The 102,798-nt window shown below is 45.2% G+C and overlaps 4 protein-coding genes across 6 annotated transcripts; 1 reads left to right on the top strand and 3 right to left on the bottom strand.

Annotated features, from left to right (window-relative positions):
• Positions 1-5,049: 5,049 nt before the first annotated feature.
• Positions 5,050-31,884, bottom strand: CCDC136 (coiled-coil domain containing 136). The gene is given in 20 exon segments (XM_082472458.1): positions 5,050-5,199; positions 5,201-5,391; positions 8,283-8,343; positions 10,186-10,479; positions 11,146-11,427; positions 12,507-12,728; positions 13,100-13,594; positions 15,099-15,326; positions 15,788-15,982; positions 17,621-17,806; positions 18,240-18,410; positions 18,690-18,848; positions 19,185-19,325; positions 19,575-19,743; positions 20,326-20,437; positions 22,939-23,262; positions 28,860-28,934; positions 29,018-29,272; positions 30,799-30,906; positions 31,692-31,884. Coding segments are annotated over 20 exon segments (3,768 nt in total). The 5' UTR covers positions 31,750-31,884; the 3' UTR covers positions 5,050-5,157.
• Positions 31,885-32,121: 237 nt separating this feature from the next.
• OPN1SW (opsin 1, short wave sensitive) lies at positions 32,122-45,899 on the top strand. Its single transcript, XM_082472463.1, is given in 6 exon segments — positions 32,122-41,317; positions 41,320-41,409; positions 41,710-41,878; positions 42,186-42,351; positions 42,769-43,008; positions 43,999-45,899. Coding segments are annotated over 6 exon segments (1,332 nt in total). The 5' UTR covers positions 32,122-40,770; the 3' UTR covers positions 44,119-45,899.
• Positions 45,616-74,233, bottom strand: CALU (calumenin). Of its 2 annotated transcripts, none has more exons than XM_082472399.1 (7): positions 74,082-74,233; positions 63,966-64,197; positions 59,177-59,370; positions 55,091-55,257; positions 54,353-54,413; positions 49,647-49,846; positions 45,616-48,018 (listed from the first exon to the last, which is right to left on the bottom strand). In XM_082472399.1, exons 2-7 carry the CDS (start codon positions 64,184-64,186, stop codon positions 47,914-47,916), a joined length of 948 nt encoding a protein of 315 aa, XP_082328525.1. In that variant the 5' UTR covers positions 64,187-64,197; positions 74,082-74,233; the 3' UTR covers positions 45,616-47,913. The 2 variants fall into 2 exon arrangements, with proteins under 2 accessions (XP_082328525.1, XP_082328526.1); XM_082472400.1 differs by lacking the exon at positions 59,177-59,370 and adding an exon at positions 58,910-59,103.
• Positions 74,234-79,865: 5,632 nt separating this feature from the next.
• Positions 79,866-95,899, bottom strand: GARIN1B (golgi associated RAB2 interactor 1B). 2 transcript variants are annotated; one of them, XM_082472397.1, is made up of 7 exons: positions 94,950-95,899; positions 93,648-93,832; positions 92,419-92,671; positions 88,224-88,345; positions 85,557-85,594; positions 82,476-82,643; positions 79,866-81,369 (listed from the first exon to the last, which is right to left on the bottom strand). In XM_082472397.1, exons 1-7 carry the CDS (start codon positions 95,196-95,198, stop codon positions 81,356-81,358), a joined length of 1,029 nt encoding a protein of 342 aa, XP_082328523.1. In that variant the 5' UTR covers positions 95,199-95,899; the 3' UTR covers positions 79,866-81,355. The 2 variants fall into 2 exon arrangements, with proteins under 2 accessions (XP_082328523.1, XP_082328524.1); XM_082472398.1 differs by lacking the exons at positions 79,866-81,369; positions 85,557-85,594 and having other exon boundaries at positions 82,486-82,643.
• Between the last annotated feature and the right edge of the window lie 6,899 nt (positions 95,900-102,798).

The following is a 102,798-nucleotide window of genomic DNA, read 5'->3' as shown; positions in this document are numbered from 1 at the left end:
AGAATGAAGCTGAGCTCAGGAAAAGAGCAACCAGTGAGTCACACTGTGCTCCCCCCCCCCCACCAAAGTCTGACTCAACCAAGGTGATGAGAGGGGAGGGACAGCCTCTGCCCTGTAGTACCAGGGAGCCCCCTGGGAGATGTGCCCATTTGGGTCACAGGGCAGATCCTTCCAGTCAAAGGCAGGTTAACCAGACAGAGACAGAGAGAGCCCTGCCCAGAGTAGTCAAGGGGAAACGTGACGGGGGCTGGTGGGCAGGGAGAGCCCCAAGGAGCCAGCCAGGATGCCTGGGCAAGGCTGGGCTCAGGGTAAGCCAAGGGCAGCTGACAGCAGGGAAACTGAGGCACTCAAACAGAGGAGCTGGCCTGGGATGAGGTGAAAGAGCTGTAGAACATACTTTATATTAAAAGAATATATATTCTGCAATTCTGTAGGGTACATGGATTCCACACCTCCTGGCACCCCCTTTAGGCCAAACTTCCTCAGCTTTCCCATCCTTCTGGACCCATAAGTTTGGGCCCCAACTCAAGCTGTGTGATGACTGAAATTTGGCAAGTTTCTGGTGAATCATCTGACCTTATTCCTCTTCCCCCACCAGGCCCAGTGAAAAGGACAGGGAGAGTGGGCATCTTTGGGGGCAGAATGAGGGCAGTCCTTGTTATAGAGATTGGGAAGAAGTTCAGGAGCTTTGTGGGGGGCAGTGCTTATGGTGAAAGGGGTCCATGAATGATTTCTTTCCCTTCTCATTAGTGAGGGAGGGGGAGGAGTAGAGAAGGGACCAGAAACAGAAAAGGGACCTGCTGTGCATGACTTAGGAGGGGGGAGCTCTGGGGGCCCTGATAGTGACAGGCGAGATATAAATAGCTTGGGCCCTGCGGCTCATGTTCTGTCGGCTGCCTGTGATGAGGTGCTTAGGAATTCCACCCTCCTGTTGGCACCCCCTTCCCTATCTCCAGAACTCTCATTCCCCCATGCCACCTTTATACCATGGCCAAAACCAACCATCAGGCATCAGTGCTGTTGAGAGGCTGAGCTCTCCTGTGGAGAGACGTCCACCTCCTGGGGACACATGACATGTAGCTGGGTTTCATAAGGGAAGTGTGTGTGTGTGTGTGTGTGTGTGTGTGTGTGTGTGTGTGTGTGTGTGTATAAAAAGGCAGACTTCTGACACCCAACCTAAGGTACCAGCTCAGGGTTCAGTGATGCACAAACTGAGGTATAGATCCAAGAAAGGATGGATTCCTCTCCCTGAGCCTCTGGGGTGAAGAGAAAGGGGTAAAGCCGGTTTTCCTGGAGCTGACAGCCCTTCACAAACCCTAATGGCTCACAGTCCTGTTTTGTGGGCGTTACCTGAGGTCCCCCAGTAACTTGAGGGCCTCGCTTAAGGTGGGGGGAGTTCAGAGGGAAGCCAGCGAGTGGACAAACAACTCCCTTCTCCCCCTTCTCATTCCCTCTCTCCGAGAGGTGTGTGTGTGTTTGGCCCCAGGGGAGTGAGTGGATGGTCGGCAGAGGGTGCCCAGTGCCAAGGATGGTTCCTGGTACCCTTCTCACCCTGCCTGCCCCAGAAACCAGAGCCCGTTACTCTCCAGGATAAATCAGGGCCTGACTCAGGCCCCAGCCAGCCAGTCAGTCAGCCTGCCCAGGCACAGGCTGGTGACTCAGCCCTCAATATAGCCCATGAGCCTAGGCCCCAGGCCTCGCCATGAGAGCTGGAACAGACCGTGCACAATGCTGGTCCAGGGACCTGCCAAGTGAGGGCCCCTCCCTGAGGAGGGCTGATGTGCTCCTCTCAGAGCCCAGCAGGGGCTCAGAGAGGGGCTTACAGGGGGTTTCATCAGCTGAGTTTTTGCAGCACTGATGGCGGTGGCCACAGGCTGTATATAGCCCCCTGACTCACCACCCGCTGACCTGTCTCAGGAGACCAGGTTGCCTGGCCTTTCACCTGGCCCTGCCTCGCCCATCAAGGGGCACTGTTGGTCAGCCAACATTGGCCGTATTTAACTTGAGCGGAGCAGAATCTGAGTGAGCGTGTCCAATGGGCCATGTTTGAAAATCCTGTTCTTCTGAAACCAGGGACATTTCCATAGCCACCTGTGATGGCACCAGGCTGGCCAGGCTCACAGCAGGCACTTTGTTCAATCCATGATACTGACTGTGGCCCTGGCCCAGGTGTGGCAGGGACAGTGTAGTAGGGTGGCAAGATCCATAGGCTGAATTCCAGCCTCTTCACCTCTGGTTCTGTAGCCTTGGTCAGGTAATGGAATTCTTTGGGGCCTCAGTTTTTCCGTCTGCAAAATGGAGTTAATAGTACTCTCATAGGGATTTTTTTATGCGTGAAGATGAAAGGAGATAACATGTAAAGTGATTAGCATGGTGCTGGGCAGCTAATAGGTGATCAGAAAAAACCAGTTTGCTTCCTCTGCTGGTATCCTGGGGACCACATGGGTTCTGGTGAGCTAGGCCTTCCTCACAGCTGCCTCTGTCCCCTGTAGAATCCACTGCCGGCATCTCCCACTGCTCCCCTCTTCCCTTCCTTGCATCCTAACACTCCACCTGCCAGAATCAGAACCAGGGTACTTCTGATCTTTAGAGCTACCCACCATGCCCCCCAAGAGCAGCTGGTCCTTGACAGGGGTGGCAGGTGGTGTGCTCTACCACGTAGCCTGGGAAGGGAAAGCAGAGTGGTCCGTGGTGCAGGGAGAGAGCAGAAAGGAAGCAGTTATGCAGAGGGCAGGAGAGGGGGGAGATGAAGGCCACTGGAGGTGTTTTGAGTCCTTGGTTCTATCTGTACCTGGGCCTGGGTGCATGCCTGCCCGTGGCTTCTAAGAGACACCCCTGTGGACTCAAAGCTAACTCCAGGGACTGTTTCACATTCAACACAGGCAGACCTGTTAACTCTGAACAGTGTATCTACAAGACCAGAAAGCACAGAGCCCAGATCAGTGAAGAGGATGGCCTTCCAAGATGAGCTGACACAGGCAAGTGACCTAAAGGGAAGAGCTCTGTATTCTAAACAAAAAGGCTGAAGAAAAGGACCACTTCCCTGTCACTGCCAGCTCTGGGTTTGGGCCTGAGAAGGACCAGATGAAGTCCTGACTGGGGGCCGACTGCCTACCAGATCATGACCTCCACCTTGGCTTCAAATACGAAGTTAAAGCAGTGATGCTCAGTGGTGGGTAATCTTCCAGTCCTCTCCACCACACACGTTCTCCAGCCAACTGGTGGCCGGAGTAAAGCTGGTAAAAAGCAGGGTCTCACTACACTCAACAGCAAGGGGACAGTGCTAGCAGGTGGATTGTGAAGGAATTTCAATTAGGTTACAACTGAGAATACACAATCTAATATACTGAAGGGCAGTGCTTCTCAAATTTTATCGTGCGTACTAATCAGCTGGGGAATCTTGTTAAAATGTAGATGCTGTGTCAGTGGGCCTGAGCTGGGGCCCGAGATTCTGCCTTCCTAACAAGCTAACAATGCTCATGCTGCAGGTCCGTGGGCCACAACTTGAGCAGCAAGGAGCTAGGCCACCCTAAATGAGCATTATCTTTAAAGAGGAGTCATTTAGAGGGAGCAAAAGGGACCCACGGCACTGCCCTCAACCTGCCTAGGTACAGCCCTGTGATAAGGGCAGGTCACGATTTCAGCTCTGGCCCCAGGTCTGCTAGGAGGACTCCCAGTCAGCCTGGTCACTCCTCTGGGCTGCACACAATTTAAAAACCTCCTAATTCTAAATGTCCTTGCTCCCCCTAGGGAAACACTGTGGAAGAAATGAATTCATTTAGTGCTCAGCAGTGCCCACCTCAGTACACACTCTATAGGTATGTGTTGCTTTGTATATTTGGGTGAATGAAACAAACTCCTTTGGTATCAGGTAGAAAGGAGGCAGAGAGAGGGTCCCAGGAAACCAGCAGTCACAGGGGCCATTCTGCCCACTATGGCTTATGAATATACTTGGGGGCTTTCATATGGAAACATTCATGATGAGAACAACCAATCACAAAAGGTTCCGCAGGAATGAAGGTCAACAGGAACACTCATAAATTACCCTCATCATTCTGCTTATTCCCACTTAGATCCATTCTCAATCCTCTGCCCGGCTCTGAACTCCAGGAGGCTGACCCTGAAAGACTGTCACCTGGGCATCTCTGCTCTCTGGCTCCCAGCTGGGATCAGCCAATGAGACACACCAACAGGGAACTGGAGAGTGGGAAGAGAGGGTGGGGGAAGCACATAAACTTTCCACTTCCTCATGGCTCTGATAAGGGCCACACACCCCTATGGCCACCATGTGTGTCTGGGGCCCCGTGCCAGGCCTCCAGCTCTTGCTTGCTCCCTCTTCCCCTTCAGGCCTGCGACAGTAGCCAGTTTCCCCTGCTGCTGGTGCCTGGGGACTTCACTATTCCTCGCTGGTTCTCCTAACTCTGCCTTCTGTACATAGTCTGTTCATTAACAACTCTTAGGTTAAAGCCTTTTTTTTTGGCTGCACTGTGCAGCTTGTGGGATCTCAGCTCCCCAACCAGGGATTGAACCCGGGCCATGGCAGTGAAAGCCCGGAATGCCAACCACTTGGCCACCAGGGAACTCCCTTAGTTTACTGCTGGGACCCTGAGTGATTATTAAGTCATCTCCGAGAGCAAATCCCTCGAGAAGTCATAAGAACGAAGCCACGAAGGCCCACACGCAGATCTTCTCAGGGCACCCTTCTCACAGTAGACAGACGTGGGCACGAGACCCAAGGGAAGGTCATTTGGCCCCCCGTCACACAGGTACCCAGATCATTCCATTTCTCTGTGCTTAGGTAAGTTCCTTGAGATTAGGGTTAGTAGGTACAGACCAATCCAGCTGCGATTCGGCTGGCAGCACAAGGAGCCAGCATCATTTCTTTCTTTCTTTTTGTTTTTTTTCCTCAGCCTCATTTTTGAGGTCACTTGTAGGGTGAGAAATCGTACGTAGGAGCCAGAGCCTTAAGTGAGCACCTGGTTAAAGGGGAACTGCTCTGTTCTGGTTGTGCTGTGAGGTAGCTAACAAATAAAAAGCCACAAAGTCTCATGTGATTCAGTTGATATTTAATTACAAGGAACCCAGGTTCTTACACGAGGCAGGAGATGGGAGCCAGCAGTTCCCCACAACAAGCCTTTCTGGCCTGAGTGGCTGAGGCTAAGGAGATGGGGACACATGGAACATACGGGTGGGGTGGGGGCTCTGGCACAGTGTGTCCTGCCCAAAGCTGAGGGTAGTGGCCACTGCGGATCTGCCCCCTCGGCTGGCCCAGGCCTGCCATCACTCCATGAGGCAGAACTCTGTCTCCTGCGGTCGCATGTTGGGTAACACATACAGAGCCACAGCTGCAAGAGCCAAGAACACCATAGGCTTCCACATCCCAAACATGTTCTGTGGGGACCAAAGACAAATGGTGAGTGCCCAGCCTTCTGAACTCCTCCCTAAGCTAGAGATCCCCTGCCTACTGGTGCTGGAGAGATACCTCAGGAACATCGTGATGGTCCAGTCTCTCTTATCTCCTGGGTAACCGCTGCAGACAATGTGGGCTTAGTCCTGGCACCACTAGGTATCTGGAACAATGCTACGTGGATGACCTGAGCTGGCTGCCTGTACTCATGCCCCGTGGGGTGAGAAGAACCAGCTCCTGCGTGTAGGAGCAAGCTCAGAAGCAGATTTCAGAGAATCCAAATGGTTGCAGCAAAGGATCAGATGCCAGGGCGAGAAAAAGAGGGTAAATTTGGGCCCTTGGGAAATGCAGCAGCATCATTAAATGCTTGATGGAGGAAAAGTGAACTCAAGAGGATGATAAGACTTGGGGGGAAGCGAAGAAAGTGCACCAGAGTACAGCAAACATGAGGTTGTTAGGCAGCCCGGACCGTTTGTGGAGAATGATGTCCTTGAAGGAGACTGAAGGAAGTTGGTCACTGGCCCAGGGCGGCAAGCACCAGGGTCATTAAAACACCTCCTTGGAGAAAACAGGAGAAGTAAAGAGCAGGCTGATGGCAGCCTGCTGTGCAACCATTTGTCCGTGACTGATGAGCTGGATGAGGGCCTAGAGAGGGACCCTCTAGAGGCTCGCCCTCACCTGTAACTCGGGTGAAGATAAGAAGGTGGCTGGTCACCCCTGAGGATGAGGTGAAGCTGGTTGCAAAAGTGAGTGCTTTGAAACCACAGGGTCAAGATTAAAAATAAACACAAAGCTTCATAGGTGAGAACAGTGGACAATGGACTAGATCTAATAGAGATGAATGGAAAATTCTGCCTTGGATCCAAAAAATCAACTGCAGGCAGAGAACGGGGAGAGAACGCTTAGCATATGCAATGTGCAAAGGGCTTTTATAAACAATACATGAAATAAGTTAGCAATGTGATATTAGTTATCAGAGAGCTAACGTGATCTGAGGCTGCACGAAGAGGCTGCTGTATGGTGTCTTCCTACTTACTTGGGAGCAACCAATGAAGAGAGATGATAAAGGGAAACAGGATTGGAATTTTATCTGATGCTAATATTAAGTCCTTAGAATCTGATTCACAATTTACTGGCTGTATTACATGACCCCTCTATGCCTTAGTTTTATCACATGTAAAACGATAGCTACCTCAATGGGTTATTGTGAGAATTAAATGAGTTAATACTTATAAGATGATTAAACAGTGCCTGGCATATAGTATGCATTATGTAAGAGTATGTTCTTCTTATTATTTATGTGGTGTTTTATCATTTATAAAGTACCTTCATATAAATGAACTCATCTGTTCCTCGCATGAGGAAGCCAGAGGATTTATCGTCCTTTCCTTACATCTGAAGAAACTAATGTTCAGGTTATGCATTTTGCCCACTGGGACTAAGCCCTAAGAAAGAGAGACAGACTCGCCCAAGCTGTCTGCCCGCTTGTCAGCCACACCTTCTACTCTACTCTGCTGCCTCGGTTTCTGGATGGGAGCCGCATGCTGGGCCGTAGCCAGGCTCTGGGTATAAAAGGCTCCTCCAAGAGGACGCTTACCCAGGAGTTCCTTCCTCTCACTCTGGTCAGGCCTGGCTGGGTTTGAGTTGGTGAAAGGTTATGGTTGAGTGCTTTGGGTCTCATCCCATATGGACCCAGAAATCTGGGAGTGTACCGGGAGGAACAGGTACAGGGAGAGACCCCTCTCACCAAAGGAGTTAAAGGCTGACCGTGGTGAGTAACTGGAATGTCTAAAAGAAGAAAGGAGAAGGGTTGAAGAGAAAAAAAAAAAAAAAAGTGAGGAGGAAAAAAGGCAGGACAGAAAAGGAAATAGTGATAAATGCTACCCACAAATGCTCCAGCGGTCACCCTGAACCTATGCAGTGAGCCAACTACACTCCATTTACAGGGATGTCAGAAGAGAGGGTGGGGGAGTGGGAGTGGCAGGGGGAGCATGGGAAAGGAGCCAAAACAGGCCACGAGAGAAAAGTTTATGGGTTCTGGAAGGGTTCTACTTGGGCCATAAGACTACATTCTACCTCCTGAAGTTGGTGTCCTGTTGACAGATCAGATTACATGGACTGGTGCCCAGAATATATCCATTTGGTTCCCTGAAAACACTGCATTTCTGGTTAGTGGAAACTTTTCACCAATACCACATTCTCTCCAGAAAGCCTAGCTTGGGAAGCCAATTACAATAGAATCTGACCCCCAAAAGGGATGTGGCATTCTTGTTCTGATTTTTTGGCGACTAGAATCCCCAAACCAGAGAACTTCTCAGTAGAAAGTATATAATATGATAAGAGTTTGATGCCAAGGCTGAAGGACGAATCGAGGTTGTCCTCATACAAATGACCTTTGGGGATCACAACTCTCCAGACCTCCTCTCTCACCCAAGTGGGGAGGCAGTGATTCCTTATTTTGCCATCCTGGGTAGCGACCGTAGTGAGAGCTTGGCTCTGGGGCTAAACAAAGACAAAGGGCAGCCAGGCCAGCCTTGAGGTCAGACATCAGCTCATCAGAAGCAGTCGAGGGAGCTTTGAAAGTAGCCACAGTGCTGGGATCATTCAAATTTTTCCCAGCCAGAGTACAGAAACTCAAACTATGTCAATGGCGAGCATTCCAATTCCATACAAGTTAGGAAGACATTCTCCGAGATGTTATGGGCTTTGCAGTAGCCCAAGGAAAAGCCAGGGCTAAAACTCAGACCTGACTATCACCTGTTGTAAAATGGCAAAAGCAAGAAGCAAGCGGCTCAGAGAAAAGGGAAAGAGGAGAGGCCAGGGCAACCTGCACCCTCCCTCTATCCCTCAGAAGGAGGGGACGCAATACCAGTACCTGCGTTAGGACGACGTCTCGGCCCACCAGCACCAGAGCAAAGCCGATATGACCACCAGGCCTACGAGAGGCAAGGAGAAGATGGGGGGATCGGGGGCAGGGGATGGCTGCAACATATCAAATGAGAAAGAGGCACGAGGAGAGACCAGAGATGAGAGATGGTATAAAAAGACATAAACACATGAATCCAACAGATAATGAAGATGATAAAACAAAGGGAAAAGAGAAAGAGATCAAGAGGTTAAACAACAGGTAAGCCAGAGCAGCGGTATTTCTTCTCCGCTCCTCGGGCCTGGTTCTTCCCGTGGGTCGCCTACAGGAGATGCAAAACTGCACGGGTTAAGCAGCGGCGTAGGTCCAATTTGGGGCCACATTTTTGGCTTGTCATATCCCTCATATCTTGTCAAGCAAGGGTTATCTGCACCTAGACCTTTCTTGTAGGTCAGTAACTGTGGAAAAGTGAAGCTCCAGAGAGTAAAGCTGGGCTTTCCAGATGAGCAGGAGGTCTACTTTGCCTGGGTCACTCTAGGAAGGGTAGCCTCCTGCCAGGCCACCTGTCCCTTTGTTAGCCACATGTTCTGGCTGTTTGCCACCAAGTCTCAGCGTTCTGGGACATCCCCTAGGAGTCTGATGCTGTCGTTGTGAGACAAAACGCACTAAAACAAGCTAACAATGGAGAAGGGCTAGTTCTTGACTGCAACCATCTTCCAGAGAGAAAATGAATTTGCAGGCGGTAACACATATGCCAGCAGAGCTGCCTGTAAAAGATGCAGGACCCACTGAGGCAAAGGGACACCTCCATATGCAGACACAAGGAATGTCCTTGATTGTGATGTAGAAAAATCCAGTTTCGTGTTTAGAAAGCTGGCACATGAGGCAAGGAAATCTATGAGGCTCTGAACCGGCATGTGGCAGGGTATGAAGAATTCAAAGAAATAGAACACTGGGGAAGGGGCTGTGGTTACTCCTACGTTTCACGTCCTAAACAATGGTCCTCTGCCATGAGGTTGACATAGAGAACCGTAACTGGGTCCTTAGCCAGTGCTGCAGACCGAACGGACTGAACTGCTGAAAATTCCAGATAACCTTCGAGCTGACTGGGACATCCCACCACAAGAGATTTATTTTCTTCCCGTGTTTAAAAGGACAGAAAGAAGCTGTAATGCAAACTGAGGACTTATTCAGGTACTACTCAAACCCTTCGGAAGTCAGAGCCCCCAGTTAACTTCAACCAGGGCAGAGATTCAGCTAGTATGTTCCTGTATAGATGTACCAGTTGTTAAAATACAGAAATATTTTTGTACAGTTGGTACATTACCCAGGATACTCTCACCCGACCTCTCCAAATAAGGGGTCAGGGCTCCGGCTGGTCTCCCAAGACTGGCCAATGGCCCTGCTGTACAGATGGAAACATTCTATCACTTCCGATCGGCCCTGGCCCCCACTCTCATGCCCTGTACATAGAGCCCGGCAGGCGACAGCAGCCTCTCCACACCCCTCACAGCAACAGAGGTCAGCCCTAATAGGGCACCTCGGGAAAGCAGGACTGGGTGACTCGCCCAGGCTGACAGAAATGCGTGGTGCGGTGCTAGGGGAGGGCGAAGAACCCTCCTGAAGTGAGTAACGAGGGTTATGACCACATAAATGAAAGGAGGCAGGACTCCAAACAGCACGCCCCGGTTCCCAGAGAAGGTGCTCTCTGTGAGACAGTTCCACAGCCTTTCCCGCAGAGACTGCTCTCTCCAATCCCACCTCCACCTCCACCTTCCCCAGTGCGATGCCTCAGAGCTTGCGGGCCTCTACTCCTGTAGAAGTCCATCCAAGGGCTGGGTCACACCCGAACGCTGGGCACCTGCGCCCAAGAGCCCATTTCCCACATGATCCTGCCTTTGGCTGTGGTTACCTTTTTGCTCTCAGAAAGCCTGAGGGGGTTGCTTCCCTCTGAAGCTTCATTCTCCTCCTCCTCTTGGTTGTCTTCTTCTTCCTTACCCTCCTGTCTGTGGAACTCTTCATATCTCTCCTCCTGATCTTCTTTGAATTTAACCTCTCTAGGACCTGATGGCTCAGAAACTAGTTCATCCCGGGACTCCTTTGTTTCGTCCTCAATTGCCTCCTTCGTTTCCTCTTCTATTTCCTCTTTCGTTTGATCGTCCAAGGCCATGTGGCTGGCCTGGTAGTACAGCACCACCTCCAGACTCTGTGGGGCGGAGGCAGTGCAGGATGGGGGATGCTGTTACCTGGGAAGATGCCCACCCTCATGACGATGCTTAACTAACTCAAGAACACGCTGCTTCCCACAGTGCACAGACAGCACTGTGTCCTGGGACTGAACTGATGTCCTGCGCACAGTGTGGAGGGGGTAGTCACACCCAGCCTCTCTGGACTCGTACCACATCTATCTGGCCATTAGCCATTTCCAACTGTTCCCAGAGCTAAAGATTCTGCACCTCAACTACTGCTTCCCACCCCTGCCTGGTGACCCCCATTTTATCCAGTCCTCTTCCACCTATATGTACACAACTGCTTTGAGTAAATCCCTCTCTTTCCATCCATTTGGTCCTTCTCTTGGGCATGTGACCCAAGAAGAACAACAGGGGCCCCAGAAAATTGCACTGGTCTAACTGAAACAGTCATCCAGCCTAGGGGCTCCAGGTCTGAGTGGTCTGTATTCCACTCTCCCCTTGACCTCACAGGAAAAGGGAGTACCAAATTGCTATTAAGATAGAGCTACTCTAGACACATTAGAGATCCCAGAAGCTTCTCTACAAATACCTCATCTGGTCGGAATGGTGGTGAAGGTGATTTTCCTTTCTAGCATCCCCTTTAACTTTCTGCTTATCTGGCTACCAAGGTTACTACTCACCTTTCTGGTCTCAAAGCTGACCTCAGAACTCTCCAGGCTTGGCTTGGCCACGTTTTTACTTTTAACCCCATTGGCATTCTCGTTCATGTTCTGATTGCCATTCGTTCCCTTGGTTTCTTTGGTAACAGAGGACCTCTCCTCTTTGAGCTGGTGAAGCTCTTCCTGGCAGCACTGCAGCTGCCCCTCCAGCTGCTCCTGCACGGCCAGGAGCCGCCCCTGCTCATCCACGCTAGCCTGGTACTGTAGCTGCAGCTCCCGCAGCTTGGCCTGCAGTTCTTTGATCTGTTGGTAGTGGAGGCCCAGTTATCCACAGCTGGGCCTACGTGATCAGCCTGGCCCCTGCTTCAGAAATCTCCCTGCTAAAGCCCAGGGGGACGTAGATAATACAGAAAACATTAAACTGTTGAAAATGAGCCTCTAAAGCAGTTTTAGAGGTTCTCCCTCACTTGAGGCACTTGATGATTTACATCTAACATGATCAAAAAAGGATGACTAAAATTATGTTTTTACTGTGAACTGTCGGGGGGAATGACAAAAGGGCTAACCCCTTCTGAACCGTGGGGCTTTATTACGTAGTTGTTTTTGATGGGAACTCCTACTTTGCCCAAGCTATTTCTCTAACAGGTACAATCATTACTACAGGAACTGTGTTGTATCCTCCCGAGACTGGACCTGGGCTCCTGCACCTCACTCTGGAAACAGAGGCAAGTGCCAACCCTGCTCCCTACTCCCTGGTTTTGTCTTTCCTGGCTTCTGGCAGCACATCATGGCCTCCTTGGGTAGGTACCAATACTAAGCAACCTAGGCCCACGTGTTTCTTGCTCTCTGAGCCTCTCCCATGCGTACAGTGACCCCCACTGGACAGAGGACTACTCTTCATCAGAGACAATGCCCTCTGTCCCATTCCTAGTGGATGCAGAACACTCTGCTTGGCACTATGAGAGATCCAAAAGAAGACACAGCCCTGTCCTTGAGGTGCTTACAATCTAGTTGAAGAGACAAGGTGGAATACACACAAACTAAAGAAAATTGTAGGTAAAAAAAATACAACTCTCCAGAAGTGCTCTAGGACAAAAGAGAGAACAGAAGTGGCAAAGGGGAAAAAAAAAATCATTCAAGGAGTCTTGACGATCAGTAAATCCCAGCACAGTGGGCGCCTGGGAAACGTCCATCAGTGGCACAACAGACCGCCCAGCCTCTCGGGGTTCAGCCCCTGCTCTGTCCCTCTGACCAGGAGGAGGGCAACCGTACAGAGCTGGCAATGAGCTCCTGTCTCTCTCCTCAGCCTCTCTGAAAGGGCTCCGACCTCCTCTGGCTCTAGGGACTCCTACCTGAAACCCTGCCTCCCTGAAAGCAGTTACCTCGTGCTCCTCATTTTGGGAGGCAGCGGTCTTCTCGAGGCATTCTACGCACTCCTTGAATTCCTTCTCGCAGGCATCCAGCTCTTCCTTCAGCCCTTTCTGCTTGTCTAGCAGGTTTCTCATCCGCTGCTGCAGCAGGTCGTGCTCCTCCTGGCTGAGCTGGTACATGGCCTGCACTCCCTGCAGCTTGATCAACACCTTGGCAACCGTGTCCTCAAAGCGCTGTGGAGGGCAGGGGAGTGATGACGGCACCCTGAGGAGCCCCTGCCCTCCGCCCACTCTCTTCGCTAGGCCCTTTCTTGGGTACAAAACAATGGCCACAAGGATCTGAAGCTGCCCAGGGGGAATCCTGTATTTCTTCCCATAAAGAGCACCATGACTGTGTCGATGAAAAGTCCTGAATCTTAGACTTCCATCCAGATGGAGCATCTCCGTATGAGGCGGGCAGAGTACCTCATTTATTTCCTGTAAGTTACCCTGCTCAGCTCTGAGCCCACTGCCCACTTCACCTCTTGTGCCCTTCCCCGTGACTTCTCTCTTAATAAGACAGGAACCTTCTTCCCCTATCTGACCTGACATCTGGTTACTTTTACCTCCATATCTTCGGGCTCCGCAAGTTCGTCGTCCATGCTGCTGCTGACGTAACTCTTGTGACAGGTGTCAGAGCTACTGCTGGTGCCGTAACTCCTCTTACAGGCAATGCTGCTGCTGCGGTAACCCCTCCCATAGGACTCCCTGGTACTGGTGCTACTGTCATAGCTCTTGAGGAGGCTCCCTTCGCTGGCCTGGCTGCTGTTGTAACTCTTGTGATAGCTCTCGTCGTCATCAATGCTGCAACCTCTGTGACAGTCCTCGTTGCTGGTGGTCGTGCTCCCATAACTCTTCTTGTAGGACTCAAGGCTCACTTTCACAGAAGGGGACTGGACTTGGAGCATCTGCATTTCTTCCAGGCAGAGCTGCAAGTCGGCCTGCAGCCTCTTCCGCTCCTCTAGAAGCCGCTCCTGCTCCTGCTGCAGCAGCTCCTGCTCGGTCTGACTGGCCTCGTACAGCTCCTGCAGAGCCTGCATCTGGGCGATGATCATCTTGGACTGCCAGGAGTGGGTGGGGAAACATCATCGTTACTCTAGACACCGCGGTCCTTCTAGCTGCACCCCTCCTGGTGCGGATGTCTGAGAGCACAGGTCAGAGCACTGCACACCTACCCTCCCGTCTCACCACAGCCTAGATCTTTGACTTCGCCTACAGGTAACTGGCACGTGTCAATTTCTTGCTCACTGGAGAAAATCTCCCTGGGACAGACAGTCCACGATTTCTGGCCCCCCGTTTCTGCTGGTTTCCATGCTCTGGTAACTTCCTCTCTCCCTGGAGCAGCACTGAGTGGATCGCAAGGTCACTCGGGCTCCCTCCCCTCCCCTCTTCTCAGTCAGGTGTATCCATTATCCTGACCTCTGGGGCTCAGTCCCCTCCTCCACCCCCAATTCTAAAATCAGGCCTGGCCTTGAATATGAGCGTGTGAAGAACTTCTTCCTCAGAAGATGCAGACTTGGAATCAAGGTCTCACTACAAGTCCCTGTTGTAGTGAGGGACTCCGCCTGCCTCAATTCCGAATCTGGCCCCTGGGCATGTTTTCCAGGCCCTCGGGGCCTGGCTTCTTGGCAGCTGATGCCCAGGATGAGATCTGATTGGTTAAGGGAATTTTTTTTTTTTTAAGGGAATATTTTATTCTTGGTGTCTGCTATCCAGGCTGAAATCTGACACCCCTGAAATCTGACCAAATCTCAGTTTGGACTTCCGCTATTCCCTACCTCTATCTGCCTGTCTAGGCTAATATCTGAACAAATAGATTGAAATCGAATAAATTTCAATTTCAATACATTGAAACTGTCTACCTGCTCTACCTTGCCCCCACTGAGGCCTCAGACCAAATGCATCTCCCAACCCTGAACAGACTTGTCTAGAAATCTCCTTCAGGGTGACCTCAGAGGCATGACCACTTGCTGGTGCTTGAGACCCATGGATTCTCTAGTCTAACGTCTCTGACCTGGCTGTTATTGCCACAAAGTTCCAATGAAGACAGTGAGGTCACTACCGAGAACCCCACATGCTGGTAATTCTTCCCTTGGAAATAAATGGCCTCAGATGTGCCTCATGTAGAACGCCAAAAGGTTACAGATTTTGGTCACTGGAAAGCTTACTTCTCGATTACCAACCAGCTCATGAGGAAAGGATGGCATGTTTATAGAGTCAGTCCTAAGGAATCCAAACAAACACTAAGTTGATCTACTTCCAAATACGTCTGGAAAATGAGATGTTGAAGAGATTGAGTCAAATTATCAGGAGATCACAAACTTCCAGGTCATCTGGATTCTAAGTGTTCACAGTGCTTCAACTGGGCAACCATCTGAGGGAGCAGCTAAGGCCGTACCTAAAGCCACATCTTAATGAGCCCCTGAGTGGCTGAGAGGGTAGAGCTTTAGCTTCATCCTTGCTCCTGGCAAAACAGGCCTTCGGAACTCTGACCCCTCTGTGGAGCCCCTTTCCCTACAGTGCTGCTGCCCCCAGAACTATCTCCCTGCCTCTTGCTATAGTTACCTTGTTATGACCACATTTTGAGGACTTAGGCCATTTGGAATCCTTCGGATTCTCCAACACTTCCCGGAAATCAGACTCCTTGAAACGTTGCAGCGCTCCGTGCAGTTCTAATTGTTCTTTTAACATACTTTCTTGATTCTGTATCAGTTTTTTCTGCTCCTCCTGCATGCCTTGGTAGAGCATCTGTAGTTCACACAGGTCTTGTAACTTTGTAAGGAGCTCCTGACTCTGTGAGGCAGAGTGGAAGGAAGGGGGCTAGAACTGTGGTGGTTACACAGCAAGACCTCTGCCTCCTTCCTGCTCGGGACCCTTCCCTTAAGGGGGCTGGTTCTGCACAGCCCATCTGGGACAGGAGGGGAGTCTCTCTTTGGAGCCCTGCTAGTTGAGTAGTAATGACCCATATGTTTGGATGCATTTTGCAGTTTGCAAAGTGCTTTCAAGTACATTTTCTCCAGGCGGACTAAATATCTAAATATAAATGCTGGACAGATTCCAGAGTATAGGATGTATTTTCAGATTTAGAGCCCTAATCAGCTATATTGAACAGTTTTGTTTGAGGAGGTTGGTGAGAAAGTAAGGAGTGGTTGCTTAAGAAGAGAAAAAGTTCCATCCCCACCCTTTTACTTCTCCCAAGCACAGTCACACCTGGGCAGCTCCTCACAGCTAGCAGCCGCCCTGGCTGTGATTACCTTGTGGAAGAGACCAGATCTGGGGAGTGGGAACGTGAGCCTGTGCAGCTCTTCGTGCAGCTGGCCCTGCTCCTCCTGCATCCTCCTCTGCCTCTCCAGGAGCTCGCACTGCTCCATTTGCAGCTGCGCCATCTCCTTCTGGCTGGCCTTGTACCTCTCCTGCAATTCTGTCAGTCTGAAGAGCAGTGCGTCACACTGTGGACGGGGCAGGGCGCGCAGGGGTGCTTACTCTGGGAGGCAGGCTCCCTGGCGTTTCTCTGCCCCGTGCGGTCAGCAGAGCACTCCGTGTTCTCTTACCTCTTGTGATTCACCAGGGTCTCCCACCCTGTAGTCACCTTAGACTGATCACCCCAATCTGCATTGCGCCCATACAGGCCTAGATGCTGAATGGGAACCCCAGCAGGCTGCTCAGAACTGAAGTTTGGCTGTGCTCTAAATTTTGCCTACTAGTTCTTTCTGAGGGCAGTTTTCAAGGGAGGTTATCAGCGCCCCTCCCTTCTCATTTCCCCACCTCCATTTCCTCTGGTAGATAACCATTTTCCCCATCCTGCAGGGAATTCTAGTTCCTGTTACTCTCCAGTTGTTTCTATAACTAATTATGCTCCTTACCAATAAGGACTTACTTTCACCCTACTTTTCCCCACTTTTGTTTTCATAATCAGCTTTAAGAATCTTTAGGGAAGTATGAGCTATTGCTGAATTTGGGTTGAGAGGACTAAATCATCCCATGATTCCAAAAACCCAAATCTTCTAATATCAAACTAATCTCAATGTTCTTTTCGGAGGAGAGAAGAGGCTGGCTCTGTATGCCAGCATGCTTCTCCCTTCCCATAGTTTCTTCCACTAGGAGAGAAAGTGATGAGCAAGTTATGGACCCCCTGGACCTCTAAATGGAGTGGGAGTGGCGGGGGGGAAGGAAAGTGAGGCTGGGTGTAGAAAGGCAGGTGGACTATTGGGGCAGCCCAAATAACGTCCCCAGTTCTGTGTCTTCTGAAGGCCTTTCCCTGGGGACACAGCCTGCTGTCGGCTGTGGCAGGAGCTACTGAGTATTCTGGCAGGAGGCGACTAGCTCCACCATCTTTTGGAATCTTGCACCTTTTTTGCATCATGCTTCAACATTTTTCCATTTCCTGTCAGTGGTCAGGAGCTCAAAGTACTCAACAAGGCTAACTAATAATGACTTGCATTTTACACACTATGGAAAAAAGGGTAAGTGAAGAAGGAAGGCCTTATTTATCACTACCAGGATTTTTTACTAAAAGAAAGTGAGATAAGAGTAGTATTCTGTTCAATTTAAAGAGGGTAAAATTCAAGTTTGGAATTTAACTACTCTGAAGTCACAGACTAAATCCTGAAAAAGCCTGGGTTCTTCTCATACCCAATCAGCACTCTGGGCACAGGCCATGCCTTTTGACAAGAGCACCTACAATCTGCCTCAGAAAACTGGACCTTCTCTTTCTAGTTCTAACAATCGTAGTTGTGTACATGGGCCTATGTATATGTTCTTTTCCACGAATGACAAGATATCACTACAGTTCTAACAATAAGGTATAAATGTCTACACAAATGAAATCATGTGTGAAATCTTCAGGTGTTCAGACTGGATCCAGAGGTATTGATTCTACTAAGCTGTGGCTTGGGCTCAAAGTCAAGGTCAAGGCCAAGTTTTAAAGTTAACAGCATGGGGCTCTGCCTCTGTTTTCTGCCTTTCCACATTCATCTGTGATTGGACAGGAAGTCCATCAAGGCTGTTGGTTGGATGACTTCATCTTTTGCCTCTATACCTCCGCTCTCCAAGGCTCAAGAGATCTCACCTCTCTTAATTACAATTACCTCATCAGCACACTTTCCCCTGTCCTCTGGGATGGACTGGGTGGTCTGGAGCTGCTGCAGCTCCTGCCGGCAGAGCACGAAGTCCTGCTCGAGCTGATCATACACGTGCTTTTGCCGCTCCAGCGCATCCTTGCTGGTCTGGTACAGCCGCTTCATCTCCTGCAGCTGGGCGTGCATCTCTGCATTCTGGGGCAGGGGAGGCAGACCCCGCCATCATCCCAGAAGCCCCCGTGGCTGCACTCTCTCCTCTCAGGCAGGGACTAAAGGGTCCTGTCCTTTCCAGTTCCAATTTCATCCCAGCGGGGACTACCTGAGATGGACCAATCCCTAACAGGCTCTATACAGAGACCTGGGACTTCCTCTTTTGGAAGGTGGGGAAGGGAAACGGCTTCCTTTTTACAGCCCTTTCTGATTTAAAATCGAAGGAAGCTGAGCGCATCATGACCCTTTGAGATCACGTTTCCATGAAGCACTTTTTTTTTTTTTTTTGAAGCACTTTTTTATCTCCCTCATCGACAGCTCCTCCACAGAACTCCACCACCCCACTCCTCCTGTGGACCTGTCCTCTCACGGGAGGCTCTGCCGTGCTACATTCTCCCTCACCTGAAGCTTCTTTTACCTTCTCTCTGCTCTCTTGGAAGGAGGCCACGATGCCCTTGAGGTGCTGCACCTCTGCCTCGTGGCAGCGCAGGCTGTCCCGCAGCTGCTGCTGCACGGCCAGCAGCTTGTCCTTCTCACACGTGATGTTCTGGTACTGCAGCTGCAGCTTCTGTAGCCGGCACTGTAACTCCTGCAGTGCAGGTGGCCTTGGGCAGTACCTCTGGGATCCTCAACCCACTCACGCTTCTGCTTGAGTCACTCTCAGACACAGACAGGCTGAGAATCCACTTCTCCCTGCCCTGCACTTACGGGTGTCTTCTCATCTAACAGAGGACTCGAGGGCGGCTGGAGTTCCGTACCTGTGGTGCCGCACAGGTGGCAGCTGGAGCTATTTCAACACTCAACTCTTAACCCCCTCCCCCCAAACCTCTGGCACCTAAGCGGCCCCTCACCTCGGGGTCGCTGTTACCTTCTCACTCTGGCTTTCTACGACTGCGGGTTTCATAACTTTGAGCTGCCGGAGCTCAGCCTGAAGCTGTAGCTGCACCTTCAAGAGCTCGTTCTGCTCACCCTGGCTAGCATCGTACTTTTCCTGCAGGGCACAGAGTCTGGTCCTCAGCTCCTCGCTCTGCGGTGGGGAGGGTGTGGGAAGAACGGTTACTCTCACGAATCAGCAGACCCCTCTCCAGACCAGAGTGGTTCTTTTCCAGACGCAGACATCTTGAGGCACTCCCACAGGCCTATGGTTTAGTTTCTTTTCTGTGGCAGACACTCGATAACGACTACCATTTCTAGAATGCAATGCTGTGTGACTTCTCCAATTGCTCTCTGGTAGATGACACCCCTGGCTGCAGGGCAAGAGTCAGCAGAGCACAGCCTTCCTCTGCGCTCATCCTCACCTGAAGTGGCGACTCCACGTAGACCCTTCTGCCCTCCCCGATGCCCTTCCCCTGTCAGTGTTTACCTGGGTGACACTGTGGGAAGTCTGAAACCGAAGCACCTCATTCTGTGCACACTTGAGCTCCCTCTGCAGCCGCCTCTGCTCCTCCTCAGTAGTCTGGCGATGATGCTGTAGCTCTTGCAACTCACAACTCAATTTCTCACACTGTGTGGGAAACGGAACAGGAAGGCGGATTTACGACAGGTACCATAGGCACTCTGGGAACAGGCTTGGGCAGAGTATGGCATTCCTTTTACCGGAATATTCAGTAAAAGGCCAGCAAGTGAGACCCTGGAGTCCTATCTCTTGCCACAGCACCTGCCTCCTTTGTCAGCCTCGTGCCTAAGGAGATGTTGCTGCCACAGGCCAGGAGAAGGTGGGAGTGAGGCCGTAAAGGGGCCTGCCTTTCCCTACCTTGTTCTGCATGTCACGCATCTGCTCCTCAGCTCCCAGCAGCTGCTGTCGCAACAAATGCGTTTCAGGATCAGGCTCCAGGAAATCCTCTTCTGAAGTCTGAGACTCTGCTGACTTCATATTCCGTAGTGCTTGGGACTCCAGCCACCTTTCTGTTGCTCTTCGTGTCCTGTAATCCAGAACCCCAGAGTCACGTTTGGGAGAGAGCTCTGCCCGGCACCACCTGCCAAGTGTGCTTGGTCCTGATGCCTTCATTTTAGGCAAAAGGAGCCTTCTATAGTGACTCACCTCTCAAACACACCTAGGAGATTATAGAAAAAGTCCCCAGCACCTAAATCTGCAAAGGCATGTCTGGCTCTGGGAGACCCTAAGAGTACTAATCCAGGCGGACTCGAGGCTGGGCCTGGAGTCACGCCAGCTCCAATCTGGAGGTGATATACCATTAGACTGAATCAAGCCTGGGAGGACAACAAAGGAATTGCTTCTTATCTACTCTAGGGCAGAGCAAACCAGACCTAATGCCTAGAATGGAAGAAAACTAAATTTTAGAACTCACTCAATTCTAGTCCTGAGACATCGGAGTTGGACCCCAAGACCTACTTCTTGGCAGTATCCATATCCTTTGGATACCATGGAAAGGACCGGCTCACCAGGACCGCAGGGAGGCTCATTAGCCTGGCACCTGCCTTCACCTGAGTTCTACTCAGGGAAAAGCCCAGTCCTGAAGAGCCCCGCCGGCCTCCGGCTGTACCTCTCACTCTCCAGATCCGCAAGCTGGCCCGTGAGGCTGCTGTTGCTCTCCTGAAGGGCCTGGTACTCCTCGTTCAAGAAGCGGCAGCGGTCCCGCAGTTGCTGCAACTCTTCTGCAGAGGACAGGCAGAGAGGTGAGATCCCAGGGAGGAAGCACTGGTGACCAGCCCCCAGTTTTCCTGCCTAGAAATCTGGCTGCAGAAAGCTGAAGAGTTTCTTTTTCTAAAGACAGATGAGATACCACATGCAGAGGCTTAGAAGACAGGGCCCGGAAAGTTCCACACTGCAGTGAGTCTTTGTCCTCTTTCAGTTAGCTGCCCTTCTTTTCAGCTTCCCAGAAGATTGCCCTGTGTGCCCATCTTCAAAACAGCCAACCAAGGGGGTGGGGTAGGGGGGGCAGGGGGGAAAAGACCAACCAAGACAGAGTCCTGAGAGTTTTAGGAGCTTGCGAGGGTTTAAGTAAGTTTTTGGTTTACTGTATTTAAAGTTTCCATTCAACTGTTTACAGTTAGTTTCCTCTTACACTTTTAGTACAGAAAGCTGAGAGTGTTAACTGCCAGATGTCATACTGCCAGTGCCGGGCTTTTACTTCCTTTATTACCACACCAAATCCAGCGGCCTGCACATGGCCAAGAATTCTTTCTAATGATCTTTTATCTGCTGACAAAAAAGCCCACACCAACCAAACCTACAAATCATCCGCAGGCATCAGCAGAGATCTGGTTGAAATGTCCCAGCACAGGTCCCTAAGTTCCAGATACCAATACTTTTTAATGCTGTGATAACATAAACACTCATATCTGTTTTGTTTCTTCATGATTAAGAATTATTTCTCTCAGAATACTAACTCTGCTGATATTTAGAGAACACTAACTTGCTCAAATTAGAGCACAAGGCCTATCTTACCTGCTTTGAGATTCAACACCCTGAAATTCACTTCTAATGTTCCCTCTTTAGTCCAATCAAAGGTCCTCGGCATACTCCAGATTATCATAGAAGGAAGGAAGGAAACTAATCTTTAATGAAAACCAACCACGTGCTAAGCATTAGACTTGATGAGCCCAGCCTCAGATCCAGTTGTGTGTGAGCGCTTTCAATACACTAGGCATTTCACTTAATCCCCAAAATAGTCCTTTAAGGTTTTCTTTCTTTCTTTCTTTTTAAATAGACTTTTAGTTTTAGAATAGTTTTAGATTTACAGAAAAGTTGCAAAGATACTGCAGAATTCCCCGGGAGTGTTCTCACCTAGTTTCCTCGATTGTTAACATCTTCCCACGGGTACATTTGTCATGACTCAGGAATGAACACTGGTACTTTACTGTTAACTAAACTCTATACTTCATTCAGATTTTTCTACATTTTCCCTAAGGTTCTTTTCCTGTTCCAGAATCCCATCCAGCTATAAAGTTTTATTAATCAATTTTTTTTTTTTAATTACACTATACTAGGTGTGCTTTATTTATTTATTTATGGCTGTGTTGGATCTTCGTTTCTGTGCGAGGGCTCTCTCCAGTTGTGGCAAGCGGGGGCCACTCTTCATCGTGGTGCGTGGTCGCGGAGCACAGGCTCCAGACGCGCAGGCTCAGTAACTGTGGCTCACGGGCCCATTTGCTCCGCGGCACGTGGGATCCTCCCAGACCAGGGCCCGAACCCGTGTCTCCTGCATTGGCAGGCAGATTCTCAACCACTGCGCCACCAGGGAAGCCCTATTAATCAATTTTTATAGCTATGGAAACTGAGGTCCAGGGAGATAATAACCAGGCAATTTATCCTGCTAATTAGCAGAGCTGAGATTCTGAACTCGGGTCTGTTTAACTCCAGCCCAAGCGTTCCCACTGTGCTGGCCTCCCTTTCCTAGTACACCAGTCCAAAAGCGCTTCTGAGAGGCCTGCTACAGCTGGGAAAACTTGCAGTTCGTTGATTCCTCGTTGATTGCCTCTGCTTGACCTGGCCTAGTACAGGGCCTCGCATTATACCCAGATCATAAATCTAGCCTCAGAATAAAGGCAAACGCTCTGATGTCATGAAGCCTAGCAACTAGCTGGGAGACTCTGAGCAGAGCTCTAAGCTTTTGAGTACTCACGTATTACTGGAAATAACCTCTGTTCCTCTCCAGCTGTCTTGTGCTCTGGTCTGCTGCCCCCTAAAGCTTCTACTTGGGGAGGGCTAAAGGAGGCTAAAAATTAGCATTGTGGGCATTCTGGGACTTGGGAGCAGTACTGGGAACCCCTCACCCCAACCCACACAGAAAGTGACCCAAGAAAAGCACCATGATGCCAGAGCAGTGGGAAGTTTTCCAAGGTGACCGGCCCCTATACGCCCACCCCAGAACTGGAAACTTTCCCAGGAAGGGCTTTAGCATAGGCAATGCCCAATGGCTCTCTGAGGAAGAATTCTCAGGGTACTAGCTCCATGGTGCTATTTCTTACACCATTATGGACTGGTTATATGACATATCAAGTTTTTCTCTCTTACAGTCTTGAATCCAACATGGAAGCTTTTTCTAGAGGCTCCCAATTCATGATCTAAGCCCACCTTCCACCATCTTCTTGTGTACTAATTCCCTCTGCTTGATTTGACTGACAGACCAGGAGGAGGGCTGGCTTTCTCATACCTTGCATCTCAGAGAAATCTGAGAGACTTAAACTATTGGATGGGTCAGAGCTCTTCATTTCTATTTCTGCACGGAGGGAGGTGATCTCCATCTCATACTCTCCTCGGATGCGCTCCATGTCCTCGAGTTCATTCTGCATCCGGCAGAGATCCTCCTGCAGGGAGGCTATGTCACTCTCATGTTCAGTCGCAGAGTCCTCCGCTGCTTGCCGCAGATTCTGGATCTCAGCCTGGGCCAAATGCAACTCTTGTTCTATTTCCTTAAGTTCACATTCTTTTTCACGCTCTAACAGGGAAATCTCCTCCCGTAGAGACCGCAGCTCACCTGCAAAGCCCAAAGACAATCTTGAGATGATCAAGAGGACAAGTGAACTAATCTACCATATTCTAGAAGCACAAAGTTAAAGGCAGACTTATTTCTTATCTGGAAACTCCTGACAACCTGCTCTCTACCCCATCAGAGAGGTATAGCTTCACCTGATATGGAATAAAGGGAATACCTAAGAAGAGAACAGAGTGAGTCTACGTAGCAAGGTGCAGTAGAAAAGTAGATCTTGAGGTTTGGCAACAAAAACAAATTAGGCTACTCGAAACAAAAAGTATTAAGAGCTTCTGTGAAATCGCCTGACAGTTAAAGACCAAACCTAATTTACAGCATTTTACTGATGCCCTGAGTCTTTCCACAAAGCCCCTTACTAAAAAAATTTACACAGACTATTCTCATCTATTCAGTCTGGGAACTTAGAAATCACAGAGCCTCAGATCTCCCATGAACTGCCTGTGTAAGTACTGGTCCCAAAACAATGTGTATTTAGAGCTCACAGCTGAAATTCAAATATAGGTTCATCTCATGAGAACCAAACATGGGAAAATAACCTAGATGCCAATCAATAAGGGATAGCTTAAATTGAAGAAGGTAAAATAGAATATTGGCAGCCATTTAGAAGAAAGTGGCAGATCTATAGAGAAGACATGAGAAAGTTTCCATAATATACTAACTAGGAAGAAAAATGAGCTGTAAAATACATGGTATTATCTTATTTTTGCAAAAAAAATTCATATGTATAATATATAACACAAATATACAAAGACATAGAAAAAGATCTGAAAAGATATATGTCCTAAACCATACAGCATAGTTGCTTCCGAGGAATGAGACAGCATGTGAGAGGGACTTTTACTTTCCACATCATATATATCAGTGCTGTCTGACATTTCACAACAAGCCTATATTTTATAATAGGTTTTAATTTACAAAAGAAACGTGTCAGGGCTCTCAGTATCCGTGGAGCATCTCAAGGTTTCTGGACAGAGGTACCCATCCAGGATCAGGAGAACCTAAAAGTGGAGCGAGAGTAAAAGGCACTGCCACCAACAGAGAATTCAAAATTTGGGAGTCCGGATTCGGGAATTAGTGAGGATTGGGTTGGGAGGGTCAGGACCTTCCCACAAACTCTTTGCAAGGCACACTGTCCCCATCCCTTGCCCCCGACTCCTGTTCATTCTACTCACCCTTCAGATTTCAACTTTCCCTAGCCTCTCCCCCAACCTCCTCAAAAAATTAAGCAAAGCCCTCCATTAAATGCTCTCATAGCCCCTTGTACTTTGCAGTGTGTCTGTGTATATAAAACGTTGGTCTCCCCTTCACTTGTAAGCTTCATGGAGACAGGAAACATGTCTGGTTTTCTCACCATTACAGGTTCAGGATCTGCCAGAGAACCTAGCATAATGCACTCAATAAATATTTGCTGTATTCATGCATAAATGAGGCAGGGATACATCTAGTCCACAAACTTTTATTGAGGACCACGGGTACAGAATTACATGTTCGGGGTGGGAGGGAGACGCAAGAGGGAGGAGATACGGGGATATATGTATATGTATAGCTGATTCACTTTGTTATACAGCAGAAACTAACATACCACTGTAAAGCAATTATACTCCAATAAAGATGTTAAAAAAAAAAAGAATTACATGTTTGGGTATTTTTTTAAAAACTAGAACAGAACATGGAGGTTTGAGAAGAAAAATTTGGACACACTGCAGACATAAATGCTGAGCGGACCAGGAGTCTCGGAGGCGGGGGTGCGGGGTGGGAGTAGCACAGGGGTAGGTCTCCTGCCAACCTCACATGGGCGGCTCCGGCCACATCTTTTGCCAGTCTCTCCTTCTCTACAACCATCCTAGCTGTCTCCTCTCTTCAGTCTATTCGACAAGTATTAATTGATCACCTCTGTGCCAAGTCCAAACATCTCCACTTAGATTCTCTGACTTCCTTCCTGTTTGAAGGAAACAAAGTCCTTGCTCTTTCCACTACCGAACGGACACACAAGTCAACAGGCCATTAGGATAAAGGCCTGGGTGGGTTTTCTGTTGGAGGGCTGACCAACCTCTACTTCCCCACTTTGCCCTCAATGTTCGGGTTCAAATCTCCCTTAGGTTCTCCTCTGGGGTCTAGCCCTAAAAAATGACATTCTCACATGCACTGGGGAACGGAGGAAGGTCGCGCTCAGCCTCAGAAAGCTCTTAATTAGAAACACAGAGGGGCGGAGGGGTGGGGCTTGCAGGCAGGCCCCAGGGAGGGGCTTATCGGCAAGATGGGCGGGGCGGGCCCGGCTGGGAGGTGGAAGGGCCTGATCAGGGCTCCGAAGAGCTGGCGCCGGTTGACAGTGAAGCTGGGGCCGTCGGGGCGAGGCCGAAGACCCGGGGAGGGGGACACAGTGAAGTCAGTTCTCACTCACTGGTTATGGCCTCCATCTCGCCAGAATTCCCCCGCCCCCCCCGGAAGCGGTCTCTCTGGGGGGGCCTCCTGCCGTCAGCCAGTCCCAGCCCCCGAGGGGCTGCGGCGGCCGGAACGGCCTCTCAACACCAGCTACCTCTGAGGCCGCGCGCGCCCCCTCCTGGCAGAAACGGGCAACGCGCGTGCGCAAGGACTCGGTTTCCTCCCGCGAGGTGGGGTTTGGGCGCCTTCACCAGACCCGCAGCCCCACCCCCACCCCACCCCACCCCCGTGCTCAGATGAGATCTAATGCTCTACCGGATCCTTTCCTCCATCAGACCAACATGATCTACTGTGACCCATCCCCCCAAAACCAAAACACCAAAAGCTCTCCCTTGACTTCATTTCCCTTATTTCTCTGCTTCTCTTCAAGACATGACTACGGGAATTATGGGTACTCACCTTCTCCATTTCACCTCCCCTTTCCTCTTCGATCCCGATACAATCAGGCTTCTATCTTCACTGAAATGTCTCAGAGCCCTCCATCTCACCAAATCCAATGGCCATCTTACCTGACTTAGCAACTTCTGCCACCGCTGATCACTGTCTCCTTGAAGCACTTTCTGCTCTTGGCTTCCAGGTCACCAGATGCCTCAGTAGTCCCTCCTACCTCAGTCTCTTGTTCATTTCTCCTCCCCTATTGGACTTTTAAATTCTAGAGTACCCCTGGGATTAGACCCTTTTCTCTCCTCTTTCTATATCTCTCCATGTGATTTCATGGTGATCTCCCTTGGATTCAAATGTCATCTATATGCTAATGACTCCCAGATTTATATCTCCAGTCCTGATTTCTTCCCTGGTTCTAGATTCATATATCCAGCTGCTTCCTTAATATATTTACTGAGATGTCAATAGCTATTCCAAACTCAACATGTAGAAAACGTGTCTTAAATGGTTACCCTGGCCCCAAAATTTGTTCCTCGTCAAGTTGTCCTCATTCCAATAAATGACACCACCGTCTATTCAGTTTCTCAAGGCAAAGTCATATTTCATGTCTCTCTTATCCCCCAGTCCAATTCAGCAAGTCCTGAGAACTCCAACTTCAAATTACATTCTCAATCATCTCCATTTCTACTGCTCTAATCCCTCTAATCCAACCAACCATTATCTCTTGACTGGACTATTGCAGTTATTTGCTGACCAGATTCACTGTTTTGACCCCTTTCTCTTCATCCAATTTCCACACAGTAGCTGAAGTGCTCTTTTAAAAATGTAAAGTGGGGACTGCCCTGGTGGCACAGTGGTTAAGAATCTGCCTGCCAATGCAGGGGACACAGGTCCAAGCCCTGGTCCGGGAAGATCCCACATGCCGGGGAGCAACTAAGCCCGTGCACCACAACTACTGAGCCTGTGCTCTAGAGCCTGCGAGCCACAACTACTGAAGCCCGTGTGCCACAACTACTGAAGCCCACGCACCTAGAGCCCGTGCTCCGCAACAAGAGAATCCACCGCAATGAGAAGCCCACACACTGCAACGAAGAGTAGCCCCTGCTCGCCACCAGCCCACGCGCAGCAATGAAGACCCAACGCAGCCAAAATAAATAAATAAATTTATTTTTAAAATAAAAATGTAAAGTGGATCATATCCCTCCAGCCCTGGCTAATACCCTCCCATGTTTTTCCACTGTACTTAGAATAAAAGTCAAACCTCTCAGCTGACCTATAAGGCCCTCTGTAATCTGAACTCTGCCTGCTTCTCAGAACTCTCTCTTACCCAAGTCCTCCACATGCACTTTGCTCCAGCCACAATGGCCTTTGTTCTGTCCCTCAAACACATGAAGCTCATTCTTGCCTCTGACCTTTTGCAGTTGCTGGTTCATCTGCCCAGTGTGCACGTCCCTCAGATCTTCCTCATTATTCAGTTCTTAGCTCAAATGTCCTCTTCTCAGAGGACTTTTATAACTACCCTATCAAAAATAAACTTCCATCTTACCCCGTCTCTCCATATCATATTGTTATATTTTCTTCATAGCATTTATTGCCACCTGAACTGGTGGTGTTTGTCTATTTTCTGCCTCTCCCCATTAGAATGTACTCTTCATTAGGGGAGGGATCTGGTCTATCTCGTTCATAGCTGGTCCTCCAAGTATATAGGCACTCAATAAATGGTTGACAAAACATTTAAATTAGCCCTATTTTACAGTTAAGGAACTGAGTCTCAGAGAGATAAAAGTGACTTGCCCAAGATCACAAAGCTTGTTATGTGGCAGAGCTGGGCTCAAGAATCTAGGTGACCTGAGACCAATGCTCACACTCTTTTCCCTGAGCAACATAGCTTCTGCAGTTTCTCTCCTTCCCCTCCCCTCCCACCTCAGCCTGTTTATTGTCGACTTTTCCTGCATCTACCTTTGCTTACATCTTCTTTCCCTTCTCCTCTCCCACCTTGGCTTGCTCCTCTCCAGGCCTGCTTGCTGGACTTCCTTTTTTTTCCATTTATACTTCTCTTTTGGCTTGATCTCAGTTCTCCCTGGAGAGTCCCTGCAGTTTTCTAGGACAGCTCCCAGGAACCTTCCAAAAGCCCACAGATGTAACAAAACCTGCCTCTTTATTTGGCGGCGCCGTGGAATGTGGGACGACTGCCTTGCTGCTTCCCAGACAAAGGCACGTGGGTGTTAGAAGAAAGGGCTTTTGGGGCCACCAGCTCGGTCCTAGGGAGCAAAAGAAGGTTCTCATCTGCCTCCCTTAAAAGATGCAGAGAGTCCCCTCCAGTCACTTCTCATTGGCTCACTGCTCTTCCCATGATGCCCTTGGAGGGACAGGCAAAAGCAATCTGGTTTGGAATTCAACCTTGACTACCTACCTGTGGCACTGACCAGGAGAACAAAGAAAAAGGGATGCAGGTGTGAGGGGGAGAGACTGAGGAGAGAAAAAGGAGAGAGCCTCGGAAAGGGGGTGAAATGGGAGGGCAAGAAAGGGAAGGAGGGGGAACAGAAGAGCCAGTTAGAGGTGCAAAAAGAAAGGAAATTAGATAAAGAGGAGGATGGAGAGACAAGGAAAGAAGGGCAAGAATAGTAGAAGAAAATGAGGAGAAAGTACCGAATTCGGTTCCAATGGTCTGCTATGTCTGCTATGCCTCAGCCAAAGCCTCAAGAAAAAAGTACTCGGATGACCACCTGCCCTCCAGTCCGAGCGCTAGGATTTACCTTGGAGCTGCTGAATCTGCTTGGTGAACACCTCTGCCTGCTGGGCGCTGGCCAGCCGCTCATCCTCCAGGAGCCCTGCAGTGACGGGGAAGCTGGCATCAGGCCTGGGATCCAGGGCCTTTGGGCCCAGGCCCTCCAGCCCCATCACAGGCGCTCACCCTGCAGCTCCAGCGAGTCGTCCTCATGCTGCCCTGCCAGTTCCCGGGTCTCCTCCAGCTCTGCCACCAGCTGCAGCACCTGAGCCCTCAGCTCCTCCAGCTCCGTCTCCGTGAGGCTCAGGCCCCGGTGCTTGCCAACCGACAGGGAGCCCACGCTGCCACCTTTCTGCACTTGATCATCCTCTTCTTCCACCTCTTCTTCCTCTTCTTCCTCCTCCTCTTCCTCCTCGTAGAGAGCTGGGAGTAACACTTCCCCTAGGAGAGACCCACCCCCCGCCACCAGCGAGTAAGAGCCAACTTCCTTCCTTTCCACAGTCCTTAGAGGGCCCTCCAACTCACTGTCCCAGGGCAGAGATGGTATAATAGTGCCACCTGGTGTCCCCCAAGGAGCCCCTGGGCAGGATGTGCATGCATGAGGAGCCCTCAGGTGTGAGAGTCAAGTTTGGAGGTAGCCCATCCCCCTCCCGGGCCCTTTCTGGACCAATGTTGCCCCTGCTGGCCTCCAAGTACTGCCTTCGGGCAGACTGGGCAGCCAGGTGCTGGCTCAGCCATGTGAAGCTGGCACAAGGATACCGGCTTCTTCCATCCTTGTCTTTGGGTAGCAGGACAAGTAGTCAAGAAAGAATTCAGACACCGGATGTATCTTTAAGCCAAACAGGGCAAGAATTATAGTTTGGGGGTTTGTACAAAGTTTACAAATGATCCGGGTGGCTTGTGAGAAATTAGCCTTTCCATAATAAGAAAGGGTTGCCTGTCAATAGGTAGAGAAAGAGAACATCTGAATGAAATGATTCTAAATGTTTTATTGGACAAACACTGGGGCCCTTTCAAATATATTCTATCAAATAGCCTTTTTGGAATTTTCTACCAGGTCCACTTTTCTTTCCCTGCTGAGTGTCAGGAGATCTCCCTGCTGACCACAAGGCAGTTTTAAGGGGGAAGTCACAGGTTGTACTTGTGTATAAAAGATAGCCTGACATTTTAACGCGTTCAGAAACTGGGGTGTGCTAGTCCTCAGCCTCTGGCTGGCGAGCACCCCCTCCTTTGCTGCAATGCAGTTCCTCTAAATAGAAAATCTTATTGGATGGTAATAGTTTGCTTTGTTTTAAAATTTGGAATCTCTGATCTTTGTCCAATAACCACAGCCTAAGATTCATCTGGGACTCCTTGCATCGTCTGTCCCCCTTGGGGGAGCAGGGTTGTCCATATTGAGTGTGCATAGGGACCCTTCACAGGAAGTCCTGGAAACAGGACTAGCATCCTTCCAGGCTCCTGGTGTTGGTGGGGATACATGTGTGTTGGGAGGTTGGCCTTCTCACCGGCCCCGCTCCCAGGCTCCCTCTTTCAGGCGGTAAGATAGCCTAGAGAACCAAAGCCACAAGGCTTCCATTTGAAGTTAGTGGTGGTGGCACCAGAAAGACAATTCACGTGCTCGTTTCCCTGCTTTTCAAAATAAGAGACAGCTTGGGATCTGGGTCTGGAGGCAGTGAGAACAAACCCCCTGCTGACAGGCTGCTTCAAAGCTCTGTCCAACAAGGCCTCTTTCTGTCTGGCAGCTCCCCCGGGACACACAACCTGGTTAGCTGGTGATTAGGACTCCAAAGGGATGTACCCTGAACTTCCCTCAAGGCCTGAGCCCTGAGAAGGGGTGGAGGGGGCTGAGCTGAACTGGGGGGAAGGGCTGTGTCCTGGCTCAGAGTTTTGGGGGTCAGAGGGAGGAAGGAGAAGTGAAGGGAAATTGGGTGAGGGGGATGGAAAGAAAGTTTTTTGGGAAAACTCACCCTCCATAGCTTGCATCCCCCGCCGTTCCAGGGACCCCCAGCGTTGGCCTTTCTTCCTCTCACAACCCTCTGACACCTCGTAGGAGCCTGAAGTGGTCACTGTGGGTCCTGTGAGCAGGGAGAGAGGAGGGATTGTGGGATGGTAGGGGCGGCTGGGGCGCAGCTGGGGGCGGGGGGAAGGGACACACCTTCTAGCCCTTTGGAGCCCTGGGTTTTTCATCCCGGTGGAAGTACTTGGCTCACTCTGCCAAGAGCTGCGACTCTCCTCCCCAGGTCGTCCCTCAAGCTGGGCCTACGGGGACACCGCCCTGACTGCCCAACCTCTCCTGCACCCCCGTTCCAGGCTCCTCTCCCTCGCACAGGCAGAAAGGGTGTGTGTCTCTTTAGCCCAGAGGGGACAGGGGGCAGATGGGCAGGGATGGCAGAGGGCGGGATCCAGTACAGAAGAGGCTGAAAGGGTGAGGCGGAAGGGGAAGGGGTTGATGGCGGGCAGGGGTCGTGTGGGAAGGGGCTCTGGACCGGAGCCGCTCCCCTCCCCTACATTCTCTCCCTGGACTTCGTCCACCCCACCCCCGGCCCGCGCTCAGAATAGTTGGGGGTCCGAGCGGGTGCAGGGTCTGGAGCCCCCAGGGCTGGAAGTACCGTTGGTCTGGAGAGACGAGATTGAGAGGGCTCCGGGGAGGGACTGCCAGGGAGGATGCGGCCGGTGTGGGGAAGACCCAGCCCGGAAAGATGGAGACCAGGCCTGGGTGGGAGGCGGGATGGAGGGAGGAAGACTTAGGACGTAAAGGTGGGGAGCAGCGGAGGGGAGAGAGGACGTGGGGGCCTGGAGGGAGGAGAGATGGAGAGGAGGAAGGGGCGGCGATGGAGTGGTGAGGGAGGGGCGCTCTGACCTGGGCCCGGGCAGCTCCAGCCCGCGGCGCCCGCGCCGGCCCCGGCGCCCGCCTCCATGGCCGCTCGCGCCGCCGCCGCCGCTGCCCGGAGCAGACGCCGCCGCCGCCGCCGCCGCCGCCGCCGCCACCGCCTCCGCGAGGCCGGGGACCAGAGCCGGATGCTCAGGGGAAGGGAGGGCGGGCCGGCCGAGGGGGCGGGGCCTGGCCGAGCCACCTGACACCTCCCCCGCCGCCGCCCGGAAGCCGGCCCACCACCAGAACTCCCGGACCCCGTGCCGGCTGGAGGGTGCCGGGAGGCCGAGCGAGCGTGTCCCCGACACGCCCCAAGGCCCGCGCCGAGGGAGCGACCAGATCCCCTGGTCTGGCAGTGGGTCCTGCTGGCAGTTGGCTGAGCGGGGAGACCGCTCTGCGCCATGTGTCAGGGCCCCGTCCCCCGGCCTGTTTTCTCCAAAAGCACGGATGCTTACACTCCCCTCGCTTCCTACGGAGCAGGTCGGCGCTGCCGCCCAGCTCGGCAGTAAGCGCGGAGCCCCGGCCGCTGGCCCCAGCCTCAGAGCTGCGTGAGGGCAGGAGGAGGGAAACCAAGGCCAGGATACTCGAACCTCGGGGCCCTGATCCCTCTGCTGTCCCCGCGCCTCCACCAAGCCAGAAGCAGGGACCCTCTTAAGAGGGGCCGCTCCGTGGCCCTACGCAGTCCTTAGTGTCCGAAGAGCTCTTTTCTCCACCGCCTGCCTTCCCACCTGGCCCCATGCCCGCTGGGCTGCGAGCCATGACCCTCACTCAACCTGCCCCTGTAGCCTGCTCAGAGTGGGCACTGCTGATTTTCACTCTCATGGAAGGGAGATGTGAAAGCTCAGAGGGCTTATTTCACTTACTTCATCATTCATTCGAGGAACGTCTACCTTATGCCAGATCTTGACGAAGCAATTGTTCTCACGTCTCTGCAGGTCTCAGCCAGGAAAATTAAAAAAGGGTACACTTGGGAACCGGGGCGCCCCAGCACATCCAGAAAAGCACTGGGAGATTCCTAAGCCAGGGGCACACACCAATCCCTTCTCTTGTGCATCCACTCACAAGGTCATTGGGCATATATTGTCAGTGTCACTCCCCCCCCCCCCCCACAAGGCTCCCAGGTTCACAAACCCTCTATATTCCTCAGAAGGGAACCTTTCTTTGCTTGGACATCTCCTACTTATCCTTCAGCACTCGGTGGGGAGTCATCTCTAAGCAGCTGTTCCTGACGCCCCACTCCAACCCCATTATATGCCCCTGCTGTGCTCTGCCCTGTCCTTCTTCCCTCTAGGGCAGCGCCAGTCACTCTGGGTTGTCAAGGTCAGGTTTTTAATTTTCTGTCTGCCCAGTTTCTTGAAGACTGGGAAGTTATCTTAGTCATTTTTTGTATCTCCAGCATCTGACAAAGTCCTTCACACGTAGAATAAATGAGTAAAGGTAAATCTCCCAATAACACAGTCAATGCTCTGCTTATTTTAACATATGAACTCACAATTAAGGAGTTCAATGTTGCCTATTAACCATAACTTTGCCTCTAAGCCTCTCTCTGTCTCTGTCTCTCTCTCCTCACCTTTCTTCTTCCCTCTCATACCCCCAGCCTCGTATGTGCTCTGAGAGATGGTGAGCACAGATCAAGATGTTTCGTTTGCTCCCCAGAGGACAGGGCTCCACTCCAGACCCTGTGGTTAAGGTGATCGAGTTGTGGGGAAAGACTGTTGGGCAAGCCCACCCAGACCCTTTCCAGAGGGTCCACTGCCGATTTCAGGCCTGTCCAGACTTGGGGAGCAGGGCAACTGTCAGGGATGATGGAAAGGGGTTGGCGTTAGGAGGGTGGAGGGCATAGGGCTCCTGGGAATGACAGAGTCTAATGCTGGAAGCAGAGTGGCTGTTTGTTCTGCCCCAGCACAGCTCCTTCTGGTCCTGGCTGAACCAGCAGGGTCAGATAGCAGACCTTGACTGCTGACCTCTTGGCTAATGGAGGGAGGGACAGGGGAGGAAGTTGTCGACTGTAACATCCAGGGGTCCAAGCTCTCCTCAGGGAGCTCTCATCCAGAGTATTAGGACTAATCTCTCCCTGGCTCCAGGGGTGCAGGTCACGATTCACCCTTGATTTGAGGAGCATTCAGAGGAGATCTGAACCAGTCTATTCTCAGGACCCAAATATGAGTAAAACCCAGACCAGTACTGGGTTGAGGGTGAGAATGAAGATAGGAGGCTGGAGGAAAGGGCTTAGCAGGTATGGGGGGGAAGTGGACTGTGGTCCAGGGATGCATCTCTGAAGGGCTAGGAGTGGTGGGGATACCAGCCAGGTGATCAGCTTAGGGGGATAATCTGAATTAATCCTTGTAATCCATGGACACAGGATTCAGCCTCCCTCCTAATCCCATCCCAGCAGATCATCCTCTCTGCGGACTGATGCAGCCATTTATCCCCCTTTCCCCTTATTTCTAAAAGCCTAGATTCTTTCACTAAAAAGAAAAAAAAAGTGAATCTTTTACAGATGCAAAAAGTACAGTATATTATACACATTCTTCTGCAAACTTTTTTTTCCTTAACTTTTTGTTCTTTTTACATTTATTCATGCTGTTTCATATAGCTCTAGGTCATGAATTTTAACTGCTGAATTCTATTCCATTGTTTGAATATACCACAACTGATTTATCCATTCTTCTGCTAATGAGCATTTGGGATATTTCCAATATTCCATATTGTAAACAATGCTGTGCTGGACAGTGCTGTGCTTGCCTCCTTGGCATATATGTAAGCACATCTCTAAGGTAGATACCTAGAAGTAGAATTTCTGGGTCATAGAATATGTGCACCTTAAAATTTACTAGGTATTGCCAAATTGCTCTATAAAGCAGCTGAACTGATTGTTACTCCACTAACAGTGGCTGTCAATGCTTTTTTATTTTTATTTTATTTTATTTTTAATTTAAAAAATTGTTTTTAAAGATTTTTTTTTAATGTGGACCTTTTTTTTTTTTTTTGGACCATTTTTAAAGTCTTTATTGAATTTGTTACAATATTGCTTCTGTTTTGGTTTTTTGGCCGCGAGGCATGTGGGATCTTAGCTCCCTGACCAGGGACCGAACCCGCACCCCCTGTATTGGAAGGCGAAGTCTTAACCACTGGTCCGCCAGGGAAGTCGCTCAATGCTTTTTTAGATTCACTAACATATTTATAAGTTTCTTTGCTCACCATTCCTTCTTGCATTTCATTCCTTCCTTCTTATTACAGTTTCCTTCTTATGAAGTATATATCCTTTGGTGGCATTTCAGTGAAAGTCTTTGAGTGGTAAACATTCTCAGTCTTTTGTCTTAAAAGGTCTTTATTTCACAACACTTAAATGGAAATTTAGTGGGCATAAAATTTTAGGTTGACAGTTCTTTCAGACTTTTGAAGATATTCTATTTTTTTCTATAATCTTTTGCTGCTAATAAGAAGTCAGCTGCCAATATAATTGTCTCTCTAGGCAAACAAGTTTTTAAAAATTTTTTATTTTTTGTTGCTTTTAAGATTTTTCTTTTTCTCTTCAGTATTCTCCAGTTTCACCACAATGTGTTTATAAGCTCAGTTCTCAATCTGAGGACTGTGTCTTTCTTTTATTTTGGAAAATTATCAATCATTATCTCTTGGAATATTATTGGGTTGGCCAAAAAGTTCAAACGAACTTTTTGGCCAACCCATACATTTCCCTCATTCTCTCTCTTTCAGGAAACTATATATATATTCAGTGTGATGGTGTAATAGGCATATTCTTTTCCTCAGGTCTTTTAACTATTCTTTCATATTTTCTATCTCATTACTTTCCCCTTTCCCCCCATATTTTGAACAATTTCATCAGCTCTATCTTCCACTTTACTACTTCTCCTTCCAGCTGGGTCTAGTCTACTGTTTAATGTCTTGAGTCTTCAATGGTATGTCTTCCATTTCCTAATTTTTTTTTCCCTCAATGAGCTGCTTTTTTTTTACATAGTGCAATATTTTCAATATGGTTTACTTTCTTGTCTTTAATCTTTTAACACTTTTAAGAATACTTATTACACAGTGCTTGTCATGTTGTTCTATTATGCACAGTTCTTGGAGTGTTAATTGTCCTGTTTGTTGTATCTGCTGAGTCTTCCTTAGGTGGATTGCTTTCTTGTCTAGTTTATAAGATTTTTATTGTGAGTTCTTCTTCAGTAGGTGTTTTTGATATTTCACTTTTTAGTGAGACTCCCATATACCTTGGGGTATGAAAACAGTCTTGGAGAGCTCTTTCTTGCTTCTGTGAGGCTGTGTGGTATTCCTAGGGATTTCAAGTTGTCCTAAACCAGGTTTATATTTAATTTCTCTGCTTGAGGATTCAGCATCCTGCAAATAACATAAATCCAGATGCAACACAAGCATTTTCTCAGGCTCACACTTCAATTTCTCAGGGTTGACTTGGATTTCTAACCCTTTTCTCTGCTTCGTTGAACTGGCGTGTGCCATTTTAGTCTTCTTTCCATGGATAAGGTAGATCTTTGATGTTCTGAGCTTTATGCAGGGGGTTCAGTCCCAGCTCTTTGTCTCTGGTGGGCTGAGGGCACTTAGCTATAACTGAAAGTATTAGAACACATCTCCATGTCCCTGGTATATGTCTGTGATCTGTGTCTGAAATGAACCATGGGCTACTGTGATAGTCCCTCCTCCTTCTCCTCCTCCTCCTTCTTTGTTTAGTTTTATATTTTCTTTAATTCTGATATCTGGGAATTTCTCTTTTTAAACCAATTTTGCAATTGTTCATACATTAGTTTTTAAATTCTGTTTTATGTAGTATTTCTGTGTGTGTTTTAGGGGACACTGGGTGAAGAGAAACTACATTAGTTCAGTCTGTCATGTTGTCAGAATTTCCTTTCCAGATTCTCTTTATCTTTAGTAGTATTCCTAACAATCCCTACGTCTGTAAGGTGCGTTATAGCTTGCAAAGTGTTTTCACATACAGTTTCTGATTTAATCCTCTCAACTTTAAGAAATGAATATTATTGTTCCCATTTTACCAGGAGGAAAGCTGAGACTCAGAATTGTAACTTTATTCCTAGCTTTTGGACTTTGAAGCCAATGCATTTCATAGCTTGGGTTTTACATGGAGAGTTTGCCTTTTCTTGACCTCCAGCTCAGGCCCCGATTGTTCTGACCACCTGCTCTTTATCTGAGGCTCTCTGAGAGGCTTTCTGCCTAACATGAGGCAACCCTTTGGCTCTACCTTCTCAGGTTCAGCTCCTGGAGCTATGCCAATCCCCTTCTGCTCGGCTTGGCCTCAGCGGAAATAATGGGGTATACACAGGCCATGGTTAATGGGGAGACTGACTGGCAGCTTGTCTTCAGGGTCCTTTATTCACTCACCACTGGGTCATCTCTGCTTCAACTTGAGAAAGGGCAGGCAATGTGTACTTGTGTGGCGGGGAAAGGGGAACAGAAAAAAAGAAAAATCCAGGAAAAGTAGGGCTTGTCTGGGATTTGAACCCGGGACCTCTTGCACCCTAAGTGAGAATCATAACCCTAGACCAAAGAGCCACTGAGGGTTACTCTTTGCCAGCTGTGTCTTCTTTGCCACATCAGCAGTAGCCGCAGTTTGTGGTTCCTAGAAGGGCCTCTCTTCTCCCTCCAGGCTGGCTCCCAGCCCAGGTCGGCTGCACTCCAGCAGGCCTTGCCCCTCGGCTCTCTCCGCTCCTCCCTGGCCCACTGTGGAGCCACACCGTGATTAGGCAAGGTCCCGTCTTCCCCGTGACCATCCAGTTCTCCCTCAGGGCTGCCAAGTGGAGTTCGTGGGGTGCTGCTGGGGAAGGGCAGGGAGGGAGCCAGTCTCCAGCCAGCCCCCCTTCCGGGAACCCCAGGGCTGAGGGGGCCTGCCTGGCATCTCCTGCACCCGTGAAGAACCACTCTTCTTTCTTACCTCATGATCAGACCACCAGAAAAAATCCTCCAAACTCATCTGCCTCCTAGGTGAGGACTAAGAAGTCTGTCCCAGATCACCCTTGACTAGGTGATATTTGCTAAATTACTCAGTTTCTTCATCTGTCAGGTGGGGAAGTAACACCTGCCCTGTCTGCCTTACAGGGTAATTTGAGGATCAGGTAAGAAAATGTATGTGAAAGCACTCCGCAAACTGTAAAGTGCTGTACAAAGGAAAGGGGTTATTATGATGGCAACATGAGGGCAAGAAGAAAATACATGAGAGGAAAGCTGCCACTTAATGCTTACTGTGGGCTGAGCAGAGTGATCTGTGCTTTACAGATCTTACTTAACCTCATAAAAGCCTTGTGACATAGCTGTCACCCCACTGTAAGAAAAAGAAACGTGCCCAAATTCAGCTTATATGAAGCACATTTATCTGAATCCAAAGCCTGTTTTAAATGCGATACACACTGCTACCCAGACTTTCTAGAAAACCAGAGATGGGAATACATCCTGTAAATACCCACACTTCCTCCCTCACCCCAGCCTGCCCTGTTCATCCCACCCAGGGAAGCTTCAGGGAAGAGCCTGCCAATCGGCTAAGGGTGGCCTGGGTGGGGTTCTTCAGGCTGGGATTCCCCAAATGAGAGTGAGGGGGGAGGTCACACCTCAGAAACTGGGGCCTTGTAGGAGACCCAGTAGGCTCTGTCTGGCTCTCTCTTTTGTGCTGCCACTGTACCACATCCATCACACCCCCAGGACCCTTGTTTGCCTCCAGGGGGGGGGTCCCCTCTAGGAGGCTGGGAGCTTCTGGGGGGACAGAGATCTGTCTTATTGATCTTTGGATCCAGCCTTGTGTCTGGCACTTGGCAATCCTGCTGACAAAACAAACAACTCCCAAGCATTTCTGGGTACCCGGCCTTAGGTAAGCACTCTACCAGATTAATCTCATTTCATCCTCACAGCACAACTGCTGTTGTAGGCATCTCTTAGCAAATGTCTGTGGAATAAATGAATGCATGAATGAGGGAAAGAAAGCAAGCCAGGAGTGTGCACCAAAAAACCACCAGGGGCAACAGATATTCAGGTGGATCTTCATTACTTGGCTCGAGGTAAAAGCCATAAGCCTAAAGAAACCCTCCCACCATCCATGCAAAAGCAGGCTTCCTAATAAACCAACGCGTCTGTTGGATATGGGGAAGAATGGCCCTCGCTTTAGAGAACGTATTGGCTAACATTCCTTTGTACCCAGGGGATGAAGTTTTATTATCCCCATCCAGGAGTGTCTGGACCAGATGACTGGCTCCACTAACTAATCATGGCCAGAGAGAAAAGCAACAGGGTTTTCATCTATTCTCAAACCAAAGGGACTTTTTTGGGTAGCTGTTCCCCAGCTTTAAACTGGCTTATAAATAAAAGCCACTCAACACGTCATTCCATTACCTCAGTACACATTTCCTAATTGTTTCTCTCGCTGGGTGTGCCAAGGAGTGAGGTGGCTCCAATCAAGGGCGCCAGGGGGACTTTGCTGAGAATGTTTCAGGGCTGAGAGCGGGATTGGGTCCCAGCCAGTGCTTCTCTCTGGGGGTACTATTGGAATTTGAGGCAGGATCATTCTCAGTGTGGCCTGTCTAGAGCAGTGTCCTGCCCACTCAATACCAGTAATCCTTTCTTTGCCAACGGCCAAAAAACACCCCCCTCCCATCCCACACACCTCCAAATGTCTCCAGGGTAACAGGGTGGGGGAGAGGAGGGCCGCCCTGGTGGAAATCCATTGCCATCTACCATGCCTTGTTTTCCAGGCTAAAATTATTGTGGCCTTGATCTAGGCTGTAGGAGTTTAGGCCCTCAGTGGTTCATTTGTCTCTGTATTGCAAAGCCAGCAGATGAAATGCTCTGGGAAGAGTCTTGGCTCTACCTCCGGGGGGTTTCTGCTCTTTCCTCCCAGGCGTGAAGATGGCATTCATTCAGGCATATCCTTGGACGATTCCTCATTTTCACAAGAGCATGTAGAACTTTCCCTTATCTCACCACTTGTCTGGTCAGTATTTAACAAACAACATTGTCACAACACATTTCAAGCTCAACACATCATTTCATCCTACGCATCAAAAACACAGCAAAAAGTGAACACTGGTTGCTTCTGGAGAGGGGAACTGGGAGCCTGGGTGGGAAAGAAATGTATTTTTCACTGTATATTCTTTTGTACTTTTTGAATTTTGAGCCCCAGGCATATACAATCCACTTGAAACAGAAATTAAATGATAAAAAACTAAGCAGGGAGAAGCAATGATTAGAGAGGCTAGGGAATAATCCCTTTCAAGCCTCTAGAGAGTTGAAATGTCCTCTGGATTAGAGTAGCCTGGCAGAGCTGGTATTTGGCCCCCAGCCGAATGGTTCTGGTTTATGTCCAGTTCTGAATCGTGCTTTGTGTGCAGCCCACATTGAGGGTAATAGTCAGCAGGAGACCCAATCCTGTGAAACTCGTTTTTGTGCTACTCAGGAAGGCTGTGGAGGACATTGTTTATTGTATCACACCGATGTCTCCTTTGTGAAACCCCATTCTTGTCTGTCATAATCTGAACAACAGTTGGTTTGTGTTCACTTTCTGGACAGTGAATTATGTAATTCACTGGGCAGGTCTTGGATGAGCAGACAGGATGACTGGCAACTTGGGCACTGCGGAGCTAAGGGCAGGGGCAGGTGTGAACATGGCGTGAGAGGGGCAGTGAGCAAACTAACCTCGATCTGGCTGGGGGAGGTCTGAGTAGGAAAGGTACCCTCCCTGGGTAGTCTCACCATGAAGAAACTGGCAGCCTGGGATGCCTTAGACCTCTAGGCATTGTCGAGTTGCCCCTGAACTGTTCCATGAAGGCTGTTACTACGGTGCTCCAGGGAACTCTCCATTCCCTGCCCCTTCCTGCAGCCTCAGGCTGCTTCCCAGGCTGGCTGTGAGCCCAAGATCCCTGGAGAGGGACACTTAGGGGGCACCTTCCACAAAGGGGCAGATGGCGTGTAAACACCTACAGGGATATAGTAGTGCCTGAAGTCAAAGAAGAAGGGTACCGTCCAGACGTCCACTCAAAGGGAAAAAAAAGGGATGGAGGGTCTTCATTAAACATGGGTCAGCATCTCCCAGGCCCTAATGAGCCCACTCCTATTCATTCCAGCACCTGAGCATTGCATGTCCGGATTCTTTGAGCCCCATCTTTTATCCTCTGAAGAACATACAATCGGCTTCGGGGCCACAAAAGGTTTAGGTGGGGGCTTAGGGTCTTTAATCCCAAACTTTGTCCTTAGGAGGCTTAGGATCAGTACTGATCTTTCAGGGAGCTCCAAAGTGGCTTTGGAGGAGAGGTTCTTTGGCAGGGTTGGGGAGAAGTGGTGGCGGGAGGATGATCTAAGAGGAATCAGAGGGGGTGGCGGACATCCCATGAGCAAGATGTCAGAGGAGGAGGAGTTTTTTCTGTTCAAGAACATCTCCTTGGTGGGGCCGTGGGATGGGCCTCAGTACCACCTCACCCCTGTCTGGGCCTTCCACCTCCAGGCAGCCTTCACGGGCTTTGTCTTCTTTGTAGGGATGCCACTCAATGCCACAGTGCTGGTGGCCACACTGCGCTACAGAAAGTTGCGGCAGCCACTCAACTATATTCTGGTCAATGTATCCGTGGGGGGCTTCATCTACTGCATCTTCTCTTTGTCGTCTTCATCACCAGCTGTCATGAATACTTTGTCTTCGGCAGCCATGTTTGTGCTCTGGAGGCCTTCCTGGGCTGTACAGCAGGTACTGCAGCAGAAGGAGGCTGGGGGGAGGCAAAGGACACCGCTCCATGATTGGAACCAGGGGCCAGGCTGTTGGGTGAGAGTGGGCCCCAAAGAGGAGTCTGGGGGATAGAAGTTTGGTGCTCTTTTGAATACTGAGATATAAAGCCACCCAGACTAGAAGTTTGACCGAGTCCCAAACTCTACTTCACTCACCACTCCAACCTTCCCTCCCTGTGCTTTCTCCACCCCATCTGTATTCCACTCTGCCTGCCAGGATGAGTGGGGCTGTTTACCCTCTTACCCTCACATTTCATCACAGGTCTGGTGACAGGCTGGTCCCTGGCCTTCTTGGCCTTTGAGCGCTACATCATCATCTGTAAGCCCTTCGGCAACTTCCACTTCAGCTCCAAGCATGCACTGACGGTGGTCCTGGCCACCTGGACCATTGGTATTGGTGTCTCCATCCCACCCTTCTTTGGCTGGAGCCGGTGAGAGTGCGGGGCCGTTGTGCTGACTTAGCTAGAAGCTCAGCTTGTGAGGACGGGAAGAGAGTTGGGTATAGTCTTTGACCTCTAATTTTTAAAGAGTTGGTGGAATAAATAAGGGAAAGGGCTGTGGGAGACAAGTGCTAAAGTTTACTCTGCAGTTGCAATTGCTAAAGGCTTGCTGGTGAGGACAGAAAATACTCACTGCCTGAAGTCACTCTGGGTTCTAAGTGGAGAACACAATCCAAGAATCTCAGCTCCCTCTCTACTAATTGAGCCTCACAGTGAGCAAGTGCTTGGTCCCTTGCAGGTTCGTCCCCGAGGGTCTTCAGTGTTCCTGCGGTCCCGACTGGTACACCGTGGGCACCAAATATTACAGTGAGTACTATACCTGGTTCCTCTTCATTTTCTGCTACATTGTGCCTCTCTCCCTCATCTGCTTCTCCTACTCTCAGCTGCTGGGGGTCTTCAGAGCTGTGAGTGCCTTTCGTGAGGGTCAGGGAGGAAGGGATCACAAGGCTCTAGGTGAGAGGGAAGAGCGGGTAAGTGCTCTAGAACATAAAACATTTGGAAATGTCCATAGTCAGGTAGAGGGGTATCAAAAAGCAGTGAAGGAAGTGGGGACAGGGAGATGATGAAATGGAATGAAGAATAAGGTGGAGTCATCCCTGCTCAGGTATATCAAGCGATGCATGTGATCTTTTCCATTGTCACAGACCAGAGAGCTGCCTCCATCTTGCCTTCCTCAAGGAAGGGGAAACAGAGGGACTAGGCCAAAAGCTGGGACAGCAGAGAGACAATTAGAGTAGATGGCCCCCTAGTTGAAGAGTCCAGAGATCTGGGAGTTCAGGGCCAGGGATAAGAGGGTGTGATGTTTTCTGTGCTCTTTCCAGGTTGCAGCTCAGCAGCAGGAGTCAGCTACAACCCAGAAAGCTGAGCGGGAGGTGAGCCACACGGTGGTGATGATGGTGGGATCCTTCTGTCTCTGTTGCACGCCCTATGCTGCCCTGGCCATGTATACAGTCAACAACTGTAACCATGGGGTGGACTTACGGTTTGTCACCATTCCTGCCTTCTTCTCCAAGAGTGCTTGCGTCTACAATCCCATCATCTACTGCTTCATGAATAAGCAGGTAAAGCTCTCTATTTATATTCCTAAGACCTGGTTCTTCTCAACAACGACTTTTAACTCCAAGCACCTTGGACTCCACTCAAAGGGTTTCTAGGGGTGAACAGGGAAGCCATGGAAACCCTTGGCAGGCTAGAAAGCACTTGGTAAGTAAGCACAGGGATGAAGTCATGGTCATCAAGACAAGATCACAGAACCCAGGGAAGACAACTTGAGCCATAAAATTCGAGTTGCTCCAAAGGGCAGGATGAGAAGTGAAAAGGCTTTCCGTTTCACTGAAAAACTGATAGATCAACAGTGCCCCTAAATTTCCATTTCACGAGTTCTTAATCCTTTCCAACTTCTAGTCTGCACGACCATTTATGTGAAACACAGAAATCACAACACATGCATGTTTCTAAAACAGCTTATCATCTGAAGGTACCAGGTAGCTTCCTATCCCAAATCCTGAATCTAAGCTAAAAACCCAAACTCAGACAAATCAAGGAGGGTTCCTGTCTTGTAGAGCTAACACTCTGCTTTGAGAATTGTCATTTTGTTTCCTCAGTTCCAGAGATGGATTCAAAACTAATGTGAAACCTCCTGGATAGAAACAGAATTGGCAGTCTTTTCCCAGTTGGGAGCACTTTCAAGTAATGGTGGGGTGGGTGGGCGGGGCTATTCTGGGGTCACTTTTGACAGTGCTCTTATGGGCCAGGGTGGTTTGTGAGGTTTCCCGACAGTGAAATTCTACACATTCTCAGAGTTAGCCAGAATGTGTAGGGATTATCATTGTAGACCCAGGAGTAGTGAGTAGTCTTAGCCTGGAATATAGCTAGCTCTCAGTATTGGGAAGATATAATCAAAACCACCTGAGGAGATCCTGTGTCTAAGGCATTGTGCAAGGCTTTGAGGATACAAAGAATGAGATCTTTTTTCCCGTATGCTTCCTGATGTTATCTCCTTGGTACTGGTCTACCAAGGGGACTATCTCCAATTCTGCTCTTTCCTCCAGTTCCGAGCTTGCATCATGGAGATGGTGTGTGGAAAGCCCATGACAGATGAGTCCGACATGTCTAGCTCCCAGAAAATGGAAGTTTCTACCGTCTCTTCTAGCCAAGTTGGTCCCAACTAAGGAGCCATATTGGCCTGTTTGCAGCAACAAGGATTTTACATTTAAGGAAATTTCTACTTTCTACCTTCCCTGTCAAAAACCAAACTACTACAACACAGTAAATGGGAAGGGGAGTGATAGCAATTTGAGGTCAATTTTCCATTTTCCTACTATTTCCTTCCTACCTACACAAAGCTACTGTTCCAGCTGGGTCTACTTCAGACCACCCCAAAGGCCATCTCAACAATCATCAGTTTCTACTCTTAAGTGGCAGAATTTATAGCACTTGGAGAACAGATTTCTACATACAAGGCAACTGTAAAGGAGTCTGGCTGATGATTTTTCAGTGTATACACAACAATTATTTTCCTTTTTAGTAACATTTTTTCCCAACTGGGGATCTATTCAAAGATGATACATTTTGAATTAAAACAAACTTATGAAAACATTTTAGAAATGGGAGAGACATTAAAAAAAAAACCTTTAGGGTTTCCCTGGTGGCGCAGTGGTTAAGAATCCGCCTGCCGGGACTTCCCTGGTGGCGCAGTGGTTCAGAATCCGCCTGCCAATGCAGGGGACATGGGTTCGAGTCCCGGTCCGGGAAGATCCCACATGCCGCGGAGCAACTAAGTTCGTGCGCCACAACCACTGAGCCTGCGCTCTAGAGCCCGCGAGCCACAACTACTGAGCCCGCGAGCCTAGAGCCCGTGCTCCGCAACAAGAGAAGCCACCGCACTGAGAAGCCCACGCACCACAACGAAGAGTAGCCCCCGCTCACCGCAACTAGAGAAAGCCCAAGCAGAGCAACGAAGACCTAATGCAGCCAAAAACAAATAAATAAAATAAATTAAAAAAAAAAAACCCTTTAGTAGGTCCCAAATGAGTTTGAAAGAACTTTCTTATGCTGTCACTGCCAGTAATTGCTATCGCTTTGCCTGGGACAGCCATGCCCACAAACCCCTGTACCAGCATGAATATTCCAGGTGCTTCCTTTCCCCCCACACCTATCTGGCTAAACCTATATATCTGTCTTAAGCTGTGTATTTACTAAAGTTAATAGTTTAATTCCCTTCATGTTCTCAAAATGAATTTGCACATCTCAATACCATTTATATAAACTATACAAAATGTTCAAAAAACTGTTTTACCTTATACTCCCTCTCCCCACCCCATGAAGAAGAGACTTTCTGAAATAAAAATCAAGATAAATGTGTGTACATTCAGAAATGGCTTGTGTTTGGTATCAGGCAATTATGTAATGAGCAGCTGGGCTCCTCTCCAGTTATATGGCCTAAGGGAAGCAGAGAAGGGCTACAGCTGTAGAAGGATGCTAGAAGATTTCAGGAATAGGAAGAAAAGAGTAACCAATCTGGGAGAAGGCAGTAACTTCTCTGGGTTGGGGTGGGGGGTATGATAAACCTTCTAGGAGAGCTCTTTTTCTGTGCCATTTTATAACACCCATAATTCTACGCAAGAGTTCCATTTCTTAAGAAAATAAAGGACATACGTAACCCACAGTGAATGTAAACAGTTTTATTTAGAAACAGATAGGTACCTGTTTGCATTATAGAATATAAAACTGGGTTTACACTCTATAAAAAATAATCAGTATCCAAATTCAAGAGAGCTAGCATTCACAGAACACACAATGTGGGTGTGCAGCTACTGTTCACCAGCCTCAGGCTTGATTTAAACCAAAAGGAAAAAAAAAAAAATCCAGGGGGATCATTAGAGATTAGAATACAATGCTTACTGATGAGCACCCAGCATCCAGAAGTTGCTGTCTTAGCAGATGGAGGTTTGCTTTCTAGGTGCGTGACTTTAACATAAGGCCTGGGTTCTCTGTACCTAGTGACCTATGAGGATCTCCTGCCACACAATTCATGATGTGCCCTCTCCAAGCCAGGGTTGGTGGCATTATTAATTATCCCTGATCTTCTTAACAATAAAAAATGGGGAATCTGGAAGGTAGAGAATTTCCACTCCCTTATATGGGGGTTAAAAGAATGTATCCGCTCTCAAGAGCTCAATGCAAAGGCTGGGGTGAAGTTACACGATATCCGGCTTTTTACCAGGCCAAGTAGCCCACCTCAACATGATTGTGGAAGACCAAAGGATACCCCTAGGTTCAGATTATAATAATCACCCAGCACCACCTGAATGTATTATCCAGAAAGATATATGAAATAATAAAGGTTAGATATATATATATATATATATGTATTTGTCTTAGTAACCTGAGGGCTAAAAACTTGGAATATAATAATTCTCCTCAAAAGAGGTCCATCTGTATGAAAGGGACCAAAAAAAGACAGTTTCCTGTTACGTAAAATATAGGTAAAGTGAGTTGGGAACAGAGGTGGTTTCTTCAGCTCCTTCTACAATGTCCCTCTCTTCGATAAGGAATGGCAATGTTGATTCATGATAAACTTTTTTTTGGCAGTGGGGAGATGGGGACATAGGGAGCGATGGGTCAAAGGCAGGAAGGGTGAGTGATGGTCCTCAAACCAAAGAGCCCTCTCATCTTTGAGTCTTGGCTCAAGCTCTCCAGCTGACACAGAAACAGGCCTGGCAGTAAGTGGTTAGCATTCTGAGGTATGAGGATCCCTGGTAAATTCAGCAGCATGTGGTTTTTGGAAACCAGCCCACAAGATAAGAACACTGCAACCAAGCCCCTAACTAATACTGCTATTTAACCACCGTCCAAAAGAGAAAGGAAAGAAAAAAAATCCCACCACACTAGGAGGTTCTAAGCTTTCATTTAAGGTGGTCCAAATAATCTTCTCTTTATTTTATCTTAGAGTTTCTTAAGAGAATCCTCATTCAGTGATCATTTCTCTCATTAAAGGCACTTTCAATGACATGATTGGAAAGGAGTACATTTTAACTGCAGTGCAGATTAATTCCTTGGAACACCTGGGGAAATAGGCGCTGAATGGGGGCACTTACAGCGATTCAATAGGCAAGACAGTCTTGAGCATTTCAATAGATGCATTCCCAGAAAAAAGCATGTGCCCTAAAAACACTTGTATTTTTCCTTTAGTTTTCCAGCTGTTTCTATGTATAGCTCTGTAAAGAGATCACACTCAGTACTTGACTGACTTTCAAGACAGTGGCCCCAACTCTTCCCACCACAGCTGTAGCTTGACAAAATTAGCAAACAGCTAGTCTTACAGGGAAGGAAAAAAAAGAATGAATGAAACCAAGTTGAGTCAAGCTTCCTTACAGCACAGGGATCGGTCCTTGCCCAGACAATGCCAGGGCCTGGACCTGGAGCAGCTGAATGAAATATTCGGCCCCTACTACTTATGCGGTATACTTTTCAATAGGCAAGTTTAAGTGTTATCTCTCTAAATATAAATTGTGGGGACTATTTCTTCCCTTTTCTCTCTCTTGAACATTTCTTATTGATCTCAGGCTTAAAATTAATTAAGTCAGAATTATAAAAATTATATGGTAAGGGTTGAGAAAGCGTGAAGGGCTAACGTTTGCCTACAAAGTGTGAGTTGAGGATCTTGATCCTTCGTATCATACTCCCAACCAGAGAACAAATACAAAAATAAACACACATGTTATACATAATACATAGTGTAAATCTACAAACACAAGTGTACTAATTAGAGTTTTTCCTCAGAAGCACAGTTTCCCTCCAGTCCCTCAGAGAGGAGGAGGAATGGGGACGGGGTTTTTAAGACAGCTTTTCGTGTCTTAAAAAGTTTGTAATAACAGTCTCAGTAGCGCAAACAATTTCATGTGAAACCAGAAGCTGTAAAAATAAATTACTTTTGAAGAAATGTAGGTTCCTCTGTCTGCAGCTCAGAACTCGTCATGTCGTACTAAGGCCTCACCAAAATCTGTGGCCTGGCTGCCCACAAATAAATCATACTTGTCAACAATCTCCTCCTTGGTAAGCTTGCCATCCTGAAAGTAGAGAGAACAGTGAATTGATGCAAAATATATTTCTCATTTCAAATTTAGAACACTGTTATCGTACAACAGGGGTTAGTCAAGATTTACGATTCTAATTCCCACTAAATTAAATGTGAACTCAATCCTCCCTGCCCACCCCCAACACACACACACGCAAAGAGGGAAGAAAACAGCAGTTGATACATTTTTCTTACCAAGGAAGTTAAAAGTGGAAGGATGGAAATAATATAGCTCAATAGCTCAATGCTAGGGATATGGGTTTGTTTTTTGAGAAGAAAATGCTCCCTTTCGAGCAAAATGTGGGACATCTCCTAGATATGGGTAAGAGATAGTCAAGGATAGCCAGGAAAAATACTTCAAAGTGAATCAAGTCTTTGTCTAACAGGAACAATGATATATGCTAATATCCAGCACAGTCTTCAACTCCAAAATGACCTAGTCACCAATCAGATTCCAGACAGAACCCCAAATGAAGGCTCAGATACTCATCTCAAGAATTATCTAGGCCAGATTCCCAAGGGCCAACTACCTGAGTTTCCTTTTCTCACATGTCTCAGGACACAGCACCTGGCTACTGAAGTGACTGAGCAAGAACTCAAAACAGACTGACCCTCAAAAAGGCTCAATAAGAAACTGCATTAGGGGCTTCCCTGGTGGCACAGTGGTTAAGAATCCACCTGCCAATGCAGGGGACACGGGTTCGAGCCCTGGTCCGTGAAGATCCCACATGCTGTGGAGCAACTAAGCCCGTGCGCTACAACTACTGAGCCTGCGCTCTACAGCCCGTACGCCACAACTACTGAAGCCCGTGCCTAGAGCCTGTGCTCCGCAACGAGAGAAGCCACCACAATGAGAAGCCCACGCACCACAACAAAGAGTAGCCCCCGCTCACCGCAACTAGAGAAAGCCTGCGCACAGCAACAAAGACTCAATGCAGCCAAAAATAAATAAAATAATTAAAAAAAAAAAAAAAAAAGAAACTGCTTTAAAACAGAAGATCAGTCTAAATAAAAGAACATTTAGAATTCTAGAATCCCCCAGCTTTAGACTGATTTTCAGTTTGCTCTAAGGAGAGCATTCAAATCTCTGAAAAAGGTGACAGGGCTCAGCAGTAACACTGCTCTTTTAATGAACTGAATGCCTTCTCAGATAACTGATCAAGGGTAATTTTAACAGGTTTCAGAGAAAAGCTGATTTATAAGCTCCTACAAATGACTTAATTTTAAAAAGCATATTTGATTTAAGAAGGAAACAACCAGCTTTGAGTAGGCAAAATGAACCTGTAAAAGATAAAAGAACAAAGGAAATAACAACAGAAAAGCAAAGATTTCTTGGGGTTCCAAAGATAGCAGATGATGCATGCTGCGCACAGGCTATATCCAGAGGCTCTTTCTGAGGCTTAAATTCCTCCAATGCTGGGAACATTGGGCAAAGGGATTTCTAAAATGAGATCAGACAGCTAGCGCTGTCCTGTAAGTTTTCAATCGCCAACTTTAGATCCACAGCAGACTCAGACTAATTAAGACCTTAAATGCTCTATGTACCTCAACAGATATTCTTTAGGCAATCCCCTAGAAACAGACTTCGATCACTGACAGATTGGGCCTGGACAGACTTACCTTGTTTTGGTCGGATTCATAGACTAGGTGCCTGGCTTCTGCCTCTGCGTGATCATAGTCGGAGGGAAGGATCCAGTCTTTGGTCTCTTCCTTATCCATCTTCCCATCACGGTTCTTATCTCGAAACTCAACAAACTGTTCTCTCTCCGTCTTTACCCATTCTGGCTCATCAGCATTCCCATCATGGCTGTACATGTCACCTGTGTGAATACACATCCATACAAATGACGGGTTTGTCTTTTCTCAAAGACTGCCCCATGCAAAGCTGACCTGACCCTTTTTCCTCATTCATCAGTTTGGAACCTAATAGCAGTTATAAGTATATTTTAGGTCAGAGAGACCTTAAGAAGCAAGGCGTTTTCCTGATGTGTGATTACTGATCTTGCAACAAGAATATTTCCAGCTGTTGGTCTTGAATGATATGAGAGCAAAGAGAATCCTTTAAAAAAAATGCAGAAACAAAGGGAGATGACTAGCATCAAGAAAAGTGAAGACCAGGACTTCCCCGGTGGAGCAGTAGTTAAGAATCCGCCTGCCAATGCAGGGGACATGGGTTCAATCCCTGGTCCAGGAAGATCCCACATGCTGCGGAGCAACTAAGCCCATGTGTGCCACAACTACTGAGCCCACATGCCACAACTACTGAAGCCCATGCACCTAGAGCCCATGCTCCGCGATGAGAGAAGCCACCACAATGAGAACCCTGTGCACCACAACAAAGAGTAGCCCCCGCTCGTTGCAACCAGAGAAAGCCCACGCAGCAATGAAGACCCAACACAGCCAAAAATAAATAAACAAATTTCTTTTAAAAAAAATAAAAAGAAAGGTAAAGACCAACTTTCGTAAGATAGTTGTTCCCTACATCCCATTTCACTACTAATTAACCCGACTACTAGTTTTAGAAAGATGTGGTTTTAAATCCTCAAGAAAACTTGAGAGGTCTATAAGTCAAACTGTCTACCAACCAATTACAGAGTATACTTTAATTTTTTTAAGTATTTAAAAGAAAATTTTTTTTTAATTTTTGGCCGCGTTGGGTTTTTGTTGCTGCGCGTGGGCTTTCTCTAGATGCGGCGAGCGGGGGCTACTCCTCGTTGCGGTGCACGGGCTTCTCATTGCAGTGGCTTCTCTTGTTGCGGAGCACAGGCTCTAGGCACACGGGCTTCAGTAGTTGCAGCACACGGGCTCAGTAGTGACTCGTAGGCTCTAGAGCGCAGGCTCAGTAGTTGTGGCGCACGGGCTTAGCTGCTGTCAAAATTCTTTTAGGAATTACATGAGTGAAAGTCTGAAGACTCCTAAATTACACTATATCAAAGTAAGTGTACATGCAGTCCATGTAAGGTATGGGAACACACCTAATATAAGTCTAAGTAACTTCTAAAGAGTTATTTACTTGTGATGAAAGTAATTTGTATGTTGGGACCCATAAAATGGAGGCTGCCTCAGTGGCCGGGCCCATGCCACAAATCTAAACCTAAGTCAGCCCACACTGCCAAGAAAACCTAACATGTATCAATCACAACCCTCCAGCTCAGCTTCAGTCAACTTACCTTACCCTTAGAAAAGACGACCTGCTATCTTTATAAGGAAATCCCTGACCTCCTAGCCAATCATGTCGTCCTGCATCCGAGTTGCCCCTCTAATGTCTCATAAAGCCTGCTCTTGCCCAAAACCCCCTGGGAAGAATGCCCCACTGCTTGTGAGGTACTTTACTCCCCCAATCATGGATTGTTTTCCCTTGAATAAAGGACATCAAACTTGTTACTAAATTCTACTATTTCCGGCATTTGACAGTTGGCACTGTCATTTTCCTGAACTTGAGGGTTAAGAGTAGAACTACTCCTTTCTGTCTTAAACACAAATTGGGAGTTTCAGAGCAGGTCTTGCCAATTCTTTCTTCATGTTACAGCACATTCAGAAAACACAGTATTTGTATGATCCACTGGCCAGCACCCTGCCCTAGCTGTCCTGAGGGTCAGGGAGACCTTTCACTGTATACAGATTGGGAAATTCTGAATTAGGGAATACGTGCGTATTAGGAAACGCACGTTAGGAAAACGTGCGTTTAAAAGACATATTTTTCTTTCTTTTTATTTTTTTTAAATTTGGCCACACCACACGGCATTCGGGATCTTAGTTCCCCAACCAGGGGTCAAACCCGGCCGCTGCAGTGAAAGTGCCGAGTCCTAACCACTGGACCGCCAGGGAATTTCCTGAAAGACATGCTTTTAATAGAAGCTTGAATATACAACATAATGTAAGTGCATCTTAAAGCTAGAAGAGTAAGGATAAGAATTAATACTATTTAATTTTCTATTAAAAAATTCAACCTATATAATGATATTAAGGAATTACTAATTTTTTGACATTTTATTTAAAAATTTTTCGAGATACATATGTATCTTAAGAGAGATATAACCAAATATTTACAGATGAAATGAGATTGGGATTTACTTCAAAATAATAAAGGAGGTAAGACGTGGATATGGATTTAAAAGGACTGGCCACGGGTTGATGGCTGCTGGGACTGAGCCTAAGTACAGGGGATTCATTATACTATTCTATTTAATTTTGTGTATGCTTGCAATGCTGTATAATAAATTTAAATGGTTCAACAGTATAACTCTGGGGACTTATTAATGCTAAATGTAAGAGGCAAAGACCATTTGTTTCTTTTTGATCTTTCTCCTCAACAGGGCAGAAACTAGTTTACCCCTAGAAACTGGAAGATACTGTTTGGGAGACTTTTTAGCTTTACAAAGCCCAGCACCCAAGATGTAAAAGTGTCTGCATTAGTTGATGATTTGCAAAACAAAGTCATACACACACAGCTGATAGTTTTAGTAGTTTCAAGAAACAACTGATCTATATGATGGGAGGGAGATAGAAGTATCTCTTTATTTGGCCCCAATGCTTGATAAACGATGGTACTTAACCGTTATAAAACGTAATTCCTCTCAAGAGGTTCAAAATGAGTTCCTCCGTTTTAGCAATGGTGATAAAATGGCAAAAGCCAAGAACTGAAAGATAAAATATTAAAAAAAAGAAATAGTCGACTTTGAAATGGGCTCAGTAAATGCACCCAGGCATTTATTTCCACTGTGCTGATGAACTCCACTAAAAAAATCATTTTGGAAAAAAATTCCATCTTCCCACTGCTCACCCCTCTCAAAGTACATCATGGAGTCTTAGAAGAAAAGAGTATTCAAGGAGTAATTCAACTGGAGTAACTCTAGAAAATAAATAGCAGGTATAATCAGACAAAATCTGAGTAAAGGAGTGACTTGTTCAATGGACTGAAGTGACATACAGGGATAGAGGTAAGGGCTTAAGTCTCCCTTTCACACTTAAAATAAACATTCCAGGTAAAGATCAGAAGCCTAAAAACAAATTGTCTTATGAAACACAAAACCAGTGGTGCACTAGAATTAAGTTACTATGAGTAAAAATAAGAATTGGAAATATAAAATTATCTAAAATCTTTTAAAATGGAATGACATTTGTAACAAAGACATTTGTAATATCTTCCATCTCTTCTCCTTTACTTATGCTAATTTCCATCGCACTAATTGTGAAACAATTTGCTCAACTACTTGGTAAGAGGCAGCTCCTTTTTTTAAAGCAATGGGAAAATCTTGAAATTATTTTGAGGATAATAAAAATAGCTTTAGGGACTTCCCTGGCAGTCCAATGGTTAAGACTCTGCACTTCCACTGCAGGGGGAACGGGTTCGATCCCTGATTGGAGAACTAAGATCCCACGTGCTGCACGGCACGGCCAAAAAAAAAGCTTTACTTGAGAGAAAGGTATAGCATCTAAAATAAACAGAAAACTTGAAGGTATAGTAGCATCTAAAATAAACAGACAACTAGGAATTCCCTGGCAGGCCAGAGGTTAGGACTCCGAGCTTTCATTGCTGAAGGCAAAGGTTCGATTCTTGGTCAGGGAACTAAGATCCCACAAGCCGAGGTGTGGTCAAAAAAGAAAAGGGAAAAGAAAACAAAACCAGACAACTAAAAGGAAAAATGGCAGAAAGGAGTGATTTTTAAAAAAAGACGGAAGGAAACAAATTAGAGATCCTAGACAGAAAACATGAATAGAATACAGCAAAAAGGAAAGACTAAGAGGAATCAACAACTCTTAGTCACCCAACTGTCTCTTTTGTTCTATTTCCCAGTTTCCTAATGCCAGTCTAGGCTCCCTGCAACTCCTTACTGTCAATTCCACAGGGCATCTGGGATGCACTATTTCACTGCTGTCCACTACAGTAGCCACTGGCCACATGGGGCTACTGAGGACTTGAAATGTGACTGGTCCAAACTGAAATGTGCTGTAGTGTAAAATAAACTTTTGAAGATTTGTATAAAAAAAAAACTCTCAATGATTTATATCGATAACATGCTGAAATTATAGTATTTTGGAATCTTAGGCTAAATAAAATACACTATTGAAATAAATTTCATCTGTTTCTTTTTATTGTTTTTGATGTGGCTATTAGAAAAGTTAAAACTATGTATGTGGCTCACATTTACATTTTGATTTGCCAGCGCTGCTACAGACACTTTATCATGACCCCCTATTCCTCACGCTGGTCTGACTTAATGATGTGCTAAGAGTTGACCCATGGGGTAAATTGTTTCTATTGGTGAACATATCTTCCAAAGCTTCTCAGCTTCTTCTAAGAAAAACACTAGAAACAGACTTACCAATATACTCCTCCAGATCAATGAAACCATCAGCATTCTTATCTATATCTTCCATTGTTTCCTAAACAGAAGAGAGTAATTAGACTTAGTATCTGGATGAGTTAGTTTAGGCAATTATTTGTCATTCATTAAAATACACACACACACACACACACACACACACGTTTATGTAGATGTGTGTGGGTATGGTTAAACCATAGGAAATTGTGGTTTTTCTAGCTGAAAGAATGGTAAAATATTATCAATTTTTTATGCTTCAGCTTAAAATAACTAATAGTCTTCTTGAAGGAACACTTAATAGTGAACTATCCCATCAAGCCCATGATGATCTGGTAGCCCTAGTCATGCTTAACTCTAACAGGAGATGTGACCAGTGAGTACGTCTACAGCTACAGTCTACGTTTTATCAGTAACTGCCTTCTGTGAAAATTCTTTAGTATCACTGTCATTACTCAGTGCCTGATATTTTAAAAAATAGGATTTCCCCTCATGCTTACAGTACGAAGCCACCAATGAAGGGCAAAATACATAATCTGATGGTACGTATTGTCATACTAAATAGAAAGCCTAAAGCACCATCGAGATCACAGAAAAACAGAGTGACAGAGCTTGGACTCAATCTGGCCAGCACTTGTATAGCAAGTCATTCTTCTAAATACAGAGGAAAGGCTAAAGGGGAAAGCGTAAGCAACAAAAAGAGAACGCTTCCACTGAGAATTCTTGCTCTCCCCCACCCACCTGCACTACTATATCCTTCATGTAGTCATACTCCTCAGGGTGCAGGAAAGCTGTGAATTCCTCCTTTGTGGCAATGAGGTCTCCATCCTTGTCTGCCATTTTAAACCTCCGCTCATCTCTAACCATCATCTGTTTATAGTTAAATCCATCATCAGGGTCTGGATCATCTAGAAAAGAAAAATTTAGGTCAAATCTTAAGAGACTTCCACAAAACATGAAAATGTATGGGGAATCAATTTCCAAGAAAGAAAAACCAAGCACTGAAGAATTAACTCTTGATTACTCAGGTAAAATTGCAGCAGTATAAAGACATCCAGTTTTGGTAATCAAAGACCTCAAAGTCAGGTCTGAGTTGAATGTAAATGCTTGCCATTCAACATGGAACCCGGCTCCTGGACTGTGTAATCCGTTATGCAATGCTTCACTGTCACTGCTCTTGGGGCAACCAAAGAGCTTGAGTTTTCTAGATATAGCCAAGGGGCAGCGGTGGTTCTAAAGTCATACTGAGTTTGAATCCTAACTCTACCACTTCTTAGCCATGTGACCTTGGGCAAGTAACTTAACTGTACTTCAATGTACTCATCTGTAAAATGGAGATAATAACAGTGCCGGCCTCATAGGATTGTTATGAGGCTAAATAAGCAAATAAATAGAAGTTAAGTGCTAGAACAGTGCCTGGCACAGAGTTGGCTTTTAATAAATGTTAGCCATTGCTATGTTGATTAAACATTAGGTTCTCATTAAAAAGCCAGATATCAGGAATTTCCCGGCGGTCCAGTGGTTAGGACTCCGAGCTCTCACTGCCAGGGGCCTGGGTTCAATCCCTGGTCGGCAGAACTAAAATCCCACAAGCTGTGCAGTGCAGCACCCACCCGCCCCCCCCCAAAAGAAGCCAAACATCAAAGGCCTTCTATCCCATTATAGGACATCTGGATTCAAGTACCAGAACAACACCACTTTGAATGGTCACACTGTAGTTTCTTAAGCCAACTCAGAAATACACCACGAGATACAAATACTGTTCACTACCCCCCCTTCCCGATTTTTGTAAAATTCTAGAAAATGCAAACAAATTCGAGTTACAGAAAACAGATCAGTGGTTGCCTTGAGGATTATAAAGGGACACAAGGAAACTGTTGGGGGTGATGGAAATGTTCATTTATTTCGATTGTAGCGATGAGCTCAGCAATACACACACGTGTCAAAACTCATCAATTGTGCATTTTACATACGTGCAGTGTATCGTATGTCAGTTTTACTTCAATAAAGCTGTTACAAAAGATAAACATTAGATTACAACCAAATTAAATTTGGATTTATCCATCTGTTAGGATGTTGAACTGCACAAGCAGTAGTTATTTAGTCTCTCTGTAAGAATCTAGAAAAATGAAATTTTGTTTCTTTAAGTTGAAAAAATGTGGAGTTAATGGCAGAAAAGGAAAAAAAAACCTTTTCAATCTGAGTTGCTGTATAGACCAAATAAGGTAACATGTGAAGATATTTTGAAAGGAAAAGACACCATATTAAAGGTAAGAAATGATTGTTCCTACAACATATTGGTCAAATTTAAAAAAAGATACAGCACTAGTTTTATAAAAAAGACCCACAGGGTCCCTTAATAACATTACACTGTTGACTTTCGATACGGTAGTTCAATCTTCCCATACTTTAAGCACAGTTAAAAACAACAACAATAAACTACTGCTCTATTTTGAGAGATGAGCAACTTGAAGCTTCATTCTCTGTTGAGTGCCAAAATTCAGTGAGATAGTTGACTGAATCATGAGGCTTTGCGGACCCTATACGTGTATACTCAAAGCCGTAACAGGTTAGAGACAAAGAATTTAAGGAAAGTACGATCTTTCGCAGATACTAAGTCATTTCTTCTAAACAAATAAAGCTTCAGTACAAACTATGTAACATAAATAAGAAAGATAACAGAAGACAACTTATACATTAAGAGTAGATTCTTAGCTAAGAGCCCTTCTCTCCTCCTTAGTTAAAACATGGTGACTGAAATCAAGTAGCCCGATAACATGCACATATATAAGGATGAAAAAGGAAGCTTTAAAACTTTATTTTTAATGACTAAACTCATGTGCCTATCATCACTGCTCAGAGTGCCGTTATCTGTCTTAAGCACCAGTTTACTGGGCCATCTGGCCTGGGTAGGCTCTTGATCTAGTTTTGGTATAGGCAGGGTGGATCATAGTATCTCATATTTTACTTGTGGCAGAGACAGGGTTAATGTTCCTTTTGTGGAAAGCAGATTAAAAGCTAAAATGATTTATACCTGAACTCAGTTGAACCAAGAACACGCTTTCACAAAAACTCCTCAGCACTTTTGTAAGGCACCTCATTACCCCGAGCACCGTCCACCCATGAGCCTCCAGGGAAAGATGCCTTATAAAGACATTGTTTCTCCAGCCAGAGCTTCAGCTTATGCAGTCTCAGTCAGTAGAAATACCCATTACATTGAATCATTTGCCCTGTGAGGCAACAAAGCACTCAACAGATTTTTATGCACATAATCATACAAAGAGTTTAAGATTCATTCTGGACAGCAAGTGAGTGACTAGATTTGAGCTGAGATTTATTAACACACCATTCTATTGAGATCACCAATAGCCTACCCACTGCTTTACATTTATAATTAATTCCAAATAAATCAGGAGGGTGTTGGGTCTCAGCCAGAGAGCAAGAAGAATGGATGCCTCTCTATCTGCACTGACTTTTTAATACACGTGTTTTTAATTGGGTGAAGGATATGTTTGGTTCTTGGGTAAGTGTCAAGCATAGAGAGAGACTGCCACTCTAGTCTTAGGAACGAGAACAAGCCTGATACAGAAATAAAAATCTGTTCAACAGAAATGCATGCAGTCCTGTAATTAACACGGACAGCTGGCTATCCAGTGGGGGAAACAGACCATCATACACTCATTGCTTGTTAGTCAGTGACGGAGAATGCCTGCTTTAACCCAGAAATTTACTTAATTTCCAGAATAAAAATGCAAGAAGTAACATTTATACATTCTTGTCTCAAACTGTAACCATGTGCAATAGAGGAATCTCACCAACAAAAACACCCTAAGTCATCAACTCAGTAAGATCGCCACCTAGCATTCAACAGCAGGCAAGTGTAATAAGTAAAAGAAAATTACTAACAGGTGGCCCAAGCATACAAGCTACCAAATCAACAGAAAGCAATCAAAGTCACATTTATTTGCCTTGAAGCATTTGCAAAGCAGGCTGACAAACTCATGTGCCAGAGAAAACAAATGGGAAATAATTCATTTCTAAACTTCAGTAAGCAGACATACTGAAATAGTTAAATTTCATCAAGGAAAACTATTATATTTGATCTTTATTTTATTAAGGAAGACAGTAATTTTCCTTCTATTCTCACCAGTTACAAAGAAATCTAATTTGGTCTGAATTTCAGGTCCAACACTTTAATGTGACCATGTCAGGCTTTGACACATCTCAAAGCCTCTTGCTTTGCATTGTTGGAACAATGTAGCCTTTTAAACGAGATCTACTACAAAAATGGTCTCTCTGAGGGATGACAGCAAGAAAAAATGGGGAAATGTATCTGAAATGCCGAAGATGTAAAAGATGTCAGACCTTAGAAAACCAAAATAAAACAAATTTTAAAAAATACATAATATACAAAATCAAAATTAATAAAGGGAAGGAGAATCAGCTCAGCATCAAACTATCTCAGATAAGCATAATTTTTTCCTTTCCTTCACTGTGTGACCCATTTGTTTCTTTGACTCAAGACCATGGTCTCTGCCAGGCTGACATCTTGCCCCTTACCCAGGTAAGTGCCATAAGTCACGTTTCTGTACTCATCCCAGGAGATTAAGCCGTCTTGATTCAAATCAAACTCCTGCCATTGGTTTTCAACATTGTCATATATGTATTTCTTCTGGGCGTGCTTAATCCAGGATTTCAGCTCCCCCTCCGTCACAAACCCATCTTTATCGGCGTCTATTTTATCTACAATCATTCTACAAGACAAAACAGTTACGTTTCAAGGTGCCGGCTCCACAAAGCTTTTTCCCCCAGATAGTAGGGACCTACCTAAAACGTAGCCGTAGGTGGCATTTTTATACTCTTCCCAGGAAACGAGGCCGTCCTCATTGAGGTCATGCCCCTTCCACTGTCGCTCTACATCCTCGTAAATCCAGCGCTTTTGTGCAAATTTAATCCAGTCTTTGAGCTCATCCACAGTGACAAACCCGTCCTTGTCGCCATCTATTTTACTTACAATCTTTCTGTAGAAAATGCAGAGAAATCCAGCAAGAGGTTAAAAGGACACAAGGCTCTGGACTTAGCCAGGTGTGTGCTGTGGCCACAGGTGTTGCCCAGAGCTAAAGCATGGAAATAAAAATTGTTTCCAAAACAAAACTGCCAGACAGGCCATTGAAAATTTTTCTCTTAAGTGCCCGTTGCTGGTCTGAAATGAGACATCCAGACAAGGCAAGCACAGTCCATGGCTGGTGTACTTGGATCCAAAAGTGAATCCGGACTATCCCTTTAGAGGTAGGTTTCAGCCAATGGTCAGAATTCAGGAGTGAATATCCATTCCTATCTGGGTTCTCCACTCTTAGTATCAAACAACATGCAAATCCTTATATTTTTCTTTATTGCTTTTATGAGAATCTCAATTTCTGGGTAAACAATCACAACCACTGACTTGGTTTTCTAAAAATTCAAAAATTTAAACCAGACTTTAAAAAACTCAGCTGTGTTTTCAAAAAAAAAAAAAAAAACCAAAACACTTCTGTTAAAAATACAGAGATATCAAAAATAGTTCCAGGATCACTTATACCTAAAGTCAAGATTACTTTTTTTAAAACCCCAAAACAGGTACACAGAGACAGAAGCATGCTTACTTTTAAAAATGGCTAGCAGTTTATTATACACTATGTTGAACTGGATTTTTACATATAAACACAAAACCAGAGAGCTCTGAAGAAGTAATGTGGTAAGAATGTATATTCCTGATTATGAGAATGTTAATAAGCTGAGAGGGTTAGGGTGCAGATGATAAAGCAAAACTACAAAGCTAAAGAATTAATATACTTTGCCCTCCATGAGTTTCTTTCTTCTAGATCTGTTATGTTAATGACAGACATTTTTTTAATGACTTATTTAAGGATTTCAAAATATGTGCATGATATGAAAACTGCTGTATAAAGATGCAGTCACTTACTTATAGAAGCTAAGACAGCCTATGTAAAGTCACAAGAACTTTAAATCAAAACTTCCAATGGGGGACTTCCCTGGAGGTCCAGTGGTTAAGACACCGTGCTTCCACTGCAGTGGGCACAGGTTCGATCCCTGGTGGGGAACTAAGATCCGGCATGCCGCACAGTGCAGCCAAAAAAACAAAACAAACAAAAAAACCCAACAACTTCTAATGGAATTGAAATCTTGGCATACTCCTATGCTCTATTATTTGTAGGACTGAAAAAGACTGTCGTTTGGTAGCAAATAATGTTTTTCCCCAGTTTGTATTCATCTCAGGAATACAACAGTGGAAAGTGATTAGAATCACAGAGTACAAGCAACACAAATTCATCTTGATATTGATATGCTGTTAGCCATGACTGTCTATTACTTAAATCTTATAATTAACAAACATTTTCCTTCAGAGAATCTTACAGCTTTTGCTCTAAAATGTTAAAAGGTAAAGCAGTAAGAAGTCACCTCAAATATCCTCCTCTATCTACATGGACACAGGACAAAAATTTTTTGCAACTTGAAGCTGTAGAATTTTAACAATATTAATAAATTAAGTTTTAACCGCCCCCAAACTTCTGCATTATCTATAATGGGATCCAGTTTGTGTCCAAAAGGTATTGGCTACCAAGATTGCCACTGTACCATTAAGAAAAAAAGGGCAAGGTACTTATTCCTGAAACAAAAATTTAAACTATTATAAACAGCCTAAAGAGAAGGAACACTCAGATAAAAAAGGCATATGACTGTTTAAGATGGGCTTTTCCTAATGAAGTTGGCTAAATGCCATTCTATTCATCCCAACAGAAATATCCCAAATGGTTTAATTCAGAGGTTAGCAAACTTTTTCTGAAAAAGGACAGATAAGAAGAAATTTTCACTTTGTGGGCCACATATGGTCTGTCACATATTTTAAAAACAACAAAAATAACCACACAACCATTTAAAAATAAAAAAGCCATCCTCATCTTGCTAGCTATCCAGCCTGCAGGCAGTTGTGAAAGTACATTGGAAGTGGGCATGTCCTATTTCAGGCACGAAGCTCTAAACTCTGATCTTTAAAAGCCTGTGTAAATTTATGAAGCTAATGGTGTTGTATTTCTATGACACTGGAGAGCCCTACAGATCCAGGATGCCACTAAATGAGCGCTCACTCCAGGACAGACACAATGTACCTAGCGGATCTTATATTATTTCTAAGAGGTAACATATGCCTCTACATTTCAAAAGGCATCAAACAAATCCTTTGGCTTTTTAAGAACCTGGGTCAATAAATGGGCTCCAGGAGGGTTCAAAATATTCCAGAAATTTTCAGCATGCAAAATTTTACATATATTCATATGTATGCACTTTCCCTTAGCTTTCACTAGACTGCCAAAGGGACTGGGCCCGTGACCCAAAAAAGGATGATGAACTGCTTTAGTTCATTTCTATAGCAAATATATCAAGGGTGAAAACTTTATTAAGGACCACCACCTCAAAATAAATAAATCATCATTTGAAGGACACATAAATGAAAATTAAGTATATTTAGACTTCTTGGGGGTGGGGTTGAGAATACACACACAAGAAAAAATCTTCTATTTGTCAACATTCTTCATAAGAAAAAGGAACTAAAAACTGGATATTAAAATTGTTTTTAAGTGCTTCCTGAAGTCTTTTAGGTATTATAACTAAGTATTTAAAAATAGTAGTGAATTTTTGCAACTACAAGCATAGACAATGATCTTATCTCCTAATAATTACTGGCCTCCTAGATAGATGGGAAAGGGGGAATCTGTTGTTCCCAACCTCTGATGCATAGTCACGTACCAAATAATGTTTAGAAATGCCACAGTAAGTTAAAAGAAAAAAAAAAGTTCACCTGGAATTCTTGCTTGCAACAGTACATCACCTTATAAACTGGAGATATTTGCCATTATCTCCAATTTGGGAGAGGAAAATAGTACTTAGTTCATTCATACATTCCATGAAAAACATGATTTTAACCATCTTATTCTAATCAAATATGGAGTCCGCTCATGTGTTGAACTTTTGATATTTACTGATGACAAAAAGAAACATTTTCTCTCTACTGAAGACTGTTAGCAGAGCTATTCCAGTACCTACACAGAGCCAGAACACCTGGATTGACACCAAACCTAAGGGCCCTTCATTATTTAACAGTAATTCTGCACAGAGACATGTGCAGACGAAAATGTAGGCTGGACATGCATGTTATTAACAGGCAAGACACGAAGACTGAGAACACCCTCATGCATCCCTATTTTCAGCCTGGAATGTTAGCACAGTTATAAGATTAAGATTAAAATTAAAAGTGAGCATGGTCCCTCAAAGTTAGAAAAACAACCTAACAGAAGACTAACTCTTTGATAAATTTCTGTTTTCTCTATCTACTTTCAAATGTTTTAGGAGTTTCTCATTCTACACAGCAAAATCTTTTGATTGTTTCTGTGAGTGTTTAAGAATAAAATATTATATCCTTCAGTTAGCAGAAAACCCGCTGAAAGAATAAATTTATTTTGAAGTACCACCCAAAGCAAATCCTATAATGTCTTCTAATCACAGCACTATCCATGGGCAAAATATTTTTGGAAATTCCTATGTGGTATAACTTTTCAGACAAATCTCTTGAATATAGTTCAGAAAGTTACACCAATGGTAGCCTTTCATTGAGGAGAAAATGTTCACTAAATTAACCTGCATTTCCTTAAAAAGCAAGGCTTTGAAAGAGCTAAAAAAGACATTCTCAGATCCTCAGAAATAATCAACTGGAATTCTACCAAATCAACTCTTTAAATAAAAAGATGCCTGCTGAGAGAGCCACAGAACCTGACTATGGCCCAGCTGTTACTGAAATAGCAACACGTACTCTGACATTAAGACCACTGCTTATTACAACCTTCTAAAAGGCAAGGTTGAGGGACTTCCCCGGAGGTCCAGTGGTTAAGACATCGCCTTCCAATGCAGGGGGTGCAGGTTCGATTCCTGGTCAGGGAGCTAAGATCCTACATGCCTCACGGCCAAAAAACCAAAACATAAAACAGAAGCACTACTGTAACAAATTCAATAAAGACTTTAAAAATGGTCCACATTAAAAAAAAAAAAAGGCAAGGTTGGTTTGGTTTTGTTTTTGATTAAGCAAATATCTGACAATGAAACCAAAGAGGGTGAAGGACATCCTTGGAAACCATAAACTCTACAGAAATTAGTCAGTCCAGGAGTCTAATTTGCAGTTTATTATCCACTCAAAGACTTGGCATGGTCAGTAATAAATAGGTCACAGATAGTTTTTAAAAATTAAAAGCAACAGGATTGAGAAAACCCCCATGTAATGTTCCTTTGGGGTCAAGATGATGCAGTTTAAGCTGAGTCCTATAGTATCTGGCAATTTTATGCATAAATGACTTTGCTTTGTAGAATGAGGTAAAAACTATTATTCAATGGAGAAATGCAGGAAAGTGCTTAATTAAATTTTAGTGGTAGCAATTCTGTGGTTAGTTTTCAGAAGATGTAGTTCAATACAGCTTTACTGAGTGACTGAGCCAAAAGAGAAAAAAGGAATGAGTTGATTTATAAAGAAATGTCATTATTCTAACTAACCCCCTGAGAGCTGGCACCTTACCCAAGTCTTTCCTTGCTCTCTTCTGGTGTCAGCTGATCAAAGGTTTTTGCTTCTTCAGCACCCAAGAAGGCATCATGGTCATAATCAAAACTCTGAGCATCATTGTGAACTTTGTCACTGAGCTGAGGCTCATGGTGTACACGGTCCTTCTTTTCCGTGGGCTTGCTCAAGGCAAAGGCTGTGCACAGGGACAGCCATGTAAGGAACTGTCGCAGGTCCATGATAATCAGATCTTAAAGAAAAAAGAAAGGTAGTTCATTCAGGAAGCAGTATGCTTAATAATGAAACAAGAAATTAAAAGCTCACATCCAGTTACAATATTAATTTGATATTATCCCAAATGTTATTACTTAATCCATTAAAAAAAAGTATGGTAGAATATCAGACTTGCCAGTTTTACTCTGAGAAATATTCACCAGTTTTCCTCATCTGATTGTAGGCTGACAAGGAATTATAGGAACAAGGAATTACTAGGAACATCCACCTTGTAAGTGGTCTCACTTCAAAAACACCAAAGTAGAACTTTACTCCTTTTGCCCAAGTTCCTAAGATTTAAAAGTGAAAGGACCAAGATTTAAATCCAGACCTACTGACTCCAAATACTTTACTTTTGTATTATATCAGTGGTCTGGTCTTCACACCTGGCTGGTTATTAGAATCACCTAGGAAGCTTTATTAAAAAAAAAAAAAAAAGTTTCCCCTACTGAATTAGAATCTCTGAGGCTGAACCCAAGCATTTGTAGTTTTAAATGGTTTCCAGGTGATTCTGATGGTTGTCAGATAAGAACCAATGATCACCTTCAAAGATCAAACCACTGAGATGGTACAGTGATGGATAACTGCCTTATCATTCTGTATACTTGTGTTTCCCACACCTACCCAGGTATAAGGACCACCTGGAATACTGTTCGAAGTACAGATTCCCCAGCTCTACACTGTACGTTCAGAATCTCTGCAGTCACAGGTGATTCTGATGAACAAGCACAAGGCTGGAACATCTTATCGAAAACAGTGACAAAAAATCGCAGAGAAGCTGCAGGATAGAAACTGTTTAGAACTCTTGACAGATAACCTATGGTACTGTCCAGAGAGGTTAAGGTTTTAGAGAAAACTTTAAAATTAAAAATCAAGGCGGTATATGGGAAAAGAATGTAAAAAAAGTGTATATATGTATATGTATAACAGATTCACTTTGCTGTACACCTGAAACCTACACAACATTGCAAATCAACCACACCCTAATAAAAATTAAAAAAAAAAAAAATCAAGGCGGGAGAGGGGAAAGACTTCCCTGGTGGTGCACTGGTTAAGAATCTGCCTGTCAATGCAGGGGACACGGGTTCGAGCCCTGCTCCGGGAAGATCCCACATGCCATGGAGCAACTAAGCCCATGCGCCACGACTACTGAGCCTGCGCTCTAGAGCCCGCGAGCCACAACTACTGAAGCTCGCGCTCCTAGAGCCCATGCTCCCCAACAAGAGAAGCCACCGCAATGAGAAGCCCGCGCACCACAATGAAGAGTAGCCCCTGCTCGCCACAACTAGAGAAAGCCCGTGCACAGTAACGAAGACCCAACACCACCAAATATAAATCAATCAATCAATCAATCAATCAATAAATCAAGGGGGGACATCCCTGGCGGTCCAGTGGTTAAGACTCCATGTTGCCACTTGCAGGGGGCATGGGTTCGATCGCTGGTGGGGAACTAAGATCCTGCATGCCACGCAGTACGGCCAAAAAATAAAATAAAATAAAATAAAAAATAAAAAAATCAAGGGGAAAGAGTTTCCGAGGCTTTCATATTTTAACTAATCCTTTATCAGTAGAACACAGATTCTGAAGGCTTCTCCCCCTGTGGTGAGTATAAACTTTTATAATTTCATATTATCACTTACTCATTTCCTCTTATGACCAGTCACTCCCTTAGTGGATGGGTAGGTGGTTACTGGGCATGAGGCCTGTTGTAGCTTGAACTGTGTCCCCCCTCAAAAGATATGCTGAAGTCCTAAGCCCTGTACCTGTGAATGTGACCTTATTTGGAAATAGGATCTTTGCAGATGTAATCAAGTAGGATGGGCTCTAATACAATGGCTGGTGTCTTTATAAAAGGAGGGAAATTTGGATACAGACACAGAGAAGAGAATGCCACATTATGAAAGAGGCAAAGATTAGAGTGATCATCTACGAGCCAAGGAACGTCAGTGATTGCTGGCAACCACCAGAAGCTAGGAAGAGGCAAGGAAGGATCCTCCCTTAGGGCCTTCAGAGAGCATGCCCCTACAGACACTCTGATTTCTAATTTCTAGCCTCTAGAACTGTAAGAGAATAAACTTCTGTCCTTTTAAGCAATGTAGTTTATGGTAATTTGTTACAGCAGCCCTAGGAAACTAATACAAGGCTACAGTACAGAGGGACACAGCATCACATGAAAGTTAAATGCATTATCTTGTCCTAATCTGCAGATTAGCCACAGGCTTCACCTTCCCCAGGATGTCACCAGTGGAACTATCTAATCTAAGGCTCATATTTTATATATAAATTTTTTTTTAATTATAAAAATTCTTTCAGCATTGCTTCTAACTCAGTGATCTCAACCTAGACTGTACCCTAAAATCACCCGGGGAGTTTTTATAAATGACCACTGAACCCCTCCCCCTTAACCATAAATATTTTAAAAAGGCAGCCAAGTTGAGAACCAGTATTCTAACCAAATTCTCAAATGGCCATAATAATATCTTAAGAAATATGACTTGAGAGTACACTTAATATGAAGAAACTGCATGTATCTGATCCTGCCTCAAAGTTTTGGGAATTAGAAGGAAGAAAGTGAATTGTGTCAAGGGATAAAGAAATCACATATGCCAATAAACTAGACATATTTTAATGTATCCATCTCCTTGTAACCCCCAAATAGTAACTAAAAGAAGTTACATTGTATTTGCTTGGATTTACAAAGCATTTTGGATTTAATAAACTAAAAAATGCTTAGCACAGCTAACGGTGAGCACGTTACGTTACATAAAAATTCCTTAAAAGTGGAAGGAAAGCAAATAGAGGACTATGTTTAATGCTAACACAATTTAGCTGATTATACAAAGGCACAACCTGAGGTCTCCTTGAGCAACTTTCAGGCTGTAAAAGGGCATACAAGGGCACTATTTGTGATCAATAGGAAAGTAGCTAAGTGGGGAGGTCCAGAAATGGCAGAGAAGGATACATCAATAGAGAGTAGAAAGTGTTCCAGAGTAACTAGGACAATGCCAAAAAGACAAACAGAAATGTTAGCTAAGGAGATAATGGGAGGCAGTCACTTCCCCAAGAGCCCATTTCAAAAACACACAAAAACGGTAATTTTGCTGGACAGTTGTTAATACAGATGAAAACCCATCAGAGGAAACAATGTGGCAGCACTGCCATAAGACCCACAGAGAAAGGGGAAGAAGGTGGTACTATTCTTAAGCTGTTCACCAATGTTAGGACTTGGCTATGCTTCTGAAAATTTATCAATGTTGTTTCGTGCTATCCCATCAAAATACCCAAATTTGTATACAAAGATGTTTCAATTCAGATGTTCAATGATAATAGTTTATAATGATTTAAAAAAAAAAAAGGAAAATGAACTAAACCAAAGTAGTGGTAAATACATATTAAATCTATATTGTGGAACACAACATAGTTTAAGAATGAAGCTGACCTACTCACACTGAAACTGACAAGACACCAAGATATGTTCAGTGAACAAAAACAACAATAAGAAAGCATGTTGTAAAACAATGTCAAGATCTCATTTATATAAAAAGCAAAATCCATCAACCTCCCCAGCTTGTTTACATTTGTATAAAATATAACATATATACACGAAAATGGTGTGGAAGGATAAACATCTATCTGTAAACAGCAATAACCCCTAGGCTGAAGGGAGAAGACATGGGGGTGGGGTGGTAAGGTTCGTGTGGAGTGAACTTCACTACTGTACTGCTGTGTTGTCTTATTTTTTTGTAAATGAGCACACAGTCATGTGTATTATCTTTTTATGTGTATTACTTTCTAAACAATAGCACAAAAATTCTTTGCATTTTTAGGTAGCAAAGCAAACATTTTCAAGCCATTTCTCCAGATTGGAAAAGGGGATTGAAGGAAAAACACACATTTATTCTTAAGACACAAACCCTATTTTATAAAGTAAAATAACACTCCCCTAGGAGAATAACACTCCAGCCCACTCTTCAATAATTGAATCTAATCAATCAGATCAGTGGACCAGTAAAGAGAAAATCAGATTCAGTGGCTCTCTCAAACATCACAGTATGCCTTTATTTTAGGACAAAATGAAACTTCCATTTCAAACTACAAATAATTCTTTAGACAAATAAAATCCTTTAGAGAGATAAGGAATGAGTTTTATGTTGTTATTTTGTGATATATCCAAATAATATCTATAATGTTAGAGGCTTACAGAATCAAGTAAAATCAAGAGTCACTGCAACAGAGGATTTTCCTTATGTCTATTAACAAGGGGGCTTCCCATGTAGGAAAATTTTATAAATGACTAATTACGTCCCCAGAATAATACTCTAACAACTCTTGCATAACACTCTGACAACTTCTGCAAACCCCAAATGTTATAATATGAATTAATGTTTAAGCCCACTAACACTATCAGGGCCTGGGAAGGATACTGTGTAAAGTTTTGATACTGTGTAACATAAAGAAATGTAACAGATTGATTCACTGTGATTTAGAGGGAAAACTACATTTAAGATTGAGGTGTAACATCTTGATACAGTGATAAAAGAAGAATTTCAGAATAAAAGCCAAGTGATTCAGCTTTATCATTTATCCATCTCTCTATCCTTTCCCTTCTCAATTAAACTTTCAATCCTGCCCCTCCACAGGTTCCTCCATTCTGTCAATCAATACTTCTCAGGTCTTCATAATCCAAAATCAGTCTTTCTCAGACCCCGTTATTCCTTCAAGCATGCTCTTCCCTTTCCTTCACCCATACAGTCTCTAGAAACTGCTGTCTCTGCTTCCTCACCACCTACTGTCACCCTGAAATCTGGGTTTCTATCACTACTGATGAAACTGCCTTAAAAGGTCATCAAGGACCACCTGCTGGACAAAGCAATGGTCCTACCTTTATCTCTCTGCAGCGGGCAATGAAAAATCTGCACTTTAGTAAGTTTTAAAAACTATGCACTTTGTGCCCACATATATCAACTCCTGGCTATTAGAAACTAACAAAAGGCCCCTTGTTTTATGAATATAGACACTAAAAAAAGAGACTACTAAATTTATCTAAATCCATATACACATAAAAATGTCCAAATAGAAACAAAGGATATCTCCCAAGACAAAGGATATCTCCCAAGACAAAGGATATCTCCCAAGACAAAGGATATATAATGTGGAACAATGGGAGAAGGAGTATAAAACAACTTCTTACACAAGGCATCTGAAGAACTACATTAGTGCAGTTATTTCTGAAGCATATTTCTCTTTTCAACTAAATGGAAACCAAATAATAGAAAGCTAAGACCCTTCTCTTTCTCCGTCATGAAAGCTATTCATCAATGGATAACAGAACATTAGGAAAACATAATATACTACATAAATGAAGGACTTGGTTGTATGAGTTTTTACCACATGGTCTAGGTGAGTCTGGCCACAGGTTTGTCAATTTTGTTTACCCTTTCAAAGAACCAGCTCTAGGTTTTGTTGATTTTTTTTCTACTGTTTTTTAAATCTCTATTTCCTCTCTGATCTTTATTATTTCCTCTTTCTGCTGACTTTAGGTTTTGTTTGTTCTTCTTTTTCTAATTCTTTCAGGTAGGGTTAAGTTATTTGAGATTTTTTTTCTTTTCTGAGGAAGGCCTGTGAACTTACCATGTGATCTAAAGGTAAATCAATGGTTGGGAAAAATGCATCTCCCCATCTCCCATTTCTCAAATGACCTATAAGTTTCTCTTCCTCAAATTCTGTCCCTCCCTCACCAAGGGTAACATTTAATATTTTTTCTTAAACAAACAGAAAACTAGACCTGCACTGTCCAGGACAAGAGCTACTAGCTACATGTGGCCACCAAGCAGTTGAAATGTGGCTAGTGTGAATTAAGAAGTGGTGTGGGGCTTCCCTGGTGGCGCAGTGGTTAAGAATCTGCCTGCCAACGCAGGGGACACGGGTTCAAGCCCTGGCCCAGGAAGATCCCACATGCTGCGGAGCAACTAAGCCCGCGCGCCTAGAGCCCGTGCTCCGGAACGAGAGAAGCCACCGCAATGAGAAGCCCGCGCACCGCAAGGAAGAGTGGCCCCCGCTCACCGCAACTAGAGAAAGCCCGCGCACAGCAACGGAGACCCAACACAGCCAAAAATGAAAATAAAAAATAAATAAATTAAAAAAAAAAAGAAGTGGTGTGTTACACTTTATGTCAAAAGAATGGTATTTTTGTATGTATTGGATTAAATAAATTATTAATTTCACATGTTTAAAATATTCACCTGTAAATCTAAAGTTACATATGTGGCTTGTATTATACTTTTATTGCATCACGCAATGGTAGAGACACAAATAAAGGGCTAGAACAGAAAAGGTATCAAGTTACTATCATACTTTTGCAGCACGTCACCAATAACGGTCTCCTGCAAAGTTATTTTCATGAATTGCTCCAGTTAATTTATAAGGAAAAAAAGGTAACAGCATAGACTTGAATTTCTTTCAAAAACAATGATAAGCCTTAAGAATTAGTTTTATCCATTCAAAAATTTCCTTGACAGCTCTAAATTCATACCATTTCTCCCCTCCTTCCCAATCATTTTTTATAAAAATCCATTGGTCACAGAACACTTAAAAGTAAGTTTTTTCAGGGGAATTTAGATGTCTGGATTAAATTCAACTTCTGAAGAACGTTAACAGTGGGTGACCCCACAGTTATTCTGGTTGACCAAAGACCCACTGCTCAATGTTAATAGTGGGAGAAATGGGTGTGGTGGTAAAATTCCAATTCTGTGAGTTGGATATTTAGGGGGCGGGGGGGGGGGGAAGGCATTCCTCTATAGTGCAGCAAAAGCAGAATCTCAATACTTAAGTGTCTACTTCAATTGGGGATTGAGGGCAAAAGCCTGACAGCAATTTAACTATACTAAGGCTCAGGTTATAAAGCCTAGGAATTAAAGGTATCTGGTTATCTATCTGATCTTCTTCACTTACAGACTTTAGTACAAGTACCACCAATGGATTATCATATTAAAGTAATAATGTCACCCTTCATGATTTGATAAAAGTTATGATAATGACAAACCATTTATTCAACATTTCTCTAGTGATCGATGGAACAAATTTACATTAATATATTCTAATTCATTCTAGTTCATTAATATATTCTAATTATTTGTGTGACTGAAGGCATACGTTTATTAGTTGAGTATATAAAAGTGCAAACTTTGGCTGTAGAAGAAAAGCTTTGAAATGACAAACTATTACTCAGGTTTCATTAGTTCTATAACCAAAGCAACCCAGTATAAACTTAAAATTTTTCTTGCTACAGAGTAAAGAAAATTTCCTTTAAGAACTAAGTTCTTAGAAACTCTGGGAGAATCAAAGTTTCCTTTTGGCAGATGAAACTTCAATACATAATTAATTACTATAGGAATACTATGTAAAATGTAGCGACAAGAGTTTTGGTCTCTAGTTGTAATTTGCTGTGCATGTGTAACATGCATAAAATGCTTGGGAATCCTTGCTTTAGTGGCAAATGTAAATAAATATAATTTTAAAATCCTAGATGAAAAGACCTACCTACTATGATCACTCCAGCTGGAAGTGATCTGCACACATTCCTCTAAACTTTTATAAGACTTGTTTGTACCATTCCACAATAATGATCATAGGCTATCTTAAGTTGTCTCCTTAGCTCCTCTGTAGATGTACATTTTGGGAAGGCAGGGATCTCAGCTAATATAAATTGATTCCCCTCTACAGTCCTTAACACAGTGTCTTGCACTTTCTGTACACCAAAACATTTTATTGGATTAGTTGGACGGTACTTGGGAGCAACACAGTTCCTGCCAGCTGCCAGTGCTCCCCAACCCCCAATTCCCCTTACCGGATCTGGCCATCAGCCAGCAACAAGAAAAGTGTTATTTCAGCTGTCTTAACTCTAATACATAAATCACAGCATCAACAACATCCATATTTAAGAGTTCATAAAGACAGGGAACTAGGACCTTACGGTCTAGCAAGCATCTCCAATGGCTATCCCTGGCTACATCATGCGTGTGCCACACGCAGAGAAAATGTGTGTTAAAATCAGTGTACTGATCTCCAGTACTGGTGCAATGTACATAAAATGCCATTAAGTATCTTTGGACACATCACTGGACGAATGGAAGCAAACTATTATATTAACAGTGATGATTAAGAGTTGATTTCAAAGCTGTATCTGAGTACTATCCACTCAGGCACACTCCATTCATCTTTGTTAGCTCGTGTTTCTCCCAGTTGTGATTCTCAAAAGAATCCTACTGGAGACCGCTGAATCCCTGTAAATCTCAGATTAGGCCCAGGTAAACTCAGATCTCTCGCCACACAAATACAATTTACAGGTTACCTCTGGACCCTCATTTGTAGTACAATACATAAATTCTTCAATGATGACCACCGTTGGGTACCCGGTTAACTAAATCTACTGAATGAGGTCAAACATGCATTTGTCTTGTGTCAAGTCCCATTCTATGGCAGAGAATAATTTATCAGAAATTCCACGGTTCTCTACCTCTAAGCTACAAAAACAAATTAGAAGGGCTTCCCTGGTGGCGCAGTGGTTGAGAATCTGCCTGCTAATGCAGGGGACACGGGTTCGAGCCCTGGTCTGGGAAGATCCCACATGCCGCGGAGCAACTAGGCCCGTGAGCCACAACTACTGAGCCTGCGTGTCTGGAGCCTGTGCTCCGCAACAAGAGAGGCCACGATAGTGAGAGGCCCGCACACCGCGATGAAGAGTGGCCCCCGCTTGCCGCAGCTAGAGAAAGCCCTCGCACAGAAACGAAGACCCAACACAGCCAAATAAAGAAATAAAAATAAATAAATAAATAAAGGTGCTAATAATTTAAAAAAAAAAACAAAAAAAATCTAATTAGAGGCAACCTTATTCCTGACTCATTAACGTAGACTTTATGGTTCATGCCAGGAAGTGAATGTAATTCAACTCTCAAAGACACTATTCTGGGACTTTGTACACTTAGGAATTCAGATCAAAGGCCCTGAAGTTTTAGCAGGAGACACAGGGAGCTTTTTGCCTTGATGCAAAAGCAGCTTTTGGAACTGCAAATCACACGACTCTTAATCAGGGCAGCTGTAGGGAATTAAGTTTATTGATGAACACAGCATGCCAAAAATCAGAACTAGGGTCTGGAGATAGAAGCAACAATACAAGGTAAAGATACAACCCTTTAATGAAGCTTTTAAAACTACTTTCCTTCGCTGACCGAAGCATGCGGCCAAACATGGAAGCTCGAAATATTCCGTCTTTTCTTTAAAATTAGAGAGTTAAAAAAAAAAAAATCACATAGTGTCTTCATGCTTTCTTCCCCCTTGTTTCTACACCCTCAAAGTCAGCGAACACGACCTTCTTGGCAGATGCAGATGTCCTCTCGGGATGTGGCCCTGCGGCGGAGCTGGTGGACACAAGCAGGCCCAAGTGTGGGAAGTGGCAGGGAGCTGTAACAATAACGCTATCTGACTGCACTCCGACCTTCAGGAGATAAACAAGAGTGACCTTTTCGGACGAGGGGCTTGGTGACTGGCGGGGCCCAGGGCCAGAGGACGTGGCAAGCCAGGCACGAAACTGTACCCCACAGGACGCAAAGCCGGGAGCCGGAGTTCGGAGGGACCCAGGACCCTTCCCAGAGCGCAAGGGAAGGCGAGCGGCGGCCTCCGACCCAGGCTGCGCACCGAGGGTCGGGCAGTCGCGAGCAGCCTCAGGCCCCGGAACCCCGAGCTGGCAGAAACAGAGGCCCTGAGACAAGGAGGCCCTGCCGCGCCGGGAGCGAAGCCCAGAGGACAAAAAGAAAGTGAACAAGGGGGAGGCGACGGCGGAGGGAAGTGCATGGTGGTACTTACCTCTCCCAGTTGCGCCCACTGCCCAGGATGCCGCGGCTACTGCTCACCCACCGGCTCCGCTCTGGCGCGCAAGCACCGCCCAACCGGAAGCGGTTCCGCGCCCCGCTGCTGTCTTCCACGCCGGCAGCCTCCGGACCAATCACCAACAAACCCGCCGCGGACGCACAGCTTCCCCGGACAGCCATTGGCCCTACGGTCTCGTGGTCCGGATTGGCTGGAAAGCGCCACGTCCCCGCGAGCGCGCCGAGTTACGTGGACAGGATTCTCTCCCAACTCTCGTCCCTGGCCTTGTGGGGTTGGCGGGCCCCAGCCCCTTACTCCGAGGGGCGTGTGGGCGCGGCTGTCCGACCGCCACGTCCTGGTTCGCAGCGCTTGACTCGGTCTCCATAGGGCTTCTTAAATTATCCTAATTATCTTCATGCCCACAAGAACCCAGGGCCGAATTAATCCGACTCTATCAGTCGCCAACTATTGATATATTGAATAATCCCACCCCCTCCTTTCCCTTCAGCTCTGCCGCCTAAATGGGGCATCGTACAGGATTTCAGTCGCTGGCTCCGGCTTCATCTCCCACCACTTCTCGCGTGTCGCGCTCGGGCCACCACCATCTCGGTGTTTCCTAACTGCCCGCCCTTTCACATCTCCATAGTCTTTCATTATCAACCAGGAGTGAGGGCGTTTTCCAGATTCTCTGCCTTGTGAATGACAATAGAAGTCCCGGTTCACAGAAATCACGGTTTAGATGTTAGCTCTAGAAGCCTTTCCTGACCTCACTAGGCATAGTAATTCCTCCCTTATTTACCTTCATAGCACTTTGCATCTTTGGTACACTTTGCCAAATTTTGCTATATAATGCTGCTTATCCATTTGTCCTCCTCCAGACTAAGCTCCAGGGGAGAGATCTGCCTTTATTCATCTTTGTACCTACAGCTTTGAGTTTACTGCCCAGTTCAAAGTAAATGTCTAATAATGTTGAGTGAACTGAATGGGTGGAACCCAAAGAATGTCCCTGACTGAAGAGGAACACAGGAAATTATTAACTTATTCATTCATTTTCAAGTCATGAAATTAAAGTTAAATTAAATAAGGGCTACTATGTTTGCAATGTCAATGAACTATAAACCTGTGTTCTTAGCTCATAAAGCCTCTATAGTTTAAAATCCAGTTGAGACACGTTGTATGCTCATGAGAGAGTTAAATACAAAGCAACTCAGTTTACTTTAAACATCAAGATGAGAGGTTGACAACCAGTGGGAATTCAAAGTTGTGGCCCTGACCCTTGGTGGCAACCAGAGAGGGCTTCCTAAGAAGGTGTGACTCAGGCTAGACTAAGAAATTTCTGAATGCCCTATTCAGCAAAAGGAATAACAGGAACAAGGGCAAGCAGGGGACAGAGTAGGAGGTAACTGCTTAGGTCAGGTAGGGGATGAGGGAGGTAAAAAAAAAGAGGGGAGTGGGGGAGCCTGTGCTCTGAGGAGCCTGAGTTGAAGGCAGTGGGAATTGTGGGTCTTCTTCTGAAGATTTCTAAGCTTGTACCTTTGTGAGGTTGAAAGTGTTCTTTCAGGGAGGTGCATCTCCTAATAGGGGTTAACTATAATAGAATAGGTTGCATCAGGAGATATTTAAAAAACTATTTTGAAAATGCCTCCTTGAAGTCAGGCACTGCACTAGGTGCTGGTGAACCCACAAAGAATAGGACATGGTCCCTGCCCTCAAGGACCTGCAGCCTAGTGGCAGAGCCACCATCCTGGAAGTGTCCTAGAAGAGGCTGGATAAGGTAGTGGGACTCTGCCAGAGATGGGGCCTGTCAACCCTGAGATTCCCTGTGGATGAGGGCTTGGCCTAGGCAAAGCAAGAGAAATGCAAATGAACACTTCTATACAAGGGAATTTTAAAAAGTGGGAACAACAATTTCCTGGACTCAGTGACTGCTTGGAAGAAGGAAATGAAGACGGAACACTCAAAAATTTAAAGCTGTAATCGTAGGAAACTGGGAGAATGAGCTAGATGAGTGGAGGACGGGGGAACTGAGTTGAGTTCAAGACATGATGAGTGTAAGGTGATGGCAGAACATAGAAAAAGAAAGAACCAATAGGCTGGAGGAGATACTTAGGGTCACTGGCCAGGCAGCAGCTGGTGGAGCCATGAGAACCAATGAGCTTTCTGAGGAGAGAAAAACAGATTAGGCCTCATGGGAGCCCAAGAGTTAGAAAGAAAGCAGAGGAGGAAAAGGACATGAGGGCTGACACACATAAGAAGTGTCACCATAGCTGTACCAAAGGCCCATCTAACTGTGGCTTCTGTCTCTGAGAGAAGCACTGAAGGACTGTTTATGGCAGGTATAGTGATGTCAGCCTCAAAAGGCTGATGATGTTCTTCAAGCATCCCAACTCTGCTCATGTGGTGCTACTGAACATTCACTCCACAAATGAATGTATTGTTTCCTGTATGCAAGACACTGTTCTAGGCTCTGGGGATACAGCAGTGAACACAATGGAACAAACTCTCTCATGGTGCTCATATTCTGGTATGCGGCCAATAAACAAGATAAAAAAGCAAAATATACAGAATGAGAAGTGGTGATAGGTACCACAGAATGATATAAGGCAGGAAAGGAGAAAAACGGGTGTCAGGACTATCAGGAGTGGTGTTGCTGTCTTTGAGAGGGTGGCCAGGGATGGCTTATGAAGAGGATGACATGTGAGTGAACATCTGAAGGTGGTGAAGAACATCCCGGGGAAAGGGAACAGCAAGGACAAAGACCCTGAGCTGAAGCCTGCTGGAGTGTTTGAGCAGCAGCAGGAAGTCAGGGTGGCTGGGTACAGTAATTGAGGAGAGGAGAGGACATGAGGTCAGGGAGGTAGTAGCAGGGATGGAGGTAAAGGGGAGAGGGACACCATGCAGGGCCTTTAGGCCATTGTAAGGACTTTAGCTGCTACTATGAATGAAGTGATGTAGAAGAGACTGGCTAACTATTTACCAAACTGTTTCTTCTTCATCCTGTGACACAGCTAGACTATATTTCCCAGCCCCCCTTACAGCATGGCCATGTGACTGAGCTCTGGCCAAGGGAAGAGAGGCAGAAATGATGTCCACTACTTCCAGTACTGGCCATGCAAACCTGCCACATGCCATTCTCCAAGCTCTTTCTCTTTCTGTGGCAACCCTGGAAACTGTGTAGTGCAGATAGCAAGTCACAAGATAGAAGGAGCCCAGGGTCCTGTTAAAGAGCCACTCCATGAACAGGATCACCCTTTTTGGACTTCTCTGTGTGTGAGAAATGAACTTCTGTTGGTTATTTTATGCCATTGATATATCAGGGTTTATCTCTTACAGAGGTAGCATTACCTTGACTAATACAGATGGGAAGCCATGGGAAGCCATTGGAAGGTTTCCAGTTCTCATTGGAGCAGAGAAGTGACATGACCTAAGATTTTAAAAAGGTCACATTAGATTGAGAAGGTTAACATTAGAAACAAGCAACCCACTTAGGAGGCTTTTGCAACAATCCAGGTGATGATGGCTTGGTCCAAGGTAGTAACAGTAGAAATAGTGAGAAGTGTCAGATTGTGCATATATCTTGAAAGTATCAATAGTTTAAAAGGGTTTCCTGATGGGTTGGAAATGGTGTGGAGAGAGAGGAGTCAAGGATGACCGCAAGGTTTTGAGCAAGTAAAAAAATGGAGCTGCATTTACTAGGATAGAAAAGACCTTGTGGGGAGCAAGTCTTGAGGGATACTATTAAGAGATTAGTTTTGGACATATTGAGATGCCTATTAGATATTCAAATGGAGATGTCAAGTAGGCAGTTGGAGCTCACAGTGTCTGGACTAGAGATAAAATTTGGGAGTAACTGGTTTATGTGTGGTATAAAACCATGTGTTTTGATTAGAAGAGACCCAAGACTGAGTCCTGGAAATTTCTAGTGTTTGGAGATGGTGGTGGGGGTGTTGATGAGAATGAAGTAGCAAAGGAAACTGAGGAGAAAAGCCAGTGAGGGAGGAGGAGAGCATAGTGTTCTAGAAGCCAAGTGAAGGAGGTGTTTCCAGGAGAGATCACGTATGTTACGCGCTAAAAGTGAGGTGAGGACAGATTGACCATTGGCTTTAGCAATGTGAAGATCAGGTTTGGTGGGGTAGTGGAGGGGTTAGAGAGAGAATGCGAAGCAAGATGTTGGAAACCCTTTCAGGGAGTTTACTATAAAGGGGAGCAGAGTGGGCAGAGGGGCCAAGAGAGGTTTTGTTTTATTTTGTTATGTTTTTAAACGGAAGAAATAACAGTTATGTTTCGGAGAAATACCAGCATGTTTGTTACTGATGGGAAGGACCTAGGAGAGAGAATCAAACTGATGATGTAGGGAGAAGGGAGAGTTGCTGGAGCAATGTCCTTGAGTAGGGGAGATGGGATGGGATCCAGTACAAAACGGGAAGAGTTGGACTTTGCTTAGAGTGAGACAGTTCTTCTATATTAACAAGGAGAGAAACTCTATCTACTGGTCCGATTCCAGGTAAGTGGTAGGCATCGTGGTGAGAACTTGGAGTTCTCTTTCAGTTGCTTCTATGTTCTCAGTGAAATGGGAAGCTGGGTCATCAGGAGGCAGTGGGGGGTTTAAAGAGGGAGAAGATGTGAAATAGCCATTCAACAGAGAGAACATATGAGGGGAACATAGTATGATCTCCAGGCAACATTAAGGACCCTCTTGAGGCCTGAGATGATGACTTTGAGGTGAAAATGGTTAGTATGTCATGTGGTTTTTCTCCAGGCAAGTTTAGTGGCATGGTGCAGTTGGTGGAGAGTTGGACCTGGTCAGTGAGTAGAATAAAGTGGAAGAGACACAAAGGTGCTGAGGGTACTTGCAAGGGAGTGATAATATTCAGGATGGATTCTGGAATCTAGGCTGGAGGGGAAGGGACTGAGGATGTGAGGAGAGTGAGGGATAGTGAAAACCCAGAAGGAGCAAGAAATTGCAGGATTGGTGGGGTCGAAGGATTATTGAACTCAGGGAAATATAGGAGATGGTATAGTTGGAGAGTAGGAATAATGGGGTGGGGTGCAGTTATTAACGACAAACTCTAGGGTAAAATCAGGGGGGTCAGTGGCTGAGGAGGGTGAAGGACAGTAACAACGACCAGGGTATGGGAAGGATCATCTATGTGGATACTGAAAGCACCAAGAATTAGGACATAACACATCCTTGGCAAGAGTGATGATGGTCCAGGAACTTACTTTTTAGCCCTCCAACCATTTCAGTCTGAAAACCACTTCAGTGAATGGGGAGAAGGGGTAGTTAGGGAGTGTGGGATTGACATGTACAGACTGCTGTATTTAAAATGTATAACCATTTGCTGGGGCTCCGCTGCGGGGAGGAGGACGCTGAGGAGGCGCCGAGCCGCGCCGCGCTGCGGGGGAGTCGCCCGTGCAGACGCGGGGCCCATGGCCAGGACCACCAGCCAGCTGGGGCTTCCCTGGTGGCGCAGTGGTTAAGAATCCGCCTGCCAATGCAGGGGACACGGGTTCAAGCCCTGGTCCAGGAAGATCCCACATGCCGCAGAGCAACTAAGCCCATGCTCCACAGCTACTGAGCCTGTGCTCTAGAGCCCGTGAGCCACAACTACTGAGCCCGCATGCCACAATTACTGAAGCCCACGCGCCTAGAGCCTGTGCTCCGCAACAGAAGAAGCCACCGCAATGAGAAGCCCGCGCACCACAACGAAGAGTAGCCCCCGCTCACCACAACTAGAGAAAGCCCGCGCGGAGCAACAAAGACCTAACACAGCCAAAAAAAAATAAATAAATTTATTAAAAAACAAACAAACAAAAATAAAATAAAATGGATAACCAACAAGGACCTACTGTATAACACAGGGAACTCTGCTCAATATTATGTAACAGCCTAAATGGGAAAAGAATTTGAAAAATAATAGATACATGTATATGTATAACTGAATCACCTGAAACTATCACAACATTGTTAATCAACTGTACTCCAATATAAAAAAAAAGTTTAAAAAAAAAAGTTATTTTGTCATTGCCCCCACCCCCCAAAAAAAAACCACTTCAGTGAAGAAAAAGACCCTCCTAGGATATCCTAAATCAAAGCAAGACATCCAAAAAAGCTTTCCAATTAGAAGGTTGGGTAGCTTTTCTGAAATACTCATAGTCTGGTTTTCATTGAATGCGAAATATTGTGCATTTTAAATAGAGGCCAGTCCATGGGCTGTCTGGCAGACCCTCCTTAGTGACTCTCTTGATCTATAATTTGTGAACCCCTGATTTTACCTATACTTCAAGCCTGGAACCTCTGATTTACCTGTGCTTTGAGCTTGTGTCTCTTCTCTTTGGAATCTCTAATAAGCACTAACAAGATATGTCAACATTTCAAGGGGGTGACATATGCAAAAGAAAGTGAGCCAGTGTTTGTAGGGCTGAGACAATAGTAAACTTTGAAAGTTTGAACACAAAAGAGAAACTCTGCCTACTTCACAGACCTTGTCTTACAACCTCCTGCAGGAACCTTTCTGCAGCCTCAAACCCAAACCGCCATTTGGAAGAGCAGGGCCAGGCTAGCAAGTTCAAGTTAGGGAATGCACTAAGGAAGAAGGTCTAAAGCTTGAATCAGAAAAGAGAGACTAACAAGAGAAACTGGCAAAAGGGACATTTAAGGAGAAACCTTTGGCTGGAATTCATTTCTGTCTCCTCATCCTTATCCAGAGGAATCTGAGCGGAGAAGAAAACACATATCTCTTTTGGTATATGGCCTTACTTTCAAGTTTTAAATTAGATAAATAGAAGCTCGGTGAGGCCTGTCTCAGAGGTGTACTTCTCTTGTCCTCTCTTCTGTTACTTTCTGTCACCACTTTTCTGCGTCTTCCCTCTTCTCTGATTTCCACCCTCCACATTCCTCTTCACCCCCGTTTTGTTCTCTTCCACCTCTCCTCTGGTCCTGGTCCTTTTCCTTCCTTCTCTCCATCGTGGTTCTGGTCCTTCTGAGAGCACGTCTTCTTGTGCTGGAACGGAGGTGAGGTGTGGTGATGTGCAGTGGTGAGGACATGAAGTTATGGACTGGAATGATGCTGGAATAATGCTTCTCATCCAGGAGCCATGCTCCCAAGTGGTTCTCCAGGGAAAGGCTATGTTGTCAGCGTGAGATGGTTCTAGTTTTTCCTTAGTTACAGCTTTCTCCTCCCCTCCATCCAGAGTCCCTCAGAAAGCTGAATGCTGCAGAGTGGCGTTGGCGAGGGTTGCGTAGATTCTCTCCAGTGTGAAAGGGTGGCTCAAATAGAACTTCCTGTAGGTGTAGGAGAGAAAAACTTACAATAAGATATAACGCCTTAAAAGCTCTTCTGTGGGCACCTAGATACTTCTGTTAATTTTTAAAATTGTCAACTATTAATAACAGGTAACTTGTAAGAGTTAGTGGTTTATTGATAATATTTTACCCTGGAAAACATATAACTACTTCTACCTTCTTTAAGGATCTCTCTCTGGTCAGACAGAGGCACAAAGGAAGTACTTAATGAATAATTGTTAAATGAATACATGGATGGATGGATGAGGCTTGGAGCTTGGGAAGATAAGGGCTGGGCCCCAGCTAGGGCCCCTAGCTCCTTCCCACTCTCCTCAGTGGAAGGTTGGGGCTCCCAAGGAGCTCAGGGAAGGAAAAGGAGCTCCCCACCCCGCTGCAGAGGCAGACCCTCATGCTTCCCACACTGCAGGGAGAAGGCAGTTCTAGTGACGACAGCGTCTTGCTAGTCTCTGTCCCTTCAGAGCCACTTGCAGGAACTCCCAGGGGCCTCTGGTGGCTCTGGAGGTGCCATACTCAGGGTTTCACTCAGGCCCGTTGGAGGTAGAGAAGAACAGGGCAAGAAGAAAGAGGGCTGAGGGCTTCCCTGGTGGCGCAGTGGTTAAGAATCCGCCTGCCAATGCAGGGGACGCGGGTTCGGGCCCTGGTCCGGGACGATCCCACATGCCGCGGAGCAACTAAGCCCATGCGCCACAACTACTGAGGCTGCACTCTAGAGCCCGCGAGCCACAACTACTGAGGTCGGCACGCCGCAACTACTGAAGCCTGAGCGCCTAGAGCCCGTGGTCCACAACGAGAGAAGCCACCACAATGAGAAGCCCGCGCACCGCAACGAAGAGTTGCCCCCTCTCGCCGCAACTAGAGAAAGCCCGCGCGCAGCAACTAAGACCCAATGCGGCCAAAAATAAATAAATAAATAAATTTATTAAAAAATAAAATAATAATTTAAAAAAAAGAAAGAAAGAGGCCCCCCCACTCCCACCCCACAGCCTCCTGGAATCATCCCCAGGACCCTAGGACCTGAACCCAGACCTGAGGTAGGATTCCAGGCCTGTCCCAGGAAGGCAGCTGGATTAAGCCCATCACCGTACCTATGAGTGGTGCCAGCCGGAGCCCGGTGGAGGCTGCCAGAGTGCTGAGGAGCGAGAGGGGCTGCGGCCCAGAGGGGTTCTCTCTTTCCCACTCTCCATAGGTGAACGACTCCCTCCAGCTGAGGTCACGGGTGCAAGGGATGGAGTCTTCACTGGGACGTTTTTTTTCTAGGTCAAAAAGGGAATGCATTTGTGTACTTTAATTCACAGAGCACTCTCACAGAGTCCAGCCAACATTTGCGAGGTGCTTATTATGGGCCAGGCACTGTTCCAAACAGTTACAGGCGTTTTGCTCTTTTAATACTCACAACAACCCCCCGAGAGGTCAGTGCTGCCATAGTCCCCATTTGATGCATGAGGATTCTGAGGCCCAGCAAGGTTAAGTCACTTACCTGTGGTCACAAAATGAGGAGGCAAGGCCAGGATTCAAAGCCAGATAACCAGGCAACAGAGCCCGTGTTTTTACCACTACATCATGTGAACAAGGCAGTACCAGAAAAAGGAGGCAACCAACGTGGCTTGGAGAGGTTAACCAAGTGAATTTCCCTAGGAGATTCAGCTAGCGGAACTGGCAATGGCCTTGAAACCAGATGGCCTGAAGCCAGAGCCTGTTCCTGGTCCACTTGGCTTCAGCTACACAAAGGGTGGCTTGCAGCCTAGCAGCCTTGGCATCACCTAGAGCATGTGAAAAATGCAGTCTCAGGTCCACCCAGACCCACTGAATCAGAATCTGCATATTAACAAGATCCTCAGGGGATCATTTGCACGTGAAAGTTTGGGAAGCACTGTGATAGGTCACACCACCCACTGATAGGGAGTTGAAAGATTCAACTACACAGGTAAGCTTGGGGACGCTGACTTTTCCAAATGTAGCGCCCGCTCTCTGTCTCTGTCTCTGTCTCTGTCTCTCTCTCTCTCTCTCTCTCTCTCTCTCTCTCGTCATCCAAAAGTTACGAGAGGCTGGGGTGTGACTGTGCTTCCAAACTGAAAGGGTACACTACCTGGCCCAGAGAGAAAAGAGGGGTTCCTTCAGCTCCAAGGAAAGAACAGGGTCCTGAGGACACCCCAGGATGATTAATTGAAATCAGCCTAGGGGCATCTTGGGAACAACAGTTCCCATGACACAGATGTCCTATGAGTCTGAAATTCTAACTGTTCTCTCAAGTCCTAGAAATAAGTTTGAAATATTCTCTATTTCTGTCTTCTTCAACTCTAATCTCATGCGGTATGTTTTGAGTGTATGTGTATGTGTGTGTGTGTGTGTGTGTGTCTGTGTTTGAATGTATGTAGAAAAACATTAATGAATCACCATTGTATTAGCAGTCACATAATATGAGAAAGCACTTCTAGACTTGGAGAAAACGTGGGCCAGCAATCAGCTCTATTTACCATATAGAACAGGGTTTGTGAATTGGCAGCCTCCAGGCTCACTTTGGTTTGCAGATACCTTTTGTTTGCCCACTAAGTGTTGGCCTGTACTGTACTTTAGTATTTTATGAAGTGGGGGGGGGGGGGTATGTGATATAAAAATTCAGATTTTTGTTTTTTCTTGAAAAGTCAGAGTATCTGGCAACCCCAGGCCTGTGTTGCAGCGTGGCAACAATTAGTTGAAGCTTTAATTGAAACGTTCACTTTTTCATGCCACTGTCCCCACCATTCCCTATTGTCTCCTCAATGCTGAAACCAAGTGTCAGCCCAGCTGTTGTTTTACCAATGATAGAGTTGAGAGAAAACCCAGTCATTTCTTATATCTATGATACTGAGACCTTTTACTCCTCTATACCCCCTGCAGATGTTTGAGTTGCAACCCCTGGTTTGGATAAAAGTTGGCACAGCTCCCCTGGGATCTACACATTCCTCTAAATCTCTAAATATAACATGATATTCTGGCTGCCTCCTGAGCCAGTTTGGAGGAATAATTTCTTAGTGGTGTGTTGCACAAATATTTATTGAGCTCCTATGGTGTTCCCAGCCCTGTGCTTGCCACTGTAGAAATTCAGAGGCACCAGAAAAATTTAGTATTGGTTGAAGAAACAAGACTTAAGCCTATGAAACAATTAGGGATATTACATTGCGTAAGAGAGGTTATGAGCAAGGAGAGATTTGTCTGGGCAGGAAGGTGTCGTGAGTGGACCTGAAAGGTTAGGTAGGATTTAGGGTGGCGTCAGGAGGAAGGGAGGAGAGGGGGATGAATAAGGCATGGGGAAGGGTAGCTGAGGTTTGACCAGAGCAGAAGATTTGGGCTGGAGAACAGGGGGAGTCAGAGGGCTCCCATTTGAGGAGGGGACAGTGACCAGGTGAGATGGGTACGAGGGGAAAGTTCATGCAGGATCATCCGTGCCAAAATGAGTGGATCTGGGGTAAACTAGAACCCGGAAATAAATAGGGAACAGGGCTGCTGTTTCCAGAATGGGTCATGCTGTCTCACACAGACTCTGTGTCTCTTCCTAGAAACCCCGCCTCATCCGCCTTGGCCAGCCCACTCTTACTCATCCTCTCTGACTCAGCTCAGACCTCAGGCCTTCTGGGACAGCTTCCCGGGAGGAGTGAGGGAGGCCTGCCTTTGTGCTCCTGTGGCACCCCAGGCTTGAGCTTTGAATGTTGCCTGGAAGGAGAGGTTATGTAATTTGGGGATTTATCCATCTGACTCCAAAAATTATAAACCCCTTGAAGGGGGTGCTGTGTCTTTCTTCACTGTGATTCCAAAGCCGTCAACAGTGTTTGGCGCTTACCAAGTGCTCAGTGCATGCTTTTGAATGAATAAATGAATGAATGAACTAGCAGAAGATTGCTGCCGTGAGCCAGGCAAGAGGTGATAAAGTGGACCAGGGTGGGATCTGTGGGAGTAGAAATGAAGTAAAGAATATAAGAAACATTTGAAAGAAAGGAATTAATAGGATTTGATGCCAAATTGACTATGGTGGCCAAAGATCCCAGAGGAACTCAAACTAAGGTACAGGCGGATGATGGCAACCCTGACAGCACCAGGAAAGTTGGGATGGGGTGCTAGAGGCAATCTTACTCCTATATCTGCAGAGCAGAAAATTCTCCGAGACAAGGGTGCCCCGTGCCCTCCGTTACCTGGACTGTGCTTTTTTTTCTCTGTCTTTCTGCTGCTCCTGGAACTCCAGCCATTTCAGGATCAAGGAAATGGAAGTCAAAAGGAAAAGAATAGAGCATGAAACTCTCATTTTAAGTCTTGTTTCTAGTTATATTTTTCTTGATGCAACAAAAGCTTTAGAGGTAGATATAAATGTGAAAAAGGCCAGCTGTGGCTATATTGGGTGGGTGTGACGCATATTAAAGTACCAGAAGAAAAAATAGGGAAGGGGGAGGTGGGATGGGATGGAGTTTGGGCAGCAGAACCCAGGCTGCTGATTTTGCTGAGGTGGAGTGGGTGTGACTCCATCTGTTTGGTCCTGCATCTTGGCCATTTATTTTATTTGCTGTACGTTGCATGTTGCTGCCAATGTGCAAAAACTGCTATAACTGCAACCAGACTAGAACCTGCCTAAATGAGGAGAAAAATCATCACTCAGGGCTTCATGCTGAGAAATTAAAGAGAAGAAACTAAATGTCTGTACAAAGCAATTATTGAGATAAGGAAGCAAAAATTCAATGTTCCCTGTTTCTCACATCCCTCTGATCCGTCTTGTACATGACAGCCCAGACTCGGTTGCCATAGCTCCCTGGCTGGTCTCTCCACACCTAGCCTCCCTCTCTTCAAATCACTGTCACTGCAACAGCCAGCGTGACCTTTTTAAAATGTAAATGGGATCACGTCACTTCCCTGTTTAAAATGCTGCTAAGGCTCCCATTACACTTAAAGTCTAAATCCATTCGCATGGCTTCCCAGCCCCTGCCTGGCTTGGTCCCTGCCCGCTTCTACGTATGTTGTCCTACCACCATCCCCACTTCCCCACTGGCCTTCCTTCCCTTTCCCTGCAGTCACCAAGCTTCTTCCTCAGGGCGAAGCCTCATTTGTTCCCTTACCCTGCACAGCTTTCTCTACCCTTTATCTGGCTTGTGCATGTTTCTCCTTCAGGTCTTCGACTCCTCTGACCTCCTGGAGATATTAAAAGCTATCTGTGACAGAGATTGCCAGTAGGTCCCCAGCATGCCCTTTTCCCTTCTCTCTCCGGGGCAGAACATCTAATTTTGTGTTGGGTCCATGGCTATGTGGAATGGAGGCTGCATTTCCCAGCCTCCTTTGCAGCTGGGTGTGGCCATGTGACTGAATTGTGGCCAGTGAGGTATAAACAGAAGCCGTCCTTCCCAGAGTAATAAAGAAAATCTGTAAGTTAACATTCTGAGACAGTCAAAATATCTTGCTATTAGATATCAAATATCTTCCTCCATTAGAGTCCAGGGCTCTCCAGCTCAACAATGTGACATCTTACCTTCTTACATCTTCCTTCATTACAGATCTCTGTATGATATACAGAGTGACAACCCCAGTATAAATTCTTTAACAGTGGGCAACTAACAAGTCTGTTTCTTGTGTTAATACTTTTTCTACTTCCAGATCAAGTTAGAATTAATAATACAAGCTAATTTTTTTTTTTTGGCCATGCTGTGTGGCTTGTGGGATCTTAGTTCCCTGACCAGGGATTGAACCCGGGCCCTCGGCAGTGAGAGCGCAGCGTCCTAACCACAGGACCGCCAGGGAATTCCCTACAAGTTAATATTAATTGAGAGTTTATTACATCCTCCTGTAAATTTGCTGAGGATGGGCCAAGCACTTGATTCATGTGAGCTCATTTAATCCTGACACTATCTGCTTGAGGTTGGCAGTACCGCAATTTCCACTTTATAGGTGTAAAAACCGAGGCCCAGCAGAGTTAAACAATATGCCCCCAAGGGCTCATAGTCAGAGTGGTGACTTGGGCCCAGGGTTGTGTGAGCTCTTACCCATTATGAGAGATTGCATCCTCTGAGCTCTCCTGGTTTTCAGTTTATTACTGGCATTCACAAATAAAACTTTCTTTTTTTAAAGTCTGTCTCTGAGTTGCTGGTCCCTGTTATGACAAAAATCTCCTTCTCTCTGACACCTCGTTATTCTATTCTGGTGACATTTACTAATTTTTTTCTGTTCTTCCTTTTCTTTGACACCACAAATCAAGTTCACTAGGACCCTGGTTCCCATTTTATCTTTGCTCTCTGGCCATGGTGCCCTGTGGTCTAAGTGCTCTCGACCTCTGTCTCTCTCATACCAACCAGTCTTAAGACGCAACCCTAAGTCATCTGTACATGTAAGGACATTTCCTCAGGCATGGAGAAGACAGGTCTGCATGAGGGAGCTTTCCAGAAAACATTAAAAAAAAAAAGGTGACCATAGAAGCTCCATAAAGTTCAAGCAGAGGCCAGTTAAGTAGGTAAAGGAACCCAGTGATAGATGATGACATTTTAAACAATGTTTTGACTACTTTTCTGTAGGACTAGAAACTAGTTTAGAAATTAGGTTTTACTTTTCCACCTGTGTTACTAATTTATTCTTAATATTGAAGAAGCTACTTTTCATTTTTTATAAAATTCCTCCTCTGGGGTTAAGCCCACGATGCTTGTGGAAAAGGAGAATTAGGCAAAGAGACCAGGAAAAGGTTGCCCTGAGTCAAGAACACAGACTGAATACTGAGGGGCAATACTTCATGCACTTCCCTGTGCCCATTAACCAAGATAACTTGGTTTCTGGATCTCCCAGCGCAGACCATCTGGGGATGTCATGCTGGCTGGATTTGAGTCATGTACCTGAACTGGTTGTGCTGGTGCAAGTCGGCAAAGATCTGAGAGAGGGCCTCACTCTCCCCCTTGGCCATCAGCTGCGTGAGGCTCTCGCTGGGCTGGGAGGCTTGGAGTTTCTTCTGCACTAACTAGATGGAGGAAAAAAAGCAAAACCAGGTGGTTAAGTTCTTAGCGTCTCTGCATTTTCCTAATATCATGGTCCAGACCCTAAAGGTTAGAACTTAGCTGTCCTATCAGACAGAGCCACGCCAACTGCACAGAGAGGCAATTCTGAGGCCATATCTGTTTGTTTATACCCCCGTACTGTTATAAATATTCTTTGGTGTCCCAAGAATAACATTGTCTCTGAAAACTTTAAACATAATTTAGTAGATAAGCTATTCTTATTAACATACCTTAATATGTTATTGAATAGCCTATTAATATAAACTTTAATAAAGCTTATGCTACTTGGTTTTATATTTAAATGGAAGGGGATTAAATGTTTATTGTAGGAATGTAATGTTTTTCAAATTCATTTCTCTAAGAAATATCCTACGTTGAGCTACTTTTTATGCCAGAGTAAAACCGCCTTTTTCCCTGTTGCCTGTGATGCCCCACAGATGCCCCAGTTGTGCACGCTGCTCATACTCATTCAATATTTATTGAATATCAACTACGTGCCAGGCACTGGGGAATCGAAGTGAAGAAAACAGATAAAAATCTCGGCCTTCCTGGATTTTGTGTTGTAACTCAAGTCAGGCTTCTGTTCTTTATACTCTATGGCCTGGGGCAAAAAGGCCCAGGTGACTTCCCTGAATTCTATCAAATATTTAAAGAAGTAGTAACACCAATTCTTCACAAATTCAGAAATAGAGGAGGAGGGAACACTTCCCAAATTACTCAATAAGGTGAGTATTACCCTGATACCAAAGCCAGGCTATCACAAGAAAACTACAGACCAATATCTCTAATGAACATAGATGCAAAACTCCTTAACAAAATGCTAGTGAACCAAATCCAGTAATATATAAAAAGGATCATACACACCGTAACCAAATGGAATTTATTGCAGGAACACAAGGCTTGTTTAACATCTAAAAGTCAATTAATGTAATATACTATATTAATAGAATAAAGGACAAAATATGTGATCATCTCAGCAGATGGAGAAAAAGCATCTGGCAAAATCTAATACCCATTCATGATAAAAATTCTCAATAAACAAGGAATAGAAGGGAATTTCCTGAACCTTATAAAGGGCATCTACAAAAATCCCATGGTTAACATCATACTTAATAAAAGACTGGATATTTTCCCCCTAATACCAGGAACAAGGCAAGGATGTCTACTTTTGCTACTTCTATTAAACATTGTACTGAAGGTTCTAACTAATGCAATAAGGCAATAAACAAATAAATGGATCCAAACTGGAAATGAAGTTAAGCTGTCTTTATTTGCAGATGACATGAATGTATGCACATATGTAGAAAATCCCAAGGAATCCACAAAAACTACTACAACTAATAAACAAGATTAAAACACAAAAACCAATTGTATTCCTGTACACTTTCAATGACTGATGCAAAAATTAAATTAAGAAGACAATTCCATTCACAATAATATCAACAACAATCAAATACTTAGGAATATATTGAACAAAAGAAGTGTAGAACTTGTAAACTGAAAGCTACAAAACATTGCTAAGGGAAATTAAATTAGATTGACATAAATGGAAAGGCATTCGATATACATGTATTAAAAGACTCAATATTGTCAAGATGGCAATTTTCCCCAAATTGACATATAAATTCCACATGTCCTTAACAAAATTCCAGCAGGCTTTTTTTTTTTTGGTAGAAATCGACAAGTTGATCCTAAAATTTACATGGAAATGCAAAGGATCTGGAATAGCCAAAACAATTTGGAAAAGAGCTAAATTGGAAGATTTACAACACCCAATTTCAAAACTTACTACAAAGCTACATTAATCAAGACATTGTGGTATTGGCACAAGAATAGGCAAACGAATCAATGGAACAGAATTGAGAAGCCAGAAATAAATCCTTACATTTATGGTCAATTGATTTTTGGCAAAGATGCCAAGACAATTCAATGTGGAAAGGATAGGCTTTTCAACAAATGGTACTAGGACAGTTGTATATCCACATGCTAAAAAAAAAAAAAAAAAAAGTACTTAAAAAAGTACCCTTACCTCACATCATACACAAATATTAATTCAAAATGGATCAGAGACCTAAATGTAAGAGCTAAGTCTTCTAGACTTCTAGAAGAAAATATAGGATAACATCTTAGTGACTGTGGGTTGAACAAAGAGTTTTTAGATATAACACCAAAAGCCTGATCCATAAAAGAAAAAATTGATAAACTGCATTTCATCAAAATTTTAAACTTTTGGGCTTCCCTGGTGGTGCAGTGGTTAAGAATCCACCTGCCAATGCAGGGACACGGGTTCAAGCCCTGGTCCGGGAGGATCCCACACGCTGCGGAGCAACTAAGCCCATGCGCCACAACTACCGAGCCCATGCTCTAGAGCTCGCGTGCTGCAACTACTAAAGCCTGCGCGCCTAGAGCCTGTGCTCTGCAACAAGAGAAGCCACCGCAATGAGAAGCCCGCGCACTGCAACGAAGAGTGGTCCCTGCTCGCTGCAACTAGAGAAAGCCTGAGCGCAGCAACAAAGACCCAACGCAGCCAAAAATAAAAATAAATAAAACAAATAAATAAAATAAAATTTTAAACTTTTGCTCCTCAAAAGACATCATTAAGAAAATGAAAAGACAACTCACAGACTGGGAGAAAATATTTACAAATCATACATCTGATAAAGGACTTGTATCCAGAATATGCAAAGAACTCTTACAACTCAATAAGAAGAAAAATATCAATTTAAAAATAGGCAAGGGACTTCCCTGGTGGTCCAGTGGTTAAGACTCTGCACTTCCACTGCAGGGGGCCTGGGTTTGATCCCTGGTCAGGGAACTAGATCCCACATGCATGCCACAACTAACAGTTTGCATGGCACAACTAAGAGTTTGCATGCCACAACTAAGGAGCAGGTGAGCTGCAACTAAGAAGCCAGCCTGTCTCATCTAAGACCTGGCACAACCAAATAAATAAATAAAATAAATATTTTTTTTTAAAGTTTCAAGAAAGATTTGAATAGAAATTTCACCAAGAAGATATATAAATGACTAATAAGCCCATGTAAAGTTGCTCGACAGGAAACCCTAATTAAAAACATAACACATCCACTAGAATGACTTTAATTAAAAAGATAATACCGTTGTTTTGTTTTTGTTTTTGTTTTTTTTGGCCATGTGGCTTGTGGGATTCTAGTTTCCTGACGAGGGACTGAACCCAGGCCCTCAGCAGTGAACAGAGTCCTAACCACTGAACCGCCAGGGAATTCCCAACAATACCACTGTTGGTGAAGATGCAGAGAAACTAAAACCCTCATGCATTACTGGTGGGAATGTAAAATGGTACTGTCACCTTGGAAAACAGTTTGCCGGTTTAAACATAAACTTACCATATGACCCAGCAATTCCAATTCCTTGGAATCTACCCATGACAAATGAAAACATACCCTAACATACATCTATACAAAATCTTGTACACAGATGTTCACAGCAGCATTATTCATAATAGCCCCAAACTGGAAACAATCCAAATGTCCATCAACTGGTGAATAGATAAAACATGGTATATCTATACAATGGAATACTATTCAGCAATTGAAAGGAATAAATTATTGATAATCTGTGACTCTACCCTAGAGTTGGCCCCATGTTATGATATGGATGAACTTGAAAAACCTTATGCTAAGTGAAAGAAGCCAGACACGAAAGCCTATATACTATAGGATTCCATTTATATGAAATGTTTCAGAAATATGAGTAGAGATTGAAGACAGATCAATGGCTGCCTAGGGCAGAAAGTAGGAACAGGGAATGACTGCAAATGGGCATGAGGGAATTTTTTAGGGTGATAGAAATGTTCTAAAACTGGATTGTGGTGATGGTTGCACAACTCTATACATTTACTGAAAAATTTGAACTGTACACTCAGGTGAATTTTAATCAGTAAAGCTGGTTAGAAAAGGCCTAAGGCAAGGCTTCCCAGGGTGCCCCCGTATCAGCTCACTGAAGCTCTACAGCTCAGCTCTGGCCTTGGCTGAAGGAGCCAATGGTGCCCACTTACCTGTGAGTCTCCTGAGGGACTGCAGCTGTTCTTGGGTACCAGGCAGTGAGTGATGAGAATCCTAGGGTCTTTGGTGGTGATGGACAGGCCCTTCTGCAGAATTTGAACCAGTCGGATCCAGAAGTGGAAGACAGTCTCAGGATGGTCAGGGTGGAGCCTTAGGTAGTAGATCTTCTCCGTGACTGTCCTCAACCGCAGGATACGTTGAAAGCGGTCACAGACCTGGAGCTCCACAAACTTCAAAGGGAGAATCCTGAAGGCGTGAGGGAAGACACACATTGACAACCCCATTGCTTCTGATCCAACCCTGTCTTCATTAAAATGAGGGGTGTCTCCTTCAGAACTGAGGCTTTGGTGGGTAGGAGAGAGAATGCTTAGCACAGTGGTGCTCAAACTTTGGGGAGATCAGATTCATCTGGGGAGCTTGTTTAAAATGCAGACGCCTGAAGATACCCTCAAAGATTCAGATTCAGTAGGCCTGGGGTGAGCCCCTGGAATCTGCATTCTAACCTCTCCCCATCCTGCCATGATTCTCATGCTGGTGTTCCCTGGATCCTGCTTGAGAGGGACAGCCTGGGAGTAAGGTAGCTGGGATCACAGGGCTTTTCAATTTCCTTCTTGACAGCACAACAGGAGCTGGGTCCCACTGTCCAGCTTGTGCATTCATTGACCTCAATGTCTCAATTACTCTTCCCAAAGGAGCTAAGATTCAAGGAGCTGGCTTTGGATCTAGTATTAGTCAGCTGGGTCTGGGCTGTACTTGCCATAGGTGTACCTAGAACATAATGGAGAGGTCTATCACTGAAGCAACATGGAGCAATGAAGGGTTTACTTGGACTTCTGGGAATATCTAGAGATTCTTGAGATATCCTACAGAAGAGGCTCAAACATCTAAAAGGGCCGTTTCATCCCCGATAAGCATAATGTTACAGCTCCAAGTGAGACTTCGTTCCACTCACTTTACCAGTAGGAAGACTGCAATGCAGCAAGTAACTTGTGACTCGAAAATTATTTGAGCCTAGTTACTTGCATAAGGACTAGAACCTGCATCTCCCAGCCAGTGCTTCCATCTGCCAGACTGCCTGACTTCCCTGCCCCTTGGCCCAAAGTGGAGAGATTTCCTAAGAATTCAGTGCAGTGAATGCAGTGAGAAGGAAAGAGGGCATGTAGACTGGCCCTCACTCCTGTCCACTTTATGCCCCCCCTTTGCCCCACTTCAGGATGCTTACCTCTTCAGGATGATCTTGGGGGCTGTAGTTGGTTGGTTCCATGTCTGGCTCTGCCCATGGTGCCATTTGACGCTGGCCATGAAGAGGATGTTGGGAAGAGGCAGGCAGGGCACAGAGGAGGTCACCCCAAGGGCCGTGGTGTTGGAGGCTTTGTAGATGTCTATCCAGTTCCTGCCCTTTTTGACCTGCAAAGCAGCACCCCCAGGGCACAGTCTGAACACTGGCAGAAGCAGCAGGATGTTTTAGGCGGGAGTTTCTCAGACTCAGAACCATTCACATTTTGGGCTGGATAAATCTTTGCTTGGGGAGGAGCTGTCCTGTGCATTGTAAGATGTTTAGCAGCGCCCATGGCCTCTGCCCAATAGATGCCAGGAGCAATCTCCACCCTCCCCCCATACAAACTGTGATAACCCAAAATGTCTTCAGACATTGCCAAATGCCCCCGGTGGCAGGGGCAAAATCATCGCTTGTTGGGAACCACAGTTTTAACCTATATTGGTTAAACAACTGTACCAGTATTTACTTTACCTACTATTAGCAACTGCCCACAAGAGTTCCTTGACGTGTGTCACACTTCTGTGAATCCTCCCCAGACTGTTTCCTGGATTTTCTTTGAAAAACCTGTCCTTTGGCACTTTCTTGAGGGGCCCTATTATCTCTTGCACCTTTTCTGCACTGTCAGGTCCCGGTAACTTCCAAGTTCTGCTTATTCTGGGTTCCATTTGGCCTGAGGGGAGCCCAGACAAGGAAACAAAAATGAGCTGAGTGCTGTTGCACTAAGGCCTTTGCCTCCTGTGTTTCATGGAACAGCTAGGTCAGTCCCACCCTTTTTACAGTAGAGGAAACTGGGATTCAGGGTATGCAGGTCACCTTCCTGATGACACCTCCTGATAAGAAAGCAGTGGACCGGACTCTGAGCCCAGATCTCTCTGGGCGTCCAGCTCCTATTTTTTCACCCACCAACATTTCTGTTCTGAGCCCTCAAAGGGCAGCTCATTTTACTGCCTCTTTGTTCATCTGCTTTGAGCTGACAGCCTGGAGGAGGAAGTAAATTGAGGGAGGAAGCTACCAAATCCTCCACTCAGAGCAGACAACACTTGACCTCTCTCTCCAGAGCGACTGCAGGAGAAAACCTATCGGGAGCTCTGCAAAGTCAGGGTCAGATGGGGGTAGCCTTGCCTTAGGTTCCTCTCTTTGCCTCAGTTGTCACTCCACTCCAGTTCCAGGGACAGACTCTCCGTCACATTGTGGGAACAGATTTAGAGGAATCAAGGAGTGCCATTCTGAGCGGCCCAAGAGTACCTGGACAAAGTTGCTTTCAAACACCACTGATTCAGGAAACAGGTTGAATTCTGGAGAATGAACCATCTGGCAGAGCAGTCCCTCCTCCACACCCAGGCCCACTCCAGGATTTGGTTCCCTATCCACAGGAAAGAGGCCCCTGAATTCTTCCCAGGCATTCAGGGAAGGGAAGGTTGGATAGGATCTTGTGACTTTTACTGTCTTCTTCGATTTGTTCCAAGTCTTTCTATGTGGAACTGATGACAACATTTCCGCACATGCTCAGGGGCCTGCTGCGCATTTGTCCTGGGATCTCTCTCTTCCCTTCTGGCCTTGGGCAGCTGGCCAAGGCCTGGGACCACCAATCAGATCACAATGATGAATGGATGACATCATGAAAAACCAGGGCAGGTCTGCAGGAAAGGGAAATGCAGAGGAGCCTCCCTTTTCCTCCAGAGTGCTTTTACAGCTTGTTTAGTGCCCTGGCAGGTCCCAGCCCTTCTCAGGACCTGAGCTCCCCCAGAACTTGCTAAGAAAGTACTGAACCAGGCACAAAGCAAAGAAGGAAGGCTGTTAGGAAGCTCCTTCTGCTTCTAAGAGGAAAATACCCTCCCTGCCTTTCAACCCTCCCTTACTCTGAATGCGACTACCCCCAAAGAGTTTTAAAGGCTGTTGTTAATTTAAAACCCAGCCTTCCTGAGCTTTGTACCATGTGGGCCCCACATGCCCTGGTTTATCTGCAGTAGCCTTTGCTGCTTCTGGAAGGAGTTGAGGGGCTGTAGGTGCCTGCTCTGTGTTCTCCTACAGCTGGCTGGCTACTTCTGTGGGCCTTATTTCCCTGAGGAAGTCAAACTGAAGAACCGCAGAAACAAGTAGTTTCTTACCCAGAGGCTGGCTTGGTGAGGGTACCAGCTGAGAGGAATAGAATCCCAATGAGCAGCTCTGCTGGATCAACAAGCCCTGCTTCCTCATCCTTGAGCCAGAGGAAGAAAGAGCCCAGATCTTGGGGTGACTAGATCAGAGGCAAAGAACCGAGCAGGCCGACTGCTATTCAAGTCTATTTCAGGGAGAAATCACATTCTAGTTTGGACAAAATTCCAGAATCTATTAATCATCAAGGTACATTCACCATTAAGGTTAAATACAGTCAATTTAGAAAAGCAATTTGACAACCAACATATGCAAAGTACAAGCATGGAGGTTTATTTTTGTATTTCATTATCAAGTCAGGGAGAAGGCTGAAAGGTCACGAGGCTTTCCTTATCTGATTCCATCAGCTCCCTCTCTGAGTCGTTTCTATTACGCCCCTGCTCTATCGGCTCCCTCATGGCTAAAGCAACTTCTGCACTCACGTTCCTTGTTTTCCTTTGTTTACCATGTGGGAGAAATGTCCTCTGTGGTAACATTCTCTAAGGATGGGGTAAGAGACTGCATCCTGTGGTTTACATTTCCCTGGAAACAACATACAATACAAAAGTGATGGCAGTTAATACGCTGATATGATGCTTTTCACAGTTAAAGCTTACCTGCAACAGTAAATCTTATTGGCTTAGATACATGGTTTGGAAATATTTGGCCATTGAGACATTCAAAAATTCCCTTCAATATGGAAGATGACTTTTTCTCTTTACAAGCCTGTCGAGCCCATTTTTGTGGTGTGTAGAGGGTGGCTTTTTAGCACCCAGTCTAAATAGCTAGTTGTGAGGAAGCAAGCTTTCAGCTCTAAACAAAATGCTAAACAATGATAAAATGGTGCCTTAAGTTCCTATTCCTTCCTACCTGCCCCCATCAAACCTCAAAACCTAGCACACTGAATCTTTTAAAAAAACATTTGACAGATACTTAGTTTTCTATCCCAAATCCATTCTCTTCATTCCTTTAGTAATAGAATGGTTGGTTTTTAGTTGGACACAAGTTTCTGGAATAAATATTACATTTCCTGGTCTCCCTTATAGCTAGGTAAGGCCATAGGATGAAAAAAAAAAAAAAAAGAGGTAAACTCAAGTGTTGGTGAAATTTCTATGAGGAATCATTATGGGAAGGGGACATTCTCTTTTTCACTCCTTGTTTTTCCCTTCTGGCTGGAATACAGACTTGATGGCTGGAGCTTGAGCAGCTCTTTTCGGCCATGAAGTGGCATGCTAAGGATGGTAGCATAGCCAGATAAAAGGCCTCCAATTCCTTGCGAATCATAAAATTATCATACTAGTCCTGAACTCTGTACCTCCAGACTTCTTTTAAGTATGAAAGAAATAAAGGTTTTCTGTGACTTTGAGCCAGACTTAAAACAAGCTGATAGAACTATATAAAATGACTATCTACTCCTCTGGACAAATTTTACAGGAAATTATGGTACTATTTACCAATAATTCTAAGCAATGAAGAAAATAGGGTTAATTTACAATCAAGTTGGACCTTAAGAATGACAAACAGGGCTTCCCTGGTGGTGCAGCGGTTGAGAATCTACCTGCCAATGCAGGGGACACGGGTTCGAGCCCTGGTCTGGGAAGATTCCACATGCCGCGGAGCAACTAGGCCCGTGAGCCACAACTACTGAGCCTGCGCGTCTGGAGCTTGTGCTCCACAACAAGAGAGGCCGAGACAGTGAGAGGCCCATGCACCACGATGAAGAGTGGCCCCCACTTGCCGCAACTAGAGAAAGCCCTCACACAGAAACGAAAACCCAACACAGCCAAAAATAAATATAAATAAATAAAAATTTAAATGTTAAAAAAAAAAGAATGACAAACATAATTTCTGGAAAAAGTTGTATAAATATATATTCCAGTAATATGAGTAACTTATTGGTTTTGTTTTTCTGTGTATACATTGATGTTGATGCTGTCACAATTATTGACTTTTGCACATTTACTGATGAGCACTTTGGTGAGAGTCTCCTAGACTATGTTGATTGTCCTTTGGTTTGAGGCTAAAGTCACTTTGGCAGGGTTGGGTATCATTTCAAAAGCTTGCTCAAGAATGACCAGGAGGGACTTCCCTGGCAGTCCCGTGGTTAAGACTTCTCCTTCCAATGCAGGGGGTGCAGGTTCAATCCCTTGTCAGGGAGCTAAGATCCCACATGCTTCAGGGCCAAAAAAACCAAAACATAAAACAGAAGCAATATTGTAACAAATTCAGTAAAGACTTTGAAAATGTCCACATCAAAAAAATCTTAAAAAAAAAAAAAAGAATTATCAGGATATCTGGTTGTCAGTTGAGGCTAGGCCCAGGTTTTGTGGGGTTTAAAGCTTATACAGTTTTGGAGACTCTTAAAAATAAAAAAGACTGGAAGGAGGGGTGAGTCAGGAGTTATTGTTTAATGGGTACAGAGTTTCAGTTTGGAAAGATGACCAGGCCTCAGAGATTAGTTGCGGTGATGTTTGCACAACAATGTGAATGTATGTACTGCCACTGAACTGTAAACCTAAAAATGGTTAAAATAGTAAATTTTAAATTGTGTGTCTTTTCCCAAAATTAAAAAAAAATGCTGGAGCATAAAAAATGAAATTTTAAAATCCTACAAAAGTATGATACAAAATTGCTGGAGGTCCTCCTAAGGCCTTGGAATGGCCCATGTGATTAAGGAACCCCTGAAGCTTAAGCTTTATTATCTTCTTGGTAAATATGTTCCATTTAAGTATGTGTCACTATTTTTTTAAAAAAACTGGGACTTCCCTGGTGGCGCAGTGGTTAAGAATCCACCTACCAATGCAGGGGACGTGGGTTCGATCCCTGGTCGGGGAAGATCCCACATGCCGTGGAGCAACTAAGTCCATGCACTGCAACTACTGAACCTGCGCTCTAGAGCCCGCGAGCCACAACTACTGAAGCCCACGTGCCCTAGAGCCTGCGTGCACAACTACTGAGCCCACGTGCTGTAACTACTGAAGCCCAAGTGCCTAGAGCCTGTGCTCTGCAACAAGAGAAGCCACTGCAAGGAGAAGCCCTTGCACCACAATGAAGAGTAGCCCCTGCTCACCGCAACTAGAGAAAACCCGCATGCAGCAACGAAAACCCAATGCAGTCAAAAATTTAAAAATAAAATTAAATTAAAATTAAAATTTAAAAAAATTGTATTACATAAGGAGTACATGTGCTTGTAGAATAATAGAAAATACAGACAAGTTTCAAAACAAATAGCATATTCCTACCTCCCAGAAAACGTCACTGTAACAGCTACATGTGTATGTACTAAAATGAGATCATACCATAAAAATTGTTTTATAACTTTTTCATCACCTGTTTTATTCAGTCAACACTCTCTACCTTTGTGTTTTGGTATTTTATCTCATCTCAGTTAATTTCCAGGCTATATTAAAATTTATTCAATTAATTCCAATTATTCTTATAGCTGGTTTATCCAACTCAGTATCCAATCCAGGACCACAGTGCCCCTTAAGTTTATTTTAATCTCATCCAGTTCCTTTTTTAGAACACTTACTAGTGGAAACAATTAAGTCAGTTGTCCTACAGAATGTCCCACCTTCTGGATTTCTCTGGTTATTTCTTTGTGTTTAGCTTGCTTCTCTAGCAACTATATTTCCTATGAAATAGAAGTTATATCTCGGGACTTCCCTGGTGGTCCAGTGGTTAAGAATCCATCTTGCAATTCATAGGACGCTGGTTCGATCCCTGGTCGGGGAACTAAGATTCCACATGGTGCAGGGCAACTAAGCCCACGTGCCACAGCAACTAGAGAGCAGCCTGCGTACCGCAACGAAGAGCTCGCATGCCACAACTAAGACCCGACACAGCCAAAAAAATAAATAAACAAATCAATTAATTAATTAATTTTAAAAAAGAAGTTATATTTCAAGGGCAGATGGATTCAGGTAGTAGTCACTATTTCTTAGTAAAGAGCTACCATGGGATCTATGTAAGGTATTACTATCCTCTCCTAAAGAATGTCAGTAGAAATACATATAAAGGATACATAACAGAAGAAAAATGATTTCAGAAAATAGAATAAATTCTTTGAAAAGTATCTTCTCTGCACTCTAAAGGAAACTGAATACAATATGGGACCCTATGGAACAAAAATTCAGAGATACCAAAATTAGATGAAAAGAAGACTTGAAAAGGTAAGGAAAAAAACAGAAGAAAAACCCAGTAAATATCTGAAAGTCACAATAGAAGCCACAAGAAGTAGAGTTGATATGGCAGAAAACTGAGTCAGAGTGCCATGGATAACATGTTTGAGAATATCACACAGAACACAATAAAGAAAGGTGAAGAGATGAAATGATTAGAAAGAAAACGACAGCTATGTGAGATGTTTATATTGACCCAACATACAGCTAGAGTCCTGATGAGGAGGGAACAAATGGAATTGAAAAAATAGTCAAAAGCATAAAAGAAAAGCCATTTCTGAAACAAAAAGACTCAATTTGGCAAATGAACAGGATTTCCTATATTCCAGGTAAATCGAGTAAAGAAACCACTGAGCTCAGAATAGCTCTTCTGAAGTTCCTAAATCTCAGAGATAACAAAAGCCTCCTACTACAAACATCCAGACGGAAGAAGCAGACAATCTACCAAGAAGAATAAAATGAGACTGACCTCAGATTTCTTTCTAGCAATTTTAGATGGCATAAGACAATGGAACAATGTAGAAAGAGTGTTGAGGAGGAAAGGATGTGACCCAACAATTCCATAAATGGCTAGAAATTAATTCAAGTGTCAAGGTAACAAAAATAATCTTAAAACTCTAAGCTCACTAGAATAAATAAAGCCATAAGCTGGTTCTTTGAAAAAGAAAACTTAGACGAACCACTAGCTAACACCTTAAGTTTTAAAAAGGAAGACATAAAACATAAAATTTGAAATAAGAAAACACAAATAAGTACAAGTAATAAGGAAGTACAGGCTCCTGGGTAAAGGTAGTAACATGAAGCTGTATTACTTAGAGTATAATCTAGGTAGTCAAAAGCCCCCAAAATACAGTGAGTTAAACAAAACAGAATTTTGATTCTCTCTTACATAGTGGTCCAAAGGTAAGCAGTCCATAGCTGGTAAGAGTATCTCTGCTATTCTCAACAGGTGGGTTCCAAGGTGGTTGCTCCAGCTCCTGCCATTATGTTTGCATCCTGGCCAGTGAGAAGGGGAAAGGGGAAGGGGAGTGTACACTCTTTCCTTTTAAGGGCATGGCCTGGAAATGGCATAATCACTTTTGCTCACATCCCATTGGTTGGAATTCTGTCACATGGCCACACCCAGATACAAGGGAAGCTGGGAAATGTAGCTTTTAGCTGGGTGGCCATGAGCCCATGTAGAACTGTAGAGTTCTATTATTTATTGTTTAAGGATGAAGGATATTGGTGGATTATCAGCAGCCTCTGCAAAGAAGCATGTCACAGAATTACTCCCTCTGACATCCACAGTAAATACATATTTTTTTTTAAACAGCAAAATTTTAACTAGTGACACTCTAACCAGGAAGGAGGTTAAGTGGTGGCCAAAGGATAGGGAAAACAGAAAACCTGGGTATGGCCTGATAATAAAGAAAGCAAGTTAATATAATTGTGTGTGTTCTCACAAATTACCCACCACCCCCAAAAGGAGAGAGGCAGCCTGAGGGATGAGTAATCAGCTCAGGGAAAACAACAGTAAGAAAAATCTTCAAGAGTAGAAGCCCTTATTGATCACAGCACTGCCTCTGCAGAGACAGAAAAGCTCAGCTGCGCTCACCGTTTTTCAGATCTCCAGGCTGAATTGACAAAGATTATTCCATGAGAACAGGATGCATCTCCAACTAGAGAAAAGGACATTTAAAGGGCCATCAGGAGAGATAGCATAGCCCAAGATCTCACCTGGACGGACAGTCCAGAAGAGACTGGAGATGAGAAGTGAGTTGGAGTGAGGGCAGAACAGGCAGGATGTAGCTGAGGGGCTGGGAAGGGGCGGGAGAGAGCCTGGGGGGAGCGATGGCACTCATGGGATTGTACCAGGGCACAAGTGATGCTGTCAGACACTTGCTTCCCTGAGAGCTACGGAGGTGTGGGACCAGCAGAGCAAAGGAGCAGCCCCAGGGTGAGATGAGAGCAGGAGAAAGTGGAGACAACAAAGTAGGCTTAAAGTTGTTGTCTGTTCAAGTATCATCAAGTCAACCAGGAAATATCCAGGAGCAGGTCAATACTCCCATATGATGGTCCTCAACCTTGTCAGACCCAAGTCCCCTTTTCATGGCAAATATTTCGTAACACCTCTTCTGCTGTTCTGAAATAAAATACAGTGATTATACCATATATAAATATAAATGTATACACATATGGGTTTTCAAAATCGATGTGCTAGCTCAGCTGTCATATAAAAGGAAAAAACTAGAATAAAAATATATATTCTAATATGTAAATGCTTGTGTATGACTCTCAGAAGTCAGAATGAAAGCTAATCAGAGACCTGTACTCAGAATGCAGTAGTTACAAAAAAAAAAATAATAATACCCTTGAAGGTGTATTGAACTGGCTTCTGAAAAACAGTAAAAGCCCACTATAGTTTGACAAGTGAGGTCCCAAATAGTCAATCAGGTGGTGTGGCGTCATTCTGAAGTTAATAAAATACCTGAGGTTAGCCTACTCAGCCAAGGGGCTGGGAGGTGCAGATCCAATCCACTGGGGTCCCGCCTGCAGTGTGGCGCCACCTGGTGCCAGTCACTCGCTCTGCTACATCGTCAAGAATCCGGTCTGCTACAACGTCAAGAATCTGGGTCTTGGGGTTGGGCTGGGCCCCTGGTTTAGCAACTAGGCTGGGCTGAGCCTGCAACCAAAGGTCTCAGTGATGACGGCTGACAGAAATGGGCGCAAGAGGGACTGACACTTGTGAGAAGAGGCCCAGAGGCCATTGGCCCTACTGCCCTCTGGACTTTGAGACT

Source organism: Balaenoptera physalus (assembly GCF_965194825.1).
Source record: "Balaenoptera physalus genome assembly, chromosome: 8".
NCBI classification, from domain to species: Eukaryota; Metazoa; Chordata; class Mammalia; order Artiodactyla; family Balaenopteridae; genus Balaenoptera; species Balaenoptera physalus.
This window is presented reverse-complemented; position numbering and strand designations above follow the sequence as displayed.

Excerpts from the sequence above, each read along its gene's own strand:
- CALU (XM_082472399.1), bottom strand. The coding sequence starts at position 64,186 with ATGGACCTGCGACAGTTCCTTACATGGCTGTCCCTGTGCACAGCCTTT. Across the intron at positions 54,414-55,090 it reads TGAAGGATATAGTAGTGCAG|GAAACAATGGAAGATATAGA; the intron begins GTGGGTGGGGGA and ends TCTTCTGTTTAG. Across the intron at positions 48,019-49,646 it reads ATGAATCCGACCAAAACAAG|GATGGCAAGCTTACCAAGGA; the intron begins GTAAGTCTGTCC and ends CTCTACTTTCAG.
- GARIN1B (XM_082472397.1), bottom strand. The coding sequence starts at position 95,198 with ATGTTGTCATCAGTTCCACATAGAAAGACTTGGAACAAATCGAAGAAG. Across the intron at positions 93,833-94,949 it reads TTGAAAGCAACTTTGTCCAG|GTCAAAAAGGGCAGGAACTG; the intron begins GTACTCTTGGGC and ends GCTGCTTTGCAG. Across the intron at positions 85,595-88,223 it reads CACCAGCACAACCAGTTCAG|GAGCAGCAGAAAGACAGAGA; the intron begins GTACATGACTCA and ends CTGGAGTTCCAG.